General features: G+C 43.8%; 3 protein-coding genes across 3 annotated transcripts in view; 2 read left to right on the top strand and 1 right to left on the bottom strand.

Moving 5' to 3' along the window:
- Positions 1-24,608: 24,608 nt before the first annotated feature.
- On the bottom strand, positions 24,609-39,648 carry LOC121554999 (NADH dehydrogenase [ubiquinone] 1 alpha subcomplex subunit 10, mitochondrial). Its single transcript, XM_041868750.2, has 10 exons — positions 39,468-39,648; positions 38,850-39,018; positions 38,359-38,574; positions 38,054-38,140; positions 37,698-37,819; positions 34,675-34,742; positions 34,500-34,554; positions 29,458-29,543; positions 29,091-29,199; positions 24,609-24,863 (listed from the first exon to the last, which is right to left on the bottom strand). Exons 1-10 carry the CDS (start codon positions 39,540-39,542, stop codon positions 24,795-24,797), a joined length of 1,056 nt encoding a protein of 351 aa, XP_041724684.1. The 5' UTR covers positions 39,543-39,648; the 3' UTR covers positions 24,609-24,794.
- Positions 39,649-50,861: 11,213 nt separating this feature from the next.
- Positions 50,862-115,629, top strand: LOC121554973 (aryl hydrocarbon receptor-like). Its single transcript, XM_041868709.1, has 12 exons — positions 50,862-51,369; positions 69,578-69,759; positions 96,220-96,320; positions 98,477-98,566; positions 101,789-101,909; positions 102,094-102,233; positions 102,668-102,870; positions 103,141-103,250; positions 103,355-103,496; positions 111,579-112,410; positions 112,516-113,652; positions 113,859-115,629. The coding sequence occupies exons 1-12, from the start codon at positions 51,311-51,313 to the stop codon at positions 113,967-113,969; spliced, it is 3,228 nt and encodes a 1,075-aa protein (XP_041724643.1). The 5' UTR covers positions 50,862-51,310; the 3' UTR covers positions 113,970-115,629.
- Positions 115,630-124,790: 9,161 nt separating this feature from the next.
- Positions 124,791-126,316, top strand: part of LOC121554944 (aryl hydrocarbon receptor-like) — an 85,689-nt gene continuing 84,163 nt past the window's right edge. Inside the window, exon 1 of the mRNA XM_041868650.1 lies at positions 124,791-125,472. Within this exon, the coding sequence (XP_041724584.1) occupies positions 125,432-125,472 (41 nt within the window). The 5' untranslated portion in view covers positions 124,791-125,431. The remainder of the gene's footprint in view (positions 125,473-126,316) is intronic.

Below are 126,316 nucleotides of genomic sequence, written 5' to 3'. Positions count from 1 at the left end.
TCACTCTTAATATGGCATAAGTCATGGCAAAATGTGTAGAATTGCAGGAAATTAGCTTTAAAACTGCACAAATGTCTCTCTGCTCCTAGGCAAAATGAGTAAAATTGCACGACATTTGTAATAAAATTGCGCAGTTGGTGTGGCGGAGAACCCCAACCAAATCTCACTTAGGGCCCGCCTTGCTCCCATGGAAACAAGCTCTGAAGTCACCCATGTGGAGAGACACAATAAGGTCAGCTTGATTCGACAGGTCTCAGACAAGAGTTATGACCCAGACGTTTGCCTCGATTGATCTCTCCTCTCCGGGAAAAGAGAATCACCGTCAATAATTCAGTGTGGTCTAACTTCTTGTCAGTTCACTTTTCAGGCCGCCACTAATTTCACACTTTGAAAATGTGTGGCAGGAGCTTGAAACTCCTCAGCAAGCAGGGACCGGAGCCAATAAGACAGAGCAGCTGTATTTTTAGGAGAGTGCCTAGATTGTTCATCACATGTGAAGCCCCAATACAAGTCCCAGAAGTATCCATCTTTGGGATTTACACAAACTACACAGATTGATGAACGCTCCCCCCTACCCAGCCTTGCCTTTTGAGATTGTATATTTTGAATATCCCTTGGACTTTGGTGACGCACAGCGACTCATGCCAAAGACAAATTGCTTTCTTGAAGTTTATTTTAGAATACCATAAAACTCTTAAACCTCCCGTTCTCTAAGATTGAGCAAGATAAGGGAACAAATCAAATGCATTTGAGTGTTCTCCTTTGTGATGAAAGCTTAGCGTGCTGTTTGATTTGTTCTTTGTGTCGCCGTGTGGTGACATGGTGTGCTGGGGATTGTCATATCAAAGTCAAGTTTCAACTGGGAGTATTTAAGCTATTCTTCATGAGAACATTGCCCCACCAGCAAAATAGTTATTGATGTGTAATGACTGCTTTGTGTATGAGTCAAAGTATACAAAGTTCAAACTAATCGCTTTGGTCCAAAGCTTGTGTTTGGGATTTGACATTGACTTACAGTGAGGGAAAAAAGTATTTGATCCCCTGCTGATTTTGTACGTTTGCCTACTGACAAAGAAATAATCAGTCTATAATTTTAATGGTAGGTTTATTTGAACAGTGAGAGACAGAATAACAACAAAGAAATCCAGAAAAACGCATGTCAAAAATGTTATAAATTGATTTGCATTTTAATGAGGGAAATAAGTATTTGACCCCCTCTCAATCAGAAAGATTTCTGGCTCCCAGGTGTCTTTTATACAGGTAACGAGCTGATATTAGGAGCACACTCTTAAAGGGAGTGCTCCTAATCTCAGCTTGTTACCTGTATAAAAGACACCTGTCCACAGAAGCAATCAATCAATCAGATTCCAAACTCTCCACCATGGCCAAGACCAAAGAGCTCTCCAAGGATGTCAGGCACAAGATTGTAGACCTACACAAGACTGGAATGGGCTACAAGACCATCGCCAAGCAGCTTGGTGAGAAGGAGACAACAGTTGATGCGATTATTCGCAAATGGAAGAAACACAAAAGAACTGTCAATCTCCCTCGGCCTGGGGCTCCATGCAAGATCTCACCTCGTGGAGTTGCAATTATCATGAGAACGGTGAGGAATCAGCCCAGAACTACATGGGAGGATCTTGTCAATGATCTCAAGGCAGCTGGGACCATAGTCACCAAGAAAACAATTGGTAACACACTACACCGTGAAGGACTGAAATCCTGCAGTGCCCGCAAGGTCCCCCTACTCAAGAAAGCACATATACAGGGCCATCTGAAGTTTGCCAATGAACATCTGAATAATTCAGAGGAGAACTGGGTGAAAGTGTTGTGGTCGGATGAGACCAAAATCGAGCTCCTTGGCATCAACTCAATTCACCGTGTTTGGAGGAGGAGGAATGCTGCCTCTGACCCCAATAACACCATCCCCACCGTCAAACATGGAGGTGGAAACATTATGCTTTGGGGGTGTTTTTCTGCTAAGGGGACAGGACAACTTCACCGCATCAAAGGGACGATGGACGGGGCCATGTACCGTCAAATCTTGGGTGAGAACCTCCTTCCCTCAGCCAGGGCATTGAAAATGGGTAGTGGATGGGTATTCCAGCATGACAATGACCCAAAACACACGCCAAGGCAACAAAGGAGTGGCTCAAGAAGAAGCACATTAAGGTCCTGGAGTGGCCTAGCCAGTCTCCAGACCTTAATCCCATAGAAAATCTGTGGAGGGAGCTGAAGGTTCGAGTTGCCAAACGTCAGCCTCGAAACCTTAATGACTTGGAAAAGATCTGCAAAGAGGAGTGGAACAAAATTCCTCCTGAGATGTGTGCAAACCTGGTGGCCAACTACAAGAAATGTCTGACCTCTGTGATTGCCAACAAGGGTTTTGCCACAAAGTACTAAGTCATGTTTTGCAGAGGGGTCAAATACTTATTTCCCTCATTAAAATGCAAATCAATTTATAACATTTTTGACATGCGTTTTTCTGGATTCTTTTGTTGTTATTCTGTCTCTCAGTGTTCAAATAAACCTACCATTAAAATTATAGACTGATCATGTCTTTGTCAGTGGGCAAATGTACAAAATCAGCAGGGGATCAAATACTTGTTTCCCTCACATCAGAAAAATATACCAATAAAACACACAGACAGAGAGGTCTACAACTAACTGTACCTTGATCACCCAGGGGTTTATGCACCTTTGTTCAAAGACAACATTGATGTACTCTCCCAGTTGCTTTTCAACAATTTTCATGTAGACTTGATTGTGTGTTTTGGATCATTGTCTTGCTGCATGACACAGCTGCACATCAGCTTCAGCTCACAGGCGGATGGCTTGACATTCTCCGGTAGAATTCGCTGACACAGAGCAGAATTCATGGTTCCTTCTATTAAGGCAAGTCGTCCAGGTCCTGAGGCAGCAAAGCATCCCCAAACCATCACACTACCACCACCATGCTTGACCGTTGGAATGAGGTTCTTACTGTGGAATGCAGTGTTTTGTTTTCACCAAACATAATGGGACCCATCTCATCCAAAAGGTTGACTCAAGTTTGCCAAAAAGCACCTGGATGATGGACAGATGAGTCAAAAGTATAACTTTTTGGACGACATGGGTCTCTCTCTCCCTGTTGCTTTGAAAACATTATGAAGCTTTGTTCTTTGTAAATCGGGCTAATGTTTTAAACATGATGGCACTTTACTCTTTTCTGGAGCTCTGGATGAGTTATAGCTACAGTGGGGGGGAAAAGTATTTAGTCAGCCACCTATTGTGCAAGTTCTCCCACTTAAAAATATGAGAGAGGCCTGTAATTTTCATCATAGGTACACGTCAACTATGACAGACAAATTGAGATTTTTTTTCTCCAGAAAATGACATTGTAGGATTTTTAATGAATTTATTTGCAAATTATGGTGGAAAATAAGTATTTGGTCACCTACAAACAAGCAAGATTTCTGGCTCTCACAGACCTGTAACTTCTTCTTTAAGAGGCTCCTCTGTCCTCCACTCGTTACCTGTATTAATGGCACCTGTTTGAACTTGTTATCAGTATAAAAGACACCTGTCCACAACCTCAAACAGTCACACTATAAACTCCACTATGGCCAAGACCAAAGAGCTGTCAAAGGACACCAGAAACAAAATTGTAGACCTGCACCAGGCTGGGAAGACTGAATCTGCAATAGGTAAGCAGCTTGGTTTGAAGAAATCAACTGTGGGAGCAATTATTAGGAAATGGAAGACATACAAGACCACTGATAATCTCCCTCGATCTGGGGCTCCACGCAAGATCTCACCCCGTGGGGTCAAAATGATCACAAGAACGGTGAGCAAAAATCCCAGAACCACACGGGGGACCTAGTGAATGACCTGCAGAGAGCTGGGACCAAAGTAACAAAGCCTACCATCAGTAACACACTACGCCGCCAGGGACTCAAATCCTGCAGTGCCAGACGTGTCCCCCTGCTTAAGCCAGTACATGTCCAGGCCCGTCTGAAGTTTGCTAGAGTGCATTTGGATGATCCAGAAGAGGATTGGGAGAATGTCATATGGTCAGATGAAACCAAAATATAACTTTTTGGTAAAAACTCAACTCGTCGTGTTTGGAGGACAAAGAATGCTGAGTTGCATCCAAAGAACACCATACCTACTGTGAAGCATGGGGGTGGAAACATCATGCTTTGGGGCTGTTTTTCTGCAAAGGGACCAGGACGACTGATCCGTGTAAAGGAAAGAATGAATGGGGCCATGTATCGTGAGATTTTGAGTGAAAACCTCCTTCCATCAGCAAGGGCATTGAAGATGAAACGTGGCTGGGTCTTTCAGCATGACAATGATCCCAAACACACAGCCCGGGCAACGAAGGAGTGGCTTCGTAAGAAGCATTTCAAGGTCCTGGAGTGGCCTAGCCAGTCTCCAGATCTCAACCCCATAGAACATCTTTGGAGGGAGTTGAAAGTCTGTGTTGCCCAGCGACAGCCCCAAAACATCACTGCTCTAGAGGATATCTGCATGGAGGAATGGGCCAAAATACCAGCAACAGTGTGTGAAAACCTTGTGAAGACTTACAGAAAACGTTTGACCTGTGTCATTGCCAACAAAGGGTATATAACAAAGTATTGAGAAACTTTTGTTATTGACCAAATACTTATTTTCCACCATTATTTGCAAATAAATTCATAAAAAATCCTACAATGTGATTTTCTGGATTTTTTTTTCTCATTTTGTCTGTCATAGTTGACGTGTATCTATGATGAAAATTACAGGCCTCTCTCATCTTTTTAATGTGGGAGAACTTGCACAATTGGTGGCTGACTAAATACTATTTTTTCCCCACTGTATACCGTCCCTACCTTCAGGCTATGCTCAAACCCTACTCCCCAACCCGAGCTCTCCATTCTGCCACCTCTGGTCTCTTGGCCATCCCACCCCTACGGGAAGGCAGCTCCCGCTCAGTCCAGTCCAAGCTCTTCTCTGTTCCGGCACCCCAATGGTGGAACCAGTTCTCCATGAAGCTAGGATAGCAGAGTCCATGCCATGTCTACTTTATTGAGGAAAAATGTACTTACTATGACTGTAATATGTGGTTGTCCCACCATCACACAACCACCACGCTTGACCGTTGGTATGAAGTTCTTACTGTGGAATGCAGGGTTTGGTTTTCGCCAGGCATAATGGGACACATTTTTCACAGCACTGTAGCTATCTTAAGATAAATGCACTAACTGTAAGTTGCTCTGGTTAAGAGCGCCTGCTAAATGACTAAAATGTAATTAGGCTACTCATAGATTCATATCTGCAAAAGGCTACTCTGTCAAGAGAAGGTTGCAGCACTGCTGCAGCACCCAGGAAATTGCTGTGTATCAAAAATTATAATTAGTTATCTAATATGAATGTAGTGTTAGCAGATAATTATGAATAATATAAACTCAATAGACTTTTTAATGAGGTGCAACATAACATTTCACAACGCTTAAGGGGGGACAGAATCGTTGTAACTTAACTATGCATCAAAAGGAACATAGGGGAGGAAGAGCCAAGCAGATTCACATTTTTTACATTTTAGTCATTTAGCAGACGCTCTTATCCAGAGCGACTTACAGTTAGTGAGTGCATACATTTTCATACTGGCCCCCCGTGGAAAACGAACCCACAACCCTGGCGTTGCAAGTGCCATGCTCTACCAACTGAGCTACATTGTTGTTGTTCAGAGAATGAATTAAGCAAGAGTGGCACAACGTCACTACACTGAAGCAGCCGATATATAAAACTGAGATCTCATCAAAGGGAGTACTATACTCATTTAGATAGTTACACAATAATTATATGTCTTGGGCTACCAGGAAGACGTTAATTATTAGTGGTGGTAAGACTGTGAATGTTTTAGTTTATAGATCGTGAATCAGAAGCACATAGTTACAACTCAATCCATTGAATTAGCTGATGTGTGGTAAGCACTCTGGTGTGAAATGGCTGCTGTGCACGGGACAACTGGTGCCAGAAGTTGCTATAAAAAGATTGAAATCTAAAATTGTGACTTTGATTGTTATTCTACATCTCTATGGACATTGCCCGTGTCAATAGAAAATGACAATCTATACATTACATTTTAAAATAACTGGTAAAAGTTAAACAATTATGTATACTATCAATTATGTTACTTTGTACACGTAGGTACATACAGTATGCCACATTTGATGCACAGTCTGTGAACATGGGAGAACACCATAGTATCCTCTAAGCTCATCATTAAGCTCGGGGCCCTGGGTCTGAACCCTGCCCTGTGCAACTGGGTCCTGGACTTCCTGATGGGCCATCCTAGGTGGTGAAGGTAGGAAACATCACCTCCACTTCGCTGATCCTCAACACAGGGGCCCCACAAGGGTGCGTGCTCAGCCCCCTCCTGTATTCCCTGTTCACCCATGACTGCGTGGCCACGCATGCCTCCAACCCAATCATCAAGTTTGCAGACGACACAACAGTAGTAGGCCTGATTACCAACAATGACGAGACAGCCTACAGGGAGGAGGTGAGGGCCCTGGCGGAGTGGTGCCAGGAAAATAACCTCTCCCTCAACATCAAAAAAACGAAGGAGCTGATTGTGGACTTCAGGAAACAGCAGAGGGAGCACGTCCCTATCACAGACAGGACCGCAGTGGAGAAGGTAAAAAGCTTCAAGTTCCTTGGCGTACACATCACTGACAAACTGAAATGGTCCACCCACACAGACAGTGTGGTGCAGAAGGCGCAACAACGCCACTTCAACCTCAGGAGGCTGAAGAAATTCGGCTTGGCCCCTAAGACCCTCACAAACTTTTACAGATGCACAATTGAGAGCATCCTGTCGGGCTGGATCACCGCCTGGTACGGCAACTGCACCGCCCGCAACCGCAGGGCTCTCCAGAGGGTGGTGCGGTCTGCCCAACGCATCACCGGGGGCACACTGCCTGCCCTCCAGGACACCTACAGCGACCGATGTCACAGGAAGGCCAAACAGATCATCAAGGACATTAACCACCCGAGCCACAGCCTGTTCACCCCGCTATCATCCAGAAGGCGAGATCAGTACAAGTGCATCAAAGCTGGGACCGAGAGACTGAAAAACAGCTTATATTTCAAGGCAATCAGACTGTTAAATAGCCATCACTAGCCGGCTTACCACCCGGTTTCTCAACCCTGCACCTTAGAGGCTGCTGCCCTATATACATAGACATGGAATCACAGGTCACTTTAATAATGGAACACTAGTCACTTTAATAATGTTTACATACTGCTTTACTCATCTCATATGTATATACTGTATTCTATTCTACTTTATTTTAGTCAATGCCACTCCGACATTGCTCATCCTAATATTTCTACTGACAAAATAACACACAGTAACATCTGTAACATTCTGACATGAACAAATACATTCGTAATCGCATTCATACCTGAAAGTGGGAAATATATAAATAAATCACACAGAGATGTAACTTTTAATGAGTGAGCTGGGAAGCCCCTTGCGCCCCTATAGGAATTCCTAGGTATAACCAATCAAACGCAGATCAGACATCAATAGAGCACACAGATTGTATAATCAACATTTAGATAAATGAACATCATATTACTTACTGGTTCACATGATTCTGTATTATTATTTCGTTATTGTTAAGGCACTTTTAATTCTATCACAATTGCACCTTTGAGACTAGTCTTTTGGTCCCATTGTATTAGGCAAACTAAATCAAGGGAAGCTCAAGAATTTAGAAATATATGACAAAGGTCTGATCCAGTCATTGGTATTACGTATTGCCTCTCACTACCTGGAAATCAATTAAAGTTTCCACCCAAAATGTGCTTTAAAACCTACAGCACTGTGCTTCATCTTGCAAAGTGCTCTTACGGTCCGTGAATCAAACAATGTACAGCTTAGTCACTGAGCCATGAAGAAATATCCTCTTAACTGGAAGTTATCAACCTTCATTGATAAACAGCCACTGTTAGTTTCTTCAATGTGAAGAGGAGGCCCGCACCCCACCCCACCCTGTATCCATCTTCATAGTCTAACTCTAACCCTCACACCCCCTTCATCCATCTTCATAGTCTAACCCCAACCCTCATACCACCCTGTATCCATATTCATAGTCTAACTCTAACCCTCACACCCCTGCATCCATCTTCATAGCCTAACCCCAACCCTCATACCACACTGTATCCATATTCATAGTCTAACCCTAACACCACCCTGTATCCATCTTCATAGTCTAACCCTCACACCACCCTGTATCCATCTTCATAGTCTAACCCTTAACCCTCACACCCCCCTGTATCCATCTTCATAGTCTAACCCTAACACCACCCTGTATCCATCTTCATAGTCTAACACTAACCCTCACACCCCCTTCATCCATCTTCATAGTCTAACCCTAACCTTAACCCTCACACCACCCTATATCCATCTTCATAGTCTAACCCTAACCTTAACCCTCACACCACCCTGTATACATATTCATAGTCTAACCCTAACCTTAACCCTCACACCACCCTGTATCCATCTTCATAGTCTAACCCTTAACCCTCACACCACCCTGTATCCATCTTCATAGTCTAACCCTAACACCACCCTGTATCCATCTTCATAGTCTAACACTAACCCTCACACCCCCTTCATCCATCTTCATAGTCTAACCCTAACCTTAACCCTCACACCACCCTGTATCCATCTTCATAGTCTAACCTTAACCCTCACACCACCCTGTATCCATCTTCATAGTCTAACCCTTAACCCTCACACCACCCTGTATCCATCTTCATAGTCTAACCCTAACCCTCACACCCCCCTGTATCCATCTTCATAGTCTAACCCTAACACCACCCTGTATCCATCTTCATAGTCTAACACTAACCCTCACACCCCCTTCATCCATCTTCATAGTCTAACCCTAACCTTAACCCTCACACCCCCCTGCATCCATCTTCATAGTCTAACCCCAACCCTCACACCACCCTGTATCCATCGTCATAGTCTAACCCTAATACTCACACCAACCACCCTGCATCCATCTTCATAGTCTAACCCCAACCCTCACACCACCCTGTATCCATCTTCATAGTCTAACCCTAACCCTCACACCCCCTGCATCCATCTTCATAGTCTAACCCTAACCCTCACACCACCCTGTATCTATCTTCATAGTCAAACCCTAACCCTCACACCCCCTGCATCCATCTTCATAGTCTAACCCTAACCCTCACACCACCCTGTATCTATCTTCATAGTCAAACCCTAACCCTCACACCCCCTGCATCCATCTTCATAGTCAAACCCTAACCCTCACACCATCCTGCATCCATCTTTATAGTTTAACCCTAATCCTCACACCACCCTGTATCCATCTTCATAGTCTAACCCTCTCACATCCCTGTAACCATCTTCATAGTCCAACCCTAACCTTAACCCTCACACCCCCCTGCATCCATCTTCATTTTCTAACCCTAACCCTCACACCACCTTGTATCCATCTTCATAGTCTAACCCTAAACCTCACACCACCCTGCATCTATCTTCATAGTCAAACCCTAACCCTCACACCACCCTGTATGCATCTTCATAGTTTAACCCTAACCCTCACACCATCCTGTATCCATCTTCATAGTCTAACCATAGCCCTCACACCACCCTGTATCCATCTTCATAGTCTAACCATAGCCCTCACACCACCCTGTATCCATCTTCATAGTCTAACCATAGCCCTCACACCACCCTGTATCCATCTTCATAGTCTAACCATAGCCCTCACACCACCCTGTATCCATCTTCATAGTCTTTTGAGCCTCAGCCAAAATAATAAAGCATTCTGCAGTCTGGTGACTCACCGTGGACCACAGTGTTCACTCATTAAGATAGGGAGGAAGAGAGACATCCTTTTATGAACTGCTTACATGGCTTTTCTTCTTCTATCTATACCAGGGACATATTGGAGAGGAAATGATTCTGAAATGACAGCCATTTCCCCACGGGCCACCTTCAAAGGCAATGAGATGCCACATTGTTGTATCTGAAAGGATGTCTTCATTACCGCTCTGGATTCAAGGCTCTGTGACCAATGTTAGCTTCCACTCGCCTTCATTTCATTACAATGGATCACATTCGCTACAAAGCACTTACATTTTTCCTCTCAGAGGTCATGACCCTATTACTCCAGCCTTCTGTATAGCCCCAGCTTGTACCCCCCCCCCTCCCCCATTGAAGGTAAAGCAGTCAAAGCATGAGGAGTTATTATAAGTAATTCAAAAGGCATGTGAAATCATTATTTTCACTCAAAACCATAGGATGTAAATGATGTACTACATGTAAGAATTATGCAGGATGGGGAGTCCTTTCTTTTACATGATTTAACTCTGCGTGCTGAATTAAATATTACTTTTGCCATGGGAGGTGTGTAGGCAATGCAAAAACTCCTGCGTCTGCATTTTCTTTGTTGTTGCTTCAGCTCTCAAGGCCATCCAAAATATAGATTTTTCATGAGTAAACATGACACCAAGATGATTCTCTTTAAGCCTCTTTAGTTCTAGACAACTGTGGTTTTTCATAGTGTCAAAGTCAGCTATATTCAATTGACTGGACCTGCACAGTTTGATGACATTTCCAAGTAGGCTGTATAGTAAGACGGTTCACGGGAATGGGGTGATACGTAATGGGATGTACAGTGAGGGAAAAAAGTATTTGATCCCTTGCTGATTTTGTACGTTTGCCCACTGACAAAGACATGATCAGTCTATGATTTTAATGGTAGGTTTATTTGAACAGTGAGACAGAATAACAACAAAAAATCCAGAAAAACGCATGTGAAAAATGTTATAAATTGATTTGCATTTTAATGAGGGAAATAAGTATTTGACCCCTCTGCAAAACATGACTTAGTACTTGGTGGCAAAACCCTTGTTGGCAATCACAGAGGTCAGACGTTTCTTGTAGTTGGCCACCAAGTTTGCACACATCTCAGGAGCGATTTTGTTCCACTCCTCTTTGCAGATCTTCTCCAAGTCATTAAGGTTTCGAGGCTGACATTTGGCAACTCGAACCTTCAGCTCCCTCCACAGATTTTCTATGGGATTAAGGTCTGGAGACTGGCTAGGCCACTCCAGGACCTTAATGTGCTTCTTCTTGAGCCACTCCTTTGTTGCCTTGACAGTGTGTTTTGGGTCATTGTCATGCTGGAATACCCATCCACGACCCATTTTCAATGCCCTGGCTGAGGGAAGGAGGTTCTCACCCAAGATTTGACGGTACATGGCCCCGTCCATCGTCCCTTTGATGCAGTGAAGTTATCCTGTCCCCTTAGCAGAAAAACACCCCCAAAGCATAATGTTTCCACCTCCATGTTTGATGGTGGGGATGGTGTTCTTGGGGTCATAGGCAGCATTCCTCCTCCTCCAAACACGGTGAGTTGAGTTGATGCCAAAGAGCTCGATTTTGGTCTCATCTGACCACAACACTTTCACCCAGTTCTCCTCTGAATCATTCAGATGTTCATTGGCAAACTTCAGACGGCCATGTATATGTGCTTTCTTGAGCAGGGGGACCTTGCGGGCGCTGCAGGATTTCAGTCCTTCACGGCGTAGTGTGTTACCAATTGTTTTCTTGGTGACTATGGTCCCAGCTGCCTTGAGATCATTGACAAGATCCTCCCGTGTAGTTCTGGGCTGATTCCTCACCGTTCTCATGATCATTGCAACTCCACGAGGTGAGATCTTGCATGGAGCCCCAGGCCGAGGGAGATTGACAGTTCTTTTGTGTTTCTTCCATTTGCGAATAATCGCACCAACTGTTGTCTCCTTCTCACCAAGCTGCTTGGCGATGGTCTTGTAGCCCATTCCAGCCTTGTGTAGGTCTACAATCTTGTCCCTGACATCCTTGGAGAGCTCTTTGGTCTTGGCCATGGTGGAGAGTTTGAATGTGATTGATTGATTGCTTCTGTGAACAGGTGTATTTTATACAGGTAACAAGCTGAGATTAGGAGCACTCCCTTTAAGAGTGTGCTCCTAATCTCAGCTCGTTACCTATATAAAAGACACCTGGGAGCCAGAAATCTTTCTGATTGAGAGGGGGTCAAATAATTATTTCCCTCATGAAAATGCAAATCAATTTATAACATTTTTTACATGCATTTTTCTGGATTTCTTTGTTGTTATTCTGTCTCTCACTGTTCAAATAAACCTACCATTACAATTATAGACTGATAATTTCTTTGTCAGTGGGCAAACGTGCAAAATCAGCAGGGGATCAAATACTTTTTTCCCTCACTGTATAAAGAGCCAGTCAAACAATAACTGCATAATGTATAGAACTATAGAACAAGGAATTAAGATGTACTGTACTTCCGGAACCAGAACAGTAGAAGTGACTCCCACAGCCCTGAGTGCCTGAGTACTGACACCGGCCCTGATTCAGCCCCACTCAGACACAGTGCGGTTCACAGGGGCAATTATCCACAAACCATCAATCCCCAGAAGGCACAATTATCAGAAGAAAGTGCTGATTTATCCTAATTTGTCTGGTACGGTTATTTCACAACCAGGGCCCATATCAGCAACAGCTTTCAGTTAGGGGGTAGGGAGTTGTGAGGACTTGAAATTATATTAATGGCACAATATTGTCCTTGTTAATGACATAATCCTGTATAGCAGCTATGTCTGTCTTCTCTCTCCCAATGGATCATATTACACAACAAACAGCCTACTGACAAAAGAATGGTGCAGTTTTCTATTGACGCTACAGTGCACAGCGTGTGTTTGACGGTTGGCACCTGGTGACAAATTCACATGATTATGATGTTAATTACGAATGGAATATGATTAATACTTCTGAATATGATTCATTAATATATTACAGTTGGTCATTGGCATTTATTGTGCTCATGCTGAACTCATTTCTGTGCATTCTCTCATAGAGCAGATGGTGATCAAATACATTCGGATACCAACGAAGAACTCACTGAAAAACATCATTAGGCAACTGACCTCAGAAAGAAAACCTCAGCAGGTAGCATATATAGTCTTCACAAGGTTAATTGCTTTGGAAGTGAAAACATTGGTATGTCCACAGCAACAACAACAGGTGTTGCCCCTGGTGAGTGCCATTAAGTTGTTAGCCTTGAGGTGGGAATGGACAGCTAGCTACCAAGCTGAGTGGGTAAAAATCGACTTTTCTGCCTTAGAGTAATATAGCACTTCAGTTTCCACTCCTCACCACTGGAGGTCGAGGGTCATAATACACACATGAACCAGAAGTAATCGACATTTACAGTATATTATAAACTGGGTGGTTGGAGCCCTGAATGCTGATAACTGTGGTATATCAGACCATATACCACGGGTATGACAAAACATTTATTTTTACTGCTCTAATTACGTTGGTAACCCTGTTTATAATAGCAACAAGGCTCCTCTGGGGTTTGTGATATATGGTTAATATACCACGGCAAAGGGCTGAATCCAGGTATTCCGCTTTGTGTTGTGCATAAGAACAGCCCTTAGCCGTGGTATATTAACCATATATCACAAACCCCAGAGGAGCCTTGTTGATTAAATAGACAATCCAGGTCTCACAATCAACACTAACACAAGGTCACCTACATAGCATTTGAATCACACTCAGTGAGTCTAATAGTTATCTATGAAGATACAAATATGGGAATAAGGAGGACAGAACCATAGAACTCTCAGAAAGCGGATAGGATAGAGCCTGCAGACTTTATGAGTCCTGTAATGTCAGACCTCAGGGCCCCGGCCAATTGGCCATGGCTGAGACTCCCACTTCAAACACCTCGTCTCATTAACATTCATCACTGGGCTCTAATTGGTGGATGCAACAGAGAGAAAAGCAAGAGGAGGGAGGGAGGGAGGGAGGGAGGGAGGGAGGGAGGACCTCAACTCTGGGGCTATTAGCCAAAATGAATTAGTATGACCGGTCCTCCAACTTAGACAGATCCATAAGGGACCATATGCTGCTTACATGGGCAAAACCCAGCTTCCTGATTTTACAGAGATCATTATCAGGGATCATTACACTGTCCTTCCCACAGGCGTATAGGGAGATGGTGTGTGTGATGCCCCTTCATAAGGAGAACACTGACTCAACACATCTGATTCTGCAGTAAAGGATGATATATTCTACATTGTTAGCACAACCTACCTACCCACTGGGCAAAAACTGGTTGAATCAACGTTGTTTCTAAGTCATTTCAACCAAAAATGTCAATGCGATGACATTGAATCAACGTGGAAAACTGATTGGATTTGAAAAAGGTCATCAACGTAAGGGAATTTAGTCTATTTTTCACCACCCTTTTAACCTAAATCCAATGACACGGTGAAATGTTTTTGTTGATTTCACATTGAATTCACATTAGCTGACAACTCAACCAAATGTAAATCCAAACTAGACATTGAACTGACGCCTGTGCCTAGTGGTCCTCTGTAGCTCAGCTGGTAGAGCACGGCGCTTGTAACGCCAAGGTAGTGGGTTCGAACCCCGGGACCACCCATACACAAAAATGTATGCACGCATGACTGTAAGTCGCTTTGGATAAAAGCGTCTGCTAAATGGCATATTATATTATATTATAGTGGGGACCCCTGCATGTCGAATTCTATCACTGCATCGGATGTTTGCCACTCCATTTCATATAGATTGCATGTACAGTTAATATAAGGAAGTGCCGTGTAGAGAACTCATTTACATGTGTTGTTATGGAGTCAGTTTGAACGCAATGCAACGCTTGACTCAAGAGATGACAGAGGAACCGACACTCCTAGAACATGGTTACATTTAGCACGTTTTACAATTTAGAAACAGCAGAGGTCCATTCAAATTCCTTTGCCAACCATACCATAGGGGCAGGGCTGCTTTCCTCTACAGCACCTCTGGAATGGGATTCTGGGGCTTGTTACAGGGGTAGCGGAACATCGCAGATGGAAGCCTCATAGACTGGGGGGGGGGGAAATCACCATTCCTCAGTCACCTAGTACTTGTTATCATGGTGTCTCTCCCCTGGAAGAGAGCAAATGTATCAAAGTGGGAGAGGTGTTCCTCTGCCTTGTAAAACCATTTACACAGTAAAGCTGGTGGCAAGCGTGCCAAGGAGGGAAAGCAAAGGTTCTGCATCCAACCGCATAACAATGAGATTGAATAGTGTTGCCCCTCACACACCTACAAACCGTGCACATAGGTGCACGCATTAGCCAAGGCCGTCATTTTAAATACGAATTTTGTTCTTAATTGACTCGGCTGGATAAATAAATGTTCAATAAAGAATGTATAAAAATACACACGCACACAGTTACAAAAAAACGAACACACACTTATCCAAATACGCCAACGTACTCACAACAGAAGAACAATAATTTACCTTGATCTCTCCATCTGAGCAAGGTGTTGAATATGAGCTGCTGAATATGCCACCCTGAAGGGTTGTGAAAAGTAATGACATTTAAGAAACAGGGACAGAGAACTGGGAGGAGAGAGGAGGTGAAGAGAGAGGGGGAGAGGATAGGTTCTGACACTCTGTGACTAAGTGTGAAATGAAGTCCTCTGGGTCTCGGTATTGGAGAGCCTGGGTTTCATTACATTCCTTTCTGTGGAAGGTAAACAACAGGAAGGAGAGAGGAGCCAGAGGGGGTTTTCTATTCCTGCTCATGAAGGATATGGTCCTTTCAGCAGAGCTACCTTTCAGGTGCACTCATTATCAGCTCAGACAAATAGGCCTTCATGCTGCCGCCCCTCGTTTGTTTAAAACAAAGTCATGTAATTAAAATCTAATCAGAGATGAGTCTAGAGTGTCAGACAATACATTAATATTTAAATCTGTTTTGCTTCTGAATCTTAATAAAATGGTAATTTATGAAAGCTGCCGGCTTCATTTTGGCCAGGGAGCAAATTAACTGGATTTCAAGTGAATCTTTCCCCTCCCAGTTTCCCCCTCAATGTGTTACATTCTGAATAAAAATTATATTTAATCCTTCAGCAACAAATCCAGACCCTTTATTGCACATTTTCTAAATATCAATGTACAGTAAATTCTCTGGAAAAAAATTGTTTTCTTGGGTGGCAACTTGGAGTTGTTGTTATGGCCATGAGGAAGGTACAAATCATGTTTTGAGGCGATGCTGATTTTACACCCTTGAGCGAACGCCTTAAAATCTGCATTGGCTCAAAGTATCTCTAGCTCTATAAACAGAGGAGTTAAAAGTGTTAAGTTACGTAAGCATCCCAGGGCAGAGGACTGGGCAGATGCTAACACTGGCAGCCTGCGTTGTCTCATCGCCATTGGCTTAGCTTTGCTCCATTTCCACGGCAATGAGTTGTTGAGTCACATGCATGCATTTCCCGCCAAGTGGCACAGGTGTTGAAAGCAACTTGTCATCGTGGATAAAGTCCTGAGCCATTGCTACACGGCCTGGTGGGAATAACCCAACTGTTAGGAAGAGACTGATAACTGATATTGTCTCTCTAGGAAAAGGGATTGCGCATTAGTAGTGTAACGGGAAAAGCCATTTTGGATATCGTCTTTCAACACTGTTTCCACCATGCTAAGCAGGCCTATGTTCAAACCAAACATAGAGATAACTGGGGACAACAGTGTACATTACACACCTCGTTTTCCCAGTCCAATAACCTTAACCAATTAAATCCTTTTCACACTGTGAATAATAGAGTATCTGGGGGAAATAAGGGACAAATGGGTAAATAAAGGAGATCTCTAGTGGAAAATGACATTGTGTTGGACATGATTGCATTTCAAAATATGGCCTCGAAGAGTCACACACACACTTCAGTGGAGTCCACCCCTCACAGGCTGTCAAGACGACTCCTTTGCCAAAACGTTCAATCGGCAAACACTCTATTTATCGTGCGAAGTCAAATACGTTTTTGAAAACCACTCTCACCTTTTCTAAATGTAGCTTTCAACTGAGATTACAGTGCAGCTGGTGAGGATGGGACTGAATATGTTCACAGACTGGAGAAACTGCTCTTCATTGGCTGAGACAGTGTATGTATTTCCACACACATTTTTACTGGGTGCAATTTGGTATTCTAAATGAATGATATCCTTTTCTGCTAAAGCTGGAAGTGAAACATACACAGGGTGATGAAGCTAAATCATATTGGACTCCTTCCTCATAGAGAGTGGGTGTTAGAGTTAGAAGAAGAACGCAGCTAGTAACCGAAAGTTTGCTGGTTCTAATCCCCGAGCCGACTAGGTGAAAAATCTGTCGATGTGCCCTTAAGCAAGGCACTTAACCCTAATTGCTCCTGTAAGTCGCTCTGGATAAGAGCGTCTGCTAAATGACTAAAATGTAAAATGTAAATCCCAAGGCTTGCAGCATCCCCTCTACACTGTGATATAGGCAAAGTACAACACCGGTACTAAGTTTATGTAGCTACCCTGTCATTCCTTTACAGGAGTGAGAAGAACATGTACTCATTCCACCTTGAGGCTAACATCATCATGTGTGTCATTCACATTTCCACAGAAAGAAAGTCATTGAACATAAATGAGATTAAATGAAGAGAAAAAAAAACAAGGGAAGTTGACAAAGGGACAGAGGCACTTTTCACGTCTGGGAAATCCTCTCCCGCAGTACCCTGACGACTCACACTAACTTCTTCCGCTGCTCTGTTGTTCATTGTATACTTCAGTCTGACACTGCCATCGTTGAAGTCGTTTGTGGTGATGAAGAGGTGTTGTACAAAACGATTGGATTGTCTCTAACCAATAAGAGTTTTTAAACCACCGCTTCACCCACATGGGTTCTGGTTCTGGCTCTGGCCCAACCCATCGGTTTCTGGACCAATCAGATGGCCCCGAATGTGTTCGCATTCGGTGAAAGGTGCAGGTCTGAAACAAGTAAAGAATCAGGCTGGAGACAAATAAGTTGTTGTTTGGATGTTCTTTTACATTGAGCAGATAGGCGTTAAAAATCCCGTTCCATGCAATTAAAATAAAAACAAAATAAAAACGTCAGCGAATGACTGAGAGAAGCCTTTGGTACATGAACATTTCAAGCACGATTAAACATTAAATATGTCAACATTGCCATACCCCGGGGATACATACAATGTGATGAAATTATGTGCAAAACAAGTGAAACACAGGGAACAATAAAATAGAACTGTCTCTACAGTGAGATTTGTAAATAATATCGAATAACTAGGCCTGTTTTGCTTCATGGGCAAATATGTTGCGCTCATATTTCAAAAGAATTGCTACTAATAATAACTGGCTCTGAATATACAATAGCTCTGCTCAGAAGATCATCTGGTGTGTGTGTGTGTGCTACCCACAAGCGTACAGTACATTTTATCTTCAAGTATTTATATAGTAGACTCAGCCTGAATTATGAAGTTTCCCTAACGATCAGTGCAGGAGGGGCTGTCTAGTAGGAGGGAGCATGTCATTTGAAATCTGGAGATTTCCTGATTGACTTGCCATTGAGACCTCCCTTGTCCCCCGCCCCCGCGCTGGCAGCTGTTGATCTCATTCACATTTAAGCATTACTGTTCCGTTGGCTCCCTGCTACACTTTTCCTCTGACACCCTACTACCCTGTTCCTCTGAAACCCTGCTACCCTGTGTCTCTGACACCCTTCTACCCTGCTACCCTGTTCCTCTGACACCCTGCTAACCTGTTCCTCTGACACCCTACTACCCTGTTCCTCTGACACCCTGCTACCCTGTTCCTCTGACACCCTGCTAACCTGTTTCTCTGACACCCTGCTACCCTGCTAACCTGTTTCTCTGACACCCTTCTACACTGCTAACCTGTTTCTCTGACACCCTTCTACCCTGCTAACCTGTTTCTCTGACACCCTTCTACACTGCTACCCTGTTCCTCTGACACCCTGCTACCCTGTTCCTCTGACACCCTGCTACCCTGTTCCTCTGACACCCTGCTACCCTGTTCCTCTGACACCCTGCTACCCTGTTTCTCTGACACCCTGCTACCCTGTTTCTCTGACACCCTGCTACCCTGTTTCTCTGACACCCTGCTACCCTGTCGTATTATATGCTTTGATCTGCTCATTATGTTCTCCAATCATGGTGATCGCTCGGTTCCCTTCCCCATGTCCTAGAGGTGATCACTCAGTTCCCTTCCCCCTGTCCTAGAGGTCATCACTCAGTTCCCTTCCCAATGTCCTAGAGGTCATCACTCAGTTCCCTTCCCCCTGTCCTAGAGGTGATCGCTCAGTTCCCTTCCCCCTGTCCTAGAGGTGATCACTCAGTTCCCTTCCCAATGTCCTAGAGGTGATCACTCAGTTCCCTTCCCCCTGTCCTAGAGGTAATCACTCAGTTCCCTTCCCCATGTCCTAGAGGGGATCGCTCGGTTCCCTTCCCCATGTCCTAGAGATGATCACTCGGTTCCCTTCCCCCTGTCCTAGAGGTGATCACTCAGTTCCCTTCCCCCTGTCCTAGAGGGGATCGCTCGGTTCCCTTCCCCATGTCCTAGAGGGGATCACTCAGTTCCCTTCCCCATGTCCTAGAGGTGATCCCTCAGTTCCCTTCCCCCTGTCCTAAAGGGGATCGCTCGGTTCCCTTCCCCATGTCCTAGAGGGGATCGCTCGGTTCCCTTCCCCATGTCCTAGAGGGGATCGCTCGGTTCCCTTCCCCCTGTACTAGAGGTGATCACTCAGTTCCCTCCCCCCTGTCCTAGAGGTGATCACTCAGTTCCCTTCCCCCTGTCCTAGAGGGGATCGCTCGGTTCCCTTCCCCATGTCCTAGAGGGGATCGCTCAGTTCCCTTCCCCATGTCCTAGAGGTGATCACTAAGTTCCCTTCCCCATGTCCTAGAGGTGATCGCTCGGTTCCCTTCCCCATGTCCTAGAGGTGATCACTCAGTTCCCTTCCCCATGTCCTAGAGGTGATCACTCAGTTCCCTTCCCCATGTCCTAGAGGTGATCACTCAGTTCCCTTCCCCATGTCCTAGAGGTGATCACTCAGTTCCCTTCCCCATGTCCTAGAGGTGATCGCTCGGTTCCCTTCCCCATGTCCTAGAGGTGATCCCTCAGATCCCTTCCCCATGTCCTAGAGGTGATCATTCAATTCCCTTCCCCCTGTCCTAGAGGTTGACATACAGTGCATTCGGAAAGTATTCAGACCCCTTCCCTTTTTCCACCTTTTGTTATGTTACAGCCTTATTCTAAAATTGATTCAATAATTTTTTTCCCTCATCAATCTACACACAATACCCTATAATTCCTAAGCGAAAACAGGCTTTTAGAAATGTTCGCAAATGTAATTTTATTTTTTTTGCAAAAATACCTGTTGTGGAAATTACCAGTATTCAGAACCTTTGCTATGAGAAATTGAGCTCAGGTGTTTCCTGTTTCCATGGATCATCCTTGAGCGGTTTCTACAACTTGATTGGAGTCCACCTGTGGAAAATTCAATTGATTGACATGATTTGGAAAGGCACACACCTGTCTATATAAGGTCACACAGTTGACAGTGGATGTCAGAGCAAAAACCAAGCCATGAGGTCGAAGGAATTGTCCGTAGAGCTCCGAGACAGGATTGTGTTGAGGCACAGATCTGGGGAAGGGTACCAAAACATTTCTGCAGCATTGAAGGTCCCCAAGAACACAATGGCCTCCATCATTCTTAAATGGAAGAAGTTTGGAACAACCAAGAATCTTCCTAGAGCTGGCCGCCCAGCCAAACTGAGAAATCGGGGGAGAAGGGCCTTAGTCAGGAAGGTGGTCACTGACAGAGCTCCAGAGTTCCTCTATGGAGATGGGAGAACCTTCCAGAAGGACAACCATCTCTGCAGCACTCCACCCATCAGGCCTTTATGGTAGAGTGGCCAGACAAAAGGCAATCCTCAGTAAAAGGCACATGACAGCACGCTTGGAGTTTGCCAAAAAAGGCACCTTAAGGACTCTCAGACCATGAGAAACAAGATTCTCTGGTCTGATGAAACCAAGATTGAACTTTTGGCCTGAACGCCAAGTGTCACGTCTGGAGGAAACCTGGCACCATCCCTACGGTGAAGCATGGTGGAGGCAGCATCATGCTGTGGGGATGTTTTTCAGCGGCAGGGACTGGGAGACTAATCAGGATCGAGGGAAAGATGAACGGAGCAAAGTACAGAGAGATCCTTGATAAAAACCTGCTCCAGAGTGCTCAGGACCTCAGACTTGGGTGAAGGTTCACCTTCCAACAGGACAATGACCCTAAGCACACAGCCAAGACAACGCAGGAGTGGCTTCGGGACACGTCTCTGAATGTCCTTGAGTGGCCCAGCCAGAGCCCGGACTTGAACCAGATCGAACATCTCTGGAGAGACCTGAAAATAGCTGGGCAGCGACGCTCCCCATCCAACCTGACAGAGCTTGAGAGGATCTGCAGAGAAGAATGGGAGAAACTCCCCAAATATAGGTGTGCCAAGCTTGTAGCGTCATACCCAAGAAGACTTGAGGCTGTAATCACTGCCAAAGGTGCTTCATCAAAGTACTGTTTTTGCTTTGTCATTATGGGGGTATCGTGTTTAGATTGATGAGGAAAACAAACAATTTAATCAATTTCAGAATAAGGCTGTAATGTAATAAAATATGGAATAATTTCCGAATGCACTGTAGACATACAATAGAGTCTGTTGGATCCAATGTGGAAGTGAAGGAATATGGGGTCTCAGGCGAATAAACTTCCTTGAGGTTGACGTGGACTGTCAATGTGACTGTGGTTCATCGTGTTATTTCTAGAGCTGTGTGTGACTGCTGTTTTAAATGAGGGGGAGCTATTGTTGGAAACACAAATCTGTTGGGAATATTTTATATCAGCTGAGATGTATAGCTTGTGCATGCATTATGAGTGACTCATTGTGACTTACAAACTAACAGATTTTAGTCCATTTAAAATAATCACGTTGGTGGATCCCAATAAAGTAGTATTTATCCTTAAACTACAACATGTGACCAGAATTGATTTATCGACATGATCTTCTTTTTAAAGAGCATTGATGGATGATCATGGAAAATATTGTTCATTTCAGTGCTCTGGGCAGATGTTCATTAAATACATGTATTACTTTTCAATTAATTAAATGGTTTATTTAATTAATTATCAATTAGTACTTTCTGATAATCTCATATGCCTCTAGTATTATAGCCTCTTATACTGGCAGCATATTAGAGCATATTCTCTCAAATCAGAGGCTAAAGAACCAACAACAACTGCTGGATAAGTCCTCTGAGGACATTAAAAATGTATATTCTTAAAATGCTGATGTCAAAATAGAAGCTTCTTAACATCAACTGCACCCAGGACAAAAGCACAGAGACTAAAAACTACACACCACAGCATGCATATCAAAGAGAGAAAACGTACTGTTGCTCAACTGCCATGGCACAATAGTGCCCCCTTTTGAAACTGAGCCTCTCCTTCAGCGCAACTGCAAACCATCTCTGCTGAGGCCACTGCACCAAATCTGGTTTGTGCTTCATAATCCTAAATCTCTCTCGCAGTCAACTGACAAAGGAATTGAAAAGGACAAGAAAAACTTGAAAAATGCAGCTCCATGTTTCGCAAATCCAAAGAAATTACTGACATAAGAAAACTTTGAAATAGAAACCATTGAAACCAGAGAGCATTTTAGCATTGGACCCAGAAACGTTGTTTTCTTCTATTCAAACTGCCGATTACACTAATTCAATTGGGAGAAAGTATCATATGAAGTCCAAGACCCAAGATAGATCCCAATGATGATAGCAGCCTCTATCAGCAGGATGTGGTAATTGGAGAATTCCCCTTGTCTCACTAGTACACAACCTCCTGTGTGTATCAGTCCTGGCAATCAAGAGTTGATTAGCTCCTCCAGCTGACAAAAGAAAGATAAATTTTTCACTGCTTCTCTCGCAGAGCCAGAGCGATTTCCAGAGACGTGGTCAGTGTGTTCAGGCCTAGACAACCGAGCCAGTGGGAACAAAAAACTGACTCCAGACAGGCCGAAGATGGCATCATATGGCAAAACGACCACATGAACTGTGCTGCTCAGATTTCAGAGTTGGACATAATGAAATAGATTTTCAGCTGAATGGTTTATAGCCCGGATAAAGAAGTAACCTTGTAGAAGTGTAACTTTGTTCTGTTCATGATGCAGCTTACTCTTTGTCCTCCAGTTGCCCTTTTGAATGTGTTTTCCAATTCTTGCACATTGTTGGGGTCTAGCTTTGTGAAATTATCCGTCATAAGAGAGTTCTGTAAAACGGATTTCAACTGTGACCGTGACATCCTATAACAAGTCATGAGACTGACTGCTCATATAATGGCAATTAACCAACTCTTGCCTCTCTCATGGGCTGTGAAAATCACTAGCCTACTGTCGATTGATTTCAAAGTGGCCCATGTGAAAATGTACTCAGGGGAGGGAGGCGTTTGTTCATCGCAGGGTTTCACCTGCTAGATAGCACAGGAAAGAGCAGCAGAGCTTCACTAACAGATCACAGTGACACTTTTAAAGGTGAGGTCGACTAGGGCTCATTTAATCGTTCTTAATGTTGTGTGTTCAATTAACACTTTGGGAGAGGACACAATCCAGCCCGGCATTAGACTCAGCGTGGAATTGCCACCAGCCTGCGGCTCTGCTCCTCTCTGTCAGAGTGTAATAGCTCCCTGTCATCCATCTGCGCTGAGCTACAGTGACGTAGGTGTGTAAATGCTGCTGGGTGTGGGCGAGCGAGAGAGCGAGAGAGAGAGGTGTGTAAATGCTGCTGGGTGTGGGCGAGCGAGAGAGCGAGAGAGAGAGAGGTGAGTAAATGCTGAAGAGTCAGCTGGTGGTAAATTAAAAGCAAATCAGGCTCTTAAAGTCAACCTGTGAAAAGAGAAGGGAGGAATTGTGCTTCTGTTTTGGTACATGAACAACAGAAGGGTTTATTACAATGCAGGATCAATGAGTTAGCCAGCTAACTTTGATAAACAACCAGAAATAACTATTGATGTTCCGGTTCAATAAGAAAGCGGCACTTAGAGATCTGTTTTTGGCTGAGTCAATTAGACCATGTCAAGCCCTCTGGATACTCCCCTTATCTGATCCACACCACCAGACTGAAATGAGCAGCACCTGAACCATCATCTGAATAAAACATGATCCTTCCCGTTCATGAAACGCAAGCACAAGTATATGTTGTCCTTAAGGCGTGTATCATAACTGCCGAGGCAGATTTTACACACGTTATTTAGAAATGCATTGTGTCTGATATAAAGCCGTAGCACAGCTGGAAACCAAATCGGTTTGTGAGCCACTTCAGTATGGCAGACACGTTCAGTACAACAGGCACACTGTGAAAGCCTGTCGAATTGGCTACCTGCTTTCAGAGCCCCTATGGGGCTGTAACACCTCAATATGCACCGACTCAGTCACTCTGAAGCATCTGCTAAAGAAAAGACTAAAGGACACATTATAATGATGCAAGTCACTTAAACTGGGACAGCAAACTTGAAAGTTCCCTGAATAAAAGTCTGTAATATGATTTAGGATGAGCTGAAATATCTCCTCTTTCATTCCAATTGCTATTATCTTTCTTGAAAAAGCTAGATGCATATTTTATAAACATGAAAGAACACTGCCATTTTGAAAAGTTTTTTTAGATTTAATTTTTTTAATACATACAATTTCTCCTTGATACACAGTCAGAACGTTGCTGATTGGATTGAATGGATGAGCCCATATTTTGATCTCTCCGCCCATAGGGAGGGAATGAGGAAGGAAACATGAATCTACACCAATCAGCTCCGGAATAGTCAGGTCCACGCCTTCACTTCAGCCAGATGTTCTTATCGCCAACATCTGCGTTATAACCTGCAGCGTACTTCTTTCCCGGGAGCTTTTGAAGAGAAAAGAAAATGAGTTGATTGAATTCAAATCAAATTTATTGGTCACATACACATGGTTAGCAGCTGTTATTGCGAGTGTGTTGAAATGTTTGTGCTTCTAGTTCCGACAGTGCAGTAATATCTAGCAAGTAATATCTAACAGTTCCACAACAAATATCTAATACACACAAATCTAAGTAAAGGAATGGAAAAAGAATATATAAAATATGGATGAGCAATGTAATTGTCAGAGCGGCATAGTCTAAGATGCAATAGATAGTATAGAATACAGTATATACATATGAGATGGGTAATGCAAGATATGTAAACATTATTACGATAGTATAGAATACAGTATATACAGTTGAAGTCGGAAGTTCACATACACCTTACTCAGTTTTTCACAATTCCTGACATTTAATCCTAGTAAAAAATTCCCTGTCTTAGGTCAGTTAGGATCACCACTTTATTTTAAGAATGTGAAATGTCAGAATAATAGTAGAGAGAATGATTTATTTCAGCTTTTATTTCTTTCATCACATTCCCAGTGGGTCAGAAGTTTACATACACTCAATTAGTATTTGGTAGCATTGCCTTTAAATTGTTTAACTTGGGTCAAACGTTACGGGTAGCCTTCCACAAGCTTCCCACAATAAGTTGGGTGAATTTTGGCCCTTTCCTCCTGACAGAGCTGGTGTAACTGAGTCTGGTTTGAAGGCCTCCTTGCTCGCACACACTTTTTCAGTTCTGCCCACAAATGTTCTATAGGATTGAGGTCAGGGCTTTGTGATGGCCACTCCAATACCTTGACTTTGTTGTCCTTAAGCCATAACTTTGGAAGTATGCTTGGGGTCATTGTCCATTTGGAAGACCCATTTGCGACCAAGCTTTAACTTCCTGACGGATGTCTTGAGATGTTGCTTCAATATATCCACATAATTTTCCTTCCTCATGATGCCATCTATTTTGTGAAGTGCACCAGTCCCTCCTGCAGCAAAGCACCCCCACAGCATGATGCTGCCACCCCCGTGCTTCACGGTTGGGATGGTGTTCTTCGGCTTACAAGCGTTCCCCTTTTTCCTCCAAACATAACGATGGTCATTATGGCCAAACAGTTCTATTTTTGTTTCATCAGACCAGAGGACATTTCTCCAAAAAGAATGATCTTTGTCCCCATGTGCAGTTGCAAAAAGTAGTCTGGCTTTTTTATGCGGTTTTGGAGCAGTGGCTTCTTCCTTGTTGAGCGGCCTTTCAGGTTATGTCGATATAGGACTAGTTTTACTGTGGCTATAGATACTTTTGTACATGTTTCCTCCAGCATCTTCACAAGGTCCTTTGCTGTTGTTCTGGGATTTATTTGCAATTTTCGCACCAAAGTACGTTAATCTCTAGGAGACAGAACGCGTCTCCTTCCTGAGCGGTATGACGGCTGCGTGGTCCCATGGTGTTTATACTTGCGTATTATTGTTTGTACAGATGAACGTGGTACCTTCAGTTGTTTGGAAATTGCTCCCAAGGATGAACCAGACTTGTGGAGGTCTAAAAAAATTTTGTGAGGTCTTGGCTGATTTCGTTTGATTTTCCCATGATGTCAAGCAAAGTTTGAAGGTAGGCCTTGAAATACATCCACAGGTACACCTCCAATTGACTCAAATTATGTCAATTAGCCTATCAGAAGCTTCTAAAGCCATGATATCATTTTCTAGAATTTTCCAAGCTGTTTAAAAGGGACAGTCAACTTAGTGTATGTAAACTTCTGACCCAATGGAATTGTGATACAGTGAATTATAAGTGAAATAATCTGTCTGTAAACAATTGTTGAAAAAATTACTTGTGTCATGCACAAAGTAGATGTCCTAACCGACTTGCCAAAACTATAGTTTGTTAACAAGAAATGTGTGGAGTGGTTGAAAAATGAGTTTTAATGACTAAGTGTATGTTAACTTCCGACTTCAACTGTACATATGAGAGGAGTAATGCAAGATATGTCAACATTATTAAAGTGGCATTATTAAAGTGACTAGTGTTCCATTTATTAAAGTGCCATTATTAAAGTGACTAGTATTCCATTTATTAAAGTGGTCAGTGATTAGATGGAGAGGAGTGACATGGGAAATAGCCTATTAGGCCTGCTAACACATCTGGGATGTGCTGGAATAGTTGGCAAAAAGAATATAGCAAGGAAATGTAAGTGAAGTTGAAAGGAACATTAGACAGGTTGGCTAAAAGTAAACAAGAACGACTTAAAAGGGATCCTTTGGGATTCTGGTAATCTACTTCCCCAGAGTCAGATGAACTTGTGGATACCATTTTTATGTCTCTGTGTTCAGTATGAAAGAAGTTAGAGGTAGTTTCGCGAGCCAATGCTAACTAGCGTTAGCGCAATGATTAACGCTCGTTAGCAATTGCGCCAGTGCTAGTTTGCAACTTCCTTCAAACTGCAGGCAGGTACATAAAAAATGGTATCCATGAGTTCATCTGACTCTGGGGAAGTAGATAAAGGGCCTTTAGTATCCCTTTAAGGCTGAGCATGGAATTACATCAAGTGGGTAATAGTTAATATGTTCTGAAACCCTCTGAGGCAGGTGGCAAGTCATAGCCTATACTTTACTAAACCAATAATTAAAACTAAGCCAATGCAAGGGGTTTCAATCACCATAAGTCCAAAAACTGTTGTGGGAATTGCTTGGGTAAGAAGTGAGATTCCACAGGTCACTTGAGCAGTTCTCTGATTTAAGGAGCCGGGCCTACTTAACCCCCTAAGCTTTGAAGAACCAGCCACTCAAGACTCATCCATCCTTGGACGTTGGATGATGGTGAAGACTAATGGTATAGCAAAGTGTTTGTGTCACTGGGGGCGACATTGCAATCCATCACCTCAGAGCCTTGGAAAACAGCACGTTATGAGTTACTGCTAATGTGATAAGTTACTGCTAATATGATAAGTTACTGCTAATATGATAAGTTACTGCATTAGTTACTGCTAATGTGATAAGTTACTGCATTAGTTACTGCTAATATGATAAGTTACTGCATTAGTTACTGCTAATATGATAAGTTACTGCATTAGTTACTGCTAATATGATAAGTTACTGCATTAGTTACTGCTAATATGATAAGATACTGCTAATGTGATAAGTTACTGCATTAGTTACTGCTAATATGATAGACTGCCAGGCCGCTCTCTGTCACCCGGGCCATGCTACACCATTAGTCTTGTGAGTATGAAACAAAAATAGTCTAGAATTAACAGAGTCCTACATTAACACTGCTTCGCTTTCTCTTAACTGTTATCAGGCAGTCAAAGAAGCTAAAAATAAATACATTTATTTACAGCTTCAAAGACAATAATTCAAGATTGGAGAAGTGGTGTTTGATTGCTAATATCAATATTGATAGGCATTAAAGTTGTATTTTATTTACTTTGTTTGAGTTCTTGGCATCTGCTGTTCAACTCAAGTTTTTTAGCTGGCGAAGCCTTAATGAATCACCAAACAGACAAGCCCCTATCGGTTCCTAGTTTTGTCAAACACAGTACAGTACATGCTCTATTGCAGAATCCTACCCTGCACTTCAGCAGAAGTGAACTTTGTCAACATAGAAGTACGGAAGGTTTAGACAACCTAAGATCGCCAAAGTTCACATTCCCCAAGATTATCCTCCCACTTGTTCCAGTATGATAATGCGCAACAAGCAAAATGTCATCTCAAAGAACCCTGTAGCACATTATATACCCCCATTTTATAGCAGCAGCCAGACAACTCATCTCCAGTCAATAAACTTTAAAGGTCAGAACAGAATGTTTTCCTGCAAGACTGATGATGACAATGACTTGGAGAATATTCCACATCTGGCATTTCTCTTTATCATTAGATATTTCAGCTAACAAAATAGTTGTTTATGATGGAGGAAAAACCACTGTGGATGGACACAACCCAGAAGAGAGGGAGAAGGAAAATACTACACACAAAAAAAAAAAAAAGGTGAAAAGGAGTAGTGTTTAGGTCGACCTCATTATCCAGTATGGTTTAGGTCTACCTCATTATCCAGTATGGTTTAGGTCGACCTCATTATACTCCACTTCTCTCATAGTGTGGTTATATCAGGTCATCTAGCACCACAACATCATTAGTGAAGTAGTCTGGATATATCAGGTGATCTAACATCATTAGTGAAGTAGTCTGGATATATCAGGTGATCTAACATCATTAGAGAAGTAGAGCACTTTTCTCCCTTACCGATTTGAAGGCGTAGTAGCCTGCGTCATACTCGTGAGCTCCGATGGTGACCTCAGGGAGGAAGTTGGGTACAAGGGTCAGGTCTGCCACCCTCATCTTGTCTTCCACCCTGGGGGGAGAGAGGCAGGAAAACAGCAGGCTGATGAGAAGGCCTACAGAGCGCCAATATGAACTATACAGTATACATTTACATTTTAGTCATTTAGCAGACGCTCTTATCCAGAGCGACTTACAGGAGCAATTAGGGTTAAGTGCCTTGCTCAAGGGCGTATAGGCCTACCCATGTACTGTACGTGACAGGAATGTACCGACAACACTTTGTTTTAGGTCTACACATGTAGGGAACAAATGAAGTGGTTATACTTACAGCATTCTCATGTAGTGTAATGTGACATCATCCTGTTCTACCCAAGGTCCTTTCTCGAACTTCAAGTACTCAATGTCTTCTGCAATCTGTAGATGAGAAAAACTAAAAGAAATGTAAGTCTATTTTGACGAGAGGATTCTGTAAGGGAATAAGAGGGGTTACCAATAGCAATCAGTGCATTTCAGGTTCATGCATTGGGAAGACCTATAACATAACATCAACAGCATGTTTGTGTTCTCACCAGAAACTACAAGGGTCTCCAATTATTATCCATGTCTCTAGTAGAGATGTAGCGATTCACCCATACGAATCAGTCCCGTTTCAAATGTTTAAGACATGAGTGCATCAGTCTGCGTGACCCCAAACCGATCCAAATGTAGCATGCATCGGTCAGAAAAATCGGTTCAAATGTTACAAATCGGCGGCTAACTTTTTTTTGTTGTTGCTCAAATTCCTCTCGCTCTACCTTCCGAAAATACCTAATATTTTCTGACAACTGCGTCCTCTCCTTCAGTGTGGAACTAAGCATACAATTATGTTGACAGCCATTGATCTACAGGTCATTTTCCATGCCGAAAAAACCCAGGCAATATCAGTAGGATAGTCAAACTGCGCGCTGTGTGCAGCTTCGTGCACTGACCAAAGAGAGGTAGGCCTATTCCTGATCTGGCACATCTGCAGGTCACCTTGAGCATTAAAATGTTTGTAAAATGGTTTGTGCAATATTAGGCTTTATTAGTTAAGTGACAACCAATGTAATAGGGCTGGGAATTGCCAGGAACATTTTACATTTACATTTTAGTCATTTTGCAGACGCTCTTATCCAGAGCGACTTACAGGAGCAATTAGGGTTAAGTGCCTTGCTCAAGGGCACATCGACAGACTCTGAGAAACTGATAAAGGCAGAGCCGAGAGCGTCGGCAGGTCTTGGCGGGGGAGCAGTGCTTTGATGAACATTGGGCTTGCAGCCTTTGCAAGTATCCACATTGCACTCATCTTAATGGGGGGAGGTTGTCATTCGCTGCTGGGTAGGGAAGCCGGTGGGGAAGACAGGTTGTGAGGGGGAATTTGGGGAACCAGATAAGAAATGGGGTTGCTATGGTTGCGATCCATCTCCCCCACTAGCCACGCCAAACGGTCCAACGGTGTTGCACACGCCCAGTCAACTGGGAGAGCCAAGTGTTTTTAAAATGTTACATTTAAAATGTTCAATGTTATGTCCTCTTTCGTTGTGTCACTTTTTAGCTTAATAGTGTGCCTTACACCTTCAGGTCATTGTAGTACTTCTGATTGGGTTACAGAGACTGCAGGAATTTAGCAGGTCGCCTAGCATTTCATGCACACCGTCTTATGAAAGGGTGTAGTTAATAAAGATCATTGTTTGCTATATCTGTGTTGAGTTTTGATGTCCTATCCTCTGACGGCGGACCATACCGGTCAAACTAAGGGTGGTGGCAGCGTCCCGCTACTCTGCTCAATCCAGTACTTGCCCCACGTCTCGGCTTGTCTAACCAGCTTTATTACAATCTGTATTGGGGTACGATTATTTTAAAATAATATACATTACAAAACATACACACACAAACATTCACAACTTCAACACTGCCCAGACCCCCCTCCAGCGCCCACATCACTCTCCGCCACATGGCCTCAAACTGCACCATCCTGTTTCTCTCTATCACCCACGCACTTTCAACATTTAGATAACAAAGCATTTGACCTTTCCATTGTGTTAACGATGGAGGATTGGTTGATTTCCAGTTAAGTGTAAGTTTTTTTTTTCAAGATAATTGACGAGAAAAGGAAAGTCCAACCCATCGGGTATCTCACTGCACCCTCACATGCCATGTCTTGAACTATGCAGACAAACGGATTAAAAGTAAATTTACGTAGTAATACTTCTGACAGCCAACTTTTTAACTCTGCCAATAGCTTTTGGACTTTATAGCACAGCTCTTTTTGTCTAAGAGCCTGTTAGTTAGATGGGCTCTATGAGAGCCTGTTAGTTAGATGGGCTCTATGAGAGCCTGTTAGTTAGATGGGCTCTATGAGAGCCTTTGTATCTCATACCATCTATCATATGAACATCCACTTCTGACTCAAATAGGGTTCCCTCAAGATTTAAAATCGAAATTTCTTGAATTTGTATTTGAAAATATCTACATTGGTCAGTCCAGAATTGCTTTTGAATTCTGTAATGGAAATAAATCAAGTCATTTACGGTTTTCTATGTGTTTAGTTTTCCATGTGGACCAATTTAAAATCGGTAAATTCTGAAAAGCTATCCAAGGATTGTTCCATAAGGTTGTATTTTTAGGGAGTGATATTGTAGTGTTCTTAACTATGACGTTTTTAATGTTCTTAGCTTTATCCTTTGAAAAGACACGTGAAAAGATTCTGGGGATGAGAATGCGCAAAACATTAGGAACACCTTGCTAATATTTACCTTTTGCCCTCAGAATAGCCTCAATTTGTCGAGGCATGGACTACAAGGTGTCGAAAGCGTTCCACAGGGATGCTGGCCCATGTTCACTCCAATGCTTCCCACAGTTGTGTCAAGTTGACTGGATGTCCTTTGGGTGGTGGACCATTCTTGATACACACGGGAAACTGTTGAGCGTGAAAAACCCAGCAGCGTTGCAGTTCTTGACACACTCAAACCAGTGCGCCTGGCACCTACTACCATACCCCATTCAAAAGGCACTTCAATATTTTGTCTTGTCTATTCACCCTCTGAATGGCACACATACAATCCATGTCTCAATTGTCTCAAGGCTTAAAAATCATTTTTTAACCGGACTCCTCCCCTTCAGCTACACTGATTGAAGTGGATTTAACAGGTGACATCAATAAGGGATCATAGCATTCACCTGGATTCACCTGGACAGTCTGTCTATGTCAGGTGTTCCTAATTTGTACACTCCGTGTATGTCGCAAGTAAAGGCCTTGGGTGGCGAGTTGACACACAATTCCAAGTCTGGAAGGTTAAAATCCCCCTCAGACTTAGGCAGATGTAAAGCTTTCCTTTTTATTCTTTGAGTTTTATTTGCCCATATAAAGTCTTATATCAGAGTATATTTTTTAAAGAATGTCTTCGGTGGGATGATTGGTATTACCGAGAATAAACAGATTCTCACGATTCTATATGTATTGCGATTTGATGTTCCAAACATTTTGCTCACCATATGTCTGCCGCAGAGGGACGAGAGAGAGCCATAAAATCAGTCATGGAAATAAATGTGCTGAAAACAAAATTGGCTCCCTGTTTCAAAAAGAAGATGTCGAAGAAACTATGAAGGAAAAATACTGGACTTTTGGTGCAGGTACAGACAACTAGAGTAAAAATAATATTGCGATATTGTCAAAACTATACGATATATCATCAAAAATAATATCCCGATATGTAACTGTATCGTTTCCCCCTACTCCCATCACCACGATGTAATTTGCTAGGTAATTTTTTTTAATCAAATGCGCTGTTGAAAATTGTGTTTTACCGGAATAAAAGTAGCCTAAGCTACCGCCGGAGACAACTCATCTGGCTATAGGTAGGCTACATGCTAATCGGGGCTTACATTAGATTGTATTTTGGTTCCCCATCAGCACTAGTTTTGTTAGTTTTGCTTGAAACAATCAGTATATATGGTCATTTTTAGATATACAGGGTAAAGTTGATCATTTCATAATGAGAACAGCAATTGCAATGCGGGTAGCAAAAGCATGGTCGAAGCGGGAGAAGAGAAGCAATGAAATCCAAAGTTGTTCCAGTATATTCACTGGCTATGTCATAACGCTAACACTTTTCATCTGCAAAAATGAGAAATTACTTAGTGGGTGATCAGATTCAAATCAAATGTAGGGGAGGACAAAAAGCAAGCATTGCCGCCCCCCCTAACTGATAGTGTGGTGGTAGATGCCCAGTTTCCCTTATGGCTCAGCTCAGGTGCCTACACACACCATAGACATACTTTACACACACACACACACACCACAGAAGTCATCTTGACAGATCCAGCTCAGAGGGACCCAAGCTCAGGAGCTACATCAGCAACAGATGTTAATTTACAATGGAAAATGAATGTGTTTACGCAACAAATGTTAGTGCATCGAATCGTATCGCATCGATTCGTTCCTCTAATCAAACCGAATTGTTTCAAACTAAAACGTCTCGTTCCTGTATCGCATCGGAGCCTACGTATCTATACTGAACAAAAATATAAACGCAACATGTAAAGTGTTGGTCCAGTGTTTCATGAGCTGAAATAAAAAGATCCCAGAGATGTTCCATATGAACAAAACGCTTATTTCTCTCAAATGTTGTGCACAAATTTGTTTACATCCCTGTTAGTGAGCATTTCTCCTTTCCAAAGATAATCCATCCAACTGCCAGGTGTGGCATATCAAGAATCTGATTAAACAGTATGACAATAAAAGGCCACTAAAACGTGCAGTTTTATCACAACACAATGCCACAGATCTCTCAAGTTTTTAGGGTACGCGCAATTGGCATGCTGACTGCAGGAATGTCCACCAGAGCTGTTGCCAGAGAATCTAATGTTCATTTCTCTACCATAAGCCGCCTCCCATGTCATTTTAGAGAATTTGGCAGTACGGCCTCAAACGCAGACCACGTGTAACCACGCCATCCCTGGACCTCCACATCCAGCTTTTTCATCTATGGAATTGTCTGAGACCAGTCAACCGGACAGCTGATGAAACTGAGTATTTCTGTCGGTAATAAAGCCCTTTTGTCGGGAAAAACTCATTCTGACTGGCGGGGCCTGGCTCCCCAGTGGGTGGGCCTATACCTTCTCAGGCCCACCAATGGCTGCACCCCTGCCCAGTAATGTGAAATCCATAGATTAGGGCCTAATTTACTTATTTCAATTGACTGATTTCCTTATATGAACTAACTCAATAAAACCTTAGAAATTGTTGCATGTTGCCTTTATACTTTTGTTCAGTATAGATGCGTATCAAATCATCTTGAAAAGGGAAAGATGCACATCCCTAGCCTCTAGTCATGCACTGTATTTTCTTACCCTCTCGATGTCTTGTGCCTGGGTTGCATCATAAGCGAGCAATTCTGCATTCTCACTGAAATACAGAAAAACTCTCTCAAAAGAGTGAAGAGCTCATGAAGAGCCATCCATGTGGTCATCGCAGAAGTATCAAGGATAGTATTCCCTTCACTAGACAGCTTTGTAGTCCACTAACCTGATTTTGGGAAGGTAGGTCTTCTTGTAGGCATCCTCAATGCTCTTCAGATAGGGTAGGGGTACATTCTGAGGGTAAGACAGGAACAACAACACACTTTAGAAAATAGGCTATTTGAAAAGATAAAATACAGTGGCTTGCGAAAGTATTCACCCCCCTTGGCATTTTTCCTATTTTGTTGCCTTACAACCTGGAATTAAAATGGATTTTTTGGGGGAGTTTGTATCATTTGATTTACACAACATGCCTACCACTTTGAAGATGCAAAATATGTTTTATTGTGAAACAAACAAGAACAAAAAACTTGAGCGTGCATAACTATTCACCCCCCCCAAAGTCAATACTTTGTATAGCCACCTTTTGCAGCAATTACAGCTGCAAGCCTCTTGGGGTATTTCTCTATAAGCTTGGCACATCTAACCACTGGGATTTCTGCCCATTCTTCAAGGCAAAACTGCCCCAGCTCCTTCAAGTTGGATGGGTTCCGCTGGTGTATAGCAATCTTTAAGTCAGTCTCAATTGGATTGAGGTCTGGGCTTTGACTAGGCCATTCCAAGACATTAAAATATTTCCCCTTAAACCACTCGAGTGTTGCTTTAGCAGTGTGCTTAGTGTCATTGTCCTGCTGGAAGGTGAACCTCCATCCCAGTCTCAAATCTCCGGAAGACTGAAACAGGTTTCCCTCAAGAATTCCCCTGTATTTAGCGCCATCCATCATTCCTTCAATTCTGACCTATTTCCCAGTCCCTGCCGATGAAAAACATCCCGACAGCATGATGCTGCCACCACCATGCTTCACTGTGGGGATGGTGTTCTCGGGGTGATGAGAGGTGTTGGGCTTGCACCAGACATAGTGTTTTCCTTGATGGCCAAAAAGCTCAATTTTAGTCTCATCTGACCAGAATACCTTACATATGTTTGGGGAGTCTCCCACATGCCTTTTGCTTATTTTTTTCTTGAAGCAATGGCTTTTTTCTGGCCACTCTTCCATAAAGCCCAGCTCTGTGGAGTGTACGGCTTAAAATGGTCCTATGGACAGATACTCCAATCTCCGCTGTGGAGCATTGCAGCTCCTTCAGGGTTATCTTTGGTCTCTTTGTTGCCTCTCTGATTAATGCCCTCCTTGCCTGGTCTGTGAGTTTTGGTGGGCGGCCCTCTCTTGGCAAGTTTGTTGTGGTGCCATATTCTTTCAATTTTTTAATAATGGATTTAATGGTGCGCCGTGGGATGTTCAAAGTTTCGGATATTTTTTTATAACCCAACCCTGATCTGTACTTCTCCACAACTTTGTCCCTGACCTGTTTGGAGAGCTCCTTGGTCTTCATGGTGCCGCTTGCTTGATGGTGTTGTAGACTCTGTGGCCTTTCAGAACAGGTGTATATATACACACTGAGATCATGTGACAGATCATGTGACACTTAAATAAAGTCCACCTGTGTGCAATCTAACTAATTATGTGACTTCTGAAGGTAATTGGTTGCACCAGATCTTATTTAGGGGCTTCATAGCAAAGGGGGTGAATACGTAGGCACGCACCACTTTTCCGATCTTTAGATTTTTTTTATTTATTTTTACACATTATTTTTTTCATTTCACTTCACCAATTTGGACTACTTTGTGTATGTCCATTACATGAAATCCAAATTAAAATAAATTAAAATTACAGGTTGTACTGCAACAAAATAGGAAAAACACCAAGGGGGATGAATACTTTTGCAAGCTTAGTAGAAGTGCCTTAAATGGATTCAAAGTTATCACCCAAAGTGGTCAACAAGCAGAAGATCAGTTTGGAACTGCTGTTGAAACAGATTGTCACCTTCAATGATCTGATTTGTAGAGTGGAAAGGTAATGAGGCCTAACTTGACAATACTCATTGCACACACTATCAAATGGTTCAGTGGGAACTGGCAACTGATACAAATCTATGCCAAGGGCCACACTTGGATTCTTATCCAGGCATCAGCTTGATTTTATTCCTTTATTGACCAGTATTAAGTTTAAAACCTTCAGGAGTTTAGCAGATGGTTTTGTGCCAAAATGCTACACGTCCACTACTATTAGCGATTTAAAAACACAGTGCAGCTTTCGGCCATATAGCCTGAACAGGACATTAGATGAAAATGGTTATTTAACAAGCACCCTAAACATTGAATAGCATACATTTTCACACAGCATACGTTCTCACACAGCATACGTTTTATTTTTCAAAGCAAAAAAAGCTCTGTCATGTGTTTCACTGAAAGGATATATCTATAACTCTAAGGGAGTGTGATTCTAATTTATCAGCTTTAAAACTGATGCCTGAACATATGTTTTACACTTCAATCCAATCAGAGACGTGTGAGAATAACACACACAACAACAAAAACTTGGAACACTGATCTAAAGCATGAATCAAACGACGCAAGTTGAAAATAGCCTAGGATTTAAGCACTGATGACTTGTCCTAAGCACTACTCTAAGACTCCATATTTTACTTGATTTGCACCGGATTCCACCAACCCTCCGTGATTATCTTTAAAGAGGGGATTATGTCTGGGGCCACAATGCTAATAACTACCAGGCTGTGTGAGGCCCACCTGCCTGCCAAGTGTGAGAGATCCTAAATGGGCAGCGCATGCCGGAAAGCATAACTCATTTCTGTAATTGTGACTGATTACCATAGGCATTTGGCAAATTAAAGATTCCAATTAAGAACATTAATCTCCATTTGCAACAGGCTGAGCATATTGTTTTCTGTTTCTGAAATAGATCATAACCACTGTACAGTTTGAGACAATATTAAAATGCTGTTAGTTTAAAGCACCAACGACATCAATATAAGAAAAGCTTTTAGCGGTGCCAGGCATTCACACAATTTACAATAATTATTGGACAGGTCTCAAAAATCGGTTGAATAAAACTTGTTCAGTCACATTCCACAGGTTCTGCCGCCTGATAATGGATGATCTTTCACACAGACAGACGATATGCCAAGAAGAGTATAGTATGGATGATATTTTCTTTGCCTGGGTCTCCCTACCTTGCCTGACGTCTTCAGCTTCTTCTGCACTTCTTCTGCTGGCGTGTCCACATAGATGACCAAGTGAGGGGGAAGGAACTCACAGATACTGATACCTTTAATTTCATTGTAGTGGTCCACACCTGCATTACAGAACATACAAGATTCATCAACCTCAGCACTGTAAAATGACCCCTTGGTATTTATGGTGGCATACAGAAAAAAAGCTTATTCACCCAGTTTATTTATTTAAAACACTAATGACCTTTCAATATCATGACATTTTCAGGTTGGTGTTAAACCAGATCTGAGTCATAACAATGCAATACGACTATTCAGATCTGTTCCACCCTCGTTATAGGGATTTCAGTACTTACACTGTCTTCTGATGTAGCCCTGTTTGAACATAGCCTCCACAAACACCATGTCACTGTAGGGGGAGCGCTCTAAGATCACACCTTGGCCTAGAGTGAGAGAAAGTTTATGAGAAGAGCATGAATAGAATAATGTTTGTTTAAGATCTAAATGCAAACACACATTTAGAATAACACTAGGCATTAATTTAAATACAGAAACGTAAGGTCAAGAGCTAAATGTCTGTTGTTTTTCCCGACAGCCTAACACAATCTTGCTGTAATTTGTGAGTGATATGTGAGCGCATTCCTTAGCCAACCAGCCATACCTGTGGTGAGCAGGTGTTCCATGGCGTCTGACCACTGCAGGAGCCTCATGAGGTACATCCATGCCTGCAGCCGGTAGGAGTTCCCGTCAGCAGCCTTGGGGTCTGCGTAGAACTTCTCCAGGCTGCAGTTACCGTTAAAGGCGGTTGGCAGAGGCGCCTTCTCCTCTGTCATCTTGTCCAAGTAGTGCGTGTCAGGCTCGGGCATGTACAGCATCCCTACAGACATCAGGCAAAGTGTTCATGTTGTCAATCTACGGGGTCGTTGTGCCCTTCTGTTTTGTCCCAGAAGGTAGGAAAGGTAAGGGATTAAAAAAGGAAAATGTTGGGACTACCAAAGAATACCATAACTACGCCACATTCTTATGCACTTTAAATGAGTCAGAAAAATGAAAATGATTGGCGTTATCAACTTCTAACTACCCAACTTATAAAGCCTAATAAACAATTAGTTTAGACATCAATAATTGCATTGACAACAGCCTGATCATTACCCAGCTTGTCAGCCAGATTCCGGGCCAGCGCTCCCTTTCCTGAGGCCAGGTTGCCATCAATAGAGATTATCTTGCTGTTCTCCTTGAACCTTGGGGTTGTCCTCTCGCCCAGTGCATATGCCCACCAACCGTACCGCAGGTTCCTTACTGAGCTTGTGTGAATACCAGCCTAAAAGACAGAAGATATGTTTATCAATTAACAGTAGTTCACAAATCAAATATTGAATGGGCATTTGAGTGTCATGCTTCTGTCCTGTCAACAGGTAATAGCTGGTCCACCGGGCAACCTTCTGACCATCCTGCCCACCATGAATGAAGCATATTTCGATAGATAGCTATCTCATTGTAGTTGATAAAACTGAGAATGACTAAGTTAGCTAGCCAATGTTGAGCTCATCTAGCGAACGTTAGCTAATTAATTTAGCTAACTAGCTAGACATCTTGTTTGAGTTAAATGCATATTGCTGTTAATTATTCACAATACATTATTGCAGAATAGTTGTTGACTGTTAGCCTTGTTAGCATTAGAATTGTTGTTCTGGTGTCCTTGTACCGAAGCGTGTGAACTTGATGCCCTTCGTTGCGCGAGAGAGCATTTAGGCAATTAGGCAATCTTACCGTCCGAATAGTTGTCCCTACTTTGAACACGGCGGTCCCCGAGGGGAGGACCAGCCGGATCACCCGTAACGCCATGGTTAATTAGCACCAGAACCACAGATTGTCCCCAAAATCGCCCTATTTGCTAGTTCTTCGAGGCGCAACAATAACGCGTTGAGGGGCGGGGGTTTTGCCGGTAGTCGCGTAATATTGACGTCATCAAGAGTGTGCAATTGTATTGCCTGAAAGAAAAATAGGACATTCAAAAGGGCACCACAAGCCCTAGCAAGAGAATTATAAAATGATAAACATGATCTAGCTACTGTCTCTTTTAGAAGAGTTACAGGGTGTGTTGAGTGGTGGTATCCCGTCCTCCCCGGCCGTTGGCATGGTGCAGGAGCAGATAGGATCAAAGTAGTGAAATTGTGAAGTCTGTAGTGGATTTTTAATGAGTGTAGGTGGCAGCTGCTGAAAAGTGTGTACGATATTTTACTGCAGAAGAGTTATAAGATGTTTTAAAGATGTATTTTAATGAAACAGTGGTATATAGGTGTAGGGTTGGTTGGTGGCGCAATTTCTTACTTTTTCCCCCTTCCTTTCTATTTTTGTATCACAAATGTAACATGATCGAACACACACTACCGGTAGGTGGCGGAATGCACAAACAAAACGTGCGAACGCAATGATAGCAAAGAAGAAGAAGCTACTGTTTCTGTCCTAACTTCAACCATGCACACACCAAGGTTATGCTGTTGGTCTATAAGTACGAACAGCATTTACATTTTAGCAGATGTGATCAGGATATGCCATCCATAGGCGCTAACTACTTTAGCGCCTATTGACGATAGTATCTTCTGACCGGAGAAGTTTTGTTAAGAGCCCCAAGCTTGCTCTAAACAAACCAGGTGTGTCAAACTCATTCCACGGATGACTGGGGGTTTTTTCTCTCTAATTTATGCCTTGGACACAAATACCAGTATAGAATGAGTCAACAACATTATTTGGGTATGAGTTAAAGCTGCACTGTGCAGAAATCGCTCCGACCATTTCCTGGTTGCTAAAATTCTAATAGTTCGCCTTTGTAGAGAATCATTGTACCATGTAAACCTCTGTGAAATATATTTTCCATAACCAAATATATTGTATTTTCAGCTGTTTGAAGCTGGTGTACAAATCTGAAAGTAGAAGATGCAAAAACAAAACTGAATAACGGAAGCATAGAAATAGCACATAGAACAGATCTACCACTTCTTAGACTTGCTTTCAGTGAGTGGCCGGTCTATAACTGACATTTCTATGTGAATTTGGTCGGGTCGCCCAAAAAGTTACATATTGCAGCTTTAACAGAATATAAACTTTTAAAAGTGAGATTTTCACTGGACACTGTCATAGCCTTGGGAAGATGTTTGGGGGGGCTGCAAATTATTATTTTTTGCACGAGATACAGACTGCTTTAACGGTCCGCTAATACAGGACTGGCAAAGGCCCAGTACTTACTTTTGTGATTTTTAAAACATGTATTATTCCGATTTTTCAGCACCCTCAGCATCCCTACTTCCCGCAGCTATGGACACTGTGTTACTTTAAGTCAGGCTACATTATAATACTCTTTGTTCTCCTGCTCCTCGAAGACTTCAATTCAACACAGGGCAGATGAAGGCCTACTCTAAGCCCAGTAGATGGTTCTAACTGACCCTGTAGGCTACTATGCTTCAAATACCTACTGTACTGGATACATTAGGCTGCAGTAGGCTACAGTGGCTTGCGAAAGTATTCACCCCCCTTGGCATTTTTCCTATTTTGTTGCCTTACAACCTGGAATTAAAATGGATTTTTGGGGGGATTTGTATAATTTGATTTACACAACATGCCTACCACTTTGAAGACACAAAAAAACTGAAAACTTGAGCGTGCATAACTATTCACCCCCCCCCCCCATAAGTCAATACTTAGTAGAGCCACCTTTTGCAGCAATTACAGCTGCAAGTCTCTTGGGGTATGTCTCTATTAGCTTGGCACATCTAGCCACTGAGATTTTTTCCCAGTCTTCAAGGCAAAACTGCTCCAGCTCCTTCAAGTTGGATGGGTTCCGCTGGTGTACAGCAATCTTTAAGTCATATCACAGATTCTAAATTGGATTGAGGTCTGGGCTTTGACTAGGCCATTCCAAAACATTTAAACCACTCAAGTGTTGCTTTAGCAGTATGCTTAGGGTCATTGTCCTGCTGGAAGGTGAACCTCCGTCCCAGTCTCAAATCTCTGGCAGACTGAAAAAGCTCAATTTTAGTCTCATCTGACCAGAGTACCTTCTTCCATATGTTTGGGGAGTCTCCCACATGCCTGTTGGCGAACACCAAACTTGTTTGCGTATCTTTTTCTGGCCACTCTTCCGTAAAGCCCAGCTCTGTGGAGTGTACGGCTGAAAGTGGTCCTATGGACAGATACTCCAATCTTTGCAGCTCCTTCAGTGTTATCTTTGGTCTCTTTGTTGCCTCTCTGATTAATGCCCTCCTTGCCTGGTCCGTGAGTTTTGGTGGGTGGCCCTCTCTTGGCAGGTTTGTTGTGGTGCCATATTCTTTTCATTTTTTAATAATGGATTTAATGGTGCTCTGTGGGATGTTCAAAGTTTCTGATATTTTTTTATAACCCAACCCTGATCTGTACTTCTCCACAACTTTGTCCCTGACCTGTTTGGAGAGCTCCTTGGTCTTCATGGGGCCGCTTGATTGGTTGTGCCCCTTGCTTAGTGGTGTTGCAGACTCTGGGGCCTTTCACAACAGGTGTATATATACTGAGATCATGTGACAGATCATGTGACACTTAGATTGCACACTGGTGGACTTTATTTAACTAATTATGTGACTTCTGAAGGTAATTGGTTGCACCAGATCTCATTTAGGGGCTTCATAGCAAAGGGGGTGAATACATATGCACGCACCACTTTTCCGTTATTTATTTTTTGAAATAAGTTATTTTTTAAATTCCACTTCACCAATAGTGACTATTTTGTGTATGTCCATTACATGAAATCCAAATAAAAGTCAATTTAAATTACAGGTTGTAATGCAATAGGAAAAACACCAAGTGGGATGAATACTTTTGCAAGGCACTGTATATCAAAATAGGGGAAAATTAGTTAGGCGTATTTGAAAAGTTAAAGGTTACGTTTATGTCACATATGTTTAATGTTACCGTATCGTATCCGGGACAGAACATATCTGCCAGGGAGGATGTATTGCTCAAATGTATGATATGTAGACATTTTATTTTATGTTGATGTTTATTTTCAGATGTGAGATGTTAACAAACTTTATGAATACATATATTTTTTTGTATTATCTACATACAGAATTTTGGAAGATATAGTATTAAGTGCTGTTGTTCGTATAATAGACAATAGCTTACAGAATAACTGCTTTCTTTCTCGAAGGAGCTGTCTACATGTTCAGAACCTACAGTTGCTTATCTTCAGATGATTGGCAAGTTTTTTTCTCTTCCTTTCTGACATGCTTTTTTTCTTCTAACACTTTAGTCCTGGACACAGTTTCTCAACCCTAGTATTAAACCCAAACCCTAAAACTAAAACTGACCTTTAAACTAAGTCTCAATCTACACGCTATCATAAATATAGTGTATTGACACTGATTTAAGCCCTAAATAGACTGTCTGTATTTGTAGCCTTGAATACAAAAGCTGTCTTATTGCTTTGGAGGAACACCTGTACCTCCCTGGGCTTTACACTTCCTGTCTGTCAGCTCAAAGGCGTGACTCGGCGGCTGTTTCCCCTGTCGTCCCGGAGACCATGAATGTTGAACATGGCCTACTGTCAGCCTCAACCGTCAATATTTCATTCCTCCGACTTCAAGCTAACATTTCCTACTTATTTTCTGCAAGAAGAATCCTCAAAGAGAAAAAATAATCTAGATATGTGACTGCTTGCCAAGACTTGGTTAGAAAAGGTTTGGGAAAACTAAAGTAAAGGACACTCCAGAAATCCGGAGACACCTCATCACGTTTTACAGAGATTGCAAAGCTCATCACGTATTACAGAGATTGCAAACCTCATCACGTACTACAGAGATTGCAAACCTCATTATGTTTTACAGAGATTGCAAACCTCATCACGTATTACAGAGATCGCAAAGCTCATCATGTATTACAGAGATTGCAAACCTCATCACGTATTACAGAGATTGCAAACCTCATCACCTATTACAGAGATTGCAAACCTCATCACGTATTACAGAGATTGCAAACCTCATCACGTATTACAGAGATTGCAAACCTCATCACGTATTACAGAGATTGCAAACCTCATCACGTATTACAGAGATTGCAAACCTCATTACGTATTACAGAGATTGAAGACTAATATTTGTTTAGGCCACGCTTTATCAAAGATAGTTTACATAAAGCCGTGAATGAAGATGTTTTATTTTTATTTTATTTCACCTTTATTTAACCAGGTAAGCCAGTTGAGAACAAGTTCTCATTTACAACTGCGACCTGGCCAAGATAAAGCAAAGCAGTGCAAAGATGGGCAGAGAGTAAAAGTAACATAGATGCTGGATGGCTGAGGCCAATGCAAAAGGGGTGAACTTCAAAACTTCTAGTGTGCAATTTGTGCTGCCTTTGAAAGATAAGCCGCACATGCACATACATGCAAAAACACACACAGAGCATAGAAACACCCACCCACCCACCAATATCCGCAACCCCAGATAGACACATGTAAGTGCACCCAAGTTCACACAACCACACCCATCCATCCACACACACATGCGTGTGGAGACACACACACACTTATCTACATGAACCAAGGTAATTAGTGAATAAAGTATAGTGCAGTAAAACAACAATACGCTATATTCAGGTATCACAGCTTAAACCCTGTGAGGCCAGTTGTGGTATTTGCAATGCATCTCTGCCAAATTTCCCCTAGTTTATGGCAGGTTTTATTTCACTTTTCTGCAGCTCAGTGGATTTTACAGTGCCAATAGGGAGGCAATTTGCCTGCTTTGTTTATCATTAAACAACTGGACATCCATGACAACAAAAGTAGGTTTCTGCGTTCAACCCGGTACTTTCACTGAAAATAGATATATTATGGGAGGGATTTATATTAATTTGCCAAATATTGCATTGCTGTTCTTATCTGATATGTGTAACCCATCTGCATGATTTCATTTCATATTATTTATATTGCTGACCTATAATAAGAAAGGATACAGTACATTTGCTTCCGTGTAATGAAACAGAACATAGGCTATTTGATCCTTTTTCAGTATAGAACATTCTTGTTCTAAATGAAAGATTCCATGCAAGAGGACAAGGGGAGCTGGTAGTTGACCCCACCATCTGTTTCTTTTCCAGAGAGAGCAGAGGAAGACTTGAACACAAAAGGCGGGAAAATAACACCATAAAAATGGGACAACAATTATGTTCCTCGCTTCCCTGCATGACAGACGTTGTGGTTTCTCCCCAACTCAGAACACACAGAAGCAATTGCCATAGTTAGCTAATAACATCACCCTTTACAGCTCGCCCGCTGCAGTCCAAATGGGCAGAAACCATGACACTCCCTGGACACATTATATGACCTGATGGTAATGGAGTAGCAGTTTTATAGCCTATAATGAGACTGAGCCACAAGTTGAGGTGTTATTATAATGCATGTGCAGCCTTCACATGCTACTGCCTTCCCACAGGAATAGCTAGCATCATGTTTTCTCTCCGGCTTCCCCCAGTGTGAAAGATTAGGTTTCCATAGGAGTCTGCACTGCACAGAGGCTGGAGTAAAGATTTCTCCATCAGCGACACAGTACAATACATTTATGCATCATGCAATCTTGTGCATTCCTGCATTTCCTTTACTATTACATTTCAGTTGTAGGCCTTCATGAGACTCAAACCAGTATGCTATTGGAAGAACATGTTTATCAGTCCTGGGTGTGATGCATGTGGTTGAAGCCTGTGCCCCTATGAAAAAAACAAGCTACCAAGTCAAACTTAAATGAACCTCGTAAAGTAGCATCCCAATGTTGACTACGAGATACAGCACTTAACATTTCTCTGCTTAAAATAGTAGGGATAATATATATCTGTCGGATGAACTGTACATCAAACATATTGAACTGTATATCAAACATATTGAACTATATATCAAACATATTGAACAGTTTATCAAACATATTGAACTGTATATCAAACATATTGAACTGTACATCAAACATATTGTCAGTAAAAACAACAGAGAACAGTGGAGTGGGAGCAGCAATAAAATATAGTGAGTGGGGTTGCATGTCCACAAACACTCACTCAGCCAGCCATGTAGCTTTGCTTAAGACCGAGTCTATCTATAAAGACATCTTGCCACGGCGTCGATTGCCCTGCACCAGTGGCTGTCACCCAGGAACGTTGCATAAGCAAACACGCATAATAAATTGGGCCGTGGGAACAGCTGCATGATGGTTCTCTCCACCACCACGGTCAGAATTCTGTGGCAAGGACAGCAACCATTTTGCTCAGCTCCCTCTGTCTGAATTGTTACTCTGCTGCATGTGGAAAACCTTCATTACCACTGGACTTCTGCTGAAATGGGAGGCAGGCTGGCTGGCCCACTGCAGAGCAGAGAGAGAAGCTTGGCCTGCCTGCAGCATTATAGCAACAGGAGTTTGACAAAATATGAAATGTTGGAAGAATACAATTTGACAAAGGCACACACAAACACTCCCTCACTCGTCTACAACTCTCACGGTTGTGTTTAATACAGTCGTTTCACACCGCCCTGTGATGTTCTGTAATGATAGCTTGTATCCAGGTAACAGGTAATGGGCCTGCACTGGTAAAAGAGAAGCCAGACCTGAAAAGCAGGTGACTGTTGGAACGTCGTGACGTTCTCACCCTATATTATCTCTCCCTTCACTATTGGTTTAGTTGTTAGGGAAAGGATTTACATGTCCCTAGGGCAGAATGTATCCTCTCCCATCGACAGACATGGAAGGTACTCTATACATGCAGCTATCACCTCTCAATCACGGCCCTGTGTAGTAGATCACCAGTGTAGCTATGAGATCCTGAGCAATGTCTGTTCGTCTTTTGTTTGTGCAAGGCAGTGGTAGCCTACATTTACTGATAGAACGGGAGGTGAATGGAGTTCACTGTCCGAATTACGGGCATACTTTGGGCACAGGACGGGACCATGGTGACAGATGGTTGCTATGAGGAAGTGTAACAGGCTTTTCTAGATAAACAATGCTGTTTACAGAGGGCCACAGGGACTGCTGGGAGTGTGAAAGGCTTCTAGCTGTCATTGAGGTGTGGTGATGTGTGGCGATATGGACTGTGATCCTTGGTCTGTATACCATTAGGGTTCTGAATGGGGCTAAGTGGAACTTTTTATCAATCTTTCTCACTCTCCAGGCTTGTGTCTACAGTACGTCAGGCTTGCACCAACCTGATGCTGATCCTGCTGCATACCTCAGCCCACCATCAATGCCCCACTAGTCAGAAATGAATTTATTGGGATTTCAGTTGGTAGATTATTAGTGTTATTGCTATTAGGAGGTGGGGTTCATTGAGGAACCTCCTTAGTTGGTGGGGGTTCTTGCAGGAACCTAACTGCCCAACTGAAACAATTGGATTTGAATTTGAAAGGACAGCAGGTGCAGGCACTTAACTGAAAAATGTAATTATCTCCTCAATTTAAGGTAAGGTTTGGGTGCAGATGACTGGACTGCAGGTATACAGACAAGGAGGCATACAAAGGTATGTCAATGGGTATTGGTATGTAATGCAGATCACATTTACCATCCTCCTTCCTTACCTCGTCAATGAATATCCCATAGGCCTCAACATTATGGACAAGGCATGTGTATGAAAACCATTATCAAAACAGTTTAAAAAATGTACATTCACCACAAAAACCAAGGTATGAATACTGTTGTGTGCATGTTTTGTTAATCATCGATATAATTACTATTTTTTGGATTCACAGACTTCACCCTCCACCTCTGGTGAATATAACAGGAAACCTGTTCGATCACCATGCACTGCAAAATCATTCTGGCTATGGAGAACATCAACACAGTATGAAAATGTATGCACTCACTAACTGTAAGTCGCTCTGGATAAGAGCGTCTGCTAAATTACTAAAAATGTAAAAATGTAAAATTAACATCAACACGCCAGAGGATAATAACGCAATATTTTAGCTCTCAGTGTTTATTATGATTTTAGTGGCAAAGCAGAATAAAAAAAATCCAAATAGGAGGTAAACTCCCAGCAGAACCCCAAGTCCAATGGGTATAACCTCTGGTGTGTTGATGTTAATGTGTTGATGTTCTCCGTAGCCATAGCCAGAATGATTTTGCAGTGCATGGTGATCAAACAGGTTTTCTGTTATATTCGTCAGAGGTGTAGGGAGGGTGAAGTCTGTGAATCCCAAAAATTTTAATTATACAGATGTTTAACAAAACTTGCGCACGACAGAATTCATACGTTGGTTTTTGTGGTGAATGTGAATGAAAGAAACGGATCTGATCATACCTTTGTTTGCCTCCTCATCTGTATACCTGCAGACACAGACACAAAAGTAGGCAGTTCAGTCATCTGCTCCCAATACAGTGAGGGAAAAAAAGTATTTGATCCCCTGCTGATTTTGTAAGTTTGCCCACTGACAAAGACATGATCAGTCTATAATTTTAAAGGTAGGTTTATTTGAACAGTGAGAGACAGAATAACAACAACAAAAATTCAGAAAAACGCATGTCAAAAATGTTATAAATTGATTTGCATTTTAATGAGGGAAATAATTATTTGAACCCTCTGCAAAACATGACTTAGTACTTGGTGGCAAAACCCTTGTTGGCAATCACAGAGGTCAGACGTTTCTTGTAGTTGGCCACCAGGTTTGCACACATCTTAGGAGGGATTTTGTACCACTCCTCTTTGCAGATCTTCTCCAAGTCATTAAGATTTTGAGCCTGACGTTTGGCAACTCGAACCTTCAGCTCCCTCCACAGATTTTCTATGGGATTAAGGTCTTGAGACTGGCTAGGCCACTCCAGGACCTTAATGTTCTTCTTCTTGAGCCACTCCTTTGTTGCCTTGGCCGTGTGTTTTGGGTCATTGTCATGCTGGAATACCCATCCACAACCCATTTTCAATGCCCTGGCTGAGGGATTTGACGGTACATGGCCCCGTCGATCATCCCTTTGATGCGGTGAAGTTGTCCTGTCCCCTTAGCAGAAAAACACCCCCAAAGCATAATGTTTCCAACTCCATGTTTGATGGTGGGGATGGTGTTCTTGGGGTCATAGGCAGCATTCCTTCTCCTCCAAACACGGCAAGTTGAGTTGATGCCAAAGAGCTCCATTTTGGTCTCATCTGACCACAACACTTTCACCCAGTTCTCCTCTGAATTATTCAGATGTTTATTGGCAAACTTCAGACAGGCATGTATATGTGCTTTCTTGAGCAGGGGGACCTTGCGGGCGCTGCAGGATCTCAGTCCTTCACGGCGTAGTGTGTTACCAATTGTTTTCTTGGTGACTATGGTCCCAGCTGCCTTGAGATCATTGACAAGATCCTCCCGTGCAGTTCTGGGCTGATTCCACACCGTTCTCATGATCATTGCAACTCCATGAGGTGAGATCTTGCATGGAGCCCCAGGCAGAGGGAGATTGACAGGTCTTTTGTGTTTCTTCCATTTGCGAATAATCGCACCAACTGTTGTCACCTTCTCACCAAGCTGCTTGGCGATGGTCTTGTAGCCCATTCCAGCCTTGTGTAGGTCTACAATCTTGTCCCTGACATCCTTGGAGAGCTCTTTGGTCTTGGCCATGGTGGAGAGTTTGGAATCTGATTGATTGATTGCTTCTGTGGACAGGTGTCTTTTATACAGGTACAAAGCTGAGATTAGGAGCACTCCCTTTAAGAGTGTGCTCCTAATCTCAGCTCGTTACCTGTATAAAAGACACCTGGGAGCCAGAAATCTTTCTGATTGAGAGGGGGTCAAATACTTATTTCCCTCATTAAAATGCAAATCAATTTATAACATTTTTGACATGCGTTTTCTGGATTTTGTTGTTGTTATTCTTTCTCTCACTGTTCAAATAAACCTACCATTACAATTATAGACTGATCATTTCTTTGTCAGTGGGAAAACGTACAAAATCAGCAGGGGATCAAATACTTTTTTCCCTCACTGTATAGCTAGCCTTCAACATATTCGTATAGCCTACATATTCTTAGCTCTTTGTTGATTGATATCCACTGAATTGTGTCCATTTTCTGTTTTAGAAATATTTGCACAAATATGAAAAGATAGATGGTATCATCATAAAACAATATCAATTTAGATCATACAATGGACAAACCTTACCTTAAATGTAGGAGATCTTTACATGTTTCAGTTAAGTGCCTGCACCTGCTATCCTTTCAAATTCAAATGTTTCAGTTGGGCAGTTAGGTTCCTGCAAGAACCCCCACCAACTAAGGAGGTTCCTCAATGAACCCCACCTCCTATGGGGTTCTTGGAAGAACCTTTTGGGGGCCATTTTCAGTGCCAAGAATCCTAAGGTTCTTCAAAGAACTTTGAGGATCTTAGAAGAACCCTTGTTGAAACCCTAATTTTTTTAGTGTACCCCCCCCCCCCCACCTTTTATTAATATTAATAATAATAATACCTACTTTACCTCTTCAGTGAATATCCGATAAGCCTCTACATTATGGACAAGGTATGTGTATGAAAACCATTATCAAAACAGTTTTTTTCATTCACATTTACCACAAAAACCAAGGTATGAATTCTGTTGTGCGCATGTTTTGTTAATCATCTGTATAATTACTATTTTTTGGATTCACAGACTTCACCCTCCCTCCACCTCTGGTGAATATAACAGGAAACCTGTTCGATCACCATGCACCTTGTTGAACCCCTCATTTTTAGAGTGTAGTGCCTATAATACTGTAATAAGCTCACATACTGTAGTTGCTGTCACAAACGCCAAACTCCACATAGTTGTCATTGACTAGTTTCATTCCCCACTGAGCAAACAATATCTGTACTTACAGCATTCATATACTTTTTTGTTGTTGTTGCTTTACTGGACTTTCTTTTTTTTATTGACATTTGTCAATAAAACTCCTGAATGCAACTGTTTGTGTCAAATAGTTTTGTGTTCTACTTAGTAGCCCTGGTTGTCCTGAAAATAAAATTGTAAAACACCTCACTGTGAGGCTAAATATAAGGGCTGCTGGGTATGCAGATAAATGAATGTCCGATAAATGAAAAGCCGATTTTTTGCTGGGACTCGGGACTGATAGGGTTAAAAAGCAGCTCATAGGCTATAGGATTTCCTGAAACGCCCCATACCAAAAACTATAGGCAAATTTTACCTGCTGCGAGAGAGCAGCTCCGAAGCTGTTCCGATGTTTGGGTTGTATACAGCGAAATCTAACCCTTTAGAATAAGTATTTTATTGTTTGTTTGGGGGTCTGGAGAGACTTCTCAGGAAAAAAATAACAGTAAGGGAAATTTGCTGTGATCACGCAGATATTATTTACTCTGTTGATCGGGGAAACTTTCCGAAACTTGCTTCATACCCCAAGCACCCTTTGGATTTACTCCGCACGTCTATCACGGTCGACTTTGCCATTGAGTTTGACTGCTTGGTTCTGTCAAGGTGGCGTAGCGGGGGATCTGCGTTACGGAGAGACCGCTCTCTTTGAAGGGATTCACTCATGTCTGGATATTAACTTCCCTTGTTAATTTGAGAACTGTCTCTGAGGAAGACGGTGGATGTTATTGTGTTCCTGTTTTTGAACATATTGTAGCCAACTAATACAGCAGAAGCGTCAACATGTTGAGTAACACTGGAGTCTATGCTGTCAAGAAGCGGAAGAAGCCCGTTCAAAAAACGTAAGAATGTCATTTAAACATGTTTGACCTGACAATAAATGTTTTGGGAAGTTCGATTTAGGTCTAGCATGAGCTGGATACAGAATGGCGCTTGATTTGATAGTGTGCTGCATATCTTTCGCCGAATATATAGGCCTACCAAAGATATTGAGATATAATTATGCAATTTGGCACAAATAATGCACATAATGTGCGCATTACAGACATAATGTCAAGTTAGTTATTTAAATAACCTATTAGCCTTTCCAATAGCCACAAGTGAGATATAGCCTAATCCATTATGTGTAGGTTATAGGCTAGCCAATAATTAATGATCAACTCCACGATACCCGATGGATCGAGTTCCATCGGGTATCATGGAATTGAGAATTATTGGCTATACATAGCCTAGCCTATTTGATTTACATAAGACATCTAAAAGCAATCATTAACTTCGTGCTGTTGGATTATTTTCTTCATAAATGGTTATTAGTTTGGATTTATTGCTAGTTTGCTTCTCCTGCTTTCTTCTGGGGTAACTGGGTTTCTTTCTGCAGAGGACAAAGTCTCATTGTAGGCATGCACCGCTCGTAAGAGCATGTGTGCTGTGTTGATGTGTAGTGTAGCTGTACATTTCTGCCTGACCAGAAGTTATCGTGCCTCCCATTAGTTTTATCCGGGTCACCTTAAGAATCTCTCTTCGTGTATAGTTTTGGTCTGGCATGGAAATAGTACTCTTGCGTTAATCACAATTAAGTTTGAGAGTCGGCTGCACTCTCACGCGATGCTTACAGGAGGGCGGGGCGCGCGGGGGATTGCTGGCCTGAGGTATGTTATTGTAATCTGATACGGTTCTCATTGTGAGAACACACTTCTGCGTCTTTCCTACTTTTTTGACTTTATTACACAAGCTAGTTACAAAAGAAACATTATATTTTGTAATGCAGTTTTTCACCACTAAGTAAGAATTACTAATAGCATAGCTGAGGAAAATAATTTTTCCTTTATGGGAAAATCACGCAGTGCAATGGGTTTGGGTTGTTGTTCTATGCTATGACTTTCCCATTGTTTCCACAAACATTTTAAGGATTCCAACAAAGTATTGAGAATGTGTCACATGCATTAATAATTAATAAGACCATAATAAGTATTTGCTTACTATAATATATTATTTTCTAAATAAAACCAGGTTTATTGTCAGTTTATAACAATATTCATGTAGTTATTTTTATGCATTCTAATTCTAAATACATTTTCTTTACACATTACATGTAGGATTGGTCAAGCAACCAGACAAAATGTATGTTCACCAAAAATAGTGAAACATTAAAAAGGTTATCCTTTTTAGATAAATCTATACTAAATATATTCACATGCCACCAAATAATGTATTAAAACACACTGTTTTGCAGTAAAGGTCTACAGTAGCCTCAACAGTACTCTGTAGGGTAGCACCATCGTGTTCTGTCCTCCTCTGGGTACATTGACTTCAATACAAAATCTTGGAGGCTCGTGGTTCTCACCCCCTTCCATAGATTTACACAGTCATTATGACAACTTCTGGAGGACGTCCTCCAACCTATCAGAGCTCTTGCAGCATGAAATGACGTGTTGTCCACCCAATCAAAGGATCAGATAAATAATCTAGTACTGAAAGCATAAACTACATCTAGCTAGCACTGCAGTGCATAAAATGCGGTGAGGAGTTGATTCAGAGAGAGAGAGAAAGACAATAGTTGAAAAGTTTTGAACAAATGAATGTATAAAACAAATGAAGGAGAAGCAAGCGAGAGAGAGAGAGAGATTTTGTTGTATTTTTGTTTTCCGCATTCACTTTCACTTACTTAGCTAGCGAATGCAGCTAGTTTAGCCTACTCAACCAGCTCAAACAGAGGGATGCCATGTTAGCTAGCTGGTTATAGCTATCCAACTCTGGAACTTTTCCAAGCCAATGTAAGCGTTTGGTTTTATTCATTTATTGCCACCGGGGTCTGCCGGTGTAACTGCTAAACTGCCTGCTGCTGACTGTACACTGTACTGCATGATTGTAGTGGGTTTACTGACGTGTTAGTTCTAGTAGCTATGTTGACTATGACGTTAATATGGTGACAACGATGTAGGCTGTGTGTAGCGGTTAGCGGTTATGATTTGAAGGTTTGGCATGGAAAGTTTTTTTTCGCCTGATGTGTTGTGCACAGTTGTCCACAAGCGAAGGGAAAAGGTGAGTGGAGGAGAGCGGAGAGATGTGAGAAAGAATTATACAACGATCAAAAGGATCATGCTCCATGTATGTGGCTGCTATGAAAGTGAACTGTGTTTGTGGTAATATCTGAATTTTAAAAAGCACCCTTGAGAGAAACCAGTTCTCTACACTCTTACAAAAAAGGGTTACAAAAGGGTTCTTCGGTAGATTTGATTTGATTTACATTTGAGTCATTTAGCAGACGCTCTTATCCAGAGCGACTTACAGTTAGTGAGTGCATACATTTTCATACTGGCCCCCCGTGGCAATCGAATCCACAACCCTGGCGTTGCAAGCGCCATGCTCTACCAACTGAGCTACAAGGAGGCAATTTAACATTGATTTGAAAATGGTTTTTCATCTGTACCCATAGGAGAATCCATTTTAGAACCCATTTTGGTTCTAGGTAGGACCCTTTTGTGCAGGTGATCAGGGGTGTATTCATTCTGCTGATTCTGTTGAAAAAACCTTTCTTAAAACGCAACGAAACGGGGATAAACATACCTGAATTTGTCCAATAGAATCTCTTGTTTACAACTGTTGGACTAGTGATTGCACCCTTGATCAGCTAGATGCAGGCAAGAGTGTGCAAGGTGGTAGTGAATGTGTCAATGTCTGTCACCTTGATTTCTCTCGACCTGTGCACCTACGTTGTAAGCATTAATTCATAGGCTAGGTTGTAGCAACCTCATGATGGGTAAATGGAACATTTGAGGATCATGTAGAAGCCTAAACCTATCAATGTTACATTGAACTGGGTGAATGGAATATGAATGACAGTCATCCAATATGCTGTAATAGAAATAAGGCCACGCTCATATAATTTTTTATCATCCTACCTCATCTTAAACGGCACGGACCAGCAAGTGGAGTGAAATCATATTTTCTCAAATATACCTTTCCCAGTATAAATCCCAAAATAAAAAAGGAGTAACTTCAGGCCTGAGCCTGTGCTGACGTACTTCTCTGTGTCTCTGAATATGTGGGGCTGTGCAGAGAGGCCTGAGGTTTCCTGGACAGCCATCTGTGTTTAGGCAACACAAAGGCACCATTGAGACTGACTGTGTTCATAGCATAGTAGCATTCCAAAAGGATTCTGTCCATCTTACTCTCCCCTTCTAGCTCATTTACATTTTAGTAATTCAACAGATGCTCTTATCCAAAGTGACTTACGGGAGCAATTAGGGTTAAGTGTATTGCTCAAGGGCACACCGGCAGATTTTTCACCTAGTCAGCTCAGGGATTCGAACCAGCAACCTTTCATTAACTGTCCCGACGCTCTTAACCGCTAGGCTACCTGCCAGCCCAGGTAGGCCTAGGCCTATACCTATACTTTCATACGTTTCTGCCCACATGTGTGCAGTAAGTTAAAGCATATTACAAGTGGTTATAGGCCTAATCATGTTAGACCAAATATGTGGATTACAGTAAAGGTATCTGATATTCTATTTTTAGTACATTTTACTATTCTTTCCATATAAATTACAGTTTATAAAATATACAATTAAACAGTACATGGACAACTTACACAGTAGCTAGTAATATTGTAATTGCATAGTTAAGTTGCCTACCTGATGTAAAGTGTTTAACAGATCTATCTGAGGCATTTCTACATCCTGTTGTGATTACTCCTAGAGCCAACTGTGTGAAAATATGGCTTAATTATTTCCTAAGGGTCATTGTTTCAAGCAGACCACCATAGTCCCTGTGCCCAAGAACACTAAGGGAACCTGCCTAAATGACTACCGACCCGTAGCACTCACGTCTGTAGCCATGAAGTGCTTTGAAAGGCTGGTCATGGCTCACATCAACACCATTATCCCAGAAACCCTAGACCCACTCCAATTTGCATATCGCCCCAACAGATCCACAGATGATGCAATCTCTATTGCGCTCCACACTGCCCTTTCACACCTGGACAAAAGGAACACCTATGTGAGAATGCTATTCATTGACTACAGCTCAGCGTTCAACACCATAGTGCCCTCAAAGCTCATCACTAAGCTAAGGACCCTGAGACTGAACACCTCCCTCTGCAACTGGATCCTGGACTTCCTGACAGGCCGCCCCCACTCGGACTCCCGAGTGGCGCAGTGGTCTAAGGCACTGCATCGCAATGCTAGCTGTGCCACTAGAGATCCTGGTTTGAATCCAGGCTCTGTCGTAGCCGGCCGCGACCGGGAGACCCATGGGGCGGCGCACAATTGGCCCAGCATCGTCCAGGGTAGGGGAGGGAATGGCCGGCAGGGATGTAGCTCAGTTGGTAGAGCATGGCATTTGCAACGCCAGGGATGTGGGTTCGATTCCCACCGGGGTTATGAAAAAAAATAAAAAATAATGTATGCACTCACTAACTGTAAGTCGCTCTGGATAAGAGCGTCTGCTAAATGACTAAAATGTAATGTAAATGTGGTAAGGGTAGGTAACAACAAATCTGCCATGCTGATCCTCAACACGGGGGCCCCTCAGGGGTGCGTGCTCAGTCCCCTCCTGTACTCCATGTTCACTCATGACTGCATGGCCAGGCATGACGCCAACACCATCATTAAGTTTGCCGATGACAAAACAGTGGTAGGCCTGATCACCGACAACGACGAGACAGTCTATAGGGAGGAGGTCAGAGACCAAGCTGTGTGGTGCCAGGACAACAACCTCTCCCTCAACGTGATCAAGACAAAGGAGATGATTGTGGACTACAGGAAAAAGAAGAGGACCGAGCACGCTCGCATTCTCATCGACGGGGCTGTAGTGGAGCAGGTTGAGAGCTTCAAGTTCCTTGGTGTCCACATCACCAACAAACTAACATGGTCCAAGCACACCAAGACAGTCATGAAGAGGGCACGACAAAACCTATTCCCCCTAAGGAGACTGAAAAGATTTGGCATGGGTCCTCAGATCCTCAAAAGGTTCTACAGCTGCACCATTGAGAGCATCCTGACTGGTTGCATCACTGCCTGGTATGGCAACTGCTTGGCCTCCGACCGCAAGGCACTACAGAGGGTAGTGTGTACGGCCCAGTACATCACTGGGGCCAAGCTTCCTGCCATCCAGGACCTCTATACCAGGCGGTGTCAGAGGAAGGCCCTCAAAATTGTCAAAGACTCCTGCCACCCTAGTCATAGACTGTTCTCTCTGCTACCGCACGGCAAGCGGTACCGGAGCGCCAAGTCTAGGTCCAAGAGCCTTCTAAACAGCTTCTACCCCCAAGCCATAAGACTGCTGAACATCTAATCAAATGGCTACCCAGACTATTTGCATTGCCCCCCCCCCCCCTTTTACGCTGCTGCTACTCTCTGTTTATTATCTATGCATAGTCACTTTAATAACTCTATCTACATGTACAGTGGGGAAAAAAAGTATTTAGTCAGCCACCAATTGTGCAAGTTCTCCCACTTAAAAAGATGAGAGAGGCCTGTAATTTTCATCATAGGTACACGTCAACTATGACAGACAAATTGAGGAGAAAAAAATCCAGAAAATCATATTGTAGGATTTTTTATGAATTTATTTGCAAATTATGGAGGAAAATAAGTATTTGGTCACCTACAACAAGCAAGATTTCTGGCTCTCACAGACCTGTAACTTCTTCTTTAAGAGGCTCCTCTGTCCTCCACTCGTTACCTGTATTAATGGCACCTGTTTGAACTTGTTATCAGTATAAAAGACACCTGTCCACAACCTCAAACAGTCACACTCCAAACTCCACTATGGCCAAGACCAAAGAGCTGTCAAAGGACACCAGAAACAAAATTGTAGACCTGCACCAGGCTGGGAAGACTGAATCTGCAATAGGTAAGCAGCTTGGTTTGAAGAAATCAACTGTGGGAGCAATTATTAGGAAATGGAAGACATACAAGACCACTGATAATCTCCCTCGATCTGGGGCTCCACGCAAGATCTCACCCCGTGGGGTCAAAATGATCACAAGAACGGTGAGCAAAAATCCCAGAACCACACGGGGGGACATAGTGAATGACCTGCAGAGAGCTGGGACCAAAGTAACAAAGCCTACCATCAGCAACACACTACGCCACCAGGGACTCAAATCCTGCAGTGCCAGACGTGTCCCCCTGCTTAAGCCAGTACATGTCCAGGCCCGTCTGAAGTTTGCTAGAGTGCATTTGGATGATCCAGAAGAGGATTGGGAGAATGTCATATGGTCAGATGAAACCAAAATAGAACTTTTTTGGTAAAAACTCAACTCGTCGTGTTTGGAGGACAAAGAATGCTGAGTTGCATCCAAAGAACACCATACCTACTGTGAAGCATGGGGGGTGGAAACATCATGCTTTGGGGCTGTTTTTCTGCAAAGGGACCAGGACGACTGATCTGTGTAAAGGAAAGAATGAATGGGGCCATGTATCGTGAGATTTTGAGTGAAAACCTCCTTCCATCAGCAAGGGCATTGAAGATGAAACGTGGCTGGGTCTTTCAGCATGACAATGATCCCAAACACACCGCCCGGGCAACGAAGGAGTGGCTTCGTAAGAAGCATTTCAAGGTCCTGGAGTGGCCTAGCCAGTCTCCAGATCTCAACCCCATAGAAAATCTTTGGAGGGAGTTGAAAGTCTGTGTTGCCCAGCGACAGCCCCAAAACATCACTGCTCTAGAGGAGATCTGCATGGAGGAATGGGCCAAAATACCAGCAACAGTGTGTGAAAACCTTGTGAACACTTACAGAAAACGTTTGACCTGTGTCATTGCCAACAAAGGGTATATAACAAAGTATTGAGAAACTTTTGTTATTGACCAAATACTTATTTTCCACCATAATTTGCAAATAAATTCATTAAAAATCCTACAATGTGATTTTCTGGAATTTTTTCCCTCATTTTGTCTGTCATAGTTGACGTGTACCTATGATGAAAATTACAGGCCTCTCTCATCTTTTTAAGTGGGAGAACTTGCACAATTGGTGGCTGACTAAATACTTTTTTTCCCCACTGTACATATTACCCCAATTACCTCGACTAACCAGTGCCCCCGCACATTGACTCGGTACCAGTACCCCCTGTATATAGCCTCGCTATTGTTATTTTTACTGCTGCTCTTTATTTATTTGCTACTTTTATTTCGTATTATTTTATATTGTATTTTTGTGTGATCTTTTTTGGTATTCTTTCTTAAAACTGCATTGTTGGTTAAGGGCTTGTAAGTAAGCATTTCACTGTAAGGTCTACACCTGTTGTATTCGGCGCATGTGACAAATACTATTTGATTTGATTTGAAATCCCAATCCCAGTGGGAAAGATTGTGGGAAGGTATGTGTTGGTGTGTCGGTGTGTCGGTGCATCAGTACGTGCGTCTGTGCTGAAGTAGTATGCATGTGTGTTTGTTTGTACATGAGTGTGAGAGAGTTGCAGATGGTTAAGATTTAACCTGTTAAACTCTGAGCAGGTATTTTGGGCCCTGTCTAGGGCCCGGCAAGTTTGGGCGTCAGAAAATAGAAAGTTATATATAATTTGAAAGTTACAACCCTTGTCTTTTTGGAAATTGAACTAAAATCTTACATCTGGCAATATCATAAGAATCAGCCAATGCCCCACCCCCCAATAAAGGTCATAAATCATGCGCTATGGTCATATTCATAGAGTATGCAATGTAGGTCAAGTCACCAAAAGAGCAAACATTTAGTGTGCATGGAAAGTAGAGGTCTTCACGGGTCCAAAAAGTTGGATCCGTTCCGAAATGGACCTCAGGCTTTCCCATCCGGACCCGATATGCATAATATAGAGACCAGTCCTGAACGGACCCCAGGACAACTAGTCCCGTTTCGTATGAACCTGGTCGGATCCAGACCTGATCCGAGTCAGAGAAGCACCAGAAAAGTCAATTTTTAAGCTACTTTATTTGACCGGAGCTGATAAAGCGCCAGGGAGAGGACGTAGAGAGAGGTGACGCTCTATCAGGGGTCGTGCTGTGTGTGTAGGCTACTGTGAGTGAGCGAGTGACACGGGAGCAGGGAGGATGGAGTGAGAAACGAGAGACAGCAACCAACCAAGCCGTCTCTCGCGCTATAGTAGCCTAATAGCTGCCACAGCTAGGTTATTTATCATCCAATATGATTACGTAGCACCTGTCTTGACTGCATCAAACCGGGAGAAGAATAGAGTTATGGTCAGATTTGCCAAATGGAGGGCGAGGGAGAGCATTGTATGCATCTCTGTGTGTGGAGTAAAGGTGACCTAGAGTTTTTTCACCTATAGTTGCACAGGTGGCATGCTGGTAGAAATTAAGTAAAACTGATTTTAGTTTTCCTGCATTGGCCACTAGGAGCGCCACCTCTGGGTGAGCATTTTCTTGTTTGCTTATGGCCCTATAAAGCTTGTTGAGTGCGATCTTAGGGAAAGGGAAAGGGGGATACCTAGTCAGTTGTACAACTGAATGCATTCAACTGAAATGTGTCTTCCGCATTTAACCCCACCCCTCTGAATCAGAGAGGTACGGGGGGCTGCCTTAATCGACGTCCACGTCATCGGCGCCCAGTGCCAGCGGTGGTAAATAGACAGCTATGAAAAATATAGATGAAAACTCCCTTGGTAAATAGTGTGGTCTACAGGTTATCATGAGGTATTCTACCTCAGGCGAGCAGAACCTTGAGACTTCCTTAATACAGTGCCTTGCAAAAGTATTCATCCCCCTTGGCGTTTGTCCTATTTTGTTGCATTACAACCTGTAATTTAAATTGATTTTTGTTTGGATATCATGTAATGGACATACACAAAATAGTCCAAATTGGTGAAGTGAAATGAAAAAAATAGCTTGTTTAAAAAAATTATAAAAAAATAAATAACGGAAAAGTGGTGCGTGCATATATATTCACCCCCTTTGCTATGAAGCCCCTAAATAAGATCTGGTGCAAACAATTACCTTCAGAAGTCACATAATTAGTTAAGTAAAGTCCACCTGTGTGCAATCTACAGTTGAAGTCAGAAGTTTACATACACCTTAGCCAAATACATTTAAACACACCTTACTCAGTTTTTCACAATTCCTGACATTTAATCATAGTAAAAATTCCCTGTCTTAGGTCAGTTAGGATCACCACTTTATTTTAAGAATGTGAAATGTCAGAATAATAGTAGAGAGAATTATTTATCACATTCCCAGTGGGTCAGAAGTTTACATACAGTGGGGAAAAAAGTATTTAGTCACCCACCAATTGTGCATGTTCTCCCACTTAAAAAGATGAGAGAGGCCTGTAATTTTCATCATAGGTACACGTCAACTATGACAGACAAAATGAGAAGAAAAAAATCCAGTATGAAAAATAAAAAATATAAATAAAATAATGTATGCACTCACTGTAAGTCGCTCTGGATAAGAGCGTCTGCTAAATGACTAAAATGTAAATGTGCAACACCACTAAGCAAACATTTGAGTGGTTTAAACATTTAAATGTCTTGGAATGGCCTAGTCAAAGCCCAGACCGCAATCCAATTAAGAATCTGTGGTATGACTTAAAGATTGCTGTACACCAGCGGAACCCATCCAAGTTAAAGGACCTGGAGCAGTTTTGCCTTGAAGAATGGGCAAAAATCCCAGTGGCTAGATGTGCCAAGCTTATAGAGACATACCCCAAGAGACTTGCAGCTGTAATTGCTGCAAAAGGTGGCTCTACAAAGTATTGACTTTGGGGGGTGAATAGTTATGCACGCTCAAGTTTTCAGTTTTTTTGTCTTATTTCTTGTTTGTTTCACAACAAAAAATATTTTACAGAAAGCGTCAAAATGCTCACTATGAGAGTGCTTACCAGTTCTGCTGGTGTCAACATTTTTTTTGGCCAACAGTGAGGTAGGGGGATTAGTATATCTCTACTAGCTAACAATGTGGGAAGTGTGTGTGTGTGTTTGTGTGTGTGTGTTTGTGTGTGTGTGGGTTGGTTCTTCTTTCCTTGTGGGGACCTAAAATCCCCAAAAGTTCCTACAAGGATAGTAAAACAAGGACAAATCTCCCTTGTGGGGACATTTCCCACGTCCCCATGAGGACAAAGGCTATTTTAAGCTTAGGGGTTAGGTTTAGGTTTAGGTTTAGGGTTAGAATTAGGGTTAAAATTATTGGTTAGGGTAAGGGGTTAGTGGTTAGGTTTAGGGCTTGGGTTACGGGTTAAGGTTAGGGTTGGGGTTATGGTAAGGGTTAGGGTTAGGTTTATTGGTTAGGGAAAATAGGATTTTAAATGGAAATACATTTTAGGTCCCCACGAGGATAGAAGAGCAAAACAGTCTATCTTATAGAGGTGTGGCACAAAGCCAAAACAAACCTACTGCACAACAAGATAGTGGCTCATTGTTCTTTAGTTACTCCACAACAGCCTCAACAAGTCAGTGTTATCAGCTGAACTCTGGCTACAATAGAAGCGCACTAGGATCAGTTTATTCTAACAGTACCCTAAATGCATGTCAGACCAAAGACAGATTTGAACAAACTTGTAAAGGAATAATGTACCTGAGTTGGGCTACTGTTGCTTATGTGGTAAAATAAAATCTACTTTTAACTCAATAAAATTATTTGTAACTCTACATCGTCTGTTTTAGGTCGCCCAGCCTAATCTGGGGAATGGGTATTAGTTAGAGACAAGAAACCATTTTATTAAACAGAGTAACATGGATGGTGATACCATGGTGATACCAGCCTTCATAGTCAGTCTTTCTCTTTCGGATAGGCAGCAGCCCTCATTCTGTCCAGTGGTGGGAATCAGCTGATCAGGCTGCAGCTCCCTGGGGGTGTGTGGGGAGGGGGGCTCACTCAGTTCCCTTGCCCAGGAGAGATGCCCTTTGGGCTGGCTGCAGGAGACCTTGAAGTGGGGTGTACATACGGGACTGTGGTGGTGTGGAGCCGGAGCAGAGGAAGCAGATCAATCCATTGTCAGCCGTGACTAAGAGAGCTCAGGTGAAAGGAATGTTCAGAGTTCACCTCAGGACACACAGAGAAAAGGAGACGATGGTGAGCAGATATTGTGAAATAAAGTAGCTCTCGGTCTGTGTGTGCAACCTATCCTTCAGTCTTTCAGTAGTGTACCAAGCTATCCTTCAGTGTTTCTGTAGTGTACCAAGCTATCCTTCAGTGTTTCTGTAGTGTACCAAGCTATCCTTCAGTCTTTCAGTAGTGTACCAAGCTATCCTTCAGTGTTTCTGTAGTGTACCAAGCTATCCTTCAGTCTTTCAGTAGTGTACCAAGCTATCCTTCAGTGTTTCTGTAGTGTACCAAGCTATCCTTCAGTCTTTCAGTAGTGTACCAAGCTATCCTTCAGTGTTTCTGTAGTGTACCAAGCTATCCTTCAGTCTTTCAGTAGTGTACCAAGCTATCCTTCAGTGTTTCTGTAGTGTACCAAGCTATCCTTCAGTCTTTCAGTAGTGTACCAAGCTATCCTTCAGTCTTTCTGTAGTGTACCAAGCTATCCTTCAGTCTTTCTGTAGTGTACCAAGCTATCCTTCAGTGTTTCTGTAGTGTACCAAGCTATCCTTCAGTGTTTCTGTAGTGTACCAAGCTATCCTTCAGTCTTTCAGTAGTGTACCAAGCTATCCTTCAGTGTTTCTGTAGTGTACCAAGCTATCCTTCAGTCTTTCAGTAGTGTACCAAGCTATCCTTCAGTCTTTCAGTAGTGTACCAAGCTATCCTTCAGTCTTTCTGTAGTGTACCAAGCTATCCTTCAGTGTTTCTGTAGTGTACCAAGCTATCCTTCAGTCTTTCTGTAGTGTACCAAGCTATCCTTCAGTCTTTCAGTAGTGTACCAAGCTATCCTTCAGTCTTTCTGTAGTGTACCAAGCTATCCTTCAGTCTTTCTGTAGTGTACCAAGCTATCCTTCAGTCTTTCAGTAGTGTACCAAGCTAATCCTTCAGTCTTTCTGTAGTGTACCAAGCTATCCTTCAGTCTTTCAGTAGTGTACCAAGCTATCCTTCAGTCTTTCTGTAGTGTACCAAGCTATCCTTCAGTCTTTCTGTAGCGTGCCAAGCTATCCTTCAGTCTTTCTGTAGTGTACCAAGCTATCCTTCCGTGTTCCTGTAGTGTACCAAGCTATCCTTCAGTCTTTCTGTAGCGTACCAAGCTATCCTTCAGTCTTTCTGTAGTGTAGCAGGCTATCTGTCAAGTGAATTTCTATCTCTAATTCAACCTAAGCTTGAATCATTACCAGAGGTTGTAAGGCTCTGGTTTTAATCATCAATGATTCAAGGTCCACAACCCACAAGTCTTATCTGTATTTTTATTCATGGAGAGAGCTCTCCCGCCAATGACACAAACAGACGATTTTATACCTCCTGGACTTGACTCCTCCCACCTTTAGGTGACTTTTCTAAACAGTTTCCGCCTTCCCCCTTGAATGGTTAGTACCGCCCCCTCTGTTAGTGGGTTGACACTACATGATAATTCTAACATTTATACTGTGTTTGGGGTGAAATCCTTTAGTCATTATTCTTAAAATCCAAATTAATCTAACACTATCCTTCTGTGTTTCAGCAGGCTATCCTTCAGTAGGGTGTTTCAGTAGCCACTGGTGCAGTTTGAGTGTGTGTCCAGTCCACCATGTGGCTGAATAAGTCCATGGTTTCAAAGTTGTTAGATCTGATTGCATGATTGTAGTTGAGGGTGTAGCCTACACATTTTTGGATGTATTCTCGGCCTGTTGAAAATACTCCTTTAATTTCATGATCCCCAAACCACCCACTTTGAGCAGACAAAAGCATGCCAATGGCATTACAACATACTCAGTGCAACTTGATTCCCTTTGAATCAGTGAAGGGTCTTTGGATTCAGCCAGACCCTGTCGTTTTGCACCTTAAATAGGCTATCCCTGAGAGAAACAGAGAGATGAGAGATGAGGTAAACCTAGTTCGCTCTAACTCTAACAATGACTACCCTGATGTCTGTGCATGAAGCCCTGTGATGCACTGCAACCGAAGGTGGAAAAAATGGGTCTGAATACTGGCTTTTCTCTCCGCGGGCATTTAAAAAAAGTGAGGTCAGTCTTGCTCTATTTCTGGGAAGGTATTGCTTGGGTCTAATGCCGGGAATTGAGTTATGCCTATTATAATCAGCAATTGGGAAAGTCTGTAATGGGAAAGTCACAAAGTATGGCAGAAACAGCTCTGGGAGGAATGGTGTGGTTTCTGTGGTTGTTAAACTTGACCTGCAGCTGTTAGCCCATGCTGTACACTAGGCTACAGTCTACCAGTACGTTGGGTTGGGTCTCTAGTATTGAATTGGTCTGTTGTATTGAAATTGATTGAAACCTTATCAGGTTCCCCTTATCATTGTTTTTGTCTAGTTGGTGTGAATATGATTTCTGTCCCCTGAGATTTCATTGTCTTCAGTGTTTTACATTAGCGCCAATGGAAGCCGATGCAACCCAGCTGGCTAACGGCAATCTAGATGACCAGTGGTGACAGGGAGGTCATTATGAGATTCAAGGCTTTAATAAGTGCCATTGTGCAGAAATAGCTAAGAAAATACTAGTTGATGAGCTAAGTTAGCTAGCAAGATAACTATGAGTTACCAGTGTGCATGCACAAATGCATGACGACACATTGTATTGAAGTCAAGAAGGCATTGTTGTGGACTTAAAACATCCAATCTCGTAGTTGTTTTCTATTTAAAAAAGTGTGATTTTGAGAGCAAAAATCCTGAGAAACAAAATGTGAAAAATTGAAAAAGTGGAAAAAGAGAACACCATCGTGTTCGTGAGAGTATCATCTGTCCATAGAGGCATGCAGAACGGACTACCTCTGTGGGACTGGACTGCCTCACTAGCAAGCTCTAGTCCAGGGCTCTCCAACCCTGTTCATGGAGAGCTACTGTCCTGTAGGTTTTCACTCCAACCCTAATTTAGCGCACCTTGGCCCAGATTCACAAAACCTTCTTAAGAAGAAATGTCTTCTTAACTGCCATTTTTTCCTTAACTATAGACTTATGAAGAAAGTTAAGCAAAAGTTGCTATTCCTCAAAAAGGTTCTTGAAAATGTTAATGTTAATGCTTAATTCACTCACACACTTCATCTGAAAGTTTCAGTATTGATTATTTGAAACCCAATAACATGTTTTAGAACAGTAATCTCAGTACGAAATATGCTAACATGATTGCCATAGCTAGCTAGATAGCTAGCTAAATCTGTTGCCTAGCGACAACCATCTTAAGAAGATATTTAAGAAGTTTGTAAGAAGATATTTGAGAAGTTCGTGAGAAAATCATGAAATCTGAAGATATTGTTGAGGAATTTCATCTTATGAACCTATTTTTTCTTTGTCTTATTTTTTTATAAGTGTTTTGTGAATCTGGGCCCTGACTCTAATAATTAGCTGGTTAATAAGCTGAATCAGGTTAGTTACAACTGGAGTTGCAGTGAAAACCTACAGGAGGGTAGCTCTCCAGGAACAGGGTTGGAGAGCCCAGCTCTAGTTCAATGGAAACTGATGCAACCCTAGCTAGAATATATGACCAGTGGTGACAGTGAGGTCCCTGTGTCATGAGATTTAAGGCTCTAATAAGTGCCATCCTGTAGAAATTGCAAATAAAATACTGTTTGATGAGCTAACTAAGTTAGCTAGCAAGATATACCAGTTATTAAAGAGGATGCTAGCTAGCTTTGCATGCATGGCAAGACCGGAAGTGAAAGCGTTGTCAAAGATTCTGGTAGACCATCTCTGGTGTTGTCAAAGTTACAACCAGGATGGACTATCCTATGGGATGCAAAAAAACGCAGGCACATACACAGATGCAGCTCTCATGCACTCCGATGATCTTGTATTAGCTGTAGTGTAGTTAAACAACAATACACATAATATTCACCTAGCTATGAGCGAGCATGTTGTAAACTAGCTAGATAGCGACCTAGATAGATAGTACTAACGTTAGCGAGATGTATCATCATCTCCATTAGCTATACATCTTGCTATCGCATGAAAAATGCATAACGCAAAATGTCTCTCAATACATTGCATATTAGTCTACAATTTATCTGATGCTCGTAGTTCTTGCACAGGAAAGAAGTGGAAAACGTTTTCAGGGACCTACCAGATCACAACAAACAGTGAACAGCGAGGGGGAGATAAAAATGTGAGTCCATTTTGATGGTTCAGGAGAAATCATTGTATACACACAGATCAAATTGATTTCAACTGTACTTGATAGTCCACTAGCTTGCTGCACTGGTGTAAAATTTCACTATTGAATATGGTTTGTATATTAACTTATCTGGGACATATTGGAGAACACTTATGGACCTCTTAGACACGTACATCTATGTATTTTCTCTGTAAACTGATTTGACAACTGATTTGTATTTCTGGGATGAGGTGGGGCTAACTAAATTATAAATGGAAATGGAAATACAGCATACTTTATGATATCAAATGGGGGGGGGGGGCATAGCTCAGGATTTTACCTGGTCCTCTCACACCAGCACAGTTGTGAAGACGGCACTCTTCTCCCTCTTCTCCCTCAGGAGGCTGAAGTGATTTGGCATGGCCCCTCAGATCCTTAGGAACTTTTACAGTTGCACCATCGAGAGCATACTGACTGGTTGTATCACTGTCTGGTATGGCACCTGCACCGACCTCGACCGGAAGGCCCTTCAGAGGGTGGTGCTGATGGCCCAGCGCATCACTGGGGAATAGCTCCCAGCCATCCAGGACGTACAGTGCCTTCAGAAAGTACTCCGACTTTTTCTAAATTTTGTTACATTACAGCCTTATTCTAAAATGGATTCTAAAAAAATAAAAAATCCTCACCAATCTACATACAATACCCCATAATGACAAAGTGAAAACAGGTTTTTAGAAATACAAAACAGAAATACCTTATTTACATAAGTATTCAGACCCTTTGCTATGAGACTCGAAATTGAGCTCAGGTGTATCCTGTTTCCATTGATCATCCTTGAGATGTTTCTACAACTTGATTGGGGTCCACCTGTGGTAAATTCAATTGATTGGACATGATTTGGAAAGGCACACACCTGTCTATATAAGGTCCCACAGTTGACAGTGCATGTCAGAGCAAAAACCAAGCCATGAGGTCGAAGGAATTGTCCGTAGAGCTCCAGGACAGGATTGTGTCGAGGAACAGATCTGGGGAAGGGTACCAAAAAAAATTCTGCAGCATTCACACACACACACTTTCAATGTCACTCTTACTCACATGCACACTCACATACACCCTCACTCATACACTCATTACTGACCCCACACACCTACACGCACACACACCCCCCCCCCACACACACACTTACGCTGCTGCTATAGTTATTATTGATTAGATGTATTAATAGCATTACACTGCTGTTCATTGATTATTGATGTCCATTACCATTAGTAGCTTATCTATTTATCATGGTACTGGTCACTATTACTCATGTTTACATGTATATATTACCATAAATAAATAATAAATAATTATATATTCCTGCTACCAGTCACTTTTCAGACCTGTTTACATGTATGTCCTACTACCAGTCACTTTTTATGTATAAACCCACTTCAACCACTCCAGTTCCCCTGCATATTGAATAAGGTACTGGCACTGACCTGGATATACTTGCATTCTCGTGTTTCTTCAGCTCATATCGTACTTCTTGTGTGTTTTTTAAAATGTATTTAAAATATATTTTCTATTATTATTACTATCACTGCGTTGTTGGGAAAGAGCTCTCAAGGTAAACATTTCACTGTACTGTTTTACATCATGCATCCTGTGCATGTTTGCGAATCAACTTCAAACTTTGAAACAGTTGCTGTTTAAACAATGCCTTTGAGATAAATAGCAGCTGCCACTCCCCCAACCCTTAACCCACATTTGAAAAAGTGAAATGGTGTATTGGAGTCGTCCACTTTAGTTCAGAAATTAGCCTGGGTTCTGTTCTTGCTCCAGCAGGTCCGAGGGGAGTTAGAGCCTCCTGACTCCAGTCCCAGAAAGCCTTAAGCCTGAGCATGTGTGTCTGATTTGCAGTTAATGACATGTGTCTGCACGAGACTCGTAAACTTGACTTTGGCCTTCAAACAAGGGTGGTCCCAAGACATTATCACCCAGTTGCCCGTGAAGTGAAATACCACAGTGAGCAAAACAAACAAAGACCTCTGATAGCCTCTTATGTGGCCGAAAATACTCGGTTTTGACAGTGAACATTAAAAAAAAAATAGCATATTGAAGTGCTCAAGGTTGCATTGTGTTTATTCTATAGAGAACATTTGCAGACATTATTTGCAGACGTTAACAACTGTCCATCTTTTTATTTTTTAAAACTATACAGGCATTTTTGCATTGCAGAATGTTTAGTGTTGGAGAAACTGTAGAGAGAAGGGATCCCTGTGTCCTCTTGTGTAGTACGTGCTAGAAGCTGGACCGTAGCGCTTTGTATACCTTACTCCTCAAAGCAGGCATTCCCTCTGGTCTCAGGTGCTGTGACTGTCTCCACTGATTCCTATCTCGGTAGGCTAATGATGTATGATGACTCACCTAGAAAACAGTGTGCTTCACTATGTTTATTAGTCATGTTTATGAGTTGCCTCGTCTTCCCTGCGTTCGGGCTGGAGTTTCAATACTGTAAGTGGCGCACCACTATTGCTCACTGGGTTTTGAAACGAATCATGTTTTTATTAGCATGTATCATACGCCCAACTCAAGAGGATGCCATGCTCTGGCAGGGCCTGCTAGCCAGGGTGACTGAAGTGATTCAGTCTTGGTTCATGTGGTTTTAAAAGTTGCTTATTTCTGTGTAAAAAAATGCTTCCATTGTTACATTCTTCAGGCTTCTTATGTAAGCTGTCTAAAGGTATGATGTGTCTGCTCTTTGTTGCCATTGTGAAGTAAAGTGTTGTCATCCAAAGATTGTTTACCTGGTATACACATTAATTTTTACGACAAAGTACATCATCTGTCAACAATAATGATTACAACCTGATTTCCTTCTACAGAGACCATTGTAATACTTTAGAATCAGCACAATAAATACCTATGGTCTAACTAACCATAATTATATTTTCTCCTTTCCCCTCAGTAAGAAAACTCCAGATGTGGTCAAGTCGAACCCATCCAAACGCCACCGGGATCGGCTGAACGGGGAGCTGGACAGGCTGACGGGCCTCCTACCATTCCCTGAGGATGTGCGCTCTCGCCTGGACAAACTCTCCGTGCTCCGCCTCGGCGTCGGCTACCTGAAGGTGAAGAGCTTCTTCAAAGGTGAGTTTCATATCAAGTACCAGTCAAGTACGAAATTAATCAACCAGACAATTAACAACTTATATGGCATCAAAGATCAGTGCAGTCTACGGATTACAAAGTAGTTAAGGAGAGTACTTGGTGAATAAATGGTGTCGTGTATGTCCTGTCAGTGTTAAAATAACCCAAAGAGAATAGAAAGATCCAGTAAGAAACTAAAGCCTCTTGAGGAAATGTTGTGTAGTAGACTACGGTATTTAGCAGAGCATCAGCTGACCCAGGACATGTAAACATAAACAATGACACTAGAAATCTCCAACACAGCATACACAGCAGTACCAGGCCTTCCTTTGGCTCTCAGATTCCAGCTAACCTACTATGGCATGCTAGGCCCTGATTCCAGCTAACTTACTATGGCATGCTAGGCCCTGATTCCAGCTAACCTACTATGGCACGCTAGGCCCTGATTCCAGCTAACCTACTATGGCATGCTAGGCCCTGATTCCAGCTAACCTACTATGGCACGCTAGGCCCTGATTCCAGCTAACTTACTATGGCACGCTAGGCCACTGATTCCAGCTAACTTACTATGGCACGCTAGGCCCTGATTCCAGCTAACTTACTATGGCACGCTAGGCCACTGATTCCAGCTAACTTACTATGGCACGCTAGGCCACTGATTCCAGCTAACTTACTATGGCACGCTAGGCCACTGATTCCAGCTAACTTACTATGGCACGCTAGGCCACTGATTCCAGCTAACTTACTATGGCACGCTAGGCCACTGATTCCAGCTAACTTACTATGGCACGCTAGGCCACTGATTCCAGCTAACTTACTATGGCACGCTAGGCCACTGATTCCAGCTAACTTACTATGGCATGCTAGGCCCTGATTCCAGCTAACTTACTATGGCACGCTAGGCCACTGATTCCAGCTAACTTACTATGGCACGCTAGGCCACTGATTCCAGCTAACTTACTATGGCATGCTAGGCCCTGATTCCAGCTAACTTACTATGGCACGCTAGGCCACTGATTCCAGCTAACTTACTATGGCACGCTAGGCCACTGATTCCAGCTAACCTACTATGGCACGCTAGGCCACTGATTCCAGCTAACCTACTATGGCATGCTAGGCCCTGATTCCAGCTAACCTACTATGTCACACTAGGCCCTGATCCCAGCTAATTCCCTGAACAGGGGCCATTTGTAAACACATTTGAATTTCCTTGTTCCGTTACTATTTTGATGTACTGTTGAAAGTCTGCACCCCCCCAGTGGGTTGGCAGCAGGACAGCCACAGAGCACGCTCCCCCCATGGGTTGGCAGCAGGATAGCAACCGAGCGCAGATATTAATAAATCAAAATGTTGATGCATCCGTAAAAATTAGCCCATGCCTGTCCCCGTCACTTTGGTTGTCTAACCTGGGTCTCCCAAATGTTCGGAGCCTCTGGGTCCATTTTTACTTTAAAATCAGACCACAACAAACTTGTCTCCAGTAATGCACTTGGTTAGTAGACAACATAATAGGATGCTTTTTATTATACTGTATAATTTAAATATATTACCGTACATCAGTGAATCTCTCTGATACGTCATGGCTGTGATAGGGAACATGGCGATTCCTGAACAGCTAATCAAATGGCTACCCCCTCTTTTACGCTGCTGCTACTCTCTGTTTATTATCTATGCATAGTCACTTTAACTCTACCCACATGTACATATTACCTCAATTACCTCGACTAACCTGTGCCCCCGCGCATTGACTCTGTACCGTTACCCCCTGTATATAGCCTCACTACTGTTATTTTACTGCTGCTCTTTAATTATTTTTTACTTATCTATTTTTTACTTAACAATTATTTTTCTTAAAACTGCATTGTTGGTTAAGCGCTTGTAAGTAAGCATTTCACTGTAAGGTCTACACCTGTTGTATTCTGCGCATGTGACAAATAAAATTTGATTCCAGGTAGAATCATTTTGGGTTCCACGTACAACCCTTTCCACAGAGGGTTCTACCTGGAACCAACACACACACACACACACACACACACACACACACACACACACACACACACACACACACACACACACACACACACACACACACACACACACACACACACACACACACACACACACACACACACACACACACTTTATCCTGTGACTAGGACCAAGACACTGACATAAACCAAATGTTTGGTTCTAAACTATACAGCACAATGTCCAGTGACTCATAACTTGACTCATCATTGAAAAACCAACTCCAACACCCTCAACATGTCAGCCATTAAGGGTTAACAGACATCAAAGCCGGAGCGTTGGCAGATGACTTGCTGAGTCAGTTATCTTGGCGCCTCTGGCACCGCCACCATATCCTCTCAGTCTCCAAGACCTTTTCCACTCTCAACCCTAGACGATGGTGTACATGGTCGGTTCTATCTGTACTAACAACAAATGGCTTATTTATTCACATTCTCAGTGAATCCTCAATAACTCAACCTCTACTGCCATAGGCACCGACACGAGGTGCTGAAGGGGGGCATTGGTTTACGAGCTGTTAGAAATAGTTATTTGAAGTCTATCCCTCTCTTCTCACACTGTACAGCACGAGGCTTTGCTGATGTTAAGAATGGATAGGCGTCGCTAGTGTTGAGCGAGCGCAGCTCAGCTCATCTTAAACCAGAGGAGATTACATTCCTAAAGATAGTTGATTATCTCCCACACAAGAGACAGTCACGCCAACAGGCTCATTCTCAGAGACGAGTTCTTATCTCACCTTTGCGTAGGGTAAGCGTGCGACTTGGTGATTCATACACGTCTAATCATGTCTAATTACACAGATGAGCTATGATGGATTGAAGTATGATTCTGGTCTGTTGAAGTGGATATACAGTGAGGGAAAAAAGTATTTGATCCCCTGCTGATTTTGTACGTTTGCCCACTGACAAAGAAATGATCAGTCTATAATTTTAATGGTAGGTTTATTTGAACAGTGAGAGACAGAATAACAACAACAAAAATCCAGAAAAACGCATGTCAAAAATGTTATAAATTGATTTGTATTTTAATGAGGGAAATAAGTATTTTGACCCCCTCTCTATCAGAAAGATTTCTGGCTCCCAGGTGTCTTACACAAGGCTGGAATGGGCTACAAGACCATCGCCAAGCAGCTTGGTGAGAAGGTGACAACAGTTGGTGCGATTATTCGCAAATGGAAGAAACACAAAATAACTGTCAATCTCCCTCAGCCTGGGGCTCCATGCAAGATCTCACCTCGTCGAGTTGCAATGATCATGAGAACGGTGAGGAATCAGCCCAGAACTACACGGGAGGATCTTGTCAATGATCTCAAGGCAGCTGGGACCATAGTCACCAAGAAAACAATTGGTAACACACTATGCCGTGAAGGACTGAAATCCTGCAGGGCCCTCAAGGTCCCCCTGCTCAAGAAAGCACATATACATGCCCGTCTGAGGTTTGCCAATGAACATCTGAATGATTCAGAGGAGAACTGGGTGAAAGTGTTGTGGTCAGATGAGACCAAAATCGAGCTCTTTGGCATCAACTCAACTTGCAGTGTTTGGAGGAGGAGGAATGCTGCCTATGACCCCAAGAACACCATCCCCACCGTCAAACATGGAGGTGGAAACATTATGCTTTGGGGGTGTTTTTCTGCTAAGGGGACAGGACAACTTCACCGCATCAAAGGGACGATGGACGGGGCCATGTACCGTCAAATCTTGGGTGAGAACCTCCTTCCCTCAGCCAGGGCATTGAAAATGGGTCGTGGATGGGTATTCCAGCATGACAATGACCCAAAACACACGGCCAAGGCAACAAAGGAGTGGCTCAAGAAGAAGCACATTAAGGTCCTGGAATGGCCTAGCCAGTCTCCAGACCTTAATCCCATAGAAAATCTGTGGAGGGAGCTGAAGGTTCGAGTTGCCAAACGCCGGCCTCGAAACCTTAATGACTTGGAGAAGATCTGCATAGAGGAGTGGGACAAAATCCCTCCTGAGATGTGTGCAAACCTGGTGGCCAACTACAAGAAACGTCTGACCTCTGTGATTGCCAACAAGGATTTTGCCACCAAGTACTAAGTCATGTTTTGCAGAGGGGTCAAATACTTATTTCCCTCATTAAAATGCAAATCAATTTATAACATTTTTGATATGCGTTTTTCTGGATTTTGTTGTTGTTATTCTGTCTCTCACTGTTCAAATAGAGAGATAAATCTCTGTCTCTCTCTCTCTGTCTCTCTGTCTCTCTGTCTCTGTCTCTGTCTCTCTCTCTCTGTCTCTCTCTCTCTCTCTCTCTCTCTCTCTCTCTCTCTCTCTCTCTCTGTATGTCTGTCTCTCTCTCTCTCTCTCTCTCTCTCTCGCTGTCTCTGTCTCTCTCTCGCTCTCTGTCTGTCTGTCTGTCTGTCTCTCTCTCTCTCTCTCTCTCTCTCTCTCTCTCTCTCTCTCTCTCTCTCTCTCTCTCTCTCTCTCTCTCTCTCTCTCTCTCTGTCTCTCTCTGTCTCTCTTTGTCTGTCTCTGTCTCTCTCTCTCTCTCTCTCTGTCTCTCTCTGTCTCTGTCTGTCTCTTTCTGTATGTCTCTGTCTCTGTCTCTCTCTCTCTCTCTCTCTCTCTCTCTCTCTCTCTCTGTCTGTCTCTTTCTGTATGTCTCTGTCTCTGTCTCTGTCTCTCTCTCTCTCTCTCTCTCTCTCTCTGTCTCTCTCTCTGTCTCTGTCTCTCTTTGTCTGTCTCCCTCTGTCTCTCTCTCTGTCTCTTTCTGTATGTCTCTGTCTCTCTCTCTCTCTCTCTCTCTCTCTCTCTCTCTCTCTCGTCTCTCTCTCTGTATGTCTCTGTCTCTCTCTCTCTCTCTCTCTCTGTCTGTATGTCTGTCTGTCTCTCTCTCTCTCTCTGTCTCTCTGTCTCTCTTTGTCTGTCTCTCTCTCTCTCTGTCTCTCTCTGTCTCTCTCTCTGTCTCTTTCTGTATGTCTCTGTCTCTCTCTCTCTCTCTCTCTCTCTCTCTCTCTCTCTCTCTCTCTCTCTCTCTCTCTCTCTCTCTCTCTCTCTCTCTCTCTCTCTCTGTCTCTCTCTCTGTATGTCTTATTTCCCTCATTAAAATGCAAATCAATTCATAACATTTTTTATATGCGTTTTTCTGGATTTTTTTGTTGTTATTCTGTCTCTCACTGTTCAAATAGAGAGTCAATTTGAGTAATGTTATTGTGTATTCAACATAATTACGCAGTTTTACGTTATTACGTAATGACGTCATCACGCAATGACATCACAACGTCATTTAGCAACTTTTAGCAACAAATCGACCTGCCTCTAGCAACTTCCCCTGAAAATTAGTTGTGTGAGGCTACTTCCCCATTATTATCATGTGTTGGAGGAACAGACAGATGGTGACACCGGAGCGATGCAGCATCATTCCTATACTGCCATGAGTGGCATGTTTACGGGCATACAGTACATGCCAATGTTACCCCTCACACTTTGAACCCTCCTATGGCATCCACATGTTGTGGACACGCTGCACCTGAAACCATGCACACCTGTCTCAGCCGCAGCCGGTTCAACGAGTTTACAGAGCATAGTGACCATGCCAATTTAGCCTTGCATGACATGGTGTTTTAAAGACCATGCTGATCAACTTTTCATCTGAGCTCAAAGGGCCTCGGTTGCATTGATGTTCATTCTTTATTTGATATGAGGGAACAATGGACGCAGGACAGTGGGTCATTTACACACTCGGCGATATCAGATTGCATCATCGCACATCACATTGTGTCTCATGGTCCCTACGGTAAAGTAACCAAAGAGCTTTGATATCATTCATTGGGATGTCGTTCATTGTCTTATGTTTTCGTCGGACGGGTTGAATTCCCAGAGACTGTGTTATTGTATTGTGTTATGTGGTGTAGTTGGATATCTCAAATGGGGGTCACAGAAGAGTATGGACCTAGAACACTAGATCCGTTTCCATTGTACGTTTTCTGGCGAAAACATTACACACGACACCATTATATAATATATTTATCTTATTCTCGCAGGACCATAGTAGTGAGGCATACATGTACTGGGTCATATTAACATCCAAGATCATATTTATCTATGTTCTTTGTTTTTATTGTCAAATCAACCAACTGTGTTGGTCCCCATGCCATTGGCTGAGTAGACGCACAACAACAAGTGTTCAAGTGCGCTGCATGGTTTCATAGGGCATTTGCCTTGGCAGCACTACAGATAGTCCTCTATAGGGCTCCCTCCAGTCAGCAGGACTACAGATAGTCCTCTATAGGGCTCCCTCCAGTCAGCAGCGCTACAGATAGTCCTCTATAGGGCTCCCTCCAGTCAGCAGCACTACAGATAGTCCTCTATAGGGCTACCTCGAGTCAGCAGGACTACAGATAGTCCTCTATAGGGCTCCCTCCAGTCAGCAGCACTACAGATAGTCCTCTATAGGGCTCCCTCCAGTCAGCAGGACTACAGATAGTCCTCTATAGGGCTCCCTCCAGTCAGCAGCGCTACAGATAGTCCTCTATAGGGCTCCCTCCAGTCAGCAGGGCTACAGATAGTCCTCTATAGGGCTCCCTCCAGTCAGCAGGACTACAGATAGTCCTCTATAGGGCTCCCTCCAGTCAGCAGGACTACAGATAGTCCTCTATAGGGCTCCCTCCAGTCAGCAGGACTACATATAGTCCTCTATAGGGCTCCATCCAGTCAGCAGCACTACAGATAGTCCTCTATAGGGCTCCCTCCAGTCAGCAGCACTACAGATAGTCCTCTATAGGGCTACCTCGAGTCAGCAGGACTACAGATAGTCCTCTATAGGGCTCCCTCCAGTCAGCAGGACTACAGATAGTCCTCTATAGGGCTCCCTCCAGTCAGCAGGACTACAGATAGTCCTCTATAGGGCTCCCTCCAGTCAGCAGGACTACAGATAGTCCTCTATAGGGCTCCCTCCAGTCAGCAGCACTACAGATAGTCCTCTATAGGGCTACCTCGAGTCAGCAGGACTACAGATAGTCCTCTATAGGGCTCCCTCCAGTCAGCAGGACTACAGATAGTCCTCTATAGGGCTCCCTCCAGTCAGCAGGACTACAGATAGTCCTCTATAGGGCTCCCTCCAGTCAGCAGGACTACAGATAGTCCTCTATAGGGCTCCATCCAGTCAGCAGCACTACAGATAGTCCTCTATAGGGCTCCCTCCAGTCAGCAGGACTACAGATAGTCCTCTATAGGGCTCCCTCGAGTCAGCAGGACTACAGATAGTCCTCTATAGGGCTCCCTCCAGTCAGCAGCACTACAGATAGTCCTCTATAGGGCTCCCTCCAGTCCGCAGGACTACAGATAGTCCTCTATAGTGCTCCATCCAGTCAGCAGCACTACAGATAGTCCTCTATAGGGCTCCCTCCAGTCCGCAGGACTACAGATAGTCCTCTATAGTGCTCCATCCAGTCAGCAGCACTACAGATAGTCCTCTATAGGGCTCCCTCCAGTCAGCAGGGCTACAGATAGTCCTCTATAGGGCTCCCTCCAGTCAGCAGCACTACAGATAGTCCTCTATAGGGCTCCATCCAGTCAGCAGGACTACAGATAGTCCTCCATAGGGCTCCCTCCAGTCAGCAGGACTACAGATAGTCCTCTATAGTGCTCCATCCAGTCAGCAGCACTACAGATAGTCCTCTATAGGGCTCCCTCCAGTCCGCAGGACTACAGATAGTCCTCTATAGTGCTCCATCCAGTCAGCAGCACTACAGATAGTCCTCTATAGGGCTCCCTCCAGTCAGCAGGACTACAGATAGTCCTCTATAGGGCTCCCTCCAGTCAGCAGCACTACAGATAGTCCTCTATAGGGCTCCCTCCAGTCAAAACAAACACAGTGCTCATGTGGGGATCTGATGATGGCGCCGGAGGGGATAGCTGCCATTCTACGGGTTCCTAACCAACTGTGCTATTTTGTTTGTTTGTTCGCATTGTTTGTAACTCATTTTGTACATAATGTTGCTGCTACCGTGAGCTGCCCAGTGACGCGAGCCTACCAGATGAGCCAAATGCCTTTTATGCTCGCTTCGAGGCAAGCAACACTGAAGCATGCATGAGAGCACCAGCTGTTCCTGACGACTGTGTGATCACGCTCTCCGTAGCCGATGTGAGCAAAACCTTTAAACAGGTCAACATTCACAAAGCCACGGGGCCAGATGGATTACCAGGACGTGTACTCAAAGCATGCGCGGACCAACTGGCAAGTGTCTTCATTTACATTTTCAACCACTCCCTGACCGAGTCTGTAATACCTACATGTTTCAAACAGACCACCCAAGAAAGCGAAGGTAACCTGCCTAAATGATTACCGCGCCGTAGCCCTCACGCCGGTAGCCATGAAGTGCTTTGAAAGGCTGGTCATGGCTCACATCAACACCATCATCCCAGAAACCCTAGACCCACTCCAATTCGCATATAGCCCCAACAGATCCACAGATGGCGCAATCTCAATCGCACTCCACACTGCCCTTTCCCACCTGGACAAAAAAGAACACCTATGTGAGAATGCTGTTCATTGACTACAGCTCAGCGTTCAACACCATAGTGCCCACAAAGCTCATCACTAAACTAAGGACCCTGGGACTAAACACCTCCTGGACTTCCTGACGGGCCGCCCCCAGGTGGTAAGGGTAGGCAACAACACATCTGCCACGCTGATCCTCAACACTGGGGCCCCTCAGGGGTGCCTGATTAGTCCCCTTCTGTAGTCCCTGTTCACCCACGACTGCGTGGCCAAGCACGACTCCAACACCATCATTAAGTTTGCTGATGACACAACAGCGGTAGGCCTGATCACTGACAACGATGAGACACCCTATAGGGAGGAGGTCAGAGACCTGGCAGTGTGGTGCCAGGACAACAACCTCTCCCTCAATGTGAGCAAGACAAAGGAGCTGATCATGGACTATAGGAACAGGAGGGCCAAACAGGCCCCCATTAACATTGACGTGGCTGAGTCGAGAGTTTCAAGTTCCTTGGTGTCCACATCACCAACAAACTATCATGGTCCGAACACACCAAGACAGTTGTGAAGAGGGCACGACAACACCTTTTCCCCTTCAGGAGACTGAAAAGATTTGGCATAGGTCCCCAGATCCTCAAAATGTTATACAGCTGCACCATCGAGAGCATCCTGACTGCCTGGCATGGAAACTGCTCGGCATCTGACCGTAAGGCACTACAGAGGGTAGTGCATCCTGACATCAGGGACCTATATACTAGGCGGTGTCAGAGGAAGGCCCAATATATTGTCAAAGACTCCAGTCACCCAAGTCATAGACTGTTCTCTCTGCTACCGCACGGCAAGCGGTACCGGAGCACCAAGTCTAGGACCAAAAGGCTCCTTAACAGCTTCTACCCCCAAGCCATAAGACTGCTGAACAATTAATCAAATGGCCACCCGGACTATTTACATTAAGGGCTTGTAAGTAAACATTTCACGGTAAGGTTGTATTCGGCGCATGTGACAAATAAAATGTGATTTGATTTGATGAAGATCCTGTAAACTGTTTGGGAGGGAAATGGCAGAAGAAGAAATACAGATATTTGGGGGATGTTAGTCACATTTAAAGAGCTGTTTATAAAAGTTTGATGTGTGTACGTTCCTTTTTCCTGATATGGCCTAAACTGATTTGAAAACAACGTGTGTCTTGGCATTGTAGCTCGACTTCATGAGAAATCACTAGATATTTTGGAACTCTCGTAGGACATTCTCCTGGCGACACATTGTGTGTCACTGTAAAATAGCGTAGAAAATAATGTTCAAGTTCATTGTAAACATCCTCTGTATGTCTGTTTGCCCTTATAGCTGGTTTGTTGATGTCATATCTCTCGCTGTAAATGTAGTTGTCTTAGGAATGTCCACAACACACCCACATAGACATCTGCTCACACATACACACACTGAAACCGACCAATCCAACAAGGTGATGGTGTAACAGAAGAACACACGGCACAAACTCACAAAACACATAACCACTGGAGAAAGGGGTAAAAAACCCTAAAGGCCTGCTACTTGGGAGGCAAGAGCCTGTGACCTCTAAAGGCCTGCTACTTGGTAGGCAAGAGCCTGTGACCTCTAAAGCGCTTCTACTTGGGAGGCAAGAGCCTGTGACCTCTAAAGCGCTTCTACTTGGGAGGCAAGAGCCTGTGACCTCTAAAGGCCTGCTACTTGGGAGGCAAGAGCCTGTGACCTCTAAAGGCCTGCTACTTGGGAGGCAAGAGCCTGTGACCTCTAAAGGACTGCTACTTGGTAGAGGCAAGAGCCTGTGACCTCTAAAGGCCTGCTACTTGGTAGAGGCAAGAGCCTGTGACCTCTAAAGGCCTGCTACTTGGTAGAGGCAAGAGCCTGTGACCTCTAAAGGCCTGCTACTTGGTAGAGGCAAGAGACTTTGTTTTGGAGAGGTCTTGTCGTTTGTTATTGAATCATGATTAACTGATCATCAGTCCAAGCTGATTTGTGTAAAACTATTTAAACCCAGTGTAATTCACCTGTCAACCCAATATCAACATTTCCGTGAGAGGCCATTTTACTGAAGTGACAGGTTAGATTTTTATTGCCTGTTGGCTCTCACTCCGTTACTAGCCTTTCAGTATAGCGTGGGAACGCATCGTTTTAATGATGTTTTCATTTCTACTAACCGAATTTGGTGTACGGCTTGTGTTCTGGTCCCACTGCTGACACCATACCCCCCTTTTCTGCCTTATTTTGGATCCAAAGAACATTAGACGTTGGAACATGCACACCATTCTGCCCAGGACACAGGCATTAAGATTGGTCCTTTTAAATGGCAACCCTTTTACAGCTGCCAAAAACAATCCAGTTTGATTAAAGTATAACCTGGGTAACTAACGTACAGTAAGAAAGGGCATAGTTTATGATTAGTAATTGTTTGTTGGAAGGTTGACCTGAGGGAGGCAGGTGGTGGTCAAACCTTTAGTAGATCCACTGCTGTTTTCTTCCTTCACCCTCTCACTGCTGTTGTCCTCCTTCACCCTCTCACTGCTATTGTCTTCCTTCACCCTCTCACTGCTGTTGTCCTCCTTCACCCTCTCACTGCTGTTGTCTTCCTTCACCCTCTCACTGCTGTTGTCCTTCCTTTACCCTCTCACTGCTGTTGTCTTCCTTCACCCTCTCACTGCTGTTGTCCTCCTTCACCCTCTCACTGCTGTTGTCCTCCTTCACCCTCTCACTGCTGTTGTCTTCCTTCACCCTCTCACTGCTGTTGTCTTCCTTCACCCTCTCACTGCTGTTGTCCTCCTTCACCCTCTCACTGCTGTTGTCTTCCTTCACCCTCTCACTGCTGTTGTCCTTCCTTCACCCTCTCACTGCTGTTGTCCTCCTTCACCCTCTCACTGCTGTTGTCCTTCTTCACCCTCTCACTGCTGTTGTCCTGCTTCACCCTCTCACTGCTGTTGTCCTCCTTCACCCTCTCACTGCTGTTGTCCTCCTTCACCCTCTCACTGCTGTTGTCCTGCTTCACCATCTCATTGTCTGCCTGTGTATTGTTTTTAGCTCCTTCCAGGCTGGCCTGCTACCATGGTTTATACTCTGACATTTAACAACTTCCACAGAGGATCACTCTGTTTTTTAAAAGTGATAATCAACAGACTATGACCCAATTCAGAGCTTCATAGAGAATTGTCAGGCAATGAGAAACATGGAGGATGCATTAGTCTCTCTGTGAGTCATATCTCTCAGGGCATTGAAGAATTGTGAAATATCAACAACAAAATACAAGCCAGGAAAGATGACACCAGTTCCCCCTCCTTTAGAACAGCAAAGAATTCAGAAGAAAACAAACAACATTTTCTGACGCTAACAAGCATAATATAACAATAAGGAGTGCCTGTTTTGGGAGAAGGGTATTATTTTGTCTGATGTGGCTGTGGGGTGCTGTGGAGGTCGCAGAGGTAGTGTAGCGGTTAAGAGCATTGGGCCAGAAGCCTCTGCCGAGTCCCCAACAACCGGATGTTCCGGTTTTCATGGGAAATGGAAAACGGGCCTGTGACCTGACTTCCGCTTTTGGATGTTAACAAGGCAACACTCCATCTTAGCTCCTCCTCCACATTTACTGGATTGGTTGAACCGTGCTGAAGAGAACCTCCCCCCGACAGATTTTTTCTTCTTCTGGTGAAGACCAGTTTATGCCTGCTACGTAAGGTTATTGGCCCAGTAACCGAAAGGTCGCTGGTTTGAATCCCCAAGCTGACTAGGTGAAAAATCTGTCTCTGCCCTTGAGCAGGGCACTTAACCCTAATTGCTCCTGTAAGTTGCTCTGGATAAGAGCATCTGCTAAATTCTCTCTGAAAGGGAAGGTCACAAAAGGAATATAAACCACCAATACTACTCACACTCTATCAATCATAATAGCCTCCACTTTTACTCAACCCCATCACAACCCAACACTATCTGATCTGAGAGGCTAATTGTAGACAGGACATATAGGCCAATTTCAATGTGTTTTTTTGTCTTCAAACTATTCCCGTATGTCCTGGCACAATGGGCTCCTTCTCCCAGCTTTGATGAACTGCCTGGAAGGTGATACAGATCAGTATGGCAGTATGATATCTAGAGGACACCAGGCACAGACTCCATGCACACGTGAGGCAGGGAAACTGCTACTCGGTTTAGTTAGTTTGGGTTGCCAGATCATAATCACTTTTGCCAAGGAGGAAGATTCCTATCCTTTGCCCCCATCCCACAATATCTGTGAATAGACATAGAGAATAACTCAAATTGTTCAATGCATCTTTCATATTGAGTTATGAATGGTGCCTAAACACTGTTTTATTTACCTAGGTGAACCCCTCATCCAGGTTGGCTTAGTTGACTTTCATGTGCAGTTCTCCATAATGCAGTGCTTCTAACAAGTTATGAAAACAGATTGACAACATTTCTTCGACAGCCAAATTTTACCTGACAACCAATTACATTTTTGCTTTATAGCAAAGCAATTTCCCAATCTCCAAAATACCTGGACTATACTGCACTGTGATAAGAAAAGGCAGAAGATGTTCCCTTTCCCTACGGTCATAACAGGAAGTAACAGAAGATGTTTCCTGTCCCACCTGTCATAACAGGAAGTAACAGAAGATGTTACCTTCCCTCCGGTCATAACAGGAAGTAACAGAATATGTTTCCATTCCCTCCGGTCATAACAGGAAGTAACAGGAACATTAATCAAGTGAGTGACTGAGGGATGGCCCTATGGGGCAGCTGGCTTACACCATTGGTCTCTCTGTGTTGTTATACCCGCCCCTTCCTGCACATCTGCGTGAGAATAGAGATCTGTGTACTAGATCTGCTAGAACTAAATGTTTTCAAATCAAGATAATATTCCCCTTTGCATAGCTGGCATGCTTTCATTCCTCTCCCTCTTTCTGGTGCTGTGACCCCCCCCCCACCACCCCCCCACCCCCCCCACCCCCCAGCCCCTTTCTCTCTCTATGACAACATCTTGCACTTTCCTTTATACTCATTAACTCACTTTCTTGCACGATCTGACTTTCATCTGACCGTCAACTGCATTAAACATTTTCTCTATTATTCTCTGTTTTAGAGCTCCTTTCAGTCTTTTAAGAGCTGGTACTCAGTCTCTCTTTCTGGCTAGCACAGTCTCTCTTTCTGGCTAGCACAGTCTCTCTTTCTGGCTAGCACGGTCTCTGTTTCTGGCTAGCACAGTCTCTCTTTCTGGCTAGCACGGTCTCTGTTTCTGGCTAGCACAGTCTCTCTTTCTGGCTAGCACAGTCTCTCTTTCTGGCTAGCACAGTCTCTCTTTCTGGCTAGCACGGTCTCTGTTTCTGGCTAGCACAGTCTCTCTTTCTGGCTAGCACGTTCTCTCTTTCATAAATCTACTCTCTTATCTCGGAGGTCCAGATTTAAGTATGAATTCAGTGTATTCAGGCAATACTATGCACTACATTGATGGTCTATCAAGTCATGTCTTTCATGTACATAATATACTGCAGACAGAGCTCTCCTAAAGCCAACCTAGCTGTATTACCACCCCCTCTTTCAGTTAATTACATACTGTTGAAAAGATGTCACCTTCTTTAAAGGCTATACCAGTTCCTCCTACTCTGAATGAAAGGGAGTCACTCCTCTTGCCTGGAGTGAATCACATGGAGGAAACATCAAACATCAAAAGCTTGTTCTACAGTTCTAGAATCCTCTAATGGTGGTTGTGACAGACAGAGGAGGCCACAGTGTGCTGCTGGTTAAGGCCCTCTCAGAGCGGTGTCGGGTTTCATAGCCAGGCACACTGAAAAACACTGTCATGGACAATCAGCCATGGTAGAACAGGGTCAAAACATCCTCCTATTCTCTCTAGCCAAACGTCATTGGGTGGATGAAGATATCAGATATACTCATTAAACATTTTGATTAAAATCAGAGACTTCTGCTGTAAGTTTTAGTAACACTTGTAGGGCAGTAAGGGATATTAATTTGTTAGCTATTCTACAGTACGGTAGTGTCAAGCTGCTGCCAAACCTTTTAACTTTAATCATGTATTTGCTTACTGTTATTTAAACTGAATCACCTGGCTGTACGCATTAATGTATGCTGACAGGAATCAACCAGGGGCTGTGAATTGAGGTGTATGCAAAGTAAACATATAATTACTTGGCTGTGAACAGACGTCTTGTTGGTTTACCTAGTAGATAATGCAGGCCTTATGTAGGCTCATTCAGGCCCTGTGAAAAGCCTCTGTCTACAAATCAGCTGTGGCTTTTGTTCAAAGTTTTCATGAGCAAATTGATTCAAGCTTGTCTTTGTTTTTTGCTCATCTGTGATCGTAAAAGAGAATGCAGGTATTATGGATAAGCAGCTGACTGTGTGCAGGATAAGAGTCCTATCAGTAATCAATGCATGTCTTTTACAGATGTAGGATCTTCATTTTGGGCCAGTTTGCTACAGCAGGAAAATAATCCTGCAGCAACAGGAAATGTGAATTATTATGTGGATTATAATTCATGGAAAATGTATGCACTCACTAACTGTAAGTCACTCTGGATAAGAGCGTCTGCTAAATGACTAAAATGTAAAATGTAATGGACATTTGTGTAGGGGTTGATACATTTTTCATAAGGGAAAATCAAGTCGAAGTGGAAATTACGAACTTCAGAAGCCTTTTTAAACCTCAAATACACTACAAGTTTTAAATGTCCTGGACAGTTCTCCTGCAACAGGGTGGTCAAATTAAGATCATACATCTGTACATGTATTTGTAGTACATTACTTTGTAATGACTGCTGAACTGAGAAAGAACAAATACAGAGAGAACAATGTAGAGGTTGTGAGGTTCTGGAACTATCTGGATGACCACCAGACTTCTTTGCAGTGTTCATTTGAGACCACACAAAATTATGCTTGCAAAAACAGTCCAGCCGATCTGGCAGTGTTGGTTGTTGATTGTGTTAAACCTTGGGTCTGTTCCAAAATACAAGTTTTCTCATTGCAAGCATATAGCAGCCTACACTCAGACACACACACACCCTCCTCACGCATGGGCCCCTAGGGCTTTTGTAAGCAAAACCGACAAGAGCTCATCCCTTATCTGAGCAGCCGCCACAGGAAAATCCCAGGATGTGGCCTCTCCCCAGCCCATCCATCCACTCTAGTCACGCAATGCTTTTAGGGGGGACCCACACCCCCCTGCCTACCTCCTCTTGGCAAGCGCTTACACAGTACACACACACACACACACACACACACACACACACACACACACACACACACACACACACATAGGTGAATGTAAACACGCTCACACAAAGTCATGCACATCTAGAAACAGACATTAACTAGCACACACACACGCTGCTCAGGCTCAAGTCTCTGAACAAACTTCCAGGCAAAAAAGCAGTGCGTCAAACGACCAAACAGACAAAACATTAGACCTCATGAAAAACACACCACTCTACCTACTGTGTAGCCCTACCAACTCTCGCTCACAGACAGGCACACTCTCCAAAACACACACTGCAAGACAGGCCAATCCAAGCCAAAATCTGGACCATCCAAAACACACACTGCAAGACAGGCCAATCCAAGCCAAAATCTGGACCATCCAAAACACACACTGCAAGACAGGCCAATCCAAGCCAAAATCTGGACCATCCAAAACACACACTGCAAGACAGGCCAATCCAAGCCAAAATCTGGACCATCCAAAACACACACTGCAAGACAGGCCAATCCAAGCCAAAATCTGGACCATCCAAAACACACACTGCAAGACAGGCCAATCCAAGCCAAAATCTGGACCATCCAAAACACACACTGCAAGACAGGCCAATCCAAGCCAAAATCTGGACCATCCAAAACACACACTGCAAGACAGGCCAATCAAAAGTATTTGATCCCCTGATGATTTTGTACGTTAGCCCACTGACAAAGAAATGATCAGTCTATAATTTTAATGGTAGGTTTATTTGAACAGTGAGATACAGAATAACAACAAAAAAATCTAGAAAAACGCATGTCAAAAATGTTATAAATTGATTTGCATTTTAATGAGGGAAATAAGTATTTGACCCCCTCTCAATCAGAAAGATTTCTGGCTCCCAGGTGTCTTTTATACAGGTAACGAGCTGAGATTAGGAGCACACTCTTAAAGGGAGTGCTCCTAATCTCAGTTTGTTACCTGTATAAAAGACACCTGTCCACAGAAGCAATCAATCAATCAGATTCCAAACTCTCCACCATGGCCAAGACCAAAGAGCTCTCCAAGGATGTCACGGACAAGATTGTAGACCTACACAAGGCTGGAATGGGCTACAAGACCATCGCCAAGCAGCTTGGTGGGAAGGTGACAACAGTTGGTGCGATTATTCGCAAATGGAAGAAACACAAAATAACTGTCAATCTCCCTCGGCCTGGGGCTCCATGCAAGATCTCACCTCGTGGAGTTGCAATGATCATGAGAACGGTGAGGAATCAGCCCAGAACTACACGGGAGGATCTTGTCAATGATCTCAAGGCAGCTGGGACCATAGTCACCAAGAAAACAATTGGTAACACACTACGCCGTGAAGGACTGAAATCCTGCAGCGCCCCGCAAGGTCCCCCTGCTCAAGAAAGCACATATACAGGGCCGTCTGAAGTTTGCCAATGAACATCTGAATGATTCAGAGGAGAACTGGGTGAAAGTGTTGTGGTCAGATGAGACCAAAATCGAGCTCTTTGGCATCAACTCAACTCGCCATGTTTGGAGGAGGAGGAATGCTGCCTATGACCCCAAGAACACCTTCCCCACCGTCAAACATGGAGGTGGAAACATTATGCTTTGGGGGTGTTTTTCTGCTAAGGGGACAGGACAACTTCACCGCATCAAAGGGACGATTGACGGGGACATGTACCATCAAATCTTGGGTGAGAACCTCCTTCCCTCAGCCAGGGCATTGAAAATGGGTCGTGGATGGGTATTCCAGCATGACAATGACCCAAAACAATGTATGTATGTGTGTGTATATATATGTGTATGTGTATGTATGTACACTACCGTTCAAAAGTTTGGGGTCACTTAGAAATGTCCTTGTTTTCAAAAGAAAAGCAATTTTTTGGTCCATTCAAATAAAATAAAAAAATCAGAAATACAGTGTATACATTGTTAATGTTGTAAATGGCTATTGTAGCTGGAAACGGCTGATTTTTAATGGAATATCTACATAGGCGTACAGAGGCCCATTATCAGCAACCATCAGTCCTGTGTTCCAAAGGCACGTTGTATTTGCTAATCCAAGTTTATCATTTAAAAAGGCTAATTGATCATTACAAAACCCTTGTGCAATTATGTTAGCACAGCTGAAAACGGTTGTGCTGATTAAAGAACAAATAAAACTGGCCATCTTGAGACTAGTTGAGTATCTGGTGAATCAGCAATTGTGGGTTCGATTACAGGCTCAAAATGGCCAGAAACAAAGAACTTTCTTCTGAAACTCGTCAGTCTATTCTTGTTCTGAGAAACTAAGGCTATTCCATGCGAGAAATTGCCAAGAAACTGAAGATCTCGTACAACACTGTGTACTACTCCCTTCACAGAACAGCGCAAACTGGCTCTAACCAGAATAGAAAGAGGAGTGGGAGGACCCGGTGCACAACTGAGCAAGAGGACAAATACATTAGTGTCTAGTTTGAGAAACAGGCACCTCACAGGTCCTCAACTGGCAGCTTCATTAAATAGTCAAAAAACACCAGTCTCAACGTCAACAGTGAAGAGGCGTCTCCGGGATGCTGACCTTCTAGGCAGAGTTGCAAAGAAAAAGCCATATCTCAGACTGGCCAATAAAAATAAAAGATTAAGATGGGCAGTCTGAGATATGTTTTTTTCTTTGCAACTCTGCCTAGAAGGTCAGCATTCCGGAGTCGCCTGTTCACTGTTGACGTTGAGACTGGTGTTTTGCGGGTACTATTTAATGAAACTGCCAGTTGTTTTTACTCTGGTTTTCTTTCCAACTGGTGTTCTGTGTTCTGTGTTCTGTGTTCTATGTTCTGTGTTCTATGTTCTGTGTTCTTTATTTTGTTCTGTGGAGTGTACGGCTTAAAGTGGTCCTATGGACAGATACTCCAATCTTCGCTGTGGAGCTTTGCAGCTCCTTCAGGGTTATCTTTGGTCTCTTTGTTGCCTCTCTGATTAATGCCCTCCTTGCCTGGTCCGTGAGTTTTGGTGGGCGGCCCTCTCTTGGCAGGTGTGTTGTGGTGCCATATTCTTTCCATTTTTTTTATAATGGATTTAATGGTGCTCCGTGGGATGTTCAAAGTTTCAGATATTTCTTTATAACCCAACCCTGATCTGTACTTCTCCACAACTTTGTCCCTGACCTGTTTGGAGAGCTCCTTGGTCTTCATGTTGCCGCTTGCTTGGTGGTGCCCCTTGCTTAGTGGTGTTTCAGAATCTGGGGCCTTTCAGAACAGGTGTATACAGTGGGGGAAAAAAAGTATTTAGTCAGCCACCAATTGTGCAAGGTCTCCCACTTAAAAAGATGAGAGAGGCCTGTAATTTTCATCATAGGTACACGTCAACGATGACAGACAAAATGAGAAAAAAAAATCCAGAAAATCACATTGTAGGATTTTTAATGAATTTATTTGCAAATTATGGTGGAAATAAGTAAAGTTAACAAAAGTTTCTCAATACTTTGTTATATACCCTTTGTTGGCAATGACACAGGTCAAACGTTTTCTGTAAGTCTTCACAAGGTTTTCACACACTGTTGCTGGTATTTTGGCCCATTCCTCCATGCAGATCTCCTCTAGACCAGTGATGTTTTGGGGCTGTCGCTGGGCAACACGGACTTTCAACTCCCTCCAAAGATTTTCTATGGGGTTGAGATCTGGAGACTGGCTAGGCCACTCCAGGACCTTGAAATGCTTCTTACGAAGCCACTCCTTCGTTGCCCGGGCGGTGTGTTTGGGATCATTGTCATGATGAAAGACCCAGCCACGTTTCATCTTCAATGCCCTTGCTGATGGAAGGAGGTTTTCACTCAAAATCTCACGATACATGGCCCCATTCATTCTTTCCTTTACACGGATCAGTCGTCCTGGTCCCTTTGCAGAAAAACAGCCCCAAAGCATGATGTTTCCACCCCCATTCTTCACAGTAGGTATGGTGTTCTCTGGATGCAACTCAGCATTCTTTGTCCTCCAAACACGACGAGTTGAGTTTTTACCAAAAAGTTATATTTTGGTTTCATCTGACCATATGACATTCTCCCAATCCTCTTCTGGATCATCCAAATGCACTCTAGCAAACTTCAGACGGGCCTGGACATGTACTGGCTTAAGCAGGGGGACACGTCTGGCACTGCAGGATTTGAGTCCCTGGCGGCGTAGTGTGTTACTGATGGTAGGATTTGTTACTTTGGTCCCAGCTCTCTGCAGGTCATTCACTAGGTCCCCCCGTGTGGTTCTGGGATTTTGCTCACCGTTCTTGTGATCATTTTGACCCCACGGGGTGAGATTTTGCGTGGAGCCCCAGATCGAGGGAGATTATCAGTGGTCTTGTATGTCTTCCATTTCCTAATAATTGCTCCCACAGTTGATTTCTTCAAACCAAGCTGCTTACCTATTGCAGATTCAGTCTTCCCAGCCTGGTGCAGGTCTACAATTTTGTTTCTGGTGTCCTTTGACAGCTCTTTGGTCTTGGCCATAGTGGAGTTTGGAGTGTGACTGTTTGAGGTTGTGGACAGGTGTCTTTTATACTGATAACAATTTCAAACAGGTGCCATTAATACAGGTAACGAGTGGAGGGCAGAGGAGCCTCTTAAAGAAGAAGTTACATGTCTGTGAGAGCCAGAAATCTTGCTTGTTTGTAGGTGACCAAATACTTATTTTCCACCATAATTTGCAAATAAATTCATAAAAGATCCTACAATGTGATTTTCTGGGAAAAAATTTGTCTGTCATAGTTGACGTGTACCTATGATGAAAATTACAGGCCTGTCTCATCTTTTTAAGTGGGAGAACTTGAACAATTGGTGGCTGACTAAATACTTTTTTTCCCCACTGTATATACTGAGATCATGTGATGGATCATACACTTAGGTTGCACACAGGTGGACTTTATTCATCTAATTATGTGACTTCCGAAGGTAATTGGTTGCACCAGATCTTATTTAGGGGCTTCATAGTGAAGGGGGTGAATACATATGCACACACCACATTTCCGTTATTTATTATTTCGAATTTTTTGAAACAAGTTATTTTTTTCATTCCACTTCACCAATTTGGACTCAATTTAAATTTCAAAAATCAATTTAAATTCCAGGTGGTAATGCAACAAAATAGGAAAAAACGCCAAGGGAATGAATACTTTTGCAAGGCACTGTATATACGATCCAAGCAGAGCTCCCTAGTGGGTGGATGTTAAGATCAATCGGAGGAGCCCTAAATATGACTGGAAAATATTACAAGTTGGAACCACAATTTTTTCTCTCTCATTTTCTTTCAAACAATAACATGAACTGACAAATTGGACCGACAGCTTTCACCGCATTATACCACAGTTGGGCGTTCAAATAACAACGATTGACAATGAGGCGAGTTTCAGTGGTCTACCATCTTGCTGAGAGCTTTTCAACTTGCTGATGGGGCGCTTCACTCACATTAGCAAAGGTGGCATCTTTCTCTCTCTCTCATAAATCTCACAGCCAAAGCAAACAGACAAGCTAAATGCCAGTAGGCAAGCCTGGCACAGACGGTCTCTCTCTCTTCTCCATAAATGCCAGGCGCTGTGTTCAGTAATAACAAAGTTACACACTCCCTGCTGCTTCTCGCCCCAGGCGTTATGTGTGCCATTAACAACATAAGCAGTGGGATCTCAGCCTTCCTTTTACAACTGGGGCTGTGCCAAAAAAACGTCTGTTGTAATCCCTTCACTGGAAGTGGTTGTCTAAACAGGCTTTGTAGCTCTTTGGCTATGTCACACAGTGTTCCAGGTAAAGACCAGTGGCGTCCTGTCACTCCCATTTCACATCACCTGTCAATCAACCTCGTCGGTTGGTTGTTTAAATGAAAAGTGATTACCGTTTCAAGAGGGGTACACTCTGTCTGGATAATCCCCTAGAATGTTAGTCGATGTGTACCCACTGATAAACACTGCTACAGTCTGAGACTCCTCAAATAGTATGGGAAAAAGATGGCATAGAACGTCGTAGACACCTTTCATAAAAGTGATCTGAGACATTTGTCTATAAAAGTTTTAATTCTACACAATAAAAAAATACATTAAAGTTTATTTGTCTAATATTTGACTTGGATTATACGATACCACCCAATATCCACAGGTGGAGTAGCTTTTGATTTTCCCCTTGCTAGAAGCGCTTCCAACATTTCACTCCAGTGGAAAGCTTTTCTTTCAGGATTAAATGTAAAACTGCAGCCAGACCGCTGATCATGTCAAGAAACCCTTAATGTCTTTTTTAAAACAAAAACAAATGGCATATTTGGGCTGTTTAGTTCTCTTTCTTCTGGAAGTCTGCCCAGGTAGAGTAGGGCAAAGCCAGTGAATGGTCATCCCAAGAATCTAAAAACTATTTACCACACAGTCAGTCACACACATCGTACCATTTTCATTGTCACGTAAACAAATCCACATACTATAGTTTTTTAACGCATATTTAACCCCTTGCAAACAATGATATACAGTTTAATGTGTTGGTATTTTTCCTTTAGGGAAACTGATGGGTTTTCTTTTCATGACAGAGTTGTTTCTTCAATCCTCTCTGAAAAGAATAATGCCTGGTTCGCCTGGTTGTGTTTTGATGTTGTCTAAAGACGAACGCTTTCACACAGAGAGAGTATTCACCACTATAATCATTACAACTGCTAGCCTCTATGTAAACATGTGAAAACCAGATCTGTTTGGCAATCTTGGGAATACCCTCTCTACAGTTTATTACTGTAGGTTCTCTTTTTAATTGCGTAGTATAAACGTTGTTTGTAAAGGGTTAAATGTTTTACCAGAAGCAAGTCAACATAACTGTGAAGCCCCAGAAATATGAGCAGTTGTTTTTTAGCAAAGCAGATGCTTCACAGTTCCATTTATATAATGGAAAACGATTTTCGTGGAATTGGATTCATTCAAATCAAGTTTAGTATTTCAGTGATGAGTTGTGCTTTGATCTGATATGGATCAAATATCTGATATTAAACTCATCAGTCTGGCCTTGTCTTTGAAATGGGATGCTTTGCCTATAATGTCCACAAGCAAGCTGCAGTAAAACCATGAGCTGTTTTGTCTTGCATCAATATTGCACAGTTCATAAAGCCTGTTACGAAAAATGCATCATTCATATTGGGAGGCATCCTCTTTAAAGCAGTGTCCATCTGTTTTTCAGTGAAAACATGGCAAATTGACTTGTTCAACCAAAAGATCAGGATATTTTGAACAAGGAGTTACACACTAAACATGAATAGCCCGTGTTGTTGGTATGAACTGGCATCCAACATTGTAATTTAGGGGAAAGCAGAAAAACTAGATTTAGTCGGTGGTAGGGCTTCAAACCCATTGAGTGAGAGCAGAACCATCTCTCATGACGTAATCTTACACATGCCAGTTGTTTTCACTCAGCGTCTCCTAATCCCACTCTGTTTGGCTGTGGTACAGGGACGGGGACAGGGATGGGACGGGGACAGGGATGGGATGAAGAAATACACTACAGGGACGGAAGAGCAATACTAGACAGGAATGATTGTGTCCTGTAGAATCACGTAAGCCTTGTCTTAGAGACAAACTCTGTGTTTCTGTCCAGGAGAGGACGGGACACAGATAGGGTTGTGTGGAGGATCAATGAGTAATGACAGAGTAGAGAAGAGTAAGACAGGAAGAGAAGGACAGGAAGAGAAGGACAGAACAGGCCATGAGAGAGAGGGATGATTGGCAGACGAGTGAAGCAGGTATGAAAGGGGAAAGGAAGCCAGTAGAATAGTTGAGAGGAGTGGAGAGAGGGAGATGGGGCAGTGAGAGGGAAGGAGGGAGATGGGGCAGTGAGAGGGGGTGAGAGGGTGAGAGGGGGGTGAGAGGGTGGGAGGGAAGGAGGGAGCGCAGTGATAGGGTGGGAGGGAGGGAGATGGGGCAGTGATAGGGTGGGAGGGAGGGAGATGGGGCAGTGAGAGGGTGGGAGGGAGGGAGATGGGACAGAGGGAGGGAGGGAGGGAGGGCAGTGAGAGGGTGAGAGGGAGGGAGGGAGGGAGGGAGATGGGGCAGTGAGAGGGAGGGAGGGAGGGAGGGAGGGAGGGAGGGAGGTGGGACAGTGAGAGGGTGGGAGGGAGGGAGGGAGGGAGATGGGGCAATGAGAGAGAGGGTGGGAGATGGGAAGTGAGGATAGGCAGGTAGCCTAGCGGGAAAGAACGTTGGGCCAAAAGGTTGCTGGTTCGAAGGAAGCCAGTAGAATAGTTGAGAGGAGTGGAGAGAGGGAGATGGGGCAGTGAGAGGGAAGGCGATGGGGCAGTGAGAGGATGGGTGGGTGGGAGGGAGGGAGATGGGGCAGTGAGAGGGAGGGAGATGGGGCAGTGAGAGGGAAGGAGATGGGGTGGTGAGAGGGAGGGAGGGAGGGAGATGGGGCAGTGAGAGGGTGGGAGGGGAGGGAGGGCAGTGATAGGGTGGGAGGGAGGGAGATGGGGCAGTGATAGGGTGGGAGGGAGGGAGATGGGGCAGTGAGAGGGTAGGAGGGAGGGAGATGGGACAGAGGGAGGGAGGGAGGGAGGGAGGGCAGTGAGAGGGTGAGAGGGTGGGAGGGAGGGAGGGAGATGGGGCAGTGAGAAGGAGGGAGGGAGATGGGGCAGTGAGAGGGAGGGAGGGAGATGGGGCAGTGAGAGGGTGGGAGGGAGGGAGGGAGATGGGGCAGTGAGAGAGAGGGTGGGAGATGGGAAGTGAGGATAGGCAGGTAGCCTAGCGGGAAAGAACGTTGGGCCAAAAGGTTGCTGGTTCGAAGGAAGCCAGTAGAATAGTTGAGAGGAGTGGAGAGAGGGAAATGGGGCAGTGAGAGGGAGGGAGGGAGATGGGGGGCAGTGAGAGGGAGGGAGATGGGGCAGTGAGAGGGAAGGAGATGGGGCGGTGAGAGGGAGGGAGGGAGGGAGATGGGGCAGTGAGAGGGTGGGAGGGAAGGAGATGGGGCAGTGAGAGGGAGGGAGGGAAGGAGATGGGGGTGGTGAGAGGGAGGGAGGGAGGGAGGGAGGGAGATGGGGCAGTGAGAGGGAGGGAGGGAGGGAGATGGGGCAGTGAGAGGGAGGGAGGGAGGGAGATGGGGCAGTGAGAGGGAGGGAGGGAGGGAGGGAGATGGGGCAGTGAGAGGGAGGGAGGGAGGGAGATGGGGCAGTGAGAGGGAGGGAGGGAGGGAGAGGGTGGGAGGGAGGGAGATGGGGCAGTGAGAGGGAGGGAGATGGGGCAGTGAGAGGGAGGGAGATGGGAAGTGAGGATAGGCAGGTAGCCTAGCAGGAAAGAGCATTGGGCCAAAAGGTTGCTGGTTCGAACCCCCGAGCCGGCAACATGGGAAAAATATTCCGTTCTGCCCTTGAGCAAGTCAGTTAACCTCCAACAACAACTGCTCCCCGGGTGCTGATGACATGGATTAAGGCAGCCCCCCGCACCTCTCTGATTCAGAGGGGTTGGGTTAAATGCAGATACTGACTAGGTATCCCCGTTTCTCTAATGGGAGGGAGAGGAGAGGGAGTGAAGAAGAAAGGAGAGGGAGTGAAGGAGTAAGGAGAGGGAGTGAAGGAGAAAGGAGTGGGAGTGAAGGAGAAAGGAGATGGGGGGTGAAAGAGAAAGGAGTGGGAGTGAAGGAGACAGGAGAGGGAGTGGAGGAGACAGGAGAGGGAGTGAAGGAGAAAGGAGAGGGAGTGAAGGAGAAAGGAGAGGGAGTGGAGGAGACAGGAGAGGGAGTGAAAGAGAAAGGAGAGGGAGTGGAGGAGACAGGAGAGGGAGTGAAGGAAAAAGGAGAGGGAGTGGAGGAGACAGGAGAGGGAGTGAATGAGAAAGGAGAGGGAGTGAATGAGAAAGGAGAGGGAGTGAAGGAGAAGGAGAGGGAGTGAAGGAGAAGGAGAGGGAGTGAATGAGACAGGAGAGGGAGTGAAGAAGACAGGAGAGGGAGTGAAGAAGAAAGGAGAGGGAGTGAAGGAGCGGAGAGGGAGTGAAGAAGTATGGAGAGGGAGTGAAGGAGGGGAGAGGGAGTGAAGAAGACAGGAGAGGGAGTGAAGGAGGGAGAGGGAGTGAAGAAGACAGGAGAGGGAGTGAAGGAGGGGAGAGGGAGTGAAGAAGACAGGAGAGGGAGTGAAGGAGAAAGGAGAGGGAGTGAAGAAGACAGGAGAGGGAGTGAAGGAGAAAGGAGAAGGAGTGAAGAAGACAGGAGAGGGAGTGAAGGAGAAAGGAGAGGGCGTGAAGAAGACAGGAGAGGGAGTGAAGGAGAAAGGAGAGGGAGTGAAAGAGAAAGGAGAGGGAGTGAAGGAGACAGGAGAGGGAGTGAAGAAGACAGGAGAGGGAGTGAAGGAGAAAGGAGAAGGAGTGAAGAAGACAGGAGAGGGAGTGAAAGAGAAAGGAGAGGGAGTGAAGAAGACAGGAGAGGGAGTGAAGAAGACAGGAGAGGGAGTGGAGGAGAAAGGAGAGGGAGTGAAAGAGAAAGGAGAGGGAGTGAAGGAGACAGGAGAGGGAGTGAAGAAGACAGGAGAGGGAGTGGAGGAGAAAGGAGAGGGAGTGGAGGAGAAAGGAGAGGGAGTGAAGGAGATAGGAGAGGGAGTGAAGTGTGGAAGAAGGACAGAATGAGCGGCAGCCAGAGTGAAAAAAGGTGAAAGAGAGATGGGCACATAAACAAAGAAAGGCACGTGAAAGTGCCAAATGTCCAAACCCCAGAGAGCCCAGTTTCTGTGCGTATTGCTTTCAGGATAGCGTGCTGATGTGAGCTTGTTGTTCTCCCTCTGTGTCTGCAGCAACCATGAAGAAAAGCAGTGTCCTGTTTCCCAGTGGGAATGGGCTGAACATGAATGGGATGAACGCCACACACTTCTCCGAGGGGGACCTACTGCTCCAGGTACAACGCGGCACAGTACAGACAGACAGAGAGCAGTTCAGAAAAGCACAGAATGGTGCAGTTTGGGTTGGGCCCATAGTGTGTAAATGTCCTGACTGACTGACAGACATCTCAGCGCCCAGAACCAAATCTTCTGTGGGCGCTGGCCAGTTTTGAATGTTTAAATTCATGAGAGACTACTGACTGGCAGACGAGTAGGTAAAGACCCAGACATTGTTCATGTGTTTGTTAATCCAGGTGGATTGAGTTATAATCCAGGACCATCCATTTAGCAGGAAGTTCTGACAGGTGAAATAGGTTGTCCTGGTACTTCATGCCAAGGCCTGGTCATGGTTTGCTACGCTAAACAAAGCAAATGCTCCCCCAGTGCTCTAGCACACTGTTTACTCAGATGTCAGGTACATTTTCACACCAAGCAATGCCTGGCATGTTTGTTATTCCTCTCATGATGGAGGCTGATATGATCATCAGTCAATGCAGAGGGATCTGTGATAATAAGTAAACATTTTGCCAGATTACAATACCCCGTAGTAAACAGGTTGCCAGATTACAATACTTCCATAGTAAATAGGTTGCCAGATTACAATACCCCGTAGTAAACAGGTTGCCAGATTACAATACTTCCATAGTAAACAGGTTGCCAGATGACAATACCCCGTAGTAAACAGGTTGCCAGATTACAATACCCCGTAGTAAACAGGTTGCCAGATTACAATACCCCCATAGTAAACAGGTTGCCAGATTATAATACCCCGTAGTAAACAGGTTGCCAGATTATAATACCCCGTAGTAAACAGGTTGCCAGATTATAATACCCCCATAGTAAACAGGTTGCCAGATTACAATACCCCGTAGTAAACAGGTTGCCAGATTATAATACCCCCATAGTAAACAGGTTGCTAGATTATAATACCCCCATAGTAAACAGGTTGCCAGATTACAATACCCCCATAGTAAACAGGTTGCCAGATTACAATACCCCCATAGTAAACAGGTTGCCAGATTACAATACCCCGTAGTAAACAGGTTGCCAGATTATAATACCCCCATAGTAAACAGGTTGCCAGATTATAATACCCCCATATTAAACAGGTTGCCAGATTATAGTACCCCCCTAGTAAACAGGTTGCCAGATTATAATACCCCCATAGTAAACAGGTTGCCAGATTACAATACCCCGTAGTAAACAGGTTGCCAGATTATAATACCCCCATAGTAAACAGGTTACCAGATTATAAAACCCCCATAGTAAACAGGTTGCCAGATTACAATACCCCCATAGTAAACAGGTTGCCAGATTACAATACCCCCATAGTAAACAGGTTGCCAGATTACAATACCCCCATAGTAAACAGGTTGCCAGATTACAATACCCCGTAGTAAACAGGTTGCCAGATTATAATACCCCCATAGTAAACAGGTTGCCAGATTATAATACCCCCATATTAAACAGGTTGCCAGATTACAATACCCCGTAGTAAACAGGTTGCCAGATTATAATACCCCCATAGTAAACAGGTTACCAGATTACAATACCCCGTAGTAAACAGGTTGCCAGAATATAATACCCCCGTAGTAAACAGGTTGCCAGATTATAATACCCCCATAGTAAACAGGTTGCCAGATTATAGTACCCCCGTAGTATACAGGTTGCCAGATTATAATACCCCCATAGTAAACAGATTGTCAGATTATAATACCCCCATAGTAAACAGGTTGCCAGATTATAATACCCCCATAGTAAACAGGTTGCCAGATTATAATACCCCCATAGTAAACAGGCTGCCAGATTACAATAGCCCGTAGTAAACAGGTTGCCAGATTATAATACCCCCATAGTAAACCGGTTGCCAGATTATAATAACCCCCACCATAAACAGGTTTCCAGATTATAATACCCCCATAGTAAACAGGTTGCCAGATTATAATACCCCCGTAGTAAACAGGTTGCCAGATTATAATACCCCCCACCATAAACAGGTTTCCAGATTATAAAACCCCCAGATGAACAAAATGTCTTCTTTAATGCAACACAAATTGATGCGTTTGTTTATGTAGCTCGTCTGGAGCAGTGAAAGTGTGATGTGTTATATAGTGAGAGGATTATTGGTGTTTGAGTGTGCGTTACTGTATTAACATTGTATCTGGTCTTGCAGGCTCTGAATGGCTTTGTGATGGTGGTCACAGCTGAGGGACATGTGTTCTATGCCTCTGCTACTATCCAAGACTACCTGGGCTTCCATCAGGTAACTACTACACCATCTGGAACATAACACAAGTGTAACAACGTTTACATTTGACATTTTAGTCATTTAGCAGATGCTTTCATCCAGAGCGATTTATGGGATTGAGTACATACATTTTCGTACTTTATCATAGTGGGAATCGAACCCACAACCCTAGCGTTGCAAGCGCATGCTCTACCAACTGAGACACATGGGACATCACATCATATATGTAACATAACACAACTGTAACAACATCACATCTGTAAACCGGAGTCGTCATCACTGAATAATCTCTCTTAATAAAACCCTGCTGGAAAAAAAGAGAGAATTATCATGAAGATTGATATTGAGATACAAAGACAAGACATTTGAATGGAGAAAGCAGATTACCAGGGAACAGCCGTAGCAGTAAATGTAGGAATTAGGGGGATAAAATTGGCTTTTGTTGAATCTTTGCTCTGGATAGTTGAATCCCTTTGAGAATCAACCTTATAAGACACAGAGAGCCAAGAGAAACATGTTGTTAACCAGATCAATCTTCTGAGACACAAAGAGCCAAGATAACATGTTGTTAACCAGATCAACGTTCTAAGGCACAGAGAGCCAATTAGTATTTGGTAGCATTGCCTTTAAAAAAGTTTAAACTTGGGTCAAACGTTTTGGGTAGCCTTCCACAAGCCTCCCACAATTAGTTGGGTGAATTTTGGCCCATTCCTCCTGACAGAGCTGGTGTAACTGAGTCAGGTTTGTAGGCCTCCTTGCTCACACACGCTTTTTCAGTTCTGCCCACAAATGTTCTATAGGATTGAGGTCAGGGCTTTGTGATGGCCACTCCAATACCTTGACTTTGTTGTCCTTAAGCCATTTTGCCACAACTTTTGAAGTATTCTTGGGGTCATTGTCCATTTGGAAGACCCATTTGCGACCAAGCTTTAACTTCCTGACTGATGTCTTGAGATGTTGCTTCAATATATCCACATAATTTTCCTTCCTCATGATGCCATCTGTTTTGTGAAGTGCACCAGTCCCTCCTTCAGCAAAGCATCCCCACAGCATGATGCTGCCACCCCCGTGCTTCACGGTTGGGATGGTATTCTTCGGCTTGCAAGCATCCCCCTTTTTCCTCCAAACATAACAATGGTCATTATGGCCAAACAGTTCCATTTTTGTTTCATCAGACCAGAGGACATTTCTCCAAAAAGTACGATCTTTGTCCCCATGTGCAGTTGCAAACCGTAGTCTGGCTTTTGTATGGCGGTTTTGGAGCAGTGGCTTCTTCTTTGCTGAGCGGCCTTTCAGGTTATGTCGATGTAGGACTCGTTTTACTGTGGATATAGATCGTTTTGTACATGTTTCTTCCAGCATCTTCACAAGGTCCTTTGCTGTTGTTCTGGGATTGATTTGCACTTTTCGCACCAAAGTATGTTCATCTCTAGGAGACAGAACGCGTCTCCTTCATGAGCGGTATGACGGCTGCATGGTCCCATGGTGTTTATACTTGCGTACTATTGTTTGTACAGATGAATGTGGTACCTTCAGGTGTTTGAAAATTGCTCCCAAGGATGAACCAGACTTGTGGAGGTCTACAATTTCTTTTCTGTGGTCTTGGCTGATTTCTTTTGATTTTCCCATGATGTCAAGTAAATAGGTACTGAGTTTGAAGGTAGGCCTTGAAATACATCCACAGGTACACCTCCAATTGATTCAAATAATGTCAATTAGCCTATCAGAAGCTTCTAAAGCCATGACATAATTTTCTGTAATTTTCCAAGCTGTTTAAAGGCACAGTCAACTTAGTGTATGTAAACTTTCTGACCCACTGGAATTGTGATACAGTGAATTATAAGTGAAATAATCTGCCTGTAAACAATTGTTGGAAAAACTACTTGTGTCATGCACAAAGTAGATGTCCTTACCGACTTGCCAAAACTATAGTTTGTTAACAAGAAATGTCTGTTATTATCTCTGCTGCATCTATATGGTTCCACAAAGCCCACAAGAAAGTGACGCGCAGCTGCGGTAATGCTTTGGTCCTCTGTCATTGCTGCCACATCCAGATTTTACGATTACAGACCTTTAACACAGACCTGAGGCGTACATTTGGAAAAATATGTGGCTAACCCTAAGTAGCCAATGTTGTAGTAACTTGCAACCAAGCATACTGTACATAGAACCGGGACGTCTTTTAACAAAAATAGATCAAAGATGATGAATAATCATACCGGCTTTACAGTTATTGTTCTCCCCAACCAATATAGTTATGGGTTGTCCCCTTCATTACATTTATACACTAAAGGGTATTTTCAGTGCTGACAGGTAACTGTGGGTCTTAATACCCTGCTTTGTAGTTTACTTTGACCCTTTATGAGTTGTCACTCATGGACTGTCCCCACAGGGTGATCAGCACAACAGACACACAGGGTTTACACACAGGGTTTTCCACTTAGGCCATGAATCACAAGACCAACAGTATAGAAGTTGGATTATAGTTAGGGTTATGTTTCTTTCAAAGCCATTCACATTCATTTTTTTTACATTTTAGTCATTTAGCAGACGCTCTTATCCAGAGTGACTAACAGTTAGTGAGTGCATACATTATTTTTTTGTTGTTTTCATACCCCCCGTGGGAATCAAACCCACAACCCTGGCGTTGCAAACACCATGCTCTACCAACTGAGCTACATCCCTACATTCGTTTTCAGCAGAAATTCATTGTTTCAGTTAATTCAGTTTGACCAAGGGAAAATGCGTCGTCTGACTGATGGTCTATGTGCAATGTGATGTTACTCTGTCGTTTCCAGCTTCCAAGAGTCCACTTTGGCTTTGACCACAAACCACGTAGTTCATTTTGTTCTGAGAGAAACTTCTAAGTAACAAGTGAATCACATGAAACCAGTAACAAACAGTGTCCAGCGCCCACTTCAGACTTTTGGCTTCAGGGTTTGTTTGCTTAATAACAGACGTGCTTTCGTAAGACTTCATAAGCTGAGGTCTGTTACAATTGCCGTTATAGTTTTCCAGGGGTGGGCAACACAGTTGCAAGTCCTACTAAAGTCCTATTAGTTGTCCATTCCAGTGGAGACTACGTGTGAAGTACACGTCATTAAGTAGTCCTAATATGGCTTGTAGACACCATTATTATTATGCGTCTACCATAATAATGGAGGCTACAGCCATAGTGATAAACTAGACATAAGTTTAATGGAGTTGAGTTTGCCTTCTCTCTCTGTCTGTCTGTAGTCAGATGTGGTCCACCAGAGTGTGTTTGAGCTAATCCACACAGACGACAGAGCCATGTTCAGACGACAGCTTCACTTTGCCCTCAACCCCAAGGCCTTTGACCCAGAGCAGGGAGGAGACGGTGAGTGACCTGGAGGGAATGGGTTGTGGACAGTTTGGGTCGTTTTTTCAGTGGATTTTAGTGTACGTCATCGATTGAAGTCAATGGGAGCATGTTCGAGCTAGGTGTGTTTATTTCAAGTTATGATTTGGCCCATGTTTTTGATGATAAGCTCTCATTTCACAATCTTTCACCACATGTTCAGGCATGGAGAGCAGCAGTGACATCACCAGGAACATCGTGAGCTATAACCCTGAGCAGCTCCCCCCAGAGAACTCCTCCTTCCTGGAGAGGAACTTTGTGTGTCGCTTCCGCTGCCTCCTGGACAACTCCTCTGGCTTCCTGGTGAGTCTCTCATCTATAGGGCTGTAGAGAAAACATCCACTTTTTATTGTCAACAGAAAGTACTTCATACACTGTATTGTGCCAAAAGAACACACACCAGCACTGTTGAAGAATATGACAGTATGACATGAGTGGTGGATCTTGGCAAAGTTTGGCAAAGCTTTTTATACAATCAATCACTAGCCACGTTTCAGATCAATCACTAGCCACGTTTCAGATCAATCACTAGCGAAGTTTCAGATCAATCACTAGCGAAGTTTCAGATCAATCACTAGCGAAGTTTCAGATCAATCACTAGCGAAGTTTCAGATCAATCACTAGCGAAGTTTCAGATCAATCACTAGCGAAGTTTCAGATCAATCACTAGCGAAGTTTCAGATCAATCACTAGCGAAGTTTCAGAGTCTAACATCCCTTTGCTCTCCTCATATCCAGGCTCTGAACTTCCAGGGGCGTCTGAAGTTCCTCCATGGCCAGAGCATGCTGGGGGAAGACGGGACGCTCAGCCAGCCCAGATTGGGCCTGTTCACCATCGCCACCCCTGTCCAGACCCCGTCCATATTAGAGATCAGGACCAAGACAATCTTCTTCCAGACCAAACACAAGCTTGACTTCACCCCCACGGGTGTCGATGCCAGGTGACTCTAAAGGCCTGAAACTAATTCTCACTCAGTCCAAGTTGGCAGGCTAGGCCTACATTTAGGAAGGAAGTATGGTAGTATTTATTCTAAGAGCCTTGATCAAATGTAGGACTTGATCAAACTGGGACTGTTTTTAAAATGTCACTATTTCACTTTTTCTATTCAACATGTTTTGAGGGATGACTTCACAGGTGAACATGATGTGTAATGTTCTGTACTTTCCACTAACGCTAACATGGTGTGGCCTGCCCTGTTGTCTCTCTACAGGGGGAAGGTTGTCCTGGGATACTCAGAGATGGAGTTGTGTATGAGAGGCTCTGGGTATCAGTTCATCCACGCTGCTGATATGATGTACTGTGCAGACAACCACGTCAGAAGTAAGTTGACTATTTCTTCATAGTTCATAATAACTCTCTAGCGATTACTTGTTTGATCAATATTTTTGTATGCTTATCTAATGGTATGAATATTCTTGCCTCAGTGATTAAGACAGGAGAGAGTGGTCTGACCACGTTCAGACTGCTGCAGAAGACTGGGTGCTGGGTCTGGGTCCAGGCAAACGCCAGGCTCGTCTACAAAGGAGGAAGGCCCGACTTCATCATCGCACGCCAGAGAGCTTTACTGTGAGTAATTCATATTTTAATATACATCCGTCTGCATCATTATTTACTCTCATTTCATTGTGTCTCAAAATAAATGATTGTAAATTGATATCCATTAATTAAACATATACAGTTGTAGTCAGAAGTTTACATACACTTAGGTTGGAGTCATTAAAACTCGTTTTTCAACCATGTCACGAGAATTTCTATCTCTAATTCAACCTAAGCTTGAATCATTACCAGAGGTTGTAAGGCTCTGGTTTTAATCATAAATGATTCAAGGTCCACAACCAGCAAGAATGATCTGTATTTTTATTCATGGAGAGCTCTGGCGCCAAAAACCCATACATACTGTTTTATACCCCTTGACACACAAAGGCACTTTGCTCCGCCCACCTTTAGGAGGCTTTTTTTAACCCCTTTTCTCAGTCCCCTTCACCCTGGAATGTTTAGTCCCGCCCCCCTCTGTTAGTGGGTTGCCACTACATTATAGCTCTAACACCGTTCACACATTTATACTGTACTTGGGGTGAAATCATTTAGTCATTATTCTTAAAATACAAATTAATCTAACAATCCACCCCTTTGACTAAATGTTTTCACATTCAGGATAAATGTATTTTACAAGCATGATTAATCTCAGAGATTACGTCAGAACTAATAAACATTTCATCCAATTGCGGTCTTTCAGGGTCCAAATCCTCGTCATCCACCAAGCCTGGAGGATCGTTTTTCACATTCCCCTGGTCAGAGTCCGGAGTCAGTCCATCTCTCATCATTGTTTAGATACTGCATTTCATCAACGCCTGACTCACCAATCCTCGGACACAGGGAACAAGACAACAACCACATAATACAAGAATACCCATACAAACACTGACCGCTCCTAAGATGGTGGCTGCTATGGTTTTCCATTTACCAAACATTTCATCAAACCACCCTATCCACGATGTACTAACTTCTGAGTTCTCAGTTCATTCTTCACTTAGTGCAGTTAATTCTGTAAGAGCTCTGGAGCTCTGGTGACTGTCCCATCCAGTGTGGTGTTGTTAGGGTGTTGTCATTCTATAGACACCGGCCCTTTCTGCCTGATCTAGAACCAACCTCTACTAAGTTATGAGCGGGATGGCGGATAATCGCTCGGAGATCCCCTTTACTGCATCTCTAGTCTGGTCAATAAATCGTTGTTGGTTGTAATAGATATAATTAATCCAATCCACATTTTTGTTTATTGTCACCCACCAGAAAAATGTTGTGGTAAAACCCTCCCATATTTGATTCATAGCTTTGTATTCGTCTGGAACACCCCTGGGGATGCCTATACCATCTATCCAAACTGGGCTATTTCCTTCCTGACCTATATTTCTCCTCCTCCTGATTATTCTTCCTGTCACTGGTCTTTGATGACTAATTCTTACAGGTTTGGACCAACAATACTGGTGCACAAGTACCCACCCATCCTTCTGGTAATGTCTGTCAAATGCTCCCTTTGTTAGTACATGCCCACCACACATCAGTCAGAGGGATGGTAAGGTTCATAATTTTTCCCCTCCCTTCCTTATCTAAATCAGTCACATTAATTATCTCCTTACAGCCATCAAAATCACCCAAGTTACGGGTGCCATTTCTATGTCTGTAACACTGGTATTCGCCAGGAGTTAAAGTTAATCTAGGTGGGCTGGCCGAGTAAGTCAACTTTGCCAGCCCAATCCCTGTGCAATTGGGCTCTTTTTGATTGGACCCCAAGTCTAATACACAGGGAAACATTGCCTTTGGCATTGGGTCGGTCAACATTGTCGGTCGCCCAATGGAGCATACATAACAATTGGTCTCCCCAAGGCCCTAGCGGTGTACTTCATCCACTTTAACCAGCGATTCTCATCAGGGACCCCCTCCACTTCCCCTTGGTTCCATTCTTGGAGGAGAAAATCTTTCATAGTGGACGGGTTAGTCGAATTGACTCCGTCATCCCTTGACTGATCTACTCGGTCTATTGCTATTAATGGATTAATGACAGTACCTGTGCCCTTCATATCTTTTGACTCCATCAAATGTAATCTTAGACAAGTATCCCGTCCGTATTCGTCCGCGCAAGCCCAGTAAGTTCTTTTCATGTCCTCTTTAGTGACCTTTACTATCGTTACTACCATCTCCGTGGGGATGTTGTTATACCTTCTTATCCTCCATCTGGACGTCCAGCCCCCCCCGTCTCATCTCTCCGTCCCCCAGTATGTCTAAATACCTGAGCCCAGGAACAATCCGCCGATGGAGCTGAACATAAATACAATGGGATTTTATAATCCCACGTTGCTTGCTTATCCGTCCTGATAAGATCCCTAATCCTAATTTTGAATCTTACTCCCCACCCTTCTCTGACTCCTATTTTGTAGATCAAATCAAATCAAATCAAATTTTATTGGTCACATGCGCCGAATACAACAGGTGCAGACATTACAGTGAAATGCTTACTTACAGCCCTTAACCAACAGTGCATTTATTTTTAACAAAAAAAGTAAAAATAAAACAACAAAAAAGTGTTGAGGAAAAAAAAGAGCAGAAGTAAAATAAAGTGACAGTAGGGAGGCTATATATACAGGGGGGTACCGTTGCAGAGTCAATGTGCGGGGGCACCGGCTAGTTGAGGTAATATGTACATGTGGGTAGAGTTAAAGTGACTATGCATAAATAATTAACAGTGTAGCAGCAGCGTAAAAAGGATGGGGTGGGGGGACAGTGCAAATAGTCCGGGTAGCCATGATTAGCTGTTCAGGAGTCTTATGGCTTGGGGGTAGAAGCTGTTGAGAAGTCTTTTGGACCTAGACTTGGCACTCCGGTACCGCTTGCCGTGCGGTAGCAGAGAGAACAGTCTATGACTAGGGTGGCTGGAGTCTTTGACAATTTTGAGGGCCTTCCTCTGACACCGCCTGGTATAGAGGTCCTGGATGGCAGGAAGCTTGGCCCCAGTGATGTACTGGGCCGTACGCACTACCCTCTGTAGTGCCTTGCGGTCGGAGGCCAAGCAGTTGCCATACCAGGCGGTGATGCAACCAGTCAGGATGCTCTCGATGGTGCAGCTGTAGAATTTTTTGAGGATCTGAGGACCCATGCCAAATCTTTTCAGTCTCCTGAGGGGGAATAGGCTTTGTCGTGCCCTCTTCACGACTGTCTTGGTGTGTTTGGACCATGATAGTTCGTTGGTGATGTGGACACCAAGGAACTTGAAGCTCTCAACCTGTTCCACTACAGCCCCGTCGATTTGAATGGGGGCGTGCTCAGTCCTCTTTTTTTTCCTGTAGTCCACAATCATCTCCTTTGTCTTGGTCACGTTGAGGAAGAGGTTGTTGTCCTTGCACCACACGGCCAGGTCTCTGACCTCCTCCCTATAGGCTGTCTCATCGTTGTCGGTGATCAGGCCTACCACTGTTGTGTCGTCGGCAAACTTAATGATGGTGTTGGAGTCGTGCCTGGCCATGCAGTCATGGGTGAACAGAGAGTACAGGAGGGGACTGAGCACGCACCCCTGAGGGGCCCCCGTGTTGAGGATCAGTGTGGCAGATGTGTTGTTACCTACCCTTACCACCTGGGGGCGGCCCGTCAGGAAGTCCAGGATCCAGTTGCAGAGGGAGGTGTTTAGTCCCAGGATCCTTAGCTTAGTGATGAGCTTAGAGGGCACTATGGTGTTGAATGCTGAGCTGTAGTCAATGAATAGCATTCTCACGTAGGTGTTCCTCTTGTCCAGGTGGGAAAGGGCAGTGTGGAGTGCAATAGAGATTGCATCATCTGTGGATCTGTTGGGGCGGTATGCAAATTGGAGTGGGTCTAGGGTTTCTGGGATAATGCTGTTGATGTGAGCCATGACCAGCCTTTCAAAGCACTTCATGGCTACAGACGTCAATGCTACGGGTCGGTAGTCATTTAGGCAGGTTATCTTAGAATCCTTGGGCACGGGGACTATGGTGGTCTGCTTGAAACATGTTGGTATTACAGACTCAGTCAGGGACATGTTGAAAATGTCAGTGAAGACACTTGCCAGTTGGTCAGCACATGCTCGGAGTACACGTCCTGGTAATCCGTCTGGCCCTGCGGCCTTGTGAATGTTGACCTGCTTAAAAGTCTTACTCACATCGGCTACGGAGAGCGTGATCACATAGTCATCCGGAACAGCTGGTGCTCTCATGCATGCTTCAGTGTTGCTTGCCTCGAAGCGAGCATAGAAGTGGTTTAGCTCGTCTGGTAGGCTTGTGTCACTGGGCAGCTCGCGGCTGTGCTTCCCTTTGTAGTCTGTAATAGTTTTCAAGGCCTGCCACATCCGACGAGCGTCAGAGCCAGTGTAGTACGATTCAATCTTAGTCCTGTATTGACTCTTTGCCCGTTTGATGGTTCGGCGGAGGTCATAGCGGGATTTCTTATAAGCGTCCGGGTTAGAGTCCCGTTCATTGAAAGCGGCAGCTCTACCCTTTAGCTCAGTGCGGATGTTTCCTGTAATCCATGGCTTCTGGTTGGGGTATGTACGTACGGTCACTGTGGGGACGACATCATCGATGCACTTATTGATGAAGCCAGTGACTGATGTGGTGTACTCCTCAATGCTGTCTGAAGAATCCCGGAACATGTTCCAGTCTGTGCTAGCAAAACAGTCCTGTAGCTTAGCATCTGCGTCATCTGACCACTTTTTTATTAACCGAGTCACTGGTGCTTCCTGCTTTAGTTTTTGCTTATAAGCAGGAATCAGGAGGATAGAGTTATGGTCAGATTTGCCAAATGGAGGGCGAGGGAGAGCTTTGTATGCGTCTCTGTGTGTGGAGTAAAGGTGGTCTAGAGTTTTTTTTCCTCTGGTTGCACATTTAACATGCTGGTAGAAATTAGGTAGAACGGATTTAAGTTTCCCTGCATTAAAGTCCCCGGCCACTAGGAGCGCTGCATCTGGATGAGCGTTTTCCTGTTGATTTATGGCCTTGTACAACTCATTTAGTGCAATTTTAATGCCAGCATTGGTTTGTGGTGGTAAATAGACAGCTATGAAAAATATAGATGAAAACTCTCTTGGTAAATAGTGTGGTCTACAGCTTATCATAAGATACTCTACCTCAGGCGAGCAAAACCTCGAGACTTCCTTAGTATTTGATTTTGTGCACCAGCTGTTGTTTACAAATATACACAGACCGCCACCCCTTGTCTTACCGGAGTCAGCCGTTCTATCCTGCCGATGTAGCGTATAGCCCGCTAGCTGTATGAAATCCATGTCGTCGTTCAGCCACAACTCGGTGAAACATAAGATATTACCGTTTTTAATGTCCCGTTGGTAGGATAACCGTAATCTTAAGTCATCCAATTTATTTTCAAATGATTGAACGTTGGCTAATAGGATTGATGGAAGAGGCAGTTTACTCGCTCGCCGTCGGATCCTTACAAGGCACCCCGATCTACGTCCACGATATCTCCGTCTCTTCCTCACGCGAATGACGGGGATTTGGGCCTTGTCGGGTGTCTGTATGATATCCTTCGCGGCCGCCTCGTTGAAGAAAAAATCTTCGTCCAATACGAGGTGAGTAATCACTGTCCTGATATCCAGAAGCTCTTTTTGGTTATAAGAGACGATGGCAGAAACATTATGTACAAAATAAATTACAAATAACGCGGAAAAACACACATAATAGTACAATTGGTTAGAGGGCTGTAAAACGGCAGCCATCTTCTCCGGCGCTGTTCATCTGGAAGATCACTCGTCCTTGACGGTCAGTATGTCGGGTCGCTTCCCTTTTATTTCTTAATAATGGTAAGGCCGTAGCGTAATTGGTGCGAGGTGGTGGTGGATCTTGACATACCAAGACTATGATGCAGCTCATGGTCACCCATATTCCCAAAAACCGCCAACCCTCTCCTGCCTTTAGTCCTTCTGCTTGGTACCACCCCATACTCACACCCTAAGAACACATTACAGTGATGATAGGTCGGGGTGGACTGGACTGGAGACACGCACCACTGGTTTGGTGCGAGGAGCAGGAACAACCCGTCCTGGCTGAACGCTCATTTTAGCCCAGCAAGAGCGGGGCGCGGGCACCAAGCGCACCGGGCTGTGAATGTGCACTGGAGATACAGTGCGTATCACAGCATAACAGGGTGCCTGTATGGTCCCACGCTCCTTAACGCGAGTGCGGGGAGTTGGCTCTACTCTGAAACCTGGCTCCGCCAGCCTCGGCTCTAAGGACTGCGTTCTCCTTTTCTCTAGTGTTAATTCCTCCCTCAGCTCCTCCTGTTGCCTAGCCAGCTCCTCTCTCCGTGCATCCACTGACTCCTTCTCCCTGTGGGCCTCCTGCAGCGCCTCCTTCTGAAGGGAGAGCTCCTGCTCCCTCTTCTCTTTCAGCCCCCGTAAGGTGGTGGTCTCCTCTCTCAGAGTGCTGAGCTGCAGGTCTTTCAGGGCCTCCTGCTGCTTCGCCCACCACCCCGTGTGCCCCCCCCAATTTGTTTTATTGGGGCTGCCTCTTGGGCTTCCTTAGCGGTCGGCACCGTCGGCATCGCCGTTGATCCTCTCCTGCCTTGGCTTCTTCCTTTGCAGAGGGTCCTTTACCGGCTAATATCTCCTCCCATGTCCAAAATGTCTTCCCCACCTGTGTCCAGGGTGTCATCTCCTCCTGGCCACGCTGCTTGGTCCGTTGGTGGTGGGATCTTCTGTCACATTTGTCATATAAAGGATTGGACCAGGTGCAGCGTGGAATGCGTACATAGTCTAGTCCTGCCATCCAGGACCTCTATACCTGGCGGTGTCAGAGGAAGGCCCTCAAAATGGTCAAAGACTCCTCCAGCCACCCTAGTCATAGACTGTTCTCTCTGCTACCGCACGGCAAGCGGTACCGGAGTGCCAAGTCTAGGTCCAAAAGACTTCTCAACAGCTTCTACCCCCAAGCCATCTGTACAAACAATAGTACGCAAGTATAAACACCATGGGACCACGCAGTCGTCATACCGCTCAGGAAGGAGACGCGTTCTGTCTCCTAGAGATTAACGTACTTTGGTGCGAAAAGTGCAAATCAATCCCAGAACAACAGCAAAGGACCTTGTGAAGATTCTGGAGGAAACAGGTACAAAAGTATCTATATCCACAGTAAAACTAGTCCTATAGCGACATAACCTGAAAGGCCGCTCAGCAAGGAAGAAGCCACTTGCTCCAAAACCGCCATAAAAAAGCCAGACTACGGTTTGCAACTGCACATGGGGACAAAGATCGTACTTTTTGGAGAAATGTCCTCTAGTCTAATGAAACAAAAATAGAAGTGTTTGGCCATAATGACCATCGTTATGTTAGGAGGAAAAAGGGGGATGCTTGCAAGCCGAAGAATACCATCCCAACCGTGAAGCACGGGGGTGGCAGCATCATGCTGTGGGGGTGCTTTGCTGCAGGAGGGACTGGTGCACTTCACAAAATAGATGGTATCATGAGGAAGGAAAATTATGTGGATATATTGAAGCAACATCTCAAGACATCAGTCAGGAAGTTAAAGCTTGGTCGCAAATGGGTCTTCCAAATGGACAATGACCCCAAGCATACTTCCAAAGTTGTGGCAAAATGGCTTAAGGACAACAAAGTCAAGGTATTGGAGTGGCCATCACAAAGTCCTGACCTCAATCTTATAGAACATTTGTGGGCAGAACTGAAAAAGCGTGTGTGAGCAAGGAGGCCTACAAACCTGACTCAGTTACACCAGCTCTGTCAGAAGGAATGGGCCAAAATTCACCCAACTTATTGTGGGAAGCTTGTGGAAGGCTACCCGAAACGTTTGACCCAAGTTAAACAATTTATAGGCAATACTACCAAATACTAATTGAGTGTATTTAAACTTCTGACCCACTGGGAATGTGATGAAAGAAATAAAAGCTGAAATAAATCATTCTCTCTACTATTATTCTGACATTTCACATTCTTAAAATAAAGTGGTGATCCTAACTGACCTAAGACAGGGAATGTTTACTACAATTAAATGTCAGGAATTGTGGAAAAACTGAGTTTAAATGTATTTGGCTAAGGTGTATGTAAACTTCCCACTTGTAATTGTATGTCAATTCATTCATTAATTCATATGATTTTCTCTCTCTCTATCTCTTTAGTAATTCTGAGGGAGAGGAGAATCTACGTCAGAGGAAGATGCAGCTGCCCTTCAGCTTCACCACCGGGGAGGCCCTGCTGTACGAGACCGGCCCCACTCTGGACGCCACTGAGTTCCAAACCAACCCCCCAAAGATCCGCAAGGTGGAGTCCCTGGACCCCCAGTCTCTGCTGGGCTCCTTACTGAAGCAGGACGAGTCCATCTACACCCAGCCCCAGGAGCCTCAGCTACCCATAGACCAGGTATTCATGGACAGCCGAGCGCTGACCAACGTGGCCTGTAACTCCTGGCAGACTATCATGGAGGCCCAGGGGCCCGACGGAGATGATGATGATGGTGACGGCCCCAGGGAGGTCAAGCAGGAGGGGGCGTTGGTGGCCATGATCGACACCCTGGAGAAGATGGCGCGGGATGGGGAGCTGTGTGCGGCGCTGCAGGGGAGGAGCGTGGAGCTGATGGAGTGGGAGAGCGTCCTCCTCAGGCTGAGCCAGGACTCCAGCGGGAGCGGGGACACCCCCCTAGATCTGGATGACATCATGACCAACGACATCTTCTCTTATGTGGAGGACACCTTGTTCAAGGAGAGCAGCGAGGGGATCGGTTACCAGCCCAACTGCTCCACCATGGTCAACAACAACCCTAACCTGTTCACAGGGGTGCTCAACGACAACAACCAGGGTGGACCATTCACAGGAGTGGTCAGCCCTACAGGTGCCGGACAGTGCAAGCCTGGGTTGCTTAACAACTGCAGCTTTTTCCATAATGGCTCCCCAGTGAACGGTCTAAATGGTATCAGCCACAGTCAGATAACAGGCAACAGAGCAGTTGGTTTGGCAGGACAGAACCAGGCAGGACAGATCCAGGCAGGACGGAACCAGGCAGGACAGAACCAGGCAGGACAGATTCAGGCAGGGCAGAACCAGGCAGGACAGAACCAGGCAGGACAGAACCAGGCAGGACAGAACCAGGCAGGACAGATTCAGGCAGGACAGAACCAGGCAGGACCACAGCAGGTGTTCAAGAGCACCCAGAGGCTCTCCCACTTCGGCCCCCAGATCCCCCAGATTCTCCAGACGGGCCTGAACATCCCCACCCTGCAGCAGCTACAGCTCAACGACATCGTCAGCCCCTCTCTGGAGCTCCCAGAGCTCAATATCCCACACAGCTCAGGCCAGAATGGGTCTGTCACGTTTAGCATGGTTGGATCCTGTGCTCAGGCACCAAACAACCACATGGGAAGCCCTCAGATCATCGCTGGCCAGGTCCAATCTAACCAGCCACCTCCACAGCATTTCCCTCATAATGGCTTGCCAGCTGCAATGGCACCAAACGTACCAGAGAAGATCTCTGTTCCACAGTCCAACCATGTAGCACCTATTCTGATGGATGCTTGGGCATCCTTGATTCCTAGTAATGGCTTTGTTTCACCCCAGATTGAATCTAGCAATCTCAATCAATCGAATCCCCTTCTGACTGCTTGCCTGCAGGGAAACAGTGCACCATTTCAGTCACTCAAAACCCAGAAAGTACAGCAGTGGCCCCAGAACCAGAACCAGCACCAGCAGCAGCAGCTGCCACCCCCCGTCAGCACAATGCAGGATGGAACAATGCAGAATGGACACCGATTCATCCCAGACTGTCACAGTCAAGCCACAGAGACCCAAAGAGTCCCTCTCACAGGCCTTTGGCCACAGAACACCAACGGATTATACCACCAACTCCAGCAGGGGGGATTGGCCAATGGCCAGCCTGCTCCATCCAGCAGCTGCATGTTTGAGAATGTCTCACACCCCCTCCCCAACGGAAACAGCCACGTGGATGGCACCAGGCTGCCCCCCACTTTGTCTGTGTGCCAGAGAAGGATAGGTGACCACCAGGACCAGAGTCCTCCCCAGGGATCCTGCTACTTCCAGTGGGGCCCCAGTGAGCCGGTGGTGGGCACGTCAGCCATCATCCAGGACAATGCCAGAATCAGCTCCCTGTCTCACCCGCTGGTGGCCAACATCACCACCCCTGAGGACCTACTGGCCATGCAGCAGTGCCTGGCTGGATGCAACAGAGTCGGACAGACACAGGTAACTAAGCCCCCTCTCTCCCTGTGGTGTAACTGTTGTGGATGGAGCACTGAGTTTTCCTTACTACATAACCTGGTTCTACTGGTCAAGTCACGTGGTTAGGAAAACTCAGGGCCCTAACTAGTTATGAAGTCATTTCTTGATATTAATAATTGTTACTTTATGAAACAAGCCAGGCTCTATTTGTCATACTTTTCCCCCAACAGATCCCAAGCCTTCCTGTAGTAGACAGCAATGGAACATTCTCCTTACCCCCCCTTGTCAATGGAACCATGTGCTTTACAGAGCACAACCAAACCAACTATTGCGACTTCTAAACATGAGTCACATGTTCCGGGGTAAAAATGGTGGACAAAGAGAGGAGGATGCCATCCATGCATCTATTCATCCATCCATCCATCTGTACGCATTCAAAGGCAACACTCTGCCTTAAGAGACGCCTCAGGGAGGGTGTCGTGAAGACAAGCCATCCCCTAGTCAAGCACACCATTCATCTCCCCCATATCAGTGTTTGCAGGAAATACAAGGACTCTTTTGATTAGCACTTGTCACTTCTGTCAGCAACGGAACAAAAAGCAGCAACTTTAAATGGAAACTGGTTTTCTTTGTATTTTTGTGTTGTCTTCTTCTGCTTTGTTTGTTGGTGCCTTGCCTTTGTTTTGATTGCTGTGGAAAAACAGTCACAACTTCAATTATATGAATGAAGTATGAATCATCACTGGTGAATTTGGCTTGTGTTATAATGGCTTTTTAGGGTCATGCCCAATTCCCAAAGTGATATATATATATATATATTAATGAAGCAGGCCGTATTCATTTCTTTTTTTTTACGTTTGTTTCTTCTTACGTTATAGTTGGATGGTGACAGGACACAATTCAAATTTTCACTCATGGAAAAACAAACAAAAAACAGATATTGTACTCAGAGATTACAAATAAAGGCATAACATCCTCAATTTATGTATGGAGTGTAGTGTTGCAAAATTCTGTGAACTTTCAATAAATTCCCTGGTTTTCCCGAAATCACGGTTGGAGGCTTCCTGCAATCAGGAGGGAATAAGCAGGAAATCCAGAATCCTCCAACCAGGATTTCTGGAAAACCAGGGAATTTATTGAAAGTTCCCGGAATTTTGCAACCCTAATGAAGTGTAAATACAGAAATGGCCTCTATTGTTATTATTATATAAATATATTTTGTAAAACTATGTCAGTGCTCCTGTGTTTATGGCTGTGATGAATATGACTGTGTGTACAGTGTGCATGTGTGTCTTTGTGTTTCCTTGTTCTGCAGATGAATGAAGCAGTGTACAAATAGACTTGTGCTTTCAGATTATACCCCTTGTAATGCTATTGGTATCCAAATGTCATTACAATATAACAATAGTCTGATATAGTATGAAAATGTATGCACTCACTAACTGTAAGTCGCTCTGGATAAGAGCGTCTGCTAAATGCCTAAAATGTAAATGTTAAAACATTTAGTACGTTGATAATGCTATATCATACTCAATCCCTTTTTTGTTTTTGTTTTCTTTTGTAAATAATGTTTTATCTAAACTTCGCTGAGCCATACGCAAAAATGTTTTACTTGAGTTTTTGTTCATAATACCATCTGTGGAGGAATGTGGGTCTTAGTACTGCATGTATAGGAGACTTATAGTCGCCAGTCAAAGTCTACACACCCCTTGCACAGTCTTCACATTTTGCTGCCTTAAAATTAAATCTAAAAAGGGATTACATTTGATTTTTTCCCCTACCGATCTAAACAATCTATTCAAAATTAATCAAAAATAAATGCAAAACAAATATGTTTTGATTGTGTATGTCTTCGCAGGCCAGAGTTAATACTTGGTGGAAGACCCTTTTTTTGTTTGTAATTTTTTTCAAACCAATTGGTAGTTATAGTCTTGTCTCATCGCTGCAACTCCCCTACAGACTCGGGAGAGGTGAAGGTCGAAAGCCATGCGTCCTCCAAAACACGACCCTGCCAAGCTGCATTGCTTCTTGACACACTGCTCGCTTAACCCGGAAGCCAGCCGCACCAATGTGTTGGAGAAAACACTGTCCAACTGACGACAGCTTGCAGGCGCCCGGCCCGCCAGAAGGAGTCCCTAGAGCACGATGAGCCAAGGAGATCCCGGCTGGCCAAACCCTCCCCTAACCCGGACGACGCTGGGCCAATTGTGCGCTGCTTCATGGGTCTCCCGGTCATGGCCTGCTATGACACAGCCTGGGATCGAACCCGAGGCTATAGTGACGCCTCAGCACTGCAATGCAGTGCCTTAGGCCGCTGTGCCACAAGGGTGGCCCCGGTGGAAGCACCTTTGAAAGACATTACAGCTGTGAATTATTTTGAATAAGATTAAACCAACTCTCTGTCACGGTTCAGACAGACGACAAGAGGACCACAATTGCGTCACACCAGAAAGTTTATTAAAACTTAAGGGAAAAGGGAAGTAGGGAGTGAGTGAAGGCTCCAGGGGTTATCCCGTCCAATGTGCTGGGTCTGTGCCCCCCCAGTGGCAGCGATCGTCCGATGACGCCGGTGGTTGGTGGTCCAGAAGTCCTGGGGGGGGAGGAAACACAGACACAACGGGGCGGATGAAACAAGGCAGAAGTACAGTTCAAGGGAAATCCAAATACGTAGTAGCAAGGCAGAAGGCTGGTCAGAGTTACCGGGGTCGAAGAGTAGTCAGGAGTCGTAATGGCAGAAAGCAGGTCTGGTTTTCCTGGGGCAGAAGAGTATCCAAGAATCAGGCAGGTCCGGGGTCACAAAACAAGGGTGAGCCAGAAGCGCGAGCACACAGGTTCCGGGTGTGAGCTTTGCAGACGATCTGACAAAGGAGAGCTGAAAGACGGGACTTTAAATACTGGGAGAGGTTAGTGGGTAATGCAGCGCAGCTGGCAGAGTAATTAGGGCCGAGCAGAGCAGGGACAGGTGGAGCTCGTTAGGCTGAGTAGAGAGAGAGAGATGAGCAGAGTGGAAGATAGTGGAAACACATTAAGGTGGTAACCCGGTGGAGTGAGAGGGCTCATGACACTCTCAGGGCTTCATATACTCATTGTTTTTGTCAAAATTGCTTAAGGTCAGTAAATTTGGGAATCATTAGATTGACAGCAATATTCAAACCTTGTCTCTGATTGTCAAGCATATATTTAAGTCAGGACTAAGCCTGAACCACTCAGGAACACTCAACACCTATTGATAAGCCATTCTGGTGTGTCTTTGGCATTACAATTTGAGTAATTGTCCCGCTGAAAAATAAAACTCTATTCCAGGGTTAGGTTTTCAGAAGACTGAGGGTTTTCCTCTAACTTTTGACCTAGGCTTTGCTTTTTTCATGTTTCTTTTGATCCTGACAAACTCCCCAGTCCCTACTAGTGACAAGCATACCCATAACATGATGCTGCCACCACAATACTTGAAAATACAGAGGGTTTGTATTGGATTTGACCCATGCCTGTAGTTTTTAAGTTAGGCCAAAAAGTGATTTATTTGACATGTTGTCTTGCAGTATTACTTAACAGCCTTGTTGCAAACAGAATGGATGACTTGGAGGGGATATTTTAACACAGGCTTCCTTCTTTTCACTTACAGGCCAGTAATGTGGAGTGAATGCAATGTTGTTGATCCTCTGTATTTTCAAGCATTGTGGTGGCAGCATCATGTTATGGGTATGCTTGTCACGGCAGGGACTGGGGAGTTTGTCAGGATCAAAATAAATATAAAAGGAGCAAAGCCCCGGTAAAAAGTTAGAGGAAAACCTGCCTCAGTCTTCTGAATACCTAACCCTGGGATATAGTTTTACATTTCTGCCTGACAATTACACAAAGTCAAATTCCAAAGACACACCAGTATGCATTTCCAATAGGTGTTGAGTGGTCCTGAATGGTGCAGTCTCAGTCCTGACTTAAATCTGCTTAAATCAGAAACAAGAGTTGAATATTGCTGTGCATCAATGATTCCCAACCAAATGTACTGTGCTTTAGCAATTTTGACAAAAACAATGGATACACAGTATGTTGCCCTAAGAGTTGTGCAAAGTTGGTAGAATCTTATTCAACATTATTCACAGCTTTAATGGCTGGCAAAGGTGCTTCCACCAATTATTAACTATGTGGTGTGAAGACATACGCAATCAAGACATCTTTGTGTTTTATTTTTAATTAATTAGGAACAGTTTCTATCATTTTTCTTTTACTTTGAAAATGTGGAGTAGGTTGTGTACATCAATAGGAAAACATCCGAAATCCATTTTAAGATAACATTTGAATGTGAAGGAGTGTGTAGACTTTCACTAGGCACTGTATGTCCTAGAAGTCTAGGATAGTAACCATGGTTACTATAGACATGGGACTGGAAATAGAACTTCCCACGAGGCCACCATGTTGATCAGCATATTCGACAAATGGAACATCCCGTTGTAAAGTTCCCCTGACACTGAAGTCTCCCTTCATCACTTTGACTCCTCCCTGAGAGGCATCTGAGGCTAAATCAATATGGCCGCCCACCTTTTATTTCCCTTGACCTACTTCCTCATTCTGCTCGTATGAAAGGACAAGACAGGTGAGGGGAATACGGCGGAAACTAAACCAGGGCCACTAGAGGGCCTCTTCTGCCAAGCTGCTCTCGCCATTTCAGTTCTCTCAGCTCAATAAGGCAGAGGACGTTATGCATAGTAAAGGGAGCTGTTATATGTTTTAGTGTATTCACATTTAGCTTCGCTTTTGAATTTTATTTAGCAACTTTTCTCATGCTTTTTGCTTCACCAAGCTGATTTATAATATAATGGGTGTCAAGCTTTCAAGCTTTCAAAGTGCCTGGCTTGAAATGTTGATAAGGTTTCTTGTATCAAAGCTGATATAAAAGAAAGGGAAGGGTATACATTATATATCTCCCCTAGGGTTGCAAAATTCCGGGAACTTTCAATAAATTCCCTGGTTTTACAGAAATCCTGGTTGGAGGATTCCGGATTTCCTGCTTATTCCTTCCTGATACCCTCTGCCATATATCTATTGGTTAAGCTTACTCTTCAATGGTCTCCAACATTAGGCAGTTGCAGTTCAGCAGCACGGGCCCCGTGTAGCTCAGTTGGTAGAGCATGGCGCTTGCAATGCCAGGGTTGTGGGTTCGATTCCCACGGGGGGCCAGTATGAAAAATAAATAAAAATGATGCACTCACTAACTAACTGTAAGTCGCTCTGGATAAGAGCGTCTGCTAAATTACGAAAATGTAAGCATCAATATATTATGAATATTTCAGTTTTTGCATTTGTTTTGTCGTATGTTTGCATATTTCATTTTGTTATTATGTCTCGTGGCCTTACAACATCTGTTAGACATTTATTCTCTTTGGAAATATTTGTTTCCACATAAATATTTAATTTAGTGTCGTTCACTTGTATTTAGGCAAGTATAGCGTATGCAATGTATTGATAATTACCACCTTATTTTGTTACTTTTTTTTCTCAATTGTAAAAAATTATTATCATATTAAAAATATTTCTAAAAACGTACTACTGTGTTACTTGGTCATTATTAAAGTGAAATACTTATGTTGGACACTGGAGGGCGCATATTTTTACTGTTGACTGAACAACAACATCATCTCAATGACCTATGTAAACAAATATCACCCCACACTGCCCATCCAAAACCCCTCTTTATGGATCTGCATGAGTTGAACTTACACCGAAAGGACTTCTATCATCAATCAGTGAATTAGTGCTGGTATGGTTTTATAATGAAGGGATAAGTGACAGAGACCAAAGAAACAGAGACAGCTGGGTTTGATGAGGTTTCCATGGCCCTGCAGCCACAGGTTGGCACACAGCCAATGTCAATCATACCCTACCAGTCAGCTCTATGCCGCCCGGCCCGGCCAGGCCCGCAGGTACCACTCACATTAAAGTCCTGGCGCAGGCACTGACTATTACTACTCACAGAGAGCGATATATTGTTTATTATCTACTTCACTTGCTTTGGCAATGTAAACATACGTTTCCCATGCCAAAAATGTAATTGAGAGAGACAGAGAGAGCGAGAGAGGGTATTGTTCACAAACCGACCCCCCCATCCCCTATTATCATTATTATTATCATTAATAATACACATAACAATAACACAATATTTTAGTTGTCAGTGTTTATTATGATTTTAGTGACCAAAAAGAATAAAAAAAATCTAAATGAGGTAAACTCCCAGCAGAACCCCAAGTCCAATTTGGTATATCCTCTGGCGTGTTGATGTTAATGTGTTGATGTTCTCCGTATCCATAGCCAGAATGATTTTGCAGTGCATGGTGATCAAACAGGTTTTCTGTTATATTCGTCAGAGGTGTAGGGAGGGTGAAGTCTGTGAATCCCAAAAATGTGTAATTATACAGATGTTTAACAAAACTTGCGCACGACAGAATTCATACCTTGGTTTTTGTGGTGAATGTGAATGAAAAAAAATATGTGATAATGGTTTTCATACACATACCTTGTCCATAATGTAGAGGCCTATGGGATATTCATTGAAGAGGTAAGGGAGGAGGATGGTACATGTGATCTGCATAACATACCAATACCAATTGACATACCTTTGTATGCCTCCTCGTCTGTATACCTACAGACACAGACACAAAAGTGAGCAGTTCAGTCATCTGCACCCAATACAGCTAGCCTTCAACATATTCGTATAGCCTACATATTCTTACCTCTTTGTTGATTGATATCCACTGAATTGTGTCCATTTTCTGTTTCAGAAAGATTTGCACAAATATGAAAAGATAGATGGTATCATCATAAAACAATATCAATTTCAATCATACAAGGGACAAACCTTTTGGGCTCCCAAGTGGCGCAGCGGTCTCAGGCGCTGCATCTCAGTGCTTGAGGCGTCACTACAGACCCCCTGGTTCGATTCCAGGCTGTATCACAACCGGCCATGATTGGGAGTCCCATAGGGTGGCGCACAATTGGCCCAGCGTCGTCCGGGTTTGGCCGGTGTAGGCCTTCATTGTAAATAAGAATTTGTTCTTAACTGACTTGCCTAGTTAAATAAAGGTAAAATAAAAACCTTACCTTAAATTGAGGAGATCTTTACATTTTTCAGTTAAGTGCTTGCACCTGCTGTCCTTTCAAATTCAAATCCAAATGTTTCAGTTGGGCAGTTAGGTTCCTACAAGAACCCCCACCAACTAAGGAGGTTCCTCGATGAACCGCACCTCCTACGGGGTTCTTGGAATAACCTTTTGGGGGGCATTTTCAGTGCCAAGAACCCTAAGGTTCTTCTAAGAACTTTGAGGATCTTAGAAGAACCCTTGTCGAACCCCTAATTTTTAGAGTGTAGCGCGTGACCAGAAGGTTGGGAGTTCATTTTCCCCAGTCTGAGTACTTCATTGGGTTGCTGAATATAGTCTACATAAATGGATTATTCTAATATCCTCAAAGTTCTTCGAAGAACCTTAGGGTTCTTGAAACTGAAAATGGCCCCCAAAAGGTTATTCCAAGAACCCTATAGGAGGTGGGGTTCATCGAGGAGAGGAGAGGAGAGGAGAGGAGAGGAGAGGAGAGGAGGTGACGGTCCCTGGGACTGGTTATGTCTAAACACACAACCTCTCTCTGGCTGGCAGACACTCCTTATGCCACTGGGCTTGGTGTTTCAGAGCAAATGAACAAACAAGTTAACCGACAAACAACTAAACAAAACTGCCTGGACCCCACTCAGTGAATAAAGGGAAGGCCAAAGCAGGGAATATTAATAATATCATCAGTCAGCTCAGAGCTGTGCGTTCCGTTGACAGTTGACATTTTGAAATGTTAGTGACAATTGCAGGTTGGTTGTGGTTGATATTACATTTTTATAGCATAAGTTTCGAGCAACAAACCCTACTAACTATGTGGTGTATTGAGAAACAAAAGGCTCTGCTCTACATACATGATCCTATATGTCTCTGTCATCTTCACATAGTACAGGATATAGATCCTGCTCCCTCCTAGCACAGGATATAGATCCTGCTCCCTCCTAGCACAGGATATAGATCCTGCTCCCTCCTAGCACAGGATATAGATCCTGCTCCCTCCTAGCACAGGATATAGATCCTGCTCCCTCCTAGTACAGGATATAGATCCTGCTCCCTCCTAGTACAGGATATAGATCCTGCTCCCTCCTAGCACAGGATATAGATCCTGCTCCCTCCTAGCACAGGATATAGATCCTGCTCCCTCCTAGCACAGGATATAGATCCTGCTCCCTCCTAGCACAGGATATAGATCCTGCTCCCTCCTAGTACAGGATATAGGTCCTTCTCCCTCCTAGTACAGGATATAGGTCCTGCTCCCTCCTAGTACAGGATATAGATCCTGCTCCCTCCTAGCACAGGATATACAGTGGGGGGAAAAAGTATTTAGTCAGCCACCAATTGTGCAAGTTCTCCCACTTAAAAAGATGAGAGAGGCCTGTAATTTTCATCATAGGTACACGTCAACTATGACAGACAAAATGAGATTTTTTTTCTCCAGAAAATCACATTGTAGGATTTTTAATGAATTGATTTGCAAATTATGGTGGAAAATAAGTATTTGGTCAATAACAAAAGTTTCTCAATACTTTGTTATATACCCTTTGTTGGCAATGACACAGGTCAAACGTTTTCTGTTAGTCTTCACAAGGTTTTCACACACTGTTGCTGGTATTTTGGCCCATTCCTCCATGCAGATCTCCTCTAGAGCAATGATGTTTTGGGGCTGTCGCTGGGCAACACGGACTTTGAACTCCCTCCAAAGATTTTCTATGGGGTTGAGATCTGGAGACTGGCTAGGCCACTCCAGGACCTTGAAATGCTTCTTACGAAGCCACTCCTTCGTTGCCCGGGCGGTGTGTTTGGGATCATTGTCATGCTGAAAGACCCAGCCACGTTTCATCTTCAATGCCCTTGCTGATGGAAGGAGGTTTTCACTCAAAATCTCACGATACATGGCCCCATTCATTCTTTCCTTTACACGGATCAGTCGTCCTGGTCCCTTTGCAGAAAAACAGCCCCAAAGCATGATGTTTCCACCCCCATGCTTCACAGTAGGTATGGTGTTCTTTGGATGCAACTCAGCATTCTTTGTCCTCCAAACACGACGAGTTGAGTTTTTACCAAAAATTATATTTTGGTTTCATCTGACCATATGACATTCTCCCAATCCTCTTCTGGATCATCCAAATGCACTCTAGCAAACTTCAGACGGGCCTGGACATGTACTGGCTTAAGCAGGGGGACACGTCTGGCACTGCAGGAATTGAGTCCCTGGCGGCGTAGTGTGTTACTAATGGTAGGCTTTGTTACTTTGGTCCCAGCTCTCTGCAGGTCATTCACTAGGTCCCCCCGTGTGGTTCTGGGATTTTTGCTCACCGTTCTTGTGATCATTTTGACCCCACGGGGTGAGATCTTGCGTGGAGCCCCAGATCGAGGGAGATTATCAGTGGTCTTGTATGTCTTCCATTTCCTAATAATTGCTCCCACAGTTGATTTCTTCAAACCAAGCTGCTTACCTATTGCAGATTCAGTCGTCCCAGCCTGGTGCAGGTCTACAATTTTGTTTCTGGTGTCCTTTGACAGCTCTTTGGTCTTGGCCATAGTGGAGTTTGGAGTGTGACTGTTTGAGGTTGTGGACAGGTGTCTTTTATACTGATAACAAGTTCAAACAGGTGCCATTAATACAGGTAACAAGTGGAGGACAGAGGAGCCTCTTAAAGAAGAAGTTACAGGTCTGTGAGAGCCAGAAATCTTGCTTGTTTGTAGGTGACCAAATACTTATTTTCCACCATAATTTGCAAATAAATTCATTAAAAATCCTACAATGTGATTTTCTGGATTTTTTTTCTTCTCAATTTGTCTGTCATAGTTGACGTGTACCTATGATGAAAATTACAGGCCTCTCTCATCTTTTTAAGTGGGAGAACTTGCACAATTGGTGGCTGACTAAATACTTTTTTTCCCCACTGTAGGTCCTGCTCCCTCCTAGTACAGGATATAGGCCCTGCTCCCTCCTAGCACAGGATATAGATCCTGCTCCCTCCTAGTACAGGATATAGATCCTGCTCCCTCCTAGTACAGGATATAGGCCCTGCTCCCTCCTAGCACAGGATATAGATCCTGCTCCCTCCTAGTACAGGATATAGGTCCTGCTCCCTCCTAGTACAGGATATAGGCCCTGCTCCCTCCTAGTACAGGATATAGATCCTGCTCCCTCCTAGCACAGGATATAGATCCTGCTCCCTCCTAGTACAGGATATAGATCCTGCTCCCTCCTAGTACAGGATATAGGTCCTGCTCCCTCCTAGTACAGGATATAGATCCTGCTCCCTCCTAGCACATGATATAGATCCTGCTCCCTCCTAGTACAGGATATAGGCCCTGCTCCCTCCTAGTACAGGATATAGATCCTGCTCCCTCCTAGTACAGGATATAGATCCTGCTCCCTCCTAGCACAGGATATAGATCCTGCTCCCTCCTAGTACAGGATATAGATCCTACCCCCTCTGCAAAGCCCTATGGGCTCAACGGTCACATGACTTCATGAACGCATTATCGTAGTTGTATGCATTTCCCTTTGTCGATTGTGTGAAAGCATTCACTTGAGCCTGTCTGTATAGGTTTCGTTTAAATTTAAACTGCCTTTCAGCACTAACACTTTTTTCATTAGGCCTAGGTCTATAGACACAGTTGCTGACAAATTATTACAAACACGTGTATAATCGAAAAATAGAAACGTAATCAGATGAATCACGAATATACATATGCAAAGAGGTAGGCCTATCTTTAGATTGTGTCATGTATCAGCAGGTCTGTATCAATTTCCGTAGCCTACATGTAGGCTATAGAGCACAAAAGTATACGACCGAAAAAACATTTTAAATGTATTGCATCTCAACACCAGGGTATGGTAAACCATGCATTTAGAACAGCATGGTGTCATTATTTTAAAGTCTAACCTCTGACCCACATACAGCAGAGGCCACTATGCTCCACAGATACAGCTCTCACCTCCACTCTGATTGGACGAAACGGGCGGCTCGGGAACGCGCAAACATTGACACGCTCCTCTGTGTTTCCAGGAGATGTTCTGTGCCCCCGAACCTCTAGTGCTCGTGCCCGCCCAAATCTGTGCCCTGGACCCTAGCAGGGTGATGCGCGTGGCCGAACTTGACGCGGTAATTGGTAATAGAGAACGTTAAGTTTAGGACTAATACAATATATACAATAATTTTCCTAACGGTTGTTCCATTATTTTCAGGGTAAAATATGAAAAAATAGCCTGGGAAAGGATTGGACAGGTGCAAGCTACCATGGAAAGGGATTGCTCCTTGCAAAGCGCACCAGCACTGCAAATCTAGATCACCATTCCGCTAGACGATGACAATAATTACTTGGGTTGAAGCATTGTTTTGCAGACTAATTTAGCATCTCGATGGACTGTATTGCAAATGTTATGCATTTTAACGGAGGGCGTCTTGAGGAAATGCTGAGCACGCAACGATGCCATGCATCACCATGCATTTATATACATTATATTTATTCTCCCATCTCTGGATCTGCGCACAGTTGAAGTATAAAATCTAAACTAACAGTGCGACTATTTGTGGTTTTTGTCGTTGGCCTCTCGCTAATGTGTTTACGTTCTTCATCTGATGGATTAGTTTAACAACACTTCTTGTCGACTGTAGCCTATGTAGCTCGAAGGGAACTGTAGCCTACGCCAATATTTTTGGGGAGATTCATCCGGCTTGCAATACAGACATATCATGTATGCTGGACGTAAAAGGAGAAAACCAGTCCAGAGAGCGTAAGTACATTTTATTTATATGAATTGAAAGGCCTTTTTGCAAACAGAAATAGCCAAATGTTGAAAGCCCTGCACCCACACCAGCTAGCCCCCTTTAGCGCTCGTGGTAAGTAGGCTATCCCGTGACAGCTCGAAATAGATGTCAATCTCTCATCTTATATTTGCGCAAATTTAAATAGCATATTTCACCTGAATGAAATTGATAATGTCGATGACGTACGGTAGGATACATATTCAGGTGGGGCACCTCCAGTTCTCGGGGGCCTGATTGGTGTCACACTTTTGCCCCAGCCAGGCTAACACACCTGACTCCAAAAATCAACTAATCATGAACTTCAGTTTAGAATGCAATTCGTTTAATCAGCAGTGTTTTCTAGGGATGGGGAAAAGTGTGACACTATCCCGGCCCCGGAGGACTGGAGTTGCCCATCTCTTGATAAACTAGTTGACAGTGTCAGAAAGGCCTCGATCGGGCACTCGCATTGTAAAACAGTTTATTTGACTATAAGACTATTAATTTGTGCAATAATATATAGGCTACCTTAAATCAATAGTGCAACATTTTCTGGATTTCGAATGTGATCGTATGTAAAAAATAAATTTAAAAAAGACATCGATTTCTCAGTAAGCCAAAAGTTGCGTGCACTCCAAAGTTGCTCTTGCCTTCAAAAATAGTAGCATTTCTTATTTCGTTATCACGTGTAGCAAGAATTTACTGTTAACCTCGTTGCATTATATAAAAAAAAGCCTATAACATTTTATTTTGAAATATTGTTTCTACATCCACTTTGGTGATGATACAGTTCTGCCGCATATATGCTGCGCCATTTTAGGTCAACACGCC

Source organism: Coregonus clupeaformis, chromosome 40, assembly GCF_020615455.1.
Source record: "Coregonus clupeaformis isolate EN_2021a chromosome 40, ASM2061545v1, whole genome shotgun sequence".
Lineage (NCBI taxonomy): Eukaryota > Metazoa > Chordata > Actinopteri > Salmoniformes > Salmonidae > Coregonus > Coregonus clupeaformis.
The sequence above is the reverse complement of the archived record's forward strand: the minus strand, read 5'-3'. Positions and strand labels throughout refer to the sequence as shown.

Bases quoted from the DNA above. Each gene is read 5' to 3' on its own strand.
- LOC121554973 (XM_041868709.1), top strand. From the start codon at position 51,311: ATGTTGAGTAACACTGGAGTCTATGCTGTCAAGAAGCGGAAGAAGCCC. The intron at 98,567-101,788 runs GTAACTACTACA...GTCTGTCTGTAG, and splicing joins ACTACCTGGGCTTCCATCAG to TCAGATGTGGTCCACCAGAG. The intron at 112,411-112,515 runs GCAGGACAGAAC...GGACAGAACCAG, and splicing joins GCAACAGAGCAGTTGGTTTG to GCAGGACAGAACCAGGCAGG.
- LOC121554999 (XM_041868750.2), bottom strand. From the start codon at position 39,542: ATGGCGTTACGGGTGATCCGGCTGGTCCTCCCCTCGGGGACCGCCGTG. The intron at 38,141-38,358 runs GTATGGCTGGTT...CTCTCACTCTAG, and splicing joins GGAACACCTGCTCACCACAG to GCCAAGGTGTGATCTTAGAG. The intron at 37,820-38,053 runs GTAAGTACTGAA...TCTGTAATGCAG, and splicing joins GGGCTACATCAGAAGACAGT to GTGTGGACCACTACAATGAA.